At 35.5% G+C, this 127,634-nt stretch overlaps 13 protein-coding genes, 2 long non-coding RNA genes and 2 pseudogenes across 25 annotated transcripts; 9 read left to right on the top strand and 8 right to left on the bottom strand.

The window, feature by feature from the left end:
• Positions 1-2,332: 2,332 nt before the first annotated feature.
• LOC148926441 (uncharacterized) lies at positions 2,333-2,848 on the bottom strand. Its single transcript, XM_089059133.1, has one exon. The coding sequence runs from the start codon at positions 2,846-2,848 to the stop codon at positions 2,333-2,335; it is 516 nt and encodes a 171-aa protein (XP_088915259.1).
• A 1,540-nt stretch (positions 2,849-4,388) lies between these two features.
• CYP707A2 (cytochrome P450, family 707, subfamily A, polypeptide 2) lies at positions 4,389-7,334 on the top strand. 2 transcript variants are annotated; one of them, XM_089058104.1, is made up of 7 exons: positions 4,389-4,442; positions 4,518-4,659; positions 4,743-5,067; positions 5,273-5,752; positions 5,832-6,017; positions 6,206-6,324; positions 7,017-7,334. In XM_089058104.1, exons 2-7 carry the CDS (start codon positions 4,580-4,582, stop codon positions 7,153-7,155), a joined length of 1,329 nt encoding a protein of 442 aa, XP_088914230.1. In that variant the 5' UTR covers positions 4,389-4,442; positions 4,518-4,579; the 3' UTR covers positions 7,156-7,334. The 2 variants fall into 2 exon arrangements, with proteins under 2 accessions (XP_088914230.1, XP_047940200.1); XM_048084243.2 differs by lacking the exon at positions 4,389-4,442 and having other exon boundaries at positions 4,452-4,659.
• A 2,020-nt stretch (positions 7,335-9,354) lies between these two features.
• Positions 9,355-11,506, top strand: LOC125190547 (uncharacterized protein C24B11.05-like). Its single transcript, XM_048087876.2, has 10 exons — positions 9,355-9,467; positions 9,743-9,820; positions 9,913-9,978; positions 10,069-10,166; positions 10,275-10,312; positions 10,411-10,498; positions 10,591-10,726; positions 10,807-10,901; positions 10,996-11,061; positions 11,139-11,506. Exons 2-10 carry the CDS (start codon positions 9,760-9,762, stop codon positions 11,286-11,288), a joined length of 798 nt encoding a protein of 265 aa, XP_047943833.1. The 5' UTR covers positions 9,355-9,467; positions 9,743-9,759; the 3' UTR covers positions 11,289-11,506.
• A 4,346-nt stretch (positions 11,507-15,852) lies between these two features.
• Positions 15,853-18,629, top strand: LOC125186233 (scarecrow-like transcription factor 11 (SCL11)). 2 transcript variants are annotated; one of them, XM_048082584.2, is made up of 5 exons: positions 15,853-16,008; positions 16,111-16,208; positions 17,219-17,300; positions 17,383-17,462; positions 18,163-18,629. In XM_048082584.2, the coding sequence occupies exons 1-5, from the start codon at positions 15,967-15,969 to the stop codon at positions 18,416-18,418; spliced, it is 558 nt and encodes a 185-aa protein (XP_047938541.1). In that variant the 5' UTR covers positions 15,853-15,966; the 3' UTR covers positions 18,419-18,629. The 2 variants fall into 2 exon arrangements, with proteins under 2 accessions (XP_047938541.1, XP_047938543.1); XM_048082586.2 differs by having other exon boundaries at positions 15,873-16,008; positions 16,083-16,208.
• Positions 18,630-18,676: 47 nt separating this feature from the next.
• On the bottom strand, positions 18,677-20,944 carry LOC125186234 (scarecrow-like protein 30 pseudogene; annotated as a pseudogene). The gene is made up of 2 exons (XR_016130602.1): positions 20,800-20,944; positions 18,677-20,698 (listed from the first exon to the last, which is right to left on the bottom strand). The product of XR_016130602.1 is annotated as a scarecrow-like protein 30 pseudogene (transcript).
• A 10,172-nt stretch (positions 20,945-31,116) lies between these two features.
• On the bottom strand, positions 31,117-33,462 carry LOC125186232 (scarecrow-like protein 30 pseudogene; annotated as a pseudogene).
• Positions 33,463-37,207: 3,745 nt separating this feature from the next.
• Positions 37,208-38,595, top strand: LOC148926442 (uncharacterized). Its single transcript, XR_016130287.1, has 2 exons — positions 37,208-37,392; positions 38,319-38,595. It is a non-coding gene; the product is annotated as an uncharacterized LOC148926442 (long non-coding RNA).
• A 2,616-nt stretch (positions 38,596-41,211) lies between these two features.
• On the bottom strand, positions 41,212-44,955 carry LOC125197976 (scarecrow-like protein 14). 4 transcript variants are annotated; one of them, XM_089057849.1, is made up of 4 exons: positions 44,841-44,913; positions 43,308-44,053; positions 41,739-43,205; positions 41,212-41,609 (listed from the first exon to the last, which is right to left on the bottom strand). In XM_089057849.1, the coding sequence occupies exons 2-3, from the start codon at positions 44,011-44,013 to the stop codon at positions 41,791-41,793; spliced, it is 2,121 nt and encodes a 706-aa protein (XP_088913975.1). In that variant the 5' UTR covers positions 44,014-44,053; positions 44,841-44,913; the 3' UTR covers positions 41,212-41,609; positions 41,739-41,790. The 4 variants fall into 4 exon arrangements, with proteins under 4 accessions (XP_088913975.1, XP_088913974.1, XP_088913973.1 ...); XM_089057848.1 differs by having other exon boundaries at positions 41,739-44,035; positions 44,841-44,955; XM_089057847.1 differs by having other exon boundaries at positions 41,739-44,053.
• A 3,627-nt stretch (positions 44,956-48,582) lies between these two features.
• Positions 48,583-53,749, bottom strand: LOC148926443 (telomere repeat-binding protein 5-like). Of its 3 annotated transcripts, XM_089059713.1 has the most exons (11): positions 53,239-53,749; positions 52,651-52,719; positions 51,965-52,144; positions 51,013-51,871; positions 50,744-50,941; positions 50,580-50,642; positions 50,400-50,479; positions 50,026-50,267; positions 49,568-49,891; positions 49,355-49,418; positions 48,583-49,226 (listed from the first exon to the last, which is right to left on the bottom strand). In XM_089059713.1, exons 3-11 carry the CDS (start codon positions 52,043-52,045, stop codon positions 49,053-49,055), a joined length of 2,085 nt encoding a protein of 694 aa, XP_088915839.1. In that variant the 5' UTR covers positions 52,046-52,144; positions 52,651-52,719; positions 53,239-53,749; the 3' UTR covers positions 48,583-49,052. The 3 variants fall into 3 exon arrangements, with proteins under 3 accessions (XP_088915839.1, XP_088915840.1, XP_088915838.1); XM_089059714.1 differs by lacking the exon at positions 52,651-52,719 and having other exon boundaries at positions 51,965-52,033; XM_089059712.1 differs by lacking the exon at positions 52,651-52,719.
• Positions 53,750-60,041: 6,292 nt separating this feature from the next.
• Positions 60,042-65,643, bottom strand: ORP3C (OSBP(oxysterol binding protein)-related protein 3C). Its single transcript, XM_089059565.1, has 10 exons — positions 65,365-65,643; positions 64,071-64,164; positions 63,456-63,572; positions 63,284-63,356; positions 63,075-63,193; positions 62,715-62,836; positions 62,447-62,623; positions 61,686-61,830; positions 61,015-61,193; positions 60,042-60,430 (listed from the first exon to the last, which is right to left on the bottom strand). The coding sequence occupies exons 1-10, from the start codon at positions 65,463-65,465 to the stop codon at positions 60,187-60,189; spliced, it is 1,371 nt and encodes a 456-aa protein (XP_088915691.1). The 5' UTR covers positions 65,466-65,643; the 3' UTR covers positions 60,042-60,186.
• Positions 65,644-69,551: 3,908 nt separating this feature from the next.
• Positions 69,552-70,994, top strand: LOC148926445 (uncharacterized). The gene is made up of 2 exons (XR_016130179.1): positions 69,552-69,823; positions 70,319-70,994. It is a non-coding gene; the product is annotated as an uncharacterized LOC148926445 (long non-coding RNA).
• Positions 70,995-71,672: 678 nt separating this feature from the next.
• On the top strand, positions 71,673-73,394 carry LOC148926446 (protein INVOLVED IN DE NOVO 2-like). Of its 2 annotated transcripts, none has more exons than XM_089058287.1 (2): positions 71,673-71,812; positions 72,342-73,394. In XM_089058287.1, the coding sequence occupies exons 1-2, from the start codon at positions 71,681-71,683 to the stop codon at positions 73,170-73,172; spliced, it is 963 nt and encodes a 320-aa protein (XP_088914413.1). In that variant the 5' UTR covers positions 71,673-71,680; the 3' UTR covers positions 73,173-73,394. The 2 variants fall into 2 exon arrangements, with proteins under 2 accessions (XP_088914413.1, XP_088914414.1); XM_089058288.1 differs by having other exon boundaries at positions 71,696-71,812; positions 72,326-73,394.
• Positions 73,395-73,913: 519 nt separating this feature from the next.
• Positions 73,914-77,623, bottom strand: LOC148926447 (PGR5-like A protein). Of its 2 annotated transcripts, none has more exons than XM_089059526.1 (7): positions 77,347-77,623; positions 77,198-77,260; positions 77,013-77,099; positions 76,118-76,355; positions 75,061-75,134; positions 74,840-74,938; positions 73,914-74,371 (listed from the first exon to the last, which is right to left on the bottom strand). In XM_089059526.1, exons 1-7 carry the CDS (start codon positions 77,563-77,565, stop codon positions 74,291-74,293), a joined length of 861 nt encoding a protein of 286 aa, XP_088915652.1. In that variant the 5' UTR covers positions 77,566-77,623; the 3' UTR covers positions 73,914-74,290. The 2 variants fall into 2 exon arrangements, with proteins under 2 accessions (XP_088915652.1, XP_088915651.1); XM_089059525.1 differs by having other exon boundaries at positions 74,819-74,938.
• A 914-nt stretch (positions 77,624-78,537) lies between these two features.
• Positions 78,538-80,376, bottom strand: LOC148926448 (putative xyloglucan galactosyltransferase GT11). The gene has a single exon (XM_089058673.1). It carries the CDS (start codon positions 80,234-80,236, stop codon positions 78,701-78,703), a length of 1,536 nt encoding a protein of 511 aa, XP_088914799.1. The 5' UTR covers positions 80,237-80,376; the 3' UTR covers positions 78,538-78,700.
• A 411-nt stretch (positions 80,377-80,787) lies between these two features.
• On the top strand, positions 80,788-82,538 carry LOC148926449 (RHOMBOID-like protein 1). The gene is made up of 6 exons (XM_089059664.1): positions 80,788-81,193; positions 81,260-81,423; positions 81,504-81,667; positions 81,755-82,023; positions 82,108-82,225; positions 82,295-82,538. The coding sequence occupies exons 1-6, from the start codon at positions 80,889-80,891 to the stop codon at positions 82,418-82,420; spliced, it is 1,146 nt and encodes a 381-aa protein (XP_088915790.1). The 5' UTR covers positions 80,788-80,888; the 3' UTR covers positions 82,421-82,538.
• Positions 82,539-106,520: 23,982 nt separating this feature from the next.
• LOC125217606 (protein FAR1-RELATED SEQUENCE 5-like) lies at positions 106,521-108,043 on the top strand. The gene is made up of 3 exons (XM_048119135.2): positions 106,521-106,578; positions 107,116-107,878; positions 107,995-108,043. Exons 1-3 carry the CDS (start codon positions 106,521-106,523, stop codon positions 108,041-108,043), a joined length of 870 nt encoding a protein of 289 aa, XP_047975092.2.
• An 81-nt stretch (positions 108,044-108,124) lies between these two features.
• LOC148926450 (protein FAR1-RELATED SEQUENCE 5-like) lies at positions 108,125-109,450 on the top strand. Its single transcript, XM_089059134.1, has one exon. The coding sequence runs from the start codon at positions 108,125-108,127 to the stop codon at positions 109,448-109,450; it is 1,326 nt and encodes a 441-aa protein (XP_088915260.1).
• The last annotated feature ends 18,184 nt before the right edge of the window (positions 109,451-127,634 follow it).

Consider the following 127,634-nt stretch of genomic DNA (forward strand, 5'->3'; position numbering starts at 1 on the left):
TAATAAAACGTGGGTTTTTACCTACTTTGGTTTCACGCTGTCGGGCACAACTGTGCGGTGGTGCTGGCCGGCGCCGCTTCTTCACATGTTCACTCTTCACTATCCCCATCTTCTATTATTCGACAATCAATAAATTTAACAAATGTATCATGAATGTGAATCTAATCGCACAAGTGTCGTGCCATCTTTTGTTACAAATTGTAAGATTTCATTTTTGATTCATTATAAAAGAGTATTTTTGTAGTATATTTTTAAAAATAATACTAGTTCTCCTTAATTTACATTATACTAATTTCAACTTATTTTAGATAAAGATGATGATTTGACTAAAATTATAACTTAATAAGCTAGCTAGATTGGTTTTTATCTAAATCGAGATTATGATATACGGAGTACTACTATCTAAATCACATTATATCTTAATAGCGTCATAATGTATAAAATATCTTGAGGATCGGAGTTAGTTTTTTGACTTTTTCTTCTTGTTGTTATCAGGGATTTATCGAATAATTGTTCACTTTTAAGTTAAAAAATTTGTGAGAGTGCCAAGATTTGGAACATTGCTAGTTGGGGAAAGATTTGGTAATAGTAGGTGATACGTAGACTAGTGGTCATTGTTATTTATAGCAAAGTAGTTGGTGAAATGAAGATATTTCCCATTGTTTTGTATTAGGAAATATTATCAAGGATCATACGTTAATGTGGCGGAATTAGCAACACTTGTACTTGCCAGATCAATGAAATCCTTTATCGAACTCTTATAGGCTATAGACTATAGTTAAAACATGTAATAGTAGTAGTAGTATTTTTATAGTTGCAACGTTCTAGAAGTCTTGCGTGTCTACCTACAGTATTAATTATTTACGGTATCTACTATTGTCGTAACTAATAATTTTAATCTCATGTACATTATTTGATGTGATATTATATGCTGATATCGCTCTTGAAAACAATAAATTGTAAATAGAAAAGTCAAAATACTTTCTCGAAAATTACTCCATAATCATGTACATTTGGAGATGAAAGAAATTAAATCTTCTTGCAGCTCCATTGATATTTCTTCAATTAATTAATACATGTGTTGGTTGTAGACATAGTTTACTTTTCTTATTTTCAAAAGTCTGCCATAATGGCCACACCAATTTACCATCTAAATTATAAAAAATGTTAATAATATGCATCGACGAATAGGAAACTTAGCACAAAATTTAGACACGTGCACTAAGTGGATATACATTGCATATCATAAATTCTCAATAATATACTCCCTCCGTTCCGGCTAAGATGACACGTTCCTTAGCCGGCACGGGATTTTAGGAGTTATTGATTAATGTGTTTAATTGGAGAGAGAAAAGATAGGTGGAAGTATTAAAATAAAGAGAAAGAGAGAGAAAGATGAATACTCCCTCCGTCCCACATTTGTAGTACTAACATTTAGTTATGGCACGAGTTTTAAGGAATTGGTGGAGTGTGTAATTAATGAAGTGAGAGATGAAGTGTGTAATAAATGAAATGAGATAGTGGAGTGAGATAATGAAGTGTGTAATAAATGAAGTGAGATGATGGAGTGTGTAATAAATGAAGTGAGTTGGTTGAAGGTGGGTCCCTCTTTGACTTTTTGGTTTTTTATTTTTGTTTTGATTTATTTTAATATAGATAATGACATTTGGGTGTAATTTTAGTGAATAATGGGGTAAAATTTTATGTGCAAATATGGTAAATTCTAAATGTTACTCCAAATGTGGGACGGACTTTTATGGCAAAATGTTACTACAAATCTGGGACGGATGGAGTATTTAAAAGGTGTGTGAAAAAATGGTTGAGTTTATTAATTGGAGAGAGAAAATTTCCAAAAAAGCAAATGTGTCATCTTAGTTGAAATAAACTAAAAAAAAAGTATCATCTTATGTGAGACAAAAGGAGTAATTACTTTTATTTCCCTTGCATGAACATTTAAGAAAAAAAAATCAGAGTAATTTAAACAACACATCCATCAATTGCTCTTCATTTTTAACCGTCGCACATCCATAATACTCTTCATTCTTAAATGTCGGTTTTAAGTCAGCTTAGAGCATCCTTAATTCCATCCAGGATTTGGGTCGCAAGTTATCTGCACGTCATCATTCCCCTAAATTTGGGGTTCCAGACCACAACTCCATTAACACCGCAGGCCACAACTCGGGCCACAACTCAGACCACAACTATTCATTTGCACTCACAACTACAACATATTTTAATCGTCAAATAGATTACGTTGAACAATTAAACCCAGGAAAATTCATTGTTCAGTCAGAAAATAGAAAAAGAAAATTACAAATCCTAGAAAAAAGAACTACTTTTTCTTCGTTTGTGCGCGAAGGTATTCGATCATCTCACGGTGCAATTCGAGCTCGTACTCCGACATTGTCGAGGTATCCCTCGATGTCAACTCCGTCAGCTGGCCCATCCGCAACGTAATACTCATATCCGACATAGAGTCTGATATCTTGTCCAAGGAAGGATTGGCTGGCGGCGGCGGCATAGCGGAGTAGCTCGCAGTTGCCTTCCCCTTTGCTTTCCTCTTTGACGCCTTTGTGCCCATCGGACGGCTTTCAGTACCAGGAGATGAGAGGAAGAAGTCATCGTCTGTCACGTTGAGGTCGATTGGTGGACCTCCTTCGCTCGAAGTGTAGTGTCCGGCGGCGACTTCGGTTCTCTTCGCCGCCGCTTCAGCCCCACCGGTGTACTTCGGGCTCTTCTCGATAAGTTTCCAAACGTCGAAGTACTTGAAGTGCTTCTTCCCGTCAGCAAAGTAATCTGCCTTTGCCTTGTCCACAAGGTCCATCTCGCTGTGCCCGCTCGGCCACATCTGGACTACGTTAGTCCACTTGCCATTCCACTTGTTAATCTCCTTCTGCACCCACCCGACCCCAATGCTTGCGTAGCTTCACGTAGGAACGCTCGAATGAGCCTTCGGGTCGACCGGCGTTGTACTTATCTGCAATCCGCAGCCAGAACACTTTGTCGCTTTGCTGGTTGCCGACCACAGCGTCCTCGGAGACGTCGACATAGTTCTTGGCCAGCCACATTGTCTCCTGCGGACTATACTTCTTCGGCCCATCCTCATCGGCAACCTTGCCCTTGCCCTTGCCCTTGCCCCTCCGTTGAGCGGGCTCCATATCGCTGATATCGTACTCACCAGTGCTAACTGGCGATTCCATGTCCATATTGGTAGGCAGCCCGGGACTAGGCGTTGCATCTGGATCGGGTGTCGGCGGCACTTGCCAGTTCTGGGAGTTCACGAAATCGTCCATCTGGCGTTGGTCGCTATTAAACCAATCCATAGAACTAAAAAAGTGTTGAAATGCTAGAGAATTGAGAGTGAGAGTTTGTGTGGAAGAGTATTAAAAAATGGAGCAAATTTAGTGTATAAATAGAAAAACAAAAAAAAAATAAAAAAAATACAATTTCGTGGGGACTTGCAGCCCGGCCCGAACGCAATTAACGCCGGGACGGGCCGCATGGGATGCGGCACGGGCACGCATAACGCCGGCCGGGACGGGACGGGACTCGGGAGCGGCCCCGGAACGCAACTGCGTCCTCGGGACCGTCCCGGGCCGGGACGCAAGCTGCTCCAACGCTAAATTCGGGCCAGGATTCGCGAGTTGCGGCCCGGCCCGCCTGCGTTAATGATGCTCTTACAATATTCTCAAAGAAAGAAAGCAAAGAAAACGTATGGCTCGTGAAATATTAATGTTATACATGCCTCAAATTAAAACACAAAAATTCAAACTACTCAGAGCATCTCCAACCATTCCACTAAACTCAAACTCATTTTAATGTAAATCTCATACTAAATATTAATTTTACTCCAACCATTTACACTAAACTCAAACTTAAAAAAATATTCTCTATATTATGCATTTTTTACTCACAAAAATTGAAAAACTTTTAGGTTTAAGTTGAGTGTAAACCTAAAGATTTGTATTTTTTCCTCAAAAACCAAAAATATGATTGGTTTTTGAGTACTATTAGAGCTAAATATCTATCCCATTTTAGATTTTAGTGTACCTTTAGAGATGGTCTCACGCACGCCCGAGACTAGTCCAAGAAACAGCATACTGTTTCGTTTCATAATCAGTAATTGTATCAAAAGCCAAAACTTAATGTATAAATATTTCTTATAATTAATTAATACATTGATCCTACCTCAACTTTCTAACTGCATATGGTTAAGCAATTAATATCCTCTATGTCAAGTCCACTTTTAGATATTTTCAGGAAGTACTAATATAGAAGGATATGGTAATACAGGTGGTCGATAACAATTGGACAAACTAATTCCATATCACCAAGAATTGACTACGCAAAAATAATACTAATAAAAAAAAAAGCAAGAAAGTGAAAGAGCATTATAAAAATAAGGGAGAGCAAGGTTAAGCATTTACATCTCTAGGCGCTTGGTGCGTAACAATTTCTCAACACGCAATTTGAAAAGAAAAAAATGATGATACTGATGGTGGTGTTGGCTCTTGCAGCGGCGGGTCTCCTCTTCCGATGGTGTGAGCAAGGCCGCAACCGCCGTCTACCTCCCGGTTCCATGGGGTGGCCTTACATCGGAGAAACCCTGAAACTCTACACTCAAAATCCCAACACCTTCTTCTCCACTCGCCGCAAAAGGTTAGTTGATTAAATAACTCAACAGTTATCGTCGTCGCCATCATCACCATCATACTAGTAATTAATTTGTTTGGCATTGGCAGGTATGGTAATATATTCAAGAGTCACATATTGGGGTGCCCCTGTGTGATGATATCAAGCCCAGAAGCGGCCAAGATGGTTTTGGCGAGCAAAGCTCATCTCTTCAAGCCAACCTACCCACAAAGTAAAGAGAGATTGATAGGACCGGCGGCGCTCTTCTTCCACCAAGGCCACTACCACTCTCTGCTCAAGAGATTGGTCGCCGCCTCATTCTCTCCCTCCGCCATCCGAGCCTCCGTCGCCTCCGTTCACACCATTGCTCTCAAACTTCTCTCCAGCTGGGAACATGCCACCAGCCCCATATGCACCTTGCAACAGATGAAAAAGGTCAATTCATACATACACTCAATATTACTACTAATTAGTTATATTGTTGGGTTGCAAACTCACCTCACACCGCAGAATTAGTTTGAGGCTTTTTTTAGAGTAACTCATAAAAAAATTCGGGCGGGCTTAGCCTAAAATACACAATATTAATATCAAACTAATATGCAGTCTACGATCCTAACATACATATGTGTGTAATTTTCAGTATGCGTTTGAGGTGGCGATGGTATCGGTGTTTGGAGGGGAGGCGGAGGCGGAAACGGAAGGGATAAGGTGTTTGTATGGGGAATTGGAGAAAGGGTACAACTCGATGGCGGTGGATATTCCGGGAAGTCCGTTTTACAAGGCGATGAGGGTGAGGAAAGCGTTGAATGAGAGGTTGATGAAGATAATTGAGAGGAGAAGAGGAAATGGAGGGGGAGGTGGATTGCTGGGGAATATGCTGAGAGTGGAGTTGGGTGAATTGGCTGATTCTCAAATAGCTGATAACATAATCGGAGTCATTTTCGCAGCTCATGATACCACAGCCACTGTGCTGACGTGGCTCCTCAAGTATTTGCACGACAATCCCAATCTCCTCCAAGCTGTTGCGGCGGAGCAAGAGGGTATTGCACGCAAACTACAACTAGAGGGAGACCGGGGGCTTACGTGGGATGACACCCGAGACATGTCGCTCACTACCAGGGTACGCGAAATGTGTGTTATTATCATGTTTTGTTTATTTATCTTTCCGGTAAAAATGACGATATATGACGTACGCGTAGGTGATACAAGAAACGCTTAGAAGTGCAAGTATAGTTTCATTCACATTCAGAGAGGCGGTTGAAGATGTGGAGTTGGAAGGGTATGTGATCCCCAAAGGATGGAAAGTGCTTCCTCTCTTCAGAAGCATCCACCACACTTCAGATTTCTTTCCCCACCCACATAAATTCGACCCTTCTAGATTTGAGGTATCTACTATTCATTTGTCCACAATGTTTCTACGGCATTTTGATGACTATAATTTTCATGTAAATCAAGCCACGTGAGCAAATTAATTTAATATCAATATATGCATATCTTTAAAGATTCTAAGGCATGGGAATGGGATCCAATATTATACTTAAGAGTACTACAATTATGAATATAATTGGTGCAGGTATCTCCTAGGCCATACACATACATGCCCTTCGGAAATGGGGTACATTCATGTCCCGGCAGTGAGTTTGCTAAGCTTGAGATGCTAGTCCTCCTCCACCACCTCATTACTACTTACAGGTACTCACTTACATCTTTCTTTCATTTTACACATCTAGACACACCTCACTTCCTGGATCGGAGTAAAAATTCAATGGTCCCGACATATTGCCACATGGTGCATCCAACCAATTTCAATTCTAGAAAGTGAGAAAAAAAAAAAAGGAAAGAAGTGGTTTATGCAATTATGAATAATTGGTTTGACACATCATGTCCTGGACCACTAGATTTTTAATCGACCTGTCGACCTAATTAGTAGTAGACGATTAGATCTCCTCTAAATTACTAGTTTTTATTCTTTGATAGCTGATGTGTCAAGCCAACTCAATTTATAGTATTGGCCTATATATAATGCACATTGCTTCACTTATATACATGTGTAATAAGTGTTTAATTATGCGTAGGGTTAAAGTAAATCATCTCATCATTCTACAAAGGAGTTGGGCCGGGATATATAAACAGAATAACATTATATTAAATTAAAAGTAAAGTAAAAGAATGAGAAACGAACAAAAGGAGCAGGAATATTTACTGATCTTTTCGTGCGTTTGTCGTAGAAATCGATTCAATGGTTGTATTAATTCATATACTATTAAAAAGCCCCTTTCACACTCCTGAAATATAATGTTTTACTCTTTTTTTTTTTTTCAACTGATTTTATTTATAGCTGATTTCTCATTGGAGCTAACAAATTTTAAATTAATTTGTGTCAGATGGAGAGTGATTGGGGAAGAGGATGCAATACAGTATGGGCCTTTTCCAGTGCCTAAAGGAGGACTGCTTATTCACGTCACGCATCGGAGTCGGAGACGGGAAAATATCTCTACCAGCATCTCATCAATCACCCAATAAATTAAAAATAGTAGTAATTCAGAGGGAAAAAAGTGGGAACAAAATGTATCCCGCGTGTATTCCTTCATTAAGATCACATCATGTTTTTGTTATCTTCGTTGTCACATACGTGTCGTTCAATTTCATTGGTATCATGTGGATTCAATTGATGTTAATGCATTGACTTACAATTATAGAAAGTGTAGTGTAAGAGAGATGAAAATGAGGTTAATTTCTTTAAAAGTTTCCAAAAAATAATAGTATTTGTATTATAAGGATAGTAGTACTAAATTTTGAATTAAATTGAATATTAGATTTTATTTTAATTTTCCAAATTGGGCACTGTATCTTTTTCATCCTTATAAAAGTCTTTGAATTGTTTTTCTTCTGTTCTCTAATTAATAAAGTTAATTATTTCCCCCTTAATATCACACCTTCTCCTACGCACCATTAATCCTCTAAATCAAATCAAACACTTGCTTTTAACCTTAATAATGTTGAACCGGATTTAATAAACCTATCATTATCATTACAAATTAGAAGCCTCATATCAGTTTAGTGTTGCCAATTTGACTGGAATTTTAAAAGTGAAAAGGAAAAATTATGATTGTATACAAGAGCAAGTTTTGATTGACGAAATTATAAATGTAAAAAAATGAATATTTAGAATATAATTCTTAAAAATATTCTATATGAGTATTTGTTAGAATCTCTAAATTTGATTTGCTGGCCGTATATAGTTGACAAAAATTATTTTGTATTACTAGTATTTATTTTGACACAATTAGTAATTAAACTGTGGAAGAAGAAGTATCTCGAAGACGTATATCAGGGTAATAAAAAGATTAATATTCTATTTGAAAAAAATAAAAGCTTAATATTTATTTTAACGGAGTAGAAAATTTTGTTTAGTTTCTTTTTGATGTAAATAGTAGGAGTACTAATTTGGTTATCTTTTGAGAAATAATTCGTACAAGGATATACTACAAAACAACTAACTCTATATATGTTCGAATTGAAATTATGGCTGATTTTTATTGTAAACCGTCAGAGTGGACCATTTTTGACATTCTAGTTCTATGTCCTAACTTTACCAGTAGCTTTAATTTTGGTTCAACAACATCAAACCAACCTACTAAAGAGCTCAGTTAAAGTTATTTTATACAGTAATGTTTTTTTTTTTTCTATTTGAATATGATCGTATACTATTTCTCATTTATCACAGTGATGACTCAAACTCCAATTAATTAAGCTAAGATTTATCATATTTAAGACATTATATTTTGATTCTCTATAACCGAAACTGAATTTGAAGGTTGTGGCCTCGAACCGTGTCTGCTTTACCCAGAAGCAGCATGTATTCGTGGATGAACGCGTGTAGAGAATCCAAGTAAATTGGTCTAAATTTCAGAACTGAAGTTTGAATTTGTAGAAATAATATAAAATAGTAGTAAGAGCATGTGAAAATTCCCAAGAGAGAGGGAAGAAGTTAGGCTGGCGACGCCATTCGTCAATATTAAAATCGATTTATGATTTTATTCTCATTCATTTCTTACGCTTACGCGGCTATTCGCACCAATTATAAACTTTACTATTCATAAGTGGAGTATTATATTAGGGGTAAGATCTGATGTGTTTGGACGTGATCCACTAAAATCACATCTAATCCTTTTCTTCCTTTTGAAACTTCTTTTTCAAAGGTAGCCATTTACGAAAAGTGTTTTTGAAGCAACTTTTGTGGATTAACAAAATATCCGAAATTTGATATCTTCATCCGAATTAAGTTGAAATTAAAGTTTCAGTTCGAATTTTCGTATTTTCAGTTTTTCTAAAAAAATCATATGCTCGGATCTAAAATTTTGAAAATACCCAAATATTCAAACATATAACATTTTAATTATAAATCTATCGAATATAAATACTTTGTGTGAATATGTTACTAGATTTTTGGATTTTGGTATTTTCGAATTTTCAATATTGCAATTTTGGATTTTCATAAATCTGTGTGCAATTTTGGATTTTTATTTCATAATTGAATTAGATTATTTTTGTCTAAATTTTGTTATTGGGTAAATTAGTAGTAGTAGTATTAATAAAATTGAGTCATGGGAAAAATTTAGAAAATAAAAATGAAGATTTGGACATGTAAAATGGTAAGAGGGACTGTGTTTCCTGTCGCTTTCGGCATTCCCATCTTTATGGCAACCCTATAACTGCTTCTGATGGCGGTTATCAATGCTCTATTTAACCACCCCGCCCCTTCCCCCCCTTTTCCACTCTCTCTATTCAATATTTTTTTCAAATCCCACATTTTTCGATCTCGCCATAATACGGTATGTCTGAAAACCAAATGTTCTTCTCTCCAAAGTTTCCATATGTTTTGCCTTTGATTTTAAGTTTTCTGCTTGATTTGTTCATTTTCTATACGCATTCGTTTCGATTCATCTTATCTTTCATCTCATTGATTGTTCTTGGTGGATTCTCATTTTGTCTTTTGAAATCCCCTGTTTTTTTCCTAATCCTGCATATGCATATATGCCTGTGCCATAGTTGAATTGAATTGTTTCTCTTCTTATTACTTATGCGTATTTCCATTATGATTTGTTAGATTGTTATTAAATCGAAATGGAGCAAGACGACTGCTATCAGAGTGTTACAGAGACAAAATATGATTGTCTCCTCTTTGGTGAGTTTTGGTTCTCACCCTTCATATTTGGCAATCTTTGAGAAATTAGGTAAAACAATTTTGTATGTTGAGGGTTTATCTTTGATTTTCAGATGTGGATGATACCCTTTATCCCCTGAGTTCCGGTATATCAACGGAATGCACCAAGAACATCAGAGGTAAAATCCATGCCCAAATGTGTGAAAAGTTTATGCCTTTTCTTATCATCAAAATTTGTAAACTTAGTTTTATTAACTATGTTGGTTTAGAATACATGATCAGCAAGCTCGGCATCGAGGAGGAGAAGGTGCCTGAAATGTGTGCCGAGTTATACAAGGACTATGGCACAACAATGGCCGGTCTTCGGGTATGGTTTTCTAGTGCTGTTACACTGTTCGTGTGTGTGTGTGTGTGTGTGTTTATATGGCTTCGAAAAAACATGTTGAAATAGATTGATGGCGATTTCTCTTTTCAGGCTGTCGGTTATGATTTCGACTATGATGATTACCATAGGTAACTAACTATGTTCATTTAATCATTTGTGTTTCTCTACTTGCTATCCTAATTGTTTCATTTGCAAAGTCCCTAAAACATGATCTTCTTCTGTGTAGCTTCGTACATGGTAGACTACCTTACGACTGGTTGAAGACCGATCACACTCTAAAAAACCTTCTGCAGACCGTCCCCATTCGCAAAGTTGTAAGTTGCTAACTGTATACATTTATTGCATTATTGGGAAATTTGGTTTTGACAATGTATTGGAACATATCTATGTATTGGTTATGTAACAGATATTCTCGAATGGAAATGACGCCCATGTTGCTGAGGTTCTTAGCAGGCTTGGTGTACAGGATTGCTTCGAAAGTATCATTTGTTTCGAGACGTTGAATCCTTCTAAAACCTCTGAACAGCCTGAAGACACTGATGGTAAGCTCAGACATTGTATATTTGCAATGTTATTTTATATATCGATTCAAATATGTGACTGCTTTCCATGCTCTCTGCAGCAACAGAACTCCCTAAAACTCCAATTCTCTGCAAGCCGCTTGAAAATTCATTTGTACAAGCTTTCAAGATTGCTGGTATTAACCCTCAGAAAACGGTAAGAAAGCATTCATTTCAGTTTTGTTTACGGTCTTATATTTCCCGTGGCCAACCAATATTTCATCTGAGATCAACTTTGTTTGTTGCTGCAGCTGTTCTTTGATGACTCCATTCGCAATCTGCAGACTGCAAAAAGCGTTGGCCTGCATACTGTTTGGGTATGTTGTTTCCAAATAACCTAACCATATCGAAAGGGATTAGAGCAAAACTTACTAAGTAAGGTTTTTATGTATAGGTTGGGTCCTCTCATAAAACAGATGGTGTGGATTATTCGTTGGAGAGCATTCACAATATGAAGGAGGCATTTCCCGAGCTGTGGGAAGGTGCTGTCGACAAGGCTGATGCTCCCTATCCTGAAAAGGCTGCCATTGAAGCGGTTGTCTGAGCTAGCTAATGTGACCAAGGATTCTTAATGCAATGACACCTAACTCACATATTATCTTCGTTATTTTTTATTTTGGCTTTTCTTGTCTCTGCTTGGTTTCTTACTTTGTTGAACCTGAAAAGGATCTATTAACATTGCTTAGATATCATTGGATCTAATGTAACTACTCTCTCTCAAAGTTAGTGAGATATGCTATAAAGTTTTTCATCTTTAGTAAATTCAGATTTCTTTCTTCTACTGCTAGTATTTTTATTCTTACAGGTGCATTGAACTTCTTTTTTTCCCTTGTGCATTGGATCTTGAGCCTCTCTATTGAAGGGCTCTGTCATATGCCAATTGCCAACTATGTAAGAACTCAAAACTTTGAGGTGTGTATCAGAATGGTACCTTTGGCTTTCCAGTCAAACGAAAAACAAGAGCAGATGAGTTTGTTGAAGAGTTGCTGTTGTTCCTTGTTGTTTGAGAATGTGGAAAGAACCTTATTTTACGGTGTAGTTCACGGACTTTAGAGGTTTCTCTGGTTCTACAAAGAGGGGCAAAGTCAGTTTCTATGATGCAAACTGCTGTGAGGGCTTGGTTAGTATAGCATCGATAGAGAAGTTGTTGTGGTAGATGGCGATGGTCAAGAATGAGTAGCTTCTCAATGTATTCTCCAAACTGCAAGTCACAATGTGCTGAGTCAAAAGAAGAAACAGCAAAAAAAAGGAACAAAAGAAGAGGCAAGAAACTAGCACTGCTCTTGGATATCTAAGAAGTCCTTTTTTGCGTGAGGCTGCAGCATCACATATGGTCGTCCTCTTTCCAAACTGGCAGTCCTCACACTCACAAAATGCATGTTAGGTAGGGGTGATAACTCATCTAGGAAGGAAATTTATGAACAAAAATGACTGTTTTGTTCATAAAATTTCATCCTAAATGAGTTATCACCCCTACCAAACATGGCTTAAGTGTGCATAAATCAGCATAAGATAATGAATAATGATAAGGAAATGTTAACTATTTAACTTCTGTTTCCAAAACAGAAATCTAAAATAATTTTTCTTTTTAATTTAAATTTATGCAAAATATATAAATGTTATAATTCATTATTTGAAATTTACTTAAAATTATCAATTGTTATAATAATAGCAACTATTATGGTTCTTATTCTCACAGTATTAGTTATAACAATTTTAGTTATTTAATTACGACCATTATCATCATTATTACAATAAAATATTTAACAATATAAAATATTTAATTATGTAAGAATCTTTCGGAAAAAGGAGAAGTTGGGAAATACTAAGAAACTTATTGTTAGATAAAAAATTAAACGTACATAATTCTACATACACAATGGAACTTTTTTTTAACATTTATGTTGAAAATCGATTTATAAATATATTTAATACTAATCATTTTGCTAACACTTTAAAAAAAATTAAAATTTTAACTTAAACTTATGTATATTTATGCAAAAAATATTTTTTTTTTACTAAATATTGTATAATTAATTCGAATCAAGTTCAAAATCATGTTTCAATTTGACATAATATTTCTGTATTACTTCTTTCTTGTTACTACTATATAATAATACAACAAATAATAAAATTAATTTTTAATTAAATTTACTTAAATTTAAAAATTTAAGAATATTATGTAAGGGATGTACTAAGATAACAACCCTCTTTATTGTAACACCATATCACCATTTTAGGCCATTGGATCTGAAAATCGTGTGCTTGTCATGCTGCCACGTGTAAAAACACGGAGGGGTAAAATAGGAAATTTCTAATTTTACGTTACCAGATTGCAGTGCTGTTCATTGAATATTGCAGTTTTACCACAACAATATTGCAGTTTACCACAACTGCAATATCTAATACAATAGACTGCAATATCTAATACAGTAGACTGCAAACCCGTGTTTTTTCACGAAACTTAATCCTAGGCGTCCATAGATGAGATCTAACGGACTATATTGATGGTATAGTGTTATCATATCTATGGTGGCACCATAGTGCATCCCTATTATGTAATGTACAATCCATAACAAAATCATTGCTTGCCCGCTCTAAAGCGGGGCGGCTACGGTAAAGAAAAGTTCCAAAAAAGCACTTCGAAGAAGGTTCCACGGCCTCTACTAGTAAAGGTTCCGAACGCCTCACTTCTCTTACTTTCGGTGCTTATCTTCAATCATAAGTACATTTATCTTTTCTTGCTATTAAAAATTATTTATTAATCTTCATGGTGGCCATGGATTTTAGGGAATATGTTATATACGTTGAAGCGTCATATTCTAAGGTTTATAGCACCTTAATTTAAAATTAAGACTAAATCTTCACTCTTAGATTTTAAAATGAATGGATGAGATTAAATCTTACTAATCTCAATAAATAGTAGACAAAACATCAACAAAAAGGTAATATCTTCATTATGTTATCATATGATAATTTTCATGAATGTTTTTTTATATCAACATTGTGTATTACAAATATCAACAATATGACATAAGAATATCAACACTAGTACAAGAAAATAACACATATTTATTGAGATTTTTACATGGTTTTGTTGAGATTTTTTGATGTATTTGTTGGTAAAAATCTGGTTATCAACATTTACGAAAACTAAAATAAAAAATATCAAATTTCATCATCCGAACGTCGTCGGAACATATGCAATTGAGATCTCGTTGGAATCCTTATAAAATTATCTTTAATTTGATATATTTTTTGCGAAAAAATAATTTAAATCGAGAGAGTTATGTAAATTTAAAGTTTTAAGATGATTTTAATGAGAGGGAATTGACATTAATACAAATTTTATTTATTAATTTTCTTAATATAATTCATGTGACATTATTTCAACCATTAGATCTTCTAATCTAATGACTAAGATTTAGTCTTAGTTTGAGATTGTTAATTAGTTAGCAATTGATCACTCTCCCTACGTTGAAATTTGATATAAATCGCGGCGGGTTTGTCGAAATATGTGGACTTAAATTGGTTATTCCCTTTCCTTTTCTTATTTTGACAAATCCTTTCGAATAGAAGCAGCTGCCATCCAGTGACGTATCCAGAATTTTTAATTCGGAGGTACGATGTTTACATTGATTTGAAGCTTTAAAATTCGATTGATCATTTTTCTTTTGTTTTGATAGTCGAGAATATCTTATTTTGATAATTTTGTTAATTATTAATATTTTATATAATATAAATATAAGTAATTAGTACTATTACTATATAGTACTGCTTCCGTATCCCAAATTTTGACACGATTTGACCCGACACGGGTTTTAAGAAATGTAATGGAAAGTGTGTTGAAAAATTTGGTGGGATGTGGGTCCTACTTTTAAAGTATTAGTTTTATAATAAAATGTGAGTAGTAATGAGTTAGTGGAATATGAGGTCCACTATAAAAAATGGTAAAAAGTGAAATGTGTCAAACTTTCAGAGACGAACCGAAATGGTTTACTGTGTTGGGGGACGGAGGTAGTAATACTAAATGTCCTGAAAGTGAATCTTTTAAACATACATTACTGGAACAAAGTTGCAATTATTGCAAGCAAAAAGAATATACAATAATAAAACAATTGATAAAATATTTGCAGATCTTATAAGCAAAAATGTAATAATGAATATAAATTATTCAAAGAAGTTTATGTTATTTTTCAAATAAAAAGAATATCCCTTTGCCCCGTAAAAATATGTCACTTTCCATTTTCATCTATCTCATAAATAAATGGACATTCTATGTATGGAAAGTTATTTCAACTCATTACCCATACACGTCAAATTATTTTACAACTTATACAGTTATACTGACCAACCATTATAACTCATTAAACTTTCTATCCTTCCCCATCTCTCTTATTTTGCTAATTGTATCTTTATTCTCGTGTCATTTCAATTGCATATATTTTTATGGGATGGATTGGAGAGTAATAATTATAAATAAATACTTGAAAATCTATACAAACAAAATACGGCAAAACAAATAGAAATATTAATAACTCTATATAGAATATAACTATACAAAGAAAATAAAACAAAAGTACAACAACAAAAACTTGAAAGTTGGACAAGTAAGAAGAATAAGAGCTATTTTACCGCTGGAAGTTATGCATGAATGTAATGCTCATAAATTCCCTCTAGACCTAGATGCTGTCGAAGCTCCAACAAATGACTAAGATTTGTGTTTTGTGTGTAGGAGTTTTTGAAAATAGAATAGATAAACATAAGGAGCAAATAAACCCTCTTTTCATAAAACAAGTAAATAGTTTATTGCTCCTTTATTTTCTTTTGAGTCATTTTTCATATTTTCTAGTAATATTGTACTTTATTCTTTTTATTCGAGAATAAAGAAAAAAAATAAAAAAAAAATTGAAATTCTATCTTTTGTTTTACAATTTCTAAAAAAGTCTAATTAAAAAACTGAATTCATAAATAAAAAATAGTATAAAAATTCTAAATCTAATTTATAGCACGAGTATTAAATCTGAGGAACCAATGGATTTTGTAGAATATACGTTGATATTATTGAGAATCTACGCAGCCGATTTCTCATAATTTTGAGGGTTAATTTGGTCATTCTTTGTTTTGTTATTTTGACAAACCCTTGCGAATCGAAGCCGCCTCTCTGAAGTCGCTGACGGAGGCCGGAGAGAGATAGAGAGAGGTTAATCGGAGACACTACCATGGCGAAGCGAGAGCTATCCTCTACTCTCAAGAACTTAAAGGTACAACCTAATTGCATTTTCATATCAAACCTTATATTTTCTCTTTAATCTTAATCCATCTTTCTTCTGTTTAGATCTTCTGATTATTGTTGGTCTGTTCAGTTCATGCAAAGGGCGTCCCAGAAAGATGAGAAAATCAAGAAAGAAGAAGAGCCCGTGCCTGCATCTGATTTCCCTGCCTGCACCCCTGTTAAAAGATGGTATCATTGTTCACTACTTTCTTTAAAACAATCGTTTTCATTAGTTCTTATGTTTTCTTATTGTATATTACTTGCTTGTTTCGCATTGGTGGAATTAGGGACAAAAAGAAGGGCTTATCAGTATCAATTTAGTTAATATGCTAGTACTAGTTTTCTTGTAAGGTGTGGAAAATTAAGAAGCCTTTTCAATAGTTTTTTAAGTGATGCTTCTTTGCTTAATCTGCTTCACTGTTTGTTTGCTCCCCTTAGTTATGACTTATGAGCTGATGTTGAACGCTTAACGCCGACAAAACTGATTGCAAAATGATCAGCGCGAGTATTGACTTTGCATTGTTTGATATTATTGCTACTTTAACTCGGTATATGTTTGATTTAGCATAATTCTGGGGTATATGGATCAGATTCTCTATGCATTCGATGATTATTTCCTTCAAATTGTGCAAATACAGTTAAAAGGATATTTGTTGAATGCTAGTGACATTTATTGTTGGACTAGCAGTATATTATACTTTTGGTATATGCATAAAGTGTATGTGGATTAGTGGGAAATATTGGAGCTAACCTCTTAAGGGGTGTAGTTTGGTCGATAGCTGTATTGTTAACGCATGTTTGGTCTAAGAATCTCAGTGTCTATACATCATTAGCCTTTTCACATATCTTACAATGCTCAAAGCCTCAAATTATGTCCCAAGATTTGTTGTAATATGAAGTTATGCAAACAAATAAACATTCATCGATTTTTATTATGGATTTGAAACCATTGTATTCATCAATCTTAAGCGGGCATGGAAACTGAAATAGTTAACTTTTATATTTAGTAGAATGTCCAGGTTGCTTTCTATGTCATGATTGTCATTATGTCTGAAACTGTACTGTTTGGACATCAATCCTAGATGGGTAATGAAATATCTGATTGAACATTTCTCAAGAAAAGATATGTGAACATTATTATGGATTTCTCTCAATGTGATGGAGATTCTTTATTTATGATTTCTTCCATTCATGTACAGCGTCGTTATAGTTGAAGGTGATCCACATCCAGGGGCAACAAGAGGTCGCATGTCGTTTCTAAGTTTTAATCCATCTATTGATGTGAGTTGTGGGCTGCCCTTTTAAGTTTCTATGGTTTTTATTTTTTATTTTTCCTAATCTTAAAAGGGCTTTGTTTCGGTAGAAACTCAATGAGGAAGTGTCTCCCCCTAGTGAAACTGAATCAGCTGCTACAAGTTCCGGTGGGCAAAATGAATTGATCAGGTCAGTGCCTTCATACCTTTGAAATTCTCTTACGGATTTAATATGTTCATTTATGATGATTCATAGTATTATAGAGTTTTGTTTAGAAATGGGGGAAAATTTTGTTTTAAAGTGTAAAAGGTGTATAGTCATATTCTTGGTTTAAAAAACTCCCGAAAGATGCTTGTTGTTGATGTGGCCTTTTTTCCAACACATTATGCAAATAAATATAAACAAAATATTATCAGAGGGCCTTGTAAATCATCAACCTCTGTCAGTAGAATTCACCAAAGCATCTCTTGTTCAGCATAAAGCAACCAATAATTTAATGCTCGTTCATTCTATTGATAGTTAAGTTGAAGTAATTGCAAGGGATGGGCGAAAAGTGAATCTATTACTATTAACTCATGATCTGATAGGTATTGTAATATACTCCCTCCGTCCCAAGGTATTAGACCAACTTTCTCTTTTGGGATGTCCCAACATATTAGACTCATTTCCTTTTTTAGCAAAAAGCATCTATCTTATTTTATTCTCCACCTACTTTTTTCTCTCTTCTCTCCCCTACTTTTTCCCTCTCTCATACTTTACTCTCTCCACTTTAACTATTTAAATATCAATTCCTTAAATCATGTGCCCAAAAGAAGTGAGTCTAATACTCCGGGACGGAGGGAGTAACGTTCTTTACAAGGCTGAAGACTGAAGTTCCTCTTATTTGCAGAGAAAATGGGTCCCCTCAGGATAGGTCAGAAGACTTGGGATTAGAATCTTCAAGCAATGATTGGAATAGCAACCATAAGAGGAGGCAACACGATGCTGGTGCAGAAGCAGAGACTCCAAACAAGTCAAGGAAGGGCGATCAAGATAGCCAAGATCCAAACTCAGCTAGAAGCCGTGGTTCTCACAAACAAAATAAGCGTGAAAAGCTGGATTGGAGTGTTCTTCGGCCTCCCAAGTATCAAAGCAAGAAGAGGTAAGTGTTTGCAATAGATTTCTGAGTATTTTTTTTGGCACCTAAGTTGCCTTCCGCAGTTGACTCTGTTGTATCGCATTGTTCGTTGTTGTATCCAAAGTTTTGTCCTAGAGTTGAGATAGGATAAATGTATCTCTCTCTTAATTTGCTAATACACGTGCTACGGCCTATGTTTCTTTATCAATTTTTTATATATGACATTTTACGGATACAAAGTACTCTCTACATTATTACAAGAAGATATCGCTCTAAACAAAAGAAGTAAGAAATGAAATATTGGATTCATAATATAGTAAGAAATCTTGGGTCAAAAGAGAATCTCTGAGCTACTACTTGTAATACTTAAATTAAAAAGTGGGAAGAATCAGTTGTTGGTAGGTTTCCAGCAAGAAAAAGCGTGAAGAACTCGGCCTTTCCATCCCTGCAACATCCATTTGCCATCTTCATCAACCGAGAAGTCCTTGTGATAGTCTGCCTTCACCTTGCTCCTGACGTATCCCACGATCTGCTGATCCAGCGCAAGCTGCCTGAAACCGGCCCTCACAGTCCTTGCCTGCCACTGCTTGTACGTCTCCGGCCAGTTGAGCCTCTCCGTCCCCTCGCACGCTATAATGTTGGTGATGTCCTTCCCGAACACCTCCTCCTCGAACAGCAGCCTGTTTGGATCCTCCCGGGGCACTGTCGCCTCGTACATGTCGAACATGGACGAGTACTGGAACAGCGCCTCCCTGAATCGCGTCACGAAGAAGGGTGTGTTGTAGGTTCCGGTGACAGCTCCTTGGATAAACATGTCAGGGTTGATCCTCTTGATCAGCGTCAGCACTTGATCCCTCGGGCTGTTGGCCACCACCGTCTCGTCCGGCACGTTCTGCAGCCGGTAAAGGCAGTTCACCACCAGCAGCTCATCCCTCTCGATCTTGAGCTCCTCCACTTTGATGCTCTCCCATTTCTGCGCTATCGCCGTGTACTCAAATGGTACCCCGAATCGCTCGCAGTACCTGGCGAGACGGTCGCCCGTGTCAGCCACCCGCTCAGCTGGGCGGAAGCCCGGCTGAGGGAAGTCTATCCCAGTGATGCGGAGCTTGGGGGGGCCACCACGCCTCTCGGAGAGCGCCTGAATGAGGCAGGGCCACTGGAATCCGTAGAGGATGCCGAAGTCGATTATATGAAGGGTTGTGGCGGAATCAGCGAGTTTCCTGATGGTTTTGTTGGCTAAGAGATTGGACATTTTCTTGAAAGGGCAAGCCCTGATGTATGTCTGGTAGCCTCTGAGCATCACCGCGGCTGATATCCGGTGGAATAGAGCCGCGGAGCCAGTACCCGCCACACGCGCCTGGAGCGCGTTGGCGAAGTAATGGGCGAGGCGCTCTGTGCCGTCGCCGTGTGGGGAGGAGTGCTGCCGTATCTTAGCCAGCAGATCGTTTATGGTCCTGCTGTCGAAGGTAGCTACAGCCTGCGCGCATTGCATCAGCAGAGTCCGCAGATCCACCACTTCCTTGATCACTCCTTGCTGCTTCTTGCCTCCTTTCGGCCGACCCCTGGTTACTCCCTTTGGCTGCCATTTAGTCTTCGCCTCGCAATCCGAAACCAACGCGTCGTCGGAGTTGGAACACAAGAGCACTTTGTCGTACATATCCAACTCCTCCGGTTCACCACCGACATTGTTGGCTAACTGTTTATTGCTCCGGTAATCGCCGCTGTTGTCTTCTCTGTACCTGTGCTTCTTATCCCTCGGCGCCAAATTTTGGTACTGAATTTCGGAGGGGCTAAGGCTAGATTCGAAATCCCTAATATTTTCAGCCCAATTTGACTCGAGGAAGCTGGTGATATCGGATGAGCTTCCGCTAGCGGTGGAGTCGGTTTGATTAGAAGAATCGTTGTTGTTGAGAACATCGTAGAGAGATTTCTCAGTAGCCTGGAGAGCCAAGCAGTCGTGCAGCATACAGGGTTTGTTTTCCAAATCCTCCTCCTCCATGAGCATGATGCCTATGTACTTGAGAATTGCATCGGAGTGATCCATTTCTTTGGAGATCTCACCCTCCGGCGATGATGTATACGATCCTTCATTCTGCGATTCAACCGATTCAGATTGAGATTCGTCGAATGAGGAACCAACCCTAAGCCCCAAAACACGCTTTTCTTCAGGGAAAACTGCTCTCGACCGGCAATTCGGCTGGAAATCGTTTGCCGGAGCCAAATATCCTTGGACTAAAGTACTATTCATCTTCAGATCTTCTTCTCGATTTCCAGAAAATCTTCTTCTCTACGAGTGAGGCAAACAGAACTGTAACAGCATCAAAAACAGAAATATTAACATCTGATAAAATAAATCAAATTCGGATTCGCCGAACAAATTGAAGGAAATAGAAAATTGATTTGCTGTACCTGAAAGAATAAAAAAGCAGATGAAATAGTGATTTCGAGAATCCGACAAATGTATAAAGATGGAGGTCGAAAAATCTGGTTGAATTTTATAAGAAATGTGAATGGAGGGGTTTATATAGAGAAAGAAGAAGATGAGGTTTTTAAAGGATAGGAAGATGGCAGGAAGTTGAGGTGGGGGCGACTCACTAACTTTTGACTAAAGTCAAATCGTGTACTCAAGTTAATTAATTACTCCTACTTTATTAATGAACTAAATGCCTATAAATACATTAACTCTACTCAATTTTAATTTTTATCAGTTCTATTTTTTTGTCAAAAAACATAACCTTTTTTTATAGAATTTGAGTATGAAACAAAATTTCATCGAATAATAACTTAAATGTTAAGGAATTGACGTCCAATTCGATAGTACGGTTGAAAATGTCTCAATTGCGAGCTTGTAACTTTCTAATGATATCCATTTCTATTATCTTAAAGTTGCTGTCACTAGGGGGGGTCTCCGGCGGCGTCCCTCCCACTCGCCCTTCCCATGCCACGTCAGCACTAGCCCCTCCCATTCCACTGCCACATCACTAGCCCTTCTTACTGCACTAGCCCTTCCCACTCGCCCCTCCTACTAGCCCTTTCCACAATTAAATTAATTAACAATTAAAATTTAAATTCACAGAAATAAAATTCGACACGAATACGAACGAGAAATACGAAAATTACATTAAAAAACAAAATTACATAATTAAAAAAAATTACATAATTTAAAAAAAAACATAGTTTAAAAATAAAATTACATAATCCCCTCGGCTTTCACTCCTCCTCCTCGTCCTCGTCCCCGTCGCCCGTGCCGCTGCCACCTCCGACGTCCCCGCCCCCAATCTCGACGCCATCATCATCAATGGGTGGCATCCCTAAATCGCGCCGACATCGGTCGACCATCTCCTTGCACAGCCTTCTCAAGACTGGATCGTGCGTGTTATACCACTTCAAAGTGATCTGCGTCAGGGTCTTCGTTTGCTGCGCGCGGGCGAGGCTGTCGTCATCTTCTCCTCCTAGGACCTCCGATTCGACCTCGTAGGACCCGCTGCCGCTGCCGCTTCCCCTCGCCATCCGCTGCGCAGCCTGTTGCCCCATCGGGCGACGACGACGGCGAGTGTCTGTTCGTGGTAGCGGGGCCACTTCCTCGGCTTCGGGGAGCTCGTGCGGAAGAGTTGATCTTCGTCCGCTTCCAGCCCGATTCGACACCCACAACAAACTTTTGCGAATCCTTGACCACGAGAAAGGCCTCCCACTGGTCAAACTCTTTGATCCCCAAGTCTTTGCTGAGGTACTGGGCTAAGGATTGTCTCCGCACATCATCCTCAAACATGCCGCTGCTTACCATGCGCATGTTGTTTTGGTAGATTGCGGCAAAACGACTGAGCTTAGGCCTCAACCGGAGCCACTGTTTCCGGCATTGCTCGGGGATGCGAGGCTTCGCCCCAGACGGTTTGTTGGCGCAGTAGGCGGCACTGATGCGATGCCACATTCGGTCAACATACTGGTTCGCTCCGGTGTAGGGATCCTCTACAACACCGACCCATGCCTTCGCAAGCGCGACATTTTCCCACACGGTCCAGATCGTCCTCCGCTCAGTCTCATCCACACCCTCCTCCCCTCCCATCCCCGTGTGTGAGGAAGAGCTCGGGACTTTGCCCTTGCCCCTACCTCCGCTCCTGCCCGTGGCCTTGCTTTTTCTCCTGCCCCTTACAGGCCCCGCCTCCTCCTGGGGAGTCTCACGGATCGGCGATAGCCCCAGATCCTCAAAAGAGAAAGTCTCGATGCCGGCGTACTGAGTCTCCGGAACAGAAGAAGGGGAGTCATCGGCCAACAAATCTATATATGGCCGATAGACAGATTCCCCAGGCGTCCTCGGGCTCCTGTGCTGCATCGACCCACTCACCGACATATTTGGCGGCGTACCGCCCATCCCCACTGCCCCGGGCACCATCCCTCCCACCCCCGCCATATTTGGCGGCATACCGCCCATCCCCGCTGCCCCTGGCATAGTCACACCCATCCCCGCCATATTTGGCGGCATACCGCCCATCCCCGCAGTCCCACCCATCCCCGACATATTTGCCGGCATACCCGCTGCTCCCGGCATCATCTGACCCATTTGACTCATCCAAGTGTACATATTGTAGAACATTTGGGGAGTCATCGTCGGCATACCGCCCATCCCCGCCATCTGGGGATTCATCCCCGCAAAATTTCCCTCCGCGCCGATGGGAATCGAGGGTGTGTTCCCTCCGCTCGTGGTGGGGGAGTTTCTGTTGTACTCCATTGTAGTAGAAATGAAATTTGTAGAGAGAGAGAAACTTGTTAACACAAGTGGGGTGAATGAAATGAAGTTGGGGGAGCTCTATTTATAGAGTTTATTATTTATTAATAATAAAATAAAATAAAAATATTGAAATGTCGGACGTCCGAGTGGGACGGGCGACCTTCGCCACAGTGGCACCCGTCCCACTCGCCCGTCGACGGGAGGGGCGAGGCCATCGCAGGGACAGTCGGGACGGGCGTGGGTGCCCTTCCCGCCCACAATGGCGCCCGTCCGGTCGGACGTCGCCGACGGGCGAGTGGGAAGGGCGCCGTTGGAGACACACTTCTATCTATACTTTATTAGTCCATTAGAAAGCTATAGTTGAATCTTGAAAGACATACAACTATACTTTGAAATACTTACAACTAGGTATGTCACTCGGGCCAGCCCTATTCGGATTGCGGATCAATCGGATGCGGACTAATCGGGTTGTGATTTTTCCGAGTTATAAAAGTTCAACCATAACCCTAAAAGCTCGGATTTCGAGCTAGCTCAACAGGTTAATCAGGTTGCTACCTATAAAATTAACATGCGATCAATCCAATAAATAATAGTGAAAATTAGTTATATTTATAAAATGTAAAATATTTAATTATGATAAATTTGAGATATATGCTTAAACTCAAACATAAACATGATCAAATACTAATATTTAAGATTTATGCAAAATAAAATATAAACATCAAGAAATTTTAAAGCATGTTTTAGAAATTTAAATATATTTTATTAGTGAATTTGAAGTTTCTAATTTATTTATCTATTACTCTATTAATATAAATTTAATATATAAAATTGAAAGTTATTTTTTTAGTAATCTGTATTATAAAATAACCATCGAATTAGAGTCAAACAAATAGAACGATAGAAATTTTATCGGGTTTTCAAGTCTGGCCGGGTTAATCAGGTGCGGACTAATCGGATTGTAATTTTATCGGGCTAGAAATTTTTAGCCCTACCCTATAAATTTTGCGGGCTATTCAAACCAGTCCATAAATTACGGGCCACACTGACGTCTCTACTTGCAACCATACTTTTGGATTGCTTTTCAAATTCCAAATACGTACAAGTAGTAACTTTTTGCCTACAATAGGACTTACGTCGAATTCCAAAAAATAAATTTGTCCCAAAAAATGTTGAATTCCATAAAAAGTTCAAAAAATTCATGTATAATTTTCATCTAAAAAATATAATGGGTTAAAAGTATTTTATGAAAGGTAAATTCATGTATTTTTTAGAAATTATTTTTTTAATTTATATTATTAGTGAATGAGAAGGTAATTATTTAGTTATTTATTGCTATCTTATAGAGGTAGCAATAAATATCAAAGAATATTATAAAAGTCCCTCTAATATGATTATACAATATATCAATGGATTAATGGTACTAATAAAATTATTCTAAGTACTGGAAAGAAACTTAATTATATATGGACTAAATTTGTAGTTCACTATATTAAAAGATCTTATAGTATCATGAATATAAGGTGCGTCTCAATCTTGTCGTTGCTATTTAATCACTTTTATTAACGAAAGTATGTAACTTGCAGCATCTGTGTAATCGATAATTATTAAAATTAAATATTTTTTCCGTTCTATAGTAGTAGAGTCAATAATAGACTAATAATAGAGTGATCCTATTTTAGGGTAGATCTTTCATTTAATCTTCGTAAGAAAAACGCTTTTGCTGCTATAACCGATATTATTAAAATTAAATATTTTTTCCGTTCTATAGCAGTAGAGTCAATAATAGACTAATAGTAGAGTGATCCTATTTTAGGGTAGATCTTTCATTTAATCTTCGTAAAAAAAAAACGCCTTCGCTGCTATAAAACGGAGAGAGTATGGATATATATTGATTTAGCTTTTCAAAGTCCGGAGTCGGACCCCATTTCGGCGTAACCTTCCAAAGATGAAGAAATCAACACATTCTGGCCAGGTTCATTACCTAATCCAAACCAAGTAAAAATAATTAACAATTCTAAACGCATATAAAAATAAATAAGTGGATGGGATATTATAAATTTAAAATTACAATTAGAGTAGACAGTCAAAGTTCCAAGACTAAATTATTGCCACCGGTTGAGGGGCACAACTTACAATGATGCTATGCTCCACCGCTTCATTGTTTATATTTAGTCGGGTATCAGTATCTTTTCTTATGATTTGGCTGGGGATATCTTATACTCATATGATTCTTTCCATTAAAAAATAGATGTTAAAGTTAGAAAATGAGATATTGTTTTAGAAAATATTATTTTATGTATTAGGTAGAAAAAGATAATAATAAATATAAATATTTATATTAATGTGAGATAATTTTTTTTTTAAAAGAAAATATAATATTTTATGTGGAACAAACTAAAAAAGAAAATGTTAACATCTATTATAAGAATAAGGGAATAATAATATATACAAACAAAGACTTTTGAATAAAAAAGGCTTATTTTTGTTCGTGTACTCTATTCTCCCAATTAAATAAATAAAATTAAATATAAGAAAAAATAAAGTAGAAAAAATAAATGAGAATAAAATAGAACATTGAGTAAAATAAAAGTAATTAATTATTTTAATTTTTAATAAAAGTAAATGTTTCAACTTTATTAGGACATTCCGTAAAATAATACTCCTTATAACTCAACTTAATTATCTTATATAGACAGAGTACTTCTTTTAACTTTTTCTTTCTTAGGAGCTAAAGTTATCATACTCCATATTTTACTTTATTCATCTTCTTCGTTTCCCATTTATTTTCTTTTCTTTTTTTTTTTTTAAAATTGACGTGAAAATAGATAGAGTAAATTTCTCATTGTAAATAGTTCTAAGATATAATAGAAAACAAGATAAAAAATTAAAAAAAAGAGGGAGACAAAAATATAAAAATACATATAGTAGTTGAATTAATTAATTAATCAGAGTATTTAATAAATGATAAATTAAGATCATATTGTCACCTATTAAATAAAGAGTGAGAAACCTAGAGAAGAGAGAGATGAAAGATAAATCAAACAACATTATTACTATAATTAATACTCATAGGATAGATAACTTATTTATTTTAAAATTTTATAATAAAAAAATTGTTAAAACTATGTATTCTTATTATATTTTATTTATTATTTTTTATCAAACTGCCACTAACAGGTAATTGCTATAATATTATTATTATTATTATTATTATTATTATTATTATTATTTATTTATTTATTTATTTATTTTATGAGTACTTGTTGATGTGATTATTTTTTTCTTAATTTGACGTTTGATGATAGATTATTTTGAAATGCGGCGGAAGACTTGTAACTGTTGATGAATGATGACACAACGGATATGAATAAATCGTTGATAAGTTATGAAGTGAGTGAATGATGCCACAAACGATTGTGAAATGTTGTTTAATAAATCGGATAAAAGTCTCAATAAATTAAAAAATTCAAGAGAGAACTTAAGAGTAATAAAACTCATAATTATATCCTTAATTTTCAAAGATGCGTCTTTATAGTCCAACAATTAGACCTTTATATAGGCAAAGAAAATCATAAACTTATAAAATAAAAAAATTAAAGAAAATAAACTAGAAATAAAACCTTAATTGTTAAGAGAAAAAAATATCAAACCAATTAATATTGATTAAAAACTTTTTCATCTACTTATTCTAATTCGTTAGAAAAAATAAATATTATTATAAACTTGCTTAGCTTGCAATTTTTGTATGCAACACTTGTATTATTATTATTATTATCTAAACAAATAGTACTAATAATTTATGTTACTTCCTCCGTTCTTAATAATTTGTCCTAATATGATCCCGCACGAATTTTAAAAAAATAATATAAAGTAGATTATATTAGTTTTATAATAAAATATGAGTGTGAATAAGTTAGTGGAATGTAAGGTTTACTACTAAAAAAGATAAAACTTAAAAATGACAAATTTTAATAAGAGACGTAAATAAAAATAATTGATAAATTTTTAGAAACGAAATGATAGCACGATGACTTTGAGATGACAAATTACTAATGAAATGAATAATGAATGATTGGATGACCGGGAGCCGCCGGTGAAAGGTTGACCGATATTAATTTAGTATTGCAATTAGGTGGCAAAAAGCAAGCCCGAGTTTCTAGAAGCCTTGACCGGTCAACCAAACTGGACCCGCCACATTGGGTGCGGGCCCTGAATTTTTGGACGAGTCCGAAAAGAAAACATCATTGGAACTGGGTCGGGCCCAATATGGGACAACAGTAAATGCCGCCTTCACTTTTATCATTCCATATTTCCTTTCACTTACTATAATTTTATCATTATTCTATCTTTATTGCATTTAACTATAAAACTAAAAGGAAATGTGAAAGTAAGAAAAAGTATCGATAGAATGCTTTTGTTGAAGTGATTGTATCTTCACTAGGTTTCACATTGCAAATATCATTGCCAGCCCAAAACTTGTCAAGGAGAAAAATGAATTGTAGACTCCTAGTATTATCCAATTCTATTTAGAGAGTGACAACTAATTTAACTTCAGAGAGTTTGTATGATATAATACAGAGAGTAAGGGAATGCTAGATGAATGAAATCAAGGAATTAGAGAGAATTGTTGGTTTATGGTTCAATCTGACCACTGATCGAGTTAGAATAAGAATACTATAGCAGGGGAGTGTTATATTACTAACTCAATGCTTATTGCTAACTACAACTTAATAATAGCTATTAGATATTCAAATTAAAGGTCTAGATCATTAACCACAAAATGTCAATACGATCAACAAAAAACGTCAATAAGGCTATAAGATTAATTCCAATAAAAATCAATAGGGGTATTAATGTCAAGTTAGTTATAACTAACTTTTAAAAGAAATCCCAAAACTTTAAATTCATATAACATATATCAAATTAAAGATAATTTTATAAGGATTCCAACGATATACTACATGCATATGTTCCAACGTCAAAATTTGAAAAAAAAAAATCTAGAATTTTCGTATTTTTCGTACACAGGCTAATGTCAATACAGCTAAGATAAAATGTCAATATAAAGCATATACAATGTCAATCCTAAATTTGTGTTGACATTCTCAAAGCATTGTGTTGATATTTTCGAAACACTATATTGACATTTTCATCTAAAACCCTAATTTGGCGTTTTTTTAAAATTTTTTTCGATTTAATTAATAAAAACGAAAATTACACGTGGCAAATTGTAGACCACACGTTTTTTAAAATCATGTGGCCTTAAATTAGTTGTAGTTAGCAATTAAATGATGAGTTAGCAATTGATCACTCCCCTACTATAGCAAATACATATATATTATAAAAAATGTATTTAAATGAAGGATAAAAAAAAGACATTATAATATACATAATTGTATAATATAAAATATATCCCAATAGTGGTTGAAATAATGACACGTGGATTATATTTAAAATTTAAAAAATTATTAAATAAATTTAAAGGGTATATAGGTAAATTATTATATATGATAGTTAAAACTAACCACTTTCTCTCTTTAAAATCATCTCAAAACTTGACATTTACATAACTCTCTCGATTTAAATTATTTTTTCGTAAAAAATTATATCAACTTAAAGGTAATTTCATAAGGGTTCTAGCAAGATATCAATTGCATATGTTCCGACGATAACCGGATGATGAAATTTTATAATTTTATTTCAATTTTCGTACATGTTGATAAACATATTTTATATCAATACATGCATCAAAAAATCTCAATATAATGCACGTACAATATCAATAAAACTATGTTGATATTTCAAATACTTGTGTTGAAATTCTCATGTCACTATGTTAATATTTGTATTACACTATTTGATATAAAAAACCGTGAAAATTATGGACTATGTTATAATGGATTGACTATTTTACCCTTTTGTTGATATTTTATCTACTATTTACTAAAATCTGTGAGCTTTAATCTCATCCACTCATTTTAAGATCTAATAACGTAGGACTTGTTTTAGTTGTGGATTACATACTATATGCATTTTAACATGACCTCACTACGTACCAATATATCTACATATATTCGAAACACAAAAGGATTGAAATATGAAAATAAAATAAATTCTTTACTTTTGATATGAAATAATCGTAATTATGACTTATGTTCACTGCCCACACTTCAACTTTCTTCATGATTATTTATCTTTCCTAAAGTTTAATAATTTTTTCTTAATTCTATAGATTGATACTTAAATGATAGAACTTCCTATTATACTACCCTCGAGATGTTTGGAATTATATATACATAAAACATTTCTAATATAGCCTAATCTTATTAGAATGTTAGATTTCTGAAAATACATTAATAATTTGGCAATAAGAGCAGTTTCGACTTTCAATTTACGAAGCCGGTATTACAAGTAAAATCGCCGATAAGTTTTTGGTCACGATAAATACGGTGATGATAAAAAATGGTGTTCATCATGTAACATTGGGCTCATGTGACTGAAGCCCATTATCCTTGCCCGACCCAAAAGGGGGCTAGTTACAAATCCTTTAGAGCATCCACGGTAATAGGCGAGCGACCGGCTAGCCGATATCCGGCGCTAGCCGGTCCGCTCGCCGAACTATTGCAATCGGCGAGCGCCGCTTCGGCGAGAATATCGGCGAGCGCTCGCCAATCAGGAGGAATTTTAGTGCTGGATGATGTGGCATGAGGAGAAACAGACTAGCCTATTTACCATTGTGGATGCTCTTAGCAGCTCCAATAAACGCAATTAAAATAAATACTAAAAACTAAACTAAAACTTTAAATTACTCTCTCCGTGCCCGATTAAGAGTCACACTTTGATCGGGCACGAGTTTTAAGAAATGTAAGAAAAGTTTGTTGAAAAAGTTAGTGGAATGTGAGATCCATTTTTTTATATTGGTTTTATAATAAAATGTGAGTGAATTGAGTTAGTGGAATGTGAGACCTACTTACTATTTATGGTAAAAATGAAGTGTGACTCTTAATTGGGGACGGATTGAAATGAAAAAATGTGACTCTTAATCGGGGACGGATGAAGTATAATAGAAGCATTATCTAATCGTTTGCGACCCCCTCCCAACTAAAAAAATATTAAATGAGGAATAAAAAACTGAATAGGGAATAAAAGTTTTAATTTTAAAGGGTTATTATATAAACAGACATGGAATCAGTTCATTTAACCACTTAAATAGGTCAAAAGACATAATGTGAGGTCCAAACTTTGTCCGATCGTCTTAAAATTTAAATTGGAGGTAGAAGAGTCGTTAAGCTTCATTCTGACCGAAGTAAATTGAATTTATATAGTTAAATTTCAAGTTATTAATTTTTGAACGTGATGTTTGTTTCAGATGTCGTGTTCATTATATGGTGCATTCGTTGTGTTGTTATACCGGTGGATCATTCTGACCGAAGTAAACTGAATTTATATCATTGTAAACTTCTTGGTTGTATTATTTCCTTGTTGATAGTAGATTTGGTATACCGGTGGATCTTTTGTGGTTTTATCTCATCATATTAAAAAGATCAAAACTTGATGTTGCTACTTCTATTTTCTCTTTACTGTTTCTCATTATCATCCCATTGGCTTGTAGATTACATATGAGTATTATTGTATTATATTGTGATTTCTTGGAGAAATTTGTTCATTGATGCGCTTTGAATTAAAGCATGGACAACTCAACTAAAACATTTGAATGATAAGCTTGTATGTTTGAGTTTAATATGAATCCCTGCGTATTAGTTGGACTTTTCATTAATATAAATACATAATGACGCCTCAATCATTTAGCGTTTATTGCCTTATTATATCAACATTATAATCAATATTGAATTTGCATTATAGGAATACCAAATAGAATAAAGAGTGAACAGAATTACCGAGACACTTGATCGTCCGACATTTAACAACTGCCCCAGCCCCCAGTAGTTAATTCCCCCTGAATGCCAACTATTTTGTAGAAGCATTAAACTCAGATGTGAAAATGGAGTATAGTTTTCTTTATTTTTAGAGGCCGAATATTTTGGCCTAAAAAAAGGAGACATATATTAACCCAGATGTTTTTTTATCCGAAACCATCCAAGATGTATGCAATACTAATAATACCATCACAAAATTGGGTCCGACAGAATTCGGATCCACCTGTCTAATTTGCAGCTTATATTTGTAGGGAAGAAGAATTGAAATGCAGAGAGATTTTTCACATTGATTTGGGTTTGGGGAAAGGAGGCAAAGGCTTCCAACAAGAAAGCGCATACATAACTCTCCCCTTCCATCCTTGCAGCAGCCACCCTCCATCCTCCTCCAACAGAAAATCAGTATGGTAACCCCACCTCACCTTCGCCCTCACCTCCTCCACAATCTCCCTATTCAACGCCACCACCCCGAACCCGGCCCTCTGATTCCTCATCTGCCACTGCTTGTAAGTATCCGGCCTCTCCACCCTCTCCGCCCCCTCGCACGCTATCACATTCATCACATCCCTTCCATACACCTCCCTCTCATACATCAGCCTATCCGGATCCTCCCTCGGCAGCGTCGCCTCCATCATGTCAAACACCGACGAGTAGTGGAACAGCGCCTCCTTAAACCTCGTCGTGAAGAACGACGCGCTGTAGCTCCCGTTCGCCACCCCATGCACGAAAAGCACCGGATTTATCCTCTTTATCAGGCTCAGCACCGCATCCCGCTGGCTCCCCACCCCCGCGGACGACTCCTCGTCCGAGGTGTGCCTCAGCCTGTATAAGCAGTTGACCACCACCATTTCGTCGCTATGGATATCCAACTCCTCCAACTCCACCTCGTCCCATCGCTTGGCGATGGCCTTGTACTCGAAGGGGACGTTGAATCTCTTGCAGCATTGCACCAGGCGCCGCCCTGTCTGCTCCACTCTCTCCCCGGGCTTGAACCCTGGCTGAGGGTAGTCGATCCCGGTGATCTTCAGCAACGGGGGCCCTCCCGGCTTTAGAGATAGGCCGTGGATGATGCAGGGCCATTGGAAGCCGTATAAGATCCCGAAATCTATGATGTGGAGCTTGTTTGCCTCTCGAGAGATTTTTGCTATTGATTTGTTAGCGAATATGTTGGACATTCTCTTAAAAGGGCAGGCTGTGACGTAGGATTGGTACGACTTGAGGAGCTGCGCGGCCGGGATGGATTTCGCGGCGGAGGAGGTGTATAGCGCGGCGCCGTTGCCGGTCATTCGGGCTTCTAACGCGTTGGCGAAGCAGTGCGCGAGTCTCTCGTTGGGATCGCCGTAGGGGGAGGAGTGTTGTCGGATTTGGTTCAGGAGATTCTGCGCGGCGGCCGTGTTGTAGGTGGAGACGGCTTCGGCGCAGCGGGTGAGGAGGGTGCGGAGGTCCACCACTTGGCTTACTTTGCGGTTTTTCTTGCTGCCTTTTGGTCTGCCGCGTTTCACCTCTTTGGATTTTCTGTACTGCTTTTTGCTCTCTTCGTCGCTGTCGTCGGAGGTCTCGTCGTCGAGGCAAGGGGGAGAGTCGTCGTAGAAATGGGGATTCAGCTTTGGGCAGAGCAAGCTTTTGTCGTACTTATCCAATTGCACCGATTCCTCAGCATATCCTGCTGCTGATTGCTTGCTGCACCGCTCCTGATCTTCATTGTCGTCGCCGCGGGTTCTCCTGACTCCCGCGGCGGCGTGATCGGGAGAATTTTGTAGAAATTGGTGCAAGTTTGCAGAATCGTGATGAGGCGGATTGGAATCGACGACGACGGCGCGGCTGTCGGTGAGCCAATCGAGATCGCAGGAGATGGTGGAAGGATCGGAGGAGGGAGGGAAATTAGCGGATCCGGTGAAATCGAGCGGCGGCGCGGAGGCACGGTCGCTGAGGGCGTCGTGGAAGTATTTCTCGGCGGCTTGGAGAGCGGAGCAGTCCTGGAACATGCAGGGGCGGTGGTCCAAGTCGTCTTCCTCCATCAGCATCCGCTTTATGTAGTCGAAGACGTTGCCGAAGTAATCGCCCGGCACAGAACCTTCGCCGCCGCTGCTATGATGCGCCGCCGCCTCTTCGGCGTAGCTTAATTGGAACTCATTCCGTGAAATAGTCCCCATTTTTCCCAACTATTTTGTAGTACTCCCAACAAATTTACTTGGATCTCACATTGGAGAGTGATTCTAATTTAAGCTAGTTGGGTTGGGATTATAAAATACTAAAAATGTATTGAAACTCGCAATGGTGTCGTGGAGTTGCAGCTGAGGTTTGGGATTTCAATCTTGCAGATGATCGTGCCTCTGTCGACACGAGCCGATTAAAAAAATTGAATCGAATCAACACAGATTAACTTTACTATACTGCTATAAACTATAGCAGAATTTATTCATTTTAATGGATAGTGGCCTTTTAAGTTATTGGAATTTTAAATTTAACTTATTGATTGGACGTAACAAATCTGAGATTATGGTAAAAAGTAGATATTGGCCTTTGTATGTCCCTTGCGCGGGTGCAACGGCCGATTTAATTTCTGATCTACATTCTTGATTTCAACATTTGTGCCCGCCCATTCAAATGGACTACTAGTGCTATATGCTAAGTGACCGAGAATAAAGTAGAAATGGGAATAATATGGAGATGGTGATATTCCTATTCTAGCGAACGTCTTAATTAGACTATGAATATTCTAATTTTTAAATTTTGTGTTCAAAAGAAATGCTCCAATCACCTTGGGACGGATGGAGTATCATTTTGAATGAGACGAAAAGAGTATGTCTTTACGATTGGTTGAAATATACGCATTAATAATTGTATTGATAGTGAAATTGTCTCCAAAATTTGTCATCTCCATAATACGAACCAGTAATAGATACTAACGAAACTAATAATGTTGTCTATTTGTTGTCATTAGGGCTTGCACTTAACAAGCGTTTTCTTTTTGTTTTCACTAATGTCTTTGGCTCCCAACTCAAACCAAAAAGAAATATCGTCATCGTTAAAATAAGGAGTAGTAATGAATTATGTTTTCTTTTATGAAAAATCTCAATTTTCATATAAATTTACTTAGCAAATAAAATTCTATAAAATAATCTCAAAAATTTGTGATTTTATTCAACACTAAGCAATTTCTCATTACTTCTAGTTGGGGAAGAAAAAGAATACTAGTACTACGAAATTATTATAGAAAGAATAACAAGAAGTAAGATTCCCCAAAAAACTGTGTGAATTTTGTGGATACTGATTTTAGTAGGCATATTGATTTTGTGGATATTTTGATCATACATCATGTCAAAGCCTTTGATATTGCATCCATCATAAACTTTTATGATCGAATGACTAAATCTGTGTCAACCCTCACAGTAATTTTTGTTATCATTCTTGTCTTCACTAATATAGTCTTGGCAAGAAAATCAACACATCATAAGAGTTTATAAATGTAAAAATTATTTTGAGTCGACTTAAAAAATGTTATTATAATTAATATCTGCATATTTTCAACATATGTGAAGACCTAGCCGCCATGTTTGAATATGGGTTGAATGAATGAGAACCATCATATTTCTATAAAACAAAAAGAAGCATTATTAATTTGGCAATAATAGAGATATGATTTAGGTGACAGTCAAAACATAAACTGATAATTAATTTAGTTGGTATTTTGAGTCAATATCCTTGAAATGAATGACCTAATTTGTATGTGATCTGGCCTTGAACCCTTGAACCAATATTAATGTACATTTTTTTTAGTAAAATCACTTTACATATACTTTGGGAGTTTTATGATATCCACATATCTAGAATATTGTAGACTTACCCTAGGTATCCTATAATAGCTAGCTAGGTTTGTCACGTTATTCCCATAAGTTTGAACCAAATAGATAAGAATGTGATCCATAAAATATGATGTTACTGAAGTTTCTAACAATATATGTTCTGTCAATTTATGTTTAAAATAATGTATGGAGCCCATAATATATCTGTCCAAGATACTTATAAAATACGACATCAACTGTAGTTATATGTCCTGAGATAATCCAATATAAAATTAACTAGGCATCTGATGGAACTTGCTGGAAAATAATTCTACAAGATATGCATCTATATAGATCTAATCGCACTATCATAAAATAAAAAATTAAATGTGAAGAAGAATATGAGTTGATTATTGCACGCACCTTCTGTGTACATGTACATGAGAGAGATGAGTTGGTGTAAATAAAAATTAAAAGGTGACATGCATGTGATTAAATGTGAGTTTGTCTGGCAACACATAATTATCAAACACAACCAGGGACATCACATTTATGGGCTCAAACAATAAGTGGGAGTGATAGTCAAAATAATTAAGTGTATAGTTTATTCACTTACACTCGTATAACATACTCTTAATACTACTACTAATAACCCATTTAACTTTAAAACTTTATTCAATATATACAGAAATATAATCAAATTGATGGTCCACCATAAAATCTCTATTTGAAGTAGTACTTCAGAGAGTTACAATATACGGAGTAATTTAGTTTATGAGGTTAGTGACTAAGAGAGGAATGATGATGTAAAATTATGGAATGATTTGGAGTTTATGGAAGGATACAAGTTACCACTTACCAATGCATAATAGTAAGATGGGCTAAACAAAGATATTACTATCATTATTAACCCAAGGGAAGCTCCCACATTAAGTTTTGTTGAAAGAATTTTGGGAGTATTATATGCTAATAATACCTTTATCATATCCACTAAGTTATGAGTGGACGACAAGTCGACAGTAATCCACTTTATTTCTTTAAAGTGGTTGCTATTTTGAAATGATTTTATAAGAATCGGAAGCACGTTAAACGATCAAATAGTCCAACTTTAGAAAGTTGTGGTGTATTTAGCATTATCGAACGCCAATAATTTGCTCCATCTTTAGGCAGTATAGCAAGCACTGATTTAGTGGCGGACGCATGATTTTAATGATGGGGTCCAAAAATAATTTAAAAGATTAAAATTAAAATAAATATACAAATACCCAAAAATATTCCTTCGTTCCATTATAGAAGTCCCGATTATCTATTTTTAGGTGTTCTAATTTAGGAGTCTCAGTTGGAATATTTCACAAATGGTAATAGGCCTCACATTCCACTACTTTTTTCCAACTCACATTTTATTTATAAAACTAACATATAAAAGTAGGATGGAGGGAATACATTTTTTATATTAAAGTCAAATACAATCATATCATAACATTTCCCTTCTATTCTTCGTCTTTTAGAATCACTGCATAATAGTTTAAGCAGTAAAATTGTAAAAATAAATAAACACATCCTTTTTCAATGTAAGAAACTAAGCAATCATAAATGAACTTTTGAATACTATCATTGTTCAAGAGAAACAATTTCTCTCATTTTTTGTCGTCGGTAAGTCACAATTTCTCTTATTTTTAACTCTATATACGTCAATTTTTTTTATAATAGAAGCAAGTAATATCAAAATGAAGTATATTGTAATTGAAGAATACCTATATCAAGGAGAAATAGAAGAAGAGAGAGGTATAAGAAGAAACAGTGGACAAAGGAATTGGAAAAGAGTAGATTATGAATCTTCCGATTAATGGTCTTGCTTGCATAACCCTAATTTAGTAGTATTAAATAAATTTTAAATAATTTTAATGAAATTACTAAAATACCCCTGGGATTTTATAAAAAATTTGAGGGTTCCATAGTCCCCTATGTCCCTTAACAAGTCCGCCCCTGGCACTAAATGTAATAGGAATATACGTATTTATTTGTTTTATGCATGAATATGTTTAAGTTGGTAATCTGTATATTAGTAATATTTAATACTTAGGGGAGCACTACACTCCACGTATACTTATCTAGTTATAACATCCTACTTATATGAACCGTTAGATATAGAGATGTGGGGTCATGATTGCCTTAACTGAAGTTGCATTTCGAAATATTTTAGTTGCATTGAAGGGTATATCAGTCAGATCATATGTTATACCCACTCTCCGAAATTGAATGCGCGGGATTTCAGCAATCAACAATACATGATCTCTTCTCACATTCAACTAATATCACACCTTTCCACTCTCATTCCAATTATTCAACTTCTCAATTCTGCAGCTTTCCACTTCAAAAACCCTCAAAAAACACCTTCTCAATTCGAAACCCTAACCCAATCCCACCGTTTTCCACATTTTCGGCAAGCAGAAATTCGCGTTTTTGCGAACAGAGCGTGAATCTCTTCCATCTACCGACCACCAGCAATTTCGAACACCCCTGCGCCTGATGCCGGGGGAAACTTCGCGAAATGGTAATTTCCTGCTTTGTTTCGGTTCTTGTTCATTGAATTTCTGTTTGCTGCTTCACTTCCTGTGAAAAAAGAGTATTTTTTTGTAGCATTGTTTAATTGCTTAATTTATTTAGTTATCCGCTTAATATTGTGGTATTGTTGCTTAAATTTCTGCGAGAATTCAAGTAGATTGTTCAACTTGGTGTGTGGTATTTGGTTAATGCTGTATTTTTTTTGCTTATTGCAACCGATGATTTGCGTATTTTGTGCGATTTAGTTAATTGATACCTACAACTTTTTATCCACTGACTTTTTTTATTTTTTTTATTTTTGCACGAGTTCTTGTTAAATGTGCTTATTTTGTTTGAAATATTGTGTATTGAAAAGCTTGCATAAGCTATTCGAAATGTTGCTTAATTTGTTGGAACTATGCTTAAGTTGTGCATCTTAATTTGATTGATAATTTGCTCAATTCTGCAGTTTTATTATTAAAATTTGCTTATTTCGTACAACAGTTTGATTACTTTGTGCTAAACTATGCTTATTCTGGTTCGACAACTTGATTATTGGTTATTGTGGACATTGCTTAATTTGTTCAATCCTTTGCTTATTTCATTCAAGAGTGTGCTTAATTTTTGAGATACATTGCTGACTTCGGAAACTTGCTTACTATATGGACTGACTCATGTGCTTCTTTTTTCTTTCAATTTGTTTTAGAATTTTTACAATTTTACAATTTTAGCCCGAAAGTTTGCTTATTTTGTACAAAAGATTGCTTACTTTGTGCTAAAGTATGCTTATTCTGGGTACAACAAGTTGATTATTACCTATTGTGGACATTGCTTAATTTGTTGAATGTTTTGCTTATTCTATTTGAGAGTGTGCTTAATTACTGAGATACTTTAGAGTGAGTTGTCTTTACAATACTACTTTACAACGAAAATTAGCAAAACGCGGCTGTTTGGGATCTAACGCACTTGTGATGGACATCATGCATCGTACCCATGGGTGCTACGAGGAAGGGAAGAAGAAAGGGGAAATTGATGTTGGGAAAATGATGGACACAATTTTTTGAGCTAGCCGGTTTATGATGTATACAATTTTGTTTTGATTAGACTGGTCTGGTATTGTAAGCTAGCTGAAATTGTTTTTGAATGGACGAATGTTTTACCGTTGACTAGACTTGGTTATTAGTTGCATAATGATCCTTTTTTTGGTTTACAATGCGAAAGTATAATGACATTGATGTAATTTGTGATGAGTTATTGTGCAAAATTATGTAGAATTTTAAGATGCAAGATTGATCATTCAATGCAGTTATTTGTGAATCGAATGCAATCCTTTGTGCATTCAATAAATATATGTATGCACTTCGCGAATAATAGAATGCAATGTAATGACATGTGGCTCAAGATGCAATTATTTGTACATTCACTGTATTACATATACAAATAATAATTCAACGACTCAATCAGGAAAGCTCAGTGTGAATATATTTCCTAGTCCACAAGATTTGACTATAAAATGCAACTTTTGTTTATCGCAATTCAGTTTAGAATTGTTTGGAATGCATAACAAAGTTAACGAAACAAAAACTGTAATTACATTTGAGTTGTTTGACACAAATTTAAACATGAAAAGATCCATAATATTATAACAACGGAAAATAAAAATTGAGAAAAATTGTAAAGTCACAACACGAATGTTAATTGACGGGCTTTAGCTCAATAGGACAATAACGTACATTTGTACAAAATTGCATTTGTGTTGGTAATATATTATTGCTTTGGTCCTTCAAAAGTTGCATTAACTGAAAATAATATTTGTCATTATTTAATGCAAAAAAATACTGTGAAACATAAATTCCTATACAATTGTAGAAATGGTGAGCACTTTTTTTAAGATTCAAAATCAATCAAAGAAGTCTTATAATTCGATTGTAACACATAAATTGGTATTGATTAAAAATGAGATATCATTTACACTTTTATAACGATTGTATAATATCTTATCAAACGTGGAATATATAATTTCAACCCAAAAAATTAGGAAACTGTAACTTGCCAACTAGTAGATAATTATCCATCTATTCAGCAGTTTCCATAACCGAACCTAATATGCATACCAATTATACCCTTCGTGCATGGAAGTCTAAATATTTAACATCAATTTGAGCGGTGACGTGTGAAAATCTGGGGCGTCTATTACTAATATCAAATGGCTTATATTGGTGGGATGTTGTAAACTTAAAATTGGTTATTTTTGAAGTGCATCCCTTAATACTTATCTTTTATCTTTATGATATATTTTCATACTAGTTGTTACTGTGATATTATAATACTCCCCAGTCCATGATTAATTGTCACTCTTTTCCATTTTAGTCCGTCCTTCAATAATTGCCACACTTTATTTTTACCATAAATGGTAAGTAGGTCCCACATTCCACTAGCGCACTTCACTCATATTTTATTATAAAATCTATATAAAAAAGTGGCTCTCATATTCCACTAACTTTTTCAACCAATTTTTCTTTACATTTTTTAAAACTCGTACCCAGTCAAAGAGTGACAATTAATCAAATATAATTTATTTTTATAGGCTGTCTCTTTAATTTATTTTTATAGGCTGTCTCTTATTTGTATCCTACTAGTATATTGTAAATATACGTGTAATCATACGTTCATGAAGAATGATAGTAGTATATTATTTCCTAAAGTATATTTCTCTTGTACTTATGGATCTCTCAAGCTCTCTCAAAGAGCTATTGATTCTTACTTACTCTATTCTCTGCATCTTATTTCTTCCTTCTTTTCCACATTCTTGATTTACTCGTTTGTAAATTCGATTACAATAAAAATTGTATAAAATAATATTTCAGATATGTGGTTCGACTTTTACAAGTAATAATAATAGTGATATTAGTAGGAAATTGAATAAAATAATATGATACTATGAAATTTATCAAAATAAGGAGTAGATTGAAAAAGTTATTTCAATTCTTTATGTTAGCTAATTTTAATGAAAATCAATAAAAGATTGTTTATTATATAAATATATTAATAATCACATATCATTTATTTAGTTTTATGAAATTAATTATCTATAAATGTAAAGGGTTAGTGTGTAATTTACATAGTAGTAGTATGAGTGTAATTGAAAGTATAAAATATAAGTGAAAAGCTAACATTCTTTTAGTTGAATTTAGTAAATTATAAATAGTTATAGTATAAGTATTTAAGACGATAATTATGTTTGAATATGGTGTAGATAGTTAGAGAGGATCTAAAATACACGCTAAAAAAATATTCTTTCATATTTATTATGTTTATTTTAATAGATATGAACATGAAATATTAATTATGGATATTAAAATAATATTTATATAATATTGGGTGATGTGGAATATTGTCTTAATCCATGCATGTATTTATTTATGTCCATAAGATTTGTAAATTTTCACGTGAGCGGAAACGGAGTCTGCTGCTCAATTTTGCCCTGGTGCATAGCTAGCGTATTACTTTTAAGCTCATTACTTTTAACTTTTAAGCACTTAGCCTCTTTCACCAAACCAGGCAATACACACTGCATCCGCCACCCCATAGCTCCGCAACAATACACAAGAGATCCGAGAGGAAAAAGACACAGATGGGATGGAAAAACACGACCAAAACGAATAGGAACATCGACGACTCATAACACAAGATGAACAGCATACATGGAAAGCGAACACACAGAAGTCGGCAAAGAGCCTCATGAAAAAACTTCACAGACATCATTTTAGGGTTTACAGTTATCCGATCACACGAAAATATAATTGAGCCAATTCCGAACAAAGTAAGGTAGTAGAAATTATCAATCTAAATTCAGAAAATCACTTCTACAAAATCAAGTTTAGGATCAAATCTCTGTGTATCTATCTCATCAGTCTCGGTAATAGTGTGCAACATGAGAAATCACTAACCCTACAATACATAACACCAGAAAAAAAAACAAGACAACTAATGAAGCATATGGTAACCATATCAAAATCCGGACTAAGATCTTCAATTATGTTAATAAAGAACAGTTGTGTCGTAAGCCCCTCTTCACCGCTGATATTTGTACACATGATACCCCAAATCGGAGGTGTAAGAGAGTTCCAAGTACCTTGTAAAGTGACATCTCCAGTCTCCACAGCTGCAAGTTCCTACTCTCAAGGAACAAATAGAGAAATTTGTCTCACTCTTCTAATTCATCATCTGTACACAATGCAAAACGGAAATCAATTTTTAGCTGAAGAGGGTTGGGAGCCGAATATAGGGTAGATGATGCTCGTCTTTCACAATTTCCCTTAGAGTTCTAGAATTAAGACGATGAAAGAAAATTACCTCAGATTCTTTGATATCTCTCCTTTAATGTAGAGTGAACATGCATCAGACTTTATGCAGGGACCCAACATGAGCTAGCACAAAGAATCCTGCCTTTCCAGCCCTGCAATATCCAACAGCCATCTTCATCAAAAAGAAAATCTTTGTGATATCCAGCGCACTTGTGCCTAACTTTTTTCAAAATCCCATGATCCAAGGGTAGCGGTTTGAACCCAGCCCGTTTGTGGCGAACTTGCCATTGCTTGTATGTCTCAGGTCTCTCAACCCTCTCTGCTCCCTCACATGCAACAATATTGATTATCTCACGGCCACAGAAATCTTGTTCAAAATCCATCCTATGAGGATTATCACGAGGCAAGGTAGCATCAAACATATCAAACAATGCAGAATAATAGAATAGGGCCTCCCTGAAACGAGTCACGAAGAAGGGAGCATTATAAGATCCATTTGAGACGGTATTTACGAAGATATGTGGCTTTATTTTCCTAACTAAGTTCAGAACAGCATCCCTTGGACTGTCTGTTATAACAGTCTCATCCAGCAATCTCCCAAACCGGAAAAGAGAGTTCACAGCAATAACCTCACCACTTGTAATATTCAGGTCCTCGATTTTAATATCCTCCCAGTTTTGTGTTGCAATGGCTTGGTATTCAAATGGCACTCCAAAACGTTCACAATATTTTGCTAAGCGGGAGCCTGTCTCCTCTAGAAGTTCGGCTGGTCTAAAACCTGGTTGTGGAAGCTCAATTCCAGTGATGCGCAGCTTGAAAGTACCACTAGCTCTGTCTGAAAGATGCTGAATGAGGATAGGCCACTGGAAGCCATAAAGGATGCCAAAATCAATAATATGCAGTGTAGTTGCTTCTGATGCAAATGAACAAATCATCCTATTTGCATAAGCAATTGACATCTTCTTGAATGGACAGGATGAAAGATACACCTGGTAGGCTTTCAACTTCTCTGCAGCCGTAATTTTCCTGCGATTAAGGGATGCATAAAGTTCAGTTCCAGTACCACCCAGTCGTGCCTGAAGACCACTAGCAAACACATGAGCCAACCTCTGGTACACATCTCCGATCGGAGAAGAATGTTGCATGATCTGCTTTAATTGTTCATATGCTGTTCTACGATCATCAGCAGCAACAGATTGAGCACAACTAATCAAAAGGCTTCTAAGGTCCACAGAATCCTGCTTCTCATTTTTCTGCGCACGAGCTTTTCTGCCATTAGACTCTTTAGGCAGCACTACTGGCAGTGGAGCAGGGTTTTCCGGTTCAGTAATATCATTGCAGCCCTTGACATTAGTGCAGAGAAGAACTCTATCAAACATTTCAGATAGTTCAACCTCTTCAACATTTGTTGCAAGTTGCTTACTGCTTCTTTCCATGTCTTCCAAATTACCATCATCGGGATGTCGATGCTTCCTTCCCTTAAGGCTATTAGAAGAGTAATGAGTCTCTTCTGTTTCTGTTTTGATCACAGCAGCTGGACTTATATCTTCTGATTTTTTAGGTAATTCATATTTGTCCAAATCAATAATCAATGAATTACTGGTAGGGAGGAACTTACTAGCTTCTTCCATCCCTCTCTTGAACTGCAAGACAGATTCACTATCACCAAAGAAATTCTGAAGCAGGCTTGCATTGCCAAAGGAGTTCGTCTGTGTATTCCCATTACCATAGGCGCTGTTGACAGCATGTGATGATGATTGTGAACTGACAGGTAAAAATGAATCGGGCAAAAGATCTTGCCGATGACCCTGTTCCATAGATGAAGTATTTTCAGCCGAATCAACAATCCATTGAGGATCAATAGAATTACTACCTGCATTGCTGCTGCTTGTGTACTCGCTAGAATTCCCGTAAAAGCTATCAGGACTATCAGAACTTCCTGGATAAGACGGTGAAGGTGGGTATTTCTGTCCAATGACTTCATACAAGGATTTCTCAGCAGCACGTAGGGCAAGGGGGTCATGAAACATGCTAGGCCTCTCTTCCATATCCTCTTCAATTAGAATCTGATTGAGAAACTTTAGCATTGGATCCGAGTCTACATCATCCGGAGAGTCAGTTTCGTAGCTCACATTCGAAGTTGGACCAAAATTATCAGGGGCCGGGCTTATAGGAAGTAAAGGGATATCCAGGAGTTCAAGATCCAAGTAATCATGTTTCGCCCCATTTCTAGGGTTTTGAGACTGATCATAACCGGGGAGAAAACTACCATCATCAAATTTAAACTCATTTGCTGTATTGGAATCACGGAGCCATGGATCCATGAGAATTGATGACTCAAATTCCCTATTCAAAACAGAACGCCTGCATTTCAATAAGTCAATTGTTGGAAAGAGAAATTGCTTTCACAGAAAAACTAAAAGGCACAAAGAACCAAACTCATTAACCATTTAAAACCCACATATCTCCATATAATGAACAGATTTTACCAGTCATACATATATGACATGAGATCAAGTAGAATCAACAGCTTCGGAAGATCAAACTATAAGATCCATCACATACCAACCCAAACAATCGTTTCATTTCAACATAGATAAATCTTGGGGGTGTAATAGTTAATAAAGATTTTTTTTTTAAAGAATTTCTCCCTTTCTAGCGTCAATTTTTTCAACATAACACATTGTCGTCTAAATCCTTAAGCTTTTTTAAAATTGGCCGAACAAGAAACTGGTAAAAACAGCATATTAGAACAAAAGGTGAATATTATGTTCCCAGGGGGGAAATTTCGGGCCTTACACTACAAATTAATTTTTTTTTTTTTTTTTTAAAAAAAACTGAGAAACCATGATCATAATACGCTAGCCAAAAAACTACGGAGTTGCTTACATCTGAAACACAAAATATAACAAAATGTAAAGTGCTTTGTTTCATCATCCAGCAAAAACTCCTTATAGCAGTCAATATAGAACAAAAATTGAAATTGATGAACTTAAATGGTCGAGATACAAAAATAGATACGTGCAGAAACCAGAATCAGAAAATAAAGGCGAAAAATAAATAAAATAGTGAAGAATACAAACAAGAACAGTGCGTAAAAAAGAGAGGAGGAAGAAGAAGTGATTGTTTTGGTAGTAATCTGCGAGTGTACCTTGAAAATTTGTCAACTGAGGGGGAGGAGGTTTGAAGTGAGGAGAGGAAGACTGTTGAACGAGTTAAATGGGATAAAGCATCTCAATTGTATTTATACTCTGTCAAGTGTCAAGAGAGGGTCTTCTCTGTTATGGGAAAATTATGCACATGCCCTTGAGGATTATAATTATTTCCAAAAACCCTCTTTTTTTCTTAAATTAACAATGAGCACACTTGATGATTTGCAGCATGAGAAATTGTAGATGCATGGACGATGGATGCTTCGAGTTACAGATGTTATATGGAGAAATCTTGTTATGTCGTAAAGCTAACTTCAAGTCTAGTTTACATCCTAAGGATAGACTATTCAATACGGCCATAACAGTAGCTAAGAATTATATGATGTCCTTTTTGTACGTAAGTAAAAATCGAAGATCATGAAGCATATTGTTACTTTTGATATTTGTATTGAAAAAATATAACCTATCTATTTACTTGCCTATAGATCTGATGGCATGCTTACTTTCATGGTTGGATACATACCGTGACATAGGAAAAATATATGGATCTTCTATTCCACATGTTGCATGGTATATATGGAATATCATACTAAGGTAACTTTTTTCGAATTATACCCCAATTGGGAGGTTAGGAATAAACTGTTATTTTGGCGCTTAGGGCGAGTGGATTAGATGATCGGGCCTAGAGTTCCCTTATCCCCTGGGGCAAATGCTAGAAATTGGTGTGACATCAGAGTTTGGTCGAGAACTGTGAAACCACGAAGAGCCGAGATATAATGAAAGCATTCCACGTGTTGGTTTTTGGAGTTGATCGTGAGATCAATTCCATGTGCTGATTTTAGGGTTACTTAAGAGCTAGGTTGTTTCTATAATTGGTTAGTTTTCTTAACCTTCTTTTTGATGGTCGGTCGTCATGAGCGTTTTTTGTAATTGGATTTGCGGTTATTGTTTTGGTATTCATGGGAGTCTAAGTTACTCATTGGTTTGTAGCTTTCTTGTTGTTACTTTTTTTTTTTATTGGGTGGAACTTTTTTCCTTTGAATTTGGTTTAGGTCTTGTGTCGTTATTTGCATTTTTATTTTATGATTGGATTATTCTTGTTTAATGTTGTTTTGCGATTATGATGTAGGTTGCTTTCTTTTTAGGGTTGATATACATTTGATTTTTCATGCTTGATACTCGTTGGCATTCATTTATTTTGTAGAAGGAAATAGTCTTTAAGGCGCAGCGTTAATTTACGTATTTTTGTATTTGTGTAAACTTATTCCATTGTCGTCAGCAGTTGTTGAATCGAAAAATTGAGCAACTCGTTCTCGACTTGATTTTTCTTGATTGAATGAAAGGTAGCAAACCGATTAAAATTTATGCTGTATAAACGTAAAAGTTTACATAGGGAACCAACTCCAAAGAAAACTTTAAGCACTCAGGGACACATTTTCAAAAAAAAATGAAATGGAAAAACAATGTGCGGGGGCGTTCTATAAATATTATGGAGTCTGAGGGGGTACAAACAATTATCAATTGCTTTTTGCCCAAGTTTAATGAAGCTCCATTGAAACTACTTTGCTTTTGAAATTAAAGCAGTCAAAGATTAAATTATCTCTAATCATCCCATTGACCAAAGTCCACACCATTTATTATTTTTGTCTACAACTGCTCTTAGAATTAAAGTTTTATAACCAATTCCCATTTCTTGTCACAGTTTTAACTTTTAAGTTGAACAAAATGAAAAACATCTAACAATTTCGGTTATGCTACATTTATGCAACCTACAATCCATATTGTAAGCAAATTTCGAATTGCTATTTTTATGCAAAGCAGATTTATCATGAGTTGTGGTTTTGGTGGGTCCATACAAAATTATGACGATAATAAATGATTTTAAAATAAGGTAGAGCTAATGAAGTGCAACCAAATTACTAATAAAGACATTTTTTTCACCTTAAAAGATTCTAGCCTGTGTGAATTTCCAAATATAATAGTACTCGAAAGTTTTTATCTACTACTGCTATATTTGGTAAACCAGCTTTCCCTACATTCCTGTTCTTGAGAATAATAATGAATAATAATGAGCGTAGCCCAGAAATTCATTATAGGAAAGGCAGAATTATACTCACTCTATCCGAATAATTAAACATTTTTATTAGATTATCCAGTTAAAAATGAAATATTTTTAATATTATCCTACATTTTTAGCTCTCTTACTTTATTCTATGCTCATTAACTTACTAAACAACACTATATAATATCTCGTGCCTGGAATCAGATGTTTCATATTTATTGGAACGGAGAGAATATATAAAAATATTTATATACTGTCTTACAATAGATACATATTACATTTTTTTTTTTAGTTTGTCCAATAAAAGATCTCAAATTTTGGTTTTTTGGAATAAGTTGTTTCTCACATCTATATATAATAGTAGTAATATATATTTTCTAACTACTTATGGGAGGACCCAGAATTTCGGTTCCAGGGGGTCCAAATTACTATTAACAGTTATAGAGTATTTTTTAATATTTGCGTCACCAAAGTTATGGCATGTGTGGTAGAAAGTTGTGAGATACTCAATATAGAAAGATAACGAGTGACAAATAAAAGAATGATGACAATAACTAAAGATTCATGTGATGAGTGTTGCTAAAAGTAGCATCGACATTGAAAAAGTCAACATTATAACGAATACTTATGCGATCAATTATGCACATATTTATTCTTTTAAAACTATTACAAATTTCAAAGTGATTTATCATTAATGACTTATACCAAAAACAAGTTAATTTGAGGTTTGTATATTAAAATTTGATACATACTCATAAGCATAGTTTTAAAATAGAAAGTACTTTCTTCGTTCCACTATAAGCGAGACGCTTCGTTTTAGACCTCGTTTTGAAAAAATTGTATTAATAAATTAATTGAAGTAGAGAAAATGTTAAATAGAGAGAATAATGCATAGAAGAGTGTTATCTAAAGTGTTTGTAAAAAAAGAAAGTGTTTTGTAAGTTAGAATTAAAGCGTGTGTATCTGAAAAATGAGCAAGTGTTAAACAAAAATAATATTGACAAAATAAAATGTTGTGAAGAAGTGTGAATGACAAAAAGGAAATGGGAATGAAATACTATGAATCAAGGAAGACTTGAATACTAGTTTCTCAAAATAGAGAATGGGGCGTCAACCGCCTGCCAATTGATTGTTATATCAAGTTTGTGAAACCAATCATGGAGTAGTAAACATTACGATTGATGGGTTTCCCTGACACCCTAGGCCTTGTAGGTGTCATCTCTTAATTAAGAGATATAATAATAAAAAAAATGGTTAAAAGTGGTGTAAGATCCATGGATAGTTAAGAGATTGTCGTGGATGCTTTTATGAACTAAATATAAGGAGTATATATTGAATCATTAAATATTTTAAATAGAAAGAGTCATGTATTAATTACAAGATTAAGTATTAAATATATGGAATTTTTTTTAAAAACAAAGCTTATGGATCTAATTAAACTAGTAGTGGTATTATAATTTATAAGTAAACTTGGATGCACCACCGGCCACAACACCATGCAAGCAGCTCTACTTAAAGCATAAAGCATTGATGACGTTAATTATAGAAAGCAGTATTTCTCACATGTATTAATTACGAGATTAAGTGTTAAATATAGTATAATCTAATGATGTATTGTGCTTATATATATTCGCACACGTGAGTTGAGACTAAGTCTCATCCTAATGAAGGCATGGAAAGAAGAAGCAATATATAGATTATCGATTACGATGATGAAGATATACAAGTGAAAAATGTTTATAACAAAAACACCCCTGTTACAATAATACCTCTAAACTGGGCAAGAACCAAGAATCAATTGATTCTACATTAACAAGAGAGCTGATTACACTAGAGAATTGACAACTGAGACTCTCAATTCAACCAGAGAGAGAAACTTCACATTAAAAAGATTGCCAGTTTCCCAGCATAATGAATTCTGTTAGCTGAAAGCCTCTTATTCTGTAACCCATTTACAACTGCTACAACCCAAATATTAGTACATAAAAAGACTAATTTACTCCCCTTTTCACACACACTTTTTATACATAGTAGTAGTAGTAGTAGTATTGTATTGTATTAATCACAGAAAAATATAATCAAGAGAGGAAGAAAAGACCACACCTACACAGATGAGTCTTGTCTTTTCGACTAATGGAACCCCACCCTTTCATAGAAGAAGACATGTGTCTGGTTCCGACTTGAGCTGATGCTGTTTTGGTTGCTGCTGTGACCAGTAAGCATGAGCCGTCAAGACCCTGTCGAGGAGTTCCTGTGGCACGGGCTCACCCCTCCTTTGCTGAGGAGATATTCCAGCGGTGTGGACCAATGTCTTCCACTTATCCTGCAAAAGGAGCAAATGACAATGTCTAAATAGTCCTCCACCATTATTTCATTTAATCAGTATAAAACATCTTATAACTTGTTGAGTGCTTCATTAAGGAAATACAGCAACACTATCACTCATTTTACCTTCAAATCGACGTAAGTTCTATGTTTTGCATTATCAAAAGCTCTCAGTTTCACATCGCGCCATCTGCACCAAAAAACAACCCTATTACTTAAAACACACACACACCTTTAGCCAAATCTCTAACTTACTTCTGAGTTAAACACAACTTGTGTTCGCTTCGAAAGAAGGAACCATCATAATCACATAATTACAAGGTTAGGATCCAATAATACCTTCCAGTTCCAAGTTTCTCAACGGCCTGAACTAGAGCTTCCACTTCAGCAACGGTGAAGGGTCTACGGATGCGTCGCTGTGTAGACTCAGATCGCTTAGACTTTCTCAGCGGCACCACAGCTAATGCATCTTGTTTCGCTGAAGGCACTGGGACCAGTGCCTTCGATTCTGAAGTTGTTCTCTGCAACGACATGCCAGGAGGAGAAGGAGCTGAGTCGTGATCGCTTTCTATGAAATTGTTGAAGCTTCCATGAAGATCCAGATGAGTATCATGACTCCCCAGCTGGCCAGCACTTTGAGTAATACTAGGCGTAGGCGGATACCTGGTGACACATACATACAAATAAATAAAAACTATAAATACTAGTACAAAAAGAATACCAGCCATAGCTATTCATAACCAGCCATAGATATTAACCAAGATATTTTACTTGATAGTAGAGAGATTGAAGAGTACCTGGCGAGTGGTTGAGGATTGTCGCACGGCAGTTGACCTTGACCATCTTCGGGATATGATCTTATCGAGGCTGGAGCAGGGTTCGCCTCGAGAGTGAATCCCAGGGTATCCATCTTGTTATCATGACAAATTCCGGTTTGCAACAAAGTCTTGTTATCATCTCGAATCTTCTTACCCTGAAGTACTACTCCAACACGTAACCCACCGCCAAGTACTGTATTTACTGCTTCCATAACCATACACTGCAAAACATTATATAACAACCGATAAAGTAAAATGTTTCTGAAACAATGTAGCACACAATGGTCTCCAACACTAGTTAAACATTGGCTGCAAAATTTTACAAGCTTTAAACGATAGGTTGTCTCCTATACCTTTAGAGAACCAACTGTTGCAGTTTCTGGAATCTCGATAAATAACTCGGGAACCCTAAAGGTCTTGATCCTAAGCTTGACTGAGCCAAATTAAAAATATTTTGACATGAGAACCTCTTTGAGTGCCAGACTTTTCTCAAGCCGAAAAGATAACAAATAACTTGAAGCAAATTCTCATACCTTGGCTATTCGTGGAGTGGAAGGAATCATATCCTCCAGCTGCAGAAGTTGGGGCTGCATTTGCTGCAATTTGTGCCAATCAAATAGAATGTGAGTCATGTCTAAAAATCAGTTCTTTATCTTCATGCATGTGTGTAATCGAAGGGGGGAAAGATGAAAAGTACCTCCTGGCAGATCACCAGATCCATGTCCATCTTCATTAGCACCATTCTCAGACACTCCGAACATTCCATCACCGGTGATGCTTTCATCAGAATTAGAGGCGGAGCTACAATCGTAAAGCTTCCTCTTTTTGAAAGGATAATCCCTGATAGACCTCTGCCGCTTAAGACCATTCTTCCTGTTGAGAAAATTGTGTCTTTCTGCAAACATATCAAAACTCATTATAGACTACAAAACCACCATATAAACTCAACAACCAATAGCAGCTCACCAGCATTAGAGCGTTCATCATCCTTCACAATTGAAGTTATTTTACAATGCTTAGGTGCTAGAAACTTTCTGAACCTACGGTCCCCGGGTGGCTTAAAAGCCTTGTTTCTGGTGCTAGGTTCAACGCATTCAGAAGAGTTATCGTCATCATCTCTCTTAACTAACTTTACATTCTCCCGGTTAACAGGAAGAGGACCACAAGGAGCGCGGTCCCTGCAAAAGGGAAACTTTACACTATCAACTGAACACACTAAAGCAGAAGATTTTCTGTCTGGAGCCTCTGGATGAACTGAACTGCACAGAGGAACCTTATTGCTTATCGACGAATTCCTAAAATTTGCAGAAACCAGTTTTATGTCTTTCCTGTCTTTCCTACTTTCTTCCTCCGACCCTGAATTAGCAGATATTCTAAGACCGGAGGACTCGATATCTACTGAAGGAGTAGAAATCCCAAGGCTCAGCTTGCATTCATCGTTAACCAAATGTTCTGCAGAACCAAACTTCTCCGAGCAATCAGAAGACGTTATACCAGAGGCGGGCCTAGAGATTCTATCATTTTGTGTGCAAGCAGGTTTGTTAGAAGAGGAATTTGGATTAGGTGCTTCAGAGACAATTTCCGTAAAAAGAAAGTTTCTTTCATAACAATCTCGATCACCAGGTTTTTCTTCTAAAGACTTATGCTCGTCCTTATCTTCCTTCCCAGCGGAATTTCCCAAAGTGGGAGGCTGCTCTTTTCCAGAAGAAGTATTTGCAGATGGCAGGCTTTCGCCATCCAAGAGTAACTTTCCAGCTACAGTCGCCAATAAGTCAAATGCACACATTTGGTTGTCATCGGTTCTTCTCTTCACTAAGCTTCTCTTCTAATATAAGAAATTGATTAAAAATGGTCAGAGTAAGTTTTATCCATAGTTTATAGAAATACAATAGTTATGGAAATTCGGGAATCTGATTACCCTAACTGATCTGGCAGCTCGAGGAGTTGGAGGCACCTGATAGCCATTAAATCCGTACTCTGATCTCTTCTGCAATGACATATCTCAGAACCATACCCAGTGAGTTCATAAAACAGGAAGACCAGTCTTCCAGAGCCTGACTAAGAAATAATCCAAATGCAACAAGAATGGGGACGACACCTGTAGTATAAGACAAAATAACATAGAATGAACAAAGATACAATGCAGTTACGCATTCATAACTTTTAAGGAAATCATGTTTGTAAATAGTCTAAAGATGTTACAGACCAGACAAATACACCTTCACCAACATAATTACCAGAAAATGGCCATACTCGATTTTAAATGCGAAGCATCTTGAAGATTGCTGAATACAACAAATGCATGAAAACATTAATTTATTACTATTACACTACATGCCGTGATAACAATCATATAAGGAAGGCATTTCGAAAGAATTACTCTATCATAAAAATCCATACAAAACACACTAGTGGATTCATCACCAGATCCTTTGCTACAAAGTAACATTAACAGCAACAAAATGATAAACTCATTGTAAATATCAGAAAACCGGAGATTCCTTATATCAAATCCAAGCGCAAAAACTTGGAATTTTGATGAAAGAAACAAAACGAATTAAAATAACTATTGGCGTAAAAGCACAAGATTGCCCAAAATCAGACCTTTTCATGACGGAATAGAATCAAATCGGCATTAACTTTAGTCACACCAAATAAGTGATGGAATTCACTCTGAAAAAACAAGCAGAAACTCAGAGACTGGTCGAGAAAGAGAAGAAAAGAAACCCCCACAAAACAACCTCAAAGTGAAAGGAATTTCAACAGCATTTCGTGATGGAAGAGAGAAGTAGCATGCTTTATAATCTACATGAACAGAACAAAAGAATTATGAAAAAACTTGTCATCTTCGGGTTGAAACCATCTAAATTTTCCAAACCAGAACATTCTTTGCATGGTGAAATCCCGGATCAGACACTTTCAAACTATGAGGAACATAATTATGCACATTAAATATCAAATGCAAACACTTGATTTATGCACAATTAAAATGAAATGAAAAAGGATGGAGGAAGAAAGATCCTTGAGAGAGAAAAAGGGAAAGCAGAAATAGAAAACCGCTATCCTAAGAGATGAAAAATCCCAGAACTCTTACATTTTCCCTAGATTTTCTTTCAACAAAAATCTGAACCAAAACCTCCAACTTTACCAAACCACAAACAGAAGCACCCCAAAAATATCTGATCATCTCACCTTTTAGGAATCAAAATCTCTTCCATGCCACCATCATGAGTGATATCCACATCATTTTCTTCTGCAAACAAAATTCTACAACTATGCCAACAACTAAGCAAGATCACAACTTTTTCCTCTCAGAAAAAGCCCATCTTGAATCTTCAACAACCCAGATCATCCAATCCATTTTACACGATCACAAAATCAAACCAAGAACAAAAAAAGTTCAAAATTTTCACTCAATTCCCCCCCAACCTTTTAATTTTTTTGCTTTTGTTGTTTTATCTAAATCGTTATTTCTCTGTTTCGGTTGAAATTGAAAAGATAACCAAAAACCCTGTGGAAACCACCCCTTCCTCACCATGGCTTAAACCCCAACTCTTATACCATTGACCCCTGTCACCGGCTCCACCGGCTATAGACGGTCACCGCAAAGAACTCCCTGAAGACCTGTTCTCTCCAGAGCGTTGGATGATGCCACGTGTAGGTGAGATGTGAATCCTGTGATTCCTCTTGCTCTACACATCGAGAAAAACGTTGGGTCACCAAGCGAGGGAAATATTTTTGTCTTAATTTAGTGCCCCTCAGTTTATTTTTGGATTTTTTAAAATATTTTACAATAAAAGTATAAAACATTTGTGGGGTTCTCGTTAAGAATTTTCATTTTTAGGATATGATTTTGTTTTATTTTTATTACTAACCAAAGGTATCCGATTACTAAGGAGGTTTGTCTTAAAATCCCATCAAAAAGTAACTGATTTTTGTTGAGGTTTGCCTTAAAACTCACCAGACATGCCTAACCAAGAAACATCTGTGGTTTAACTAAAACTTAGCATAAACTCTCTCTATTTTCAGTCACCTATTTATTTAGAAATATGTAGTAGTATTACTATTAGATATTGGATTGCAATGATGATGCATTAATATACTACTATAGAATTAATGCGTTGGTTGTTTAATACACTAATTTAGAGGAGAAAAGGAGAATATTTTCATGATAGAGATCGATGACTATAATGAAAATATAAATTAGGTATTTTGAAGGCACGTGTATGTAGATCTAATTCCACAAGCTATTTGGGTTATAAATGCATGTAACTCTTGGTTGGGTTTAGTTGGCAAAGAATTAAAGATTCGCCTGCAATCTTCCAGATCTAACTCTAAAGATTATGTGAATTATGATGCTCATTTCTTGTGTTGCATCTCACTATTGCCATATTATTTAATATAAGATTGAATTTTCTCTTCCTAACTAAAATTACTTAATCTCAAGTTATTGTTCATGATTTTTTGTTCGCAGGCTTCACGGTTGTTTAAAGCTTACGTCTTGCGAGCAAAGATTTGTTTTCTTATAATTATAAGTATTTAAGGACAAATTGTACATAAAGTCATGAACTTTCACCATAGTGTGGTTTTTTTCGTAAATTTTAAATGTTGCGTGAAAAGTCATGAACTTTATCGAACTTTGTAAATTTTTTATCCGATCCGATCCGATATTTCTGACACCCACTTATCCTACGTGACGCGCCGGAAACGTGACTTGACAAATGATAAATGTAGGGTTCAATTTGAATTGTGGAATAAATGCTATTTTTATGCTGAATTCGATTTGTGGAGTTTGATTTGTATGCTTATGTCAATTTGCATATTGAATTTGATTTGTATGTTTTCATTTGTTCTACTTGTATGTTTGTGATAAGTCGAGGGTCAGAGATTGCAAAGATAAAAAAGAAACAATCAGAATTAGTGGAGTTTTGCCAAGTCGCGCCTCCGGCGCCACGTATGATAAGTAATTATGTCGGAAATCTATTGGGTCGGGTCAGATGGAAAATTTATATATTCCTTTAAAATTCATGATTTTTCATGCAACATTCAAAGTTTACGGGAAAAAACAAACTATTGTGAAAGTTCATGACTTTACATACAATTTGTCCTTAGAGCACTCCCAATGGGTCGGCGTTAAATCCGGCGAAAAATCGCCGATTATCGCCGGATTATCGCCGAGCGTTGGAGTGAATTCGGCGATAATTCGGCGATAAAACTCCCTTATTATCGCCAACTCCCTTATTATCGCCGATTTATCGCCGAATCATCGCCGACCACTGTGGGCGCGATTCGGCGATAAATCGGCGATAAATTTTTTTTTTAATTAATTTTTTTTTTAAATCTTTGTTTTTATTTGTAGTTTTTGTAGTTTTTTTTATTTGTAGTTTTTTTTAAATCTTTGTTTTTTTAAATCTTTATTTTTTTAAATCTTTGTTTTTTATAGTTTTTATTTGTAGTTTTTTTTAAATCTTTGTTTTTTTAAATTATTGGTTTTTTATGTTTTTTATTTGTAGTTTTTTTTTTCTCGTTGTATTATATTTTCCAATGATTAATACAACGATGAATTGTTCATTATAAATCTATTTATTAAACACATTTGTAGGGAAAATTAAACAATATTAAAAATGATGATGTAAAAATGAAATGTTGAGTTAGGGAGAAATAAGGGAGAAATAAGGGAGAAACCATTGGAGTAGTTGGCTAAAAGTTGGCTAAAAATTGGGGATAAATTTTGGTGATGATGTGGCGCTGATGTGGCAGGAGTTAGGGAGAAATAAGGGAGAAATAAGGGAGACCATTGGGAGTGCTCTTAGTAGTGTATAGTTATTATGAAAAGTAGAATGAATATCAATAAGTAAAAAAAATTAGTACTAATATTTTTATGTTTTTAAGATTATGGTTGTTTATTTGAAGTAGAGTTCGCTTATTTTAGGTCTTCTTTTAATGTTTTTAGAGAAACATTGATATCTTCGGCGATATGGAGTACTCTATATTTTATGTAATAGGAATATTAATAATTAAAACAAGCAATCGAAACTTAAAATAGTTACATTAGTATATAAATTTTTATTTTATTCATATTGTATTCCATATTTGAGTGCCACCTGAGATCACTTGGATCCTAAATGGGTTTATGTAATAGGAATATTAATAATTAAAATAAGCAATCGAAACATAAAATAGTAACATTAGTATAGAATATTTTTATTTTATTCATATTGTATTCCATATTCCACATTTTCTTTTGTTATTATGAAATGTTTCAGTACCGTTCCGCTGCTGACCCAAATAACTCGAAGTCTTTAGTATTTAAACGCTATGTTTGTAAATCAAACTCAAGTTATCCAATTAAACTCTATTAAATTCACTGTATTCCTCCTTTATATAATACCGCGTGTTGATTGCAATTCAAGCATTAAATGTTCTTTTTGGATTGTATTAAAGAATTTATTGAGTTTACTCACTGGTGTCAATGTACTCCTTTCGTCCATGAAAAATTGACTAAGTCCAAAAAGAAAATTTTTTAACCAATATTAATCCTAAACATTATTCTAAATATGGACCCCACAATCCACAAACATTCAATCCACTACCTTTTAGTTCCCCTTATCTTATTTTTTCCTATCTTTCTCTTACTTTACCATATTATTAAAATCTATGACGATGTCATAATCTTGTCTCTATTTTTTGTGAACGGATGGAGTATTTAGTAGTGTGAATCTTCGGAAGGATTTATAGTCAATAGTTGTGTTTTAAAATATTACTAATAATAAATTCGTTGACTTAAGTAAAAATTTAAAGACTATATGGATTAGATGTATTATTGACATCAAACCTTATCAACCATGCAGCTAACATTACTAATAAATATTTGCATAAAAATATCACCTAATAATTTAGGAAATGAGACGAAACATAAGGAAACTAATCCTAATTATAATTTACTAAGTAAATATAAAGAAAATAAATAAAAAGAAATAAAAATAATAGAAGGTAAAAGCGTAAGAAAATTAAAATAAAAGAAAAATTAATTTAAAAACCTATTCGTCTAGTCCCATATGGAAAATAACCACTAATAAAATTGCTTAGTTTGGATACAAATTTTGTAAATTTTTGAAATTTTATGAGTACTAGTAAAGTATAGAGAAAAGCGACTGTGTTAATTTAAATTAATGAAGTGTTGCACAAGGCAGTGCTGCACAATGCATTTGTGCGTGCATTATTCTCATGTACACTATTTTCTTCTCAGGCAGAGCACATCTTTGTTCTTTCTTTTTTTCCTTGATTTTATTTTCCTCAATTCTATATATGTACTCTTTTGTTTAATTCTTTATACCCATTTTTTTACAAGATTACTCCATATTATTCTGTTGAATCTTTGCGGTAACAAGGAGTTAGGGAGTGACATCAGGAATAAGGAGGAAATAAAGAGGGGAGTGACGTCGGGAACAAGGAGTAAGGGAGTAACATCGGGAATAAGGAGGAAGGACGTATGCTTATTAATATAGAATATTTCTTAAAATAACCATAATTATGTAAGTATAAATAGAGCTACCAAACAAGAACTCTAGTTAACGAAAATGAGACTCGAAGACAGAATTATAAATGGTTATTAAAATTAACACCAAACAAGTATCTATTCCCGTGCATTTATGGTTCAATGAATTTTACAAAACTTAATTTTATATATCACTTTACTTAGAATTGGAAAACTAAAAAATTAAGTTTACAAAACTTACCCTCTACAAAATATTTACAATTGACATATATACAGACTCCCTATGTTTGTTCTAAACCTCTCATCCTATTTTATTTTTCTCTTCTAGAATTCTCTTATTTTTTGTTATATATTCTATTTATTCATGGATATTTCTATTATAAATTATTTTCAATTTTTAATTACAAAAATCAGGTTTATTGTTTATTTGAACACATTCCATACAATGAACACACCAAAATAAGAAGGCGATGAAGCGCAACTCAGTTGATATCAATCAAATAGGTTAGGATTTCAAGTCATCACGAAAACAAATAGGGAACCATTATTAATCCTTTTATTTTAAAAAATAGTCTCTCCGTCCGCCATTAGGAGTCCCGGTCACTTTTGCGCACTCATTTTGTGAAAATGATAATAAATAGTTAAAGTGGAGGAATGATAAAGTTAGAGAGAGAATAATGTTAAGAAGACTCTTCACAACATTATTCTCTCTATTACTTTACCATTTCTCCACTTTAATTATTTATTATCATTTTTACAAAACGATTGCGCAAAAGTGACCCGCACTCCTAATGGCGGACGGAGGGAGTAATAAATATTGTAGATTAAGTATTGCTGCCATTTCAAAGTTAAAAAGATTGTCTTACTCGCCGCACCTCCATCACTCCTCGTTTGCTCACTGCCTTATTGTCAGCCTTCCTCGTTGCTCCATAGCCATACCTTGTCGGTTGGTCGCATTGTCGCTCGCCTGCCTTGCCAGATCTCCTTCTGCATTGCCTCGCTGTCTGCCTATTGATTTTCTTCAGTTCAAGTATTCTGATTTTATCGTTTATGTTCGAATTGATTTTGTTTCTATTCTAAATTAAGTTCATGCTCTTTTTATATGATATATCTAGAGATTTAAAATTTATTTGGGAAATCATTATCTCTTTATTATATGCATTAGACAATTATAGCCCAAAAGTTTTGGTAATATTTCTTCACAATCACAACAACTTTTTTTCTAACTAATAAATGGTTATATGTTACACTATTTTTAATAAATCTATGTCTAACTCTACTTTTGATAAATCTATGTTTTGTCTTTAAAATAAATTTATACAATATGCTTTAAATATAATAACCAAATTCTTTTAAGAATTTATGATGTTTCCCTCTAAGAAATAGTTCAATGGAGGTGTTATATTACTAACTCATAACTTATTTGCTAACTACAACTAAATAATAGCCATTAGATATTTAAATTAAGGGTTTAGATCATTAATCCCTAAATGTCAATACGATCAACGAAAAACGTCAATAAGGCCATAGGATTAATTCCAGAAAATATCAATAGGGATATTAATGTCAATTAACTACATATTTAGTTATAACTAAATTTTAAAAGAAATCCCAAAACTTTAAATTCCTATAACATATATCAAATTAAAGATAATTTCATAAGGATTCCAACGATATTCTACATGCATATGTTCCGACATCAAAATTTGAAAAAAAAATTAAAAATTTTTAATTTTTTCGTACAAACATAAATGTCAACATACTATATAAAATATGTCAATATAATACATGTAGAATGTCAATATAAGCAATAAGTTAACATTCTTTAAGCATTGTATTGACATTCTCAAAGTATTGTGTTAATATTTTCGGAACACTATATTGACATTTTCATCCAAAACCCTAATTTGGAGTTTTTTTTTTTATCTTTTTCGATTTAATTAATAAAAACGAAAATTACTCGTAGCAAATTGTAGACCACACGTTTTCTAAAATCCTATAGCCTTAAATTAGTTGTAGTTAGCAATTAAATGATGAGTTAACAATTGATCACTCCCCTAGTTCAATGGTATTTTTTAAAAGTTTCAGAACTCTCTCTTTATATTATTTGAGCTGTGATATAAGCCTTTATATTAGTTGAGTTGTGATTATGCAAAACTCAATCTTATTGCAAAACACATAATCACACTTCAGAGGTTATTTTAGACAATACAAAGGTCATTCTTAGTTTATTCTTAGGTCATGGTAGCAAGCATGATCTAACAATGACATCCGTATTTTTCAAATCCGGATTTTATAAAATGACCTAAAACAAACTGACAATGACGGATATGATAGTTCGGCACTAGAATTAGTTCGATATTGATTATAACCCTCATATCATTGCAGCTCACATCCTGATTCAATATGAATATGGTCAAAGAAATTACTACTACAAGATTTACTTACGGTTAAACTGGTGGATTTGTACTGCTTAAAATCTACAATAGAATAGCCATAGTCATCAATGTCACTACTATAAATATGGAGTGGTACGGCTTACAACGTACATATAACATAAACACATAAACAACCGCTGATTAATTCTATATCGCACACAAAACCCTGTCCAGCAAAAGTATAAACCAAATGCAACACAATCCTCATTCCGATAAATCAGTATATTGCCACGGATTAAATTCTATTGACTGGACATCTTCGCTACCAATGGCATCTGATGAGTCAACAGTGTTCCGATGCTCTGTGTACTTGCCGTTGTAATGGTATACTTCCAAGTCACCCCACGGTGTAGCAACAGTTTCCTCCGTTCGATCAAACCATTTTGGGACGAAATCATCACCCTTTGCTTCTCGGTTTCTCTTTTCAGCTCTCTGTCTCTCCTCCAAGCTGAACAAGTGCAATGCACTGCAAGTTAGGCACACTGGAGAGAATTTTATATTCATTGTGCTTTCTAGTACTTTTATTGCAACCAACATTGAAAAGACAATCACATGTTGCAGTAGCAGCACACCACTGGATACACAAAACTTCCCTCAACAATCGTATTGAAAATATAATCATGCAAACTTATGCAGATTTTCTATAAGTAAAGCATTTCACAGTATAGAAAGAAAGAAATCATATTTTCAGAAAACGCGTTTAGGCTGCATCTAAATTTTGGTAATTTCAAGTGCGACCGAAATGAATAATTTCATATATCACGCATCCACATTAGATTAAATATTAAATCTGTCAACCAAACTCCATAGGACCCAATTTTTACATTCCAACCACTCAACTAAATAAACTGGTAGCAGTAGACCATGGATGAATGCAATTAAAATTCAGATTATAGGAAATAGAAAATAGACTAAAGGAATGCACTTGGTTACTTTGTTTCAAATAATCACAATGACGGTCAACTTGCAATGCACATATAGTGATAAACTAGCTACCAGGTCCAGAGAGAGGGTTAAGAAATAGATATAGACCTGCTCTTTGCAGCACCAGCCTTGGAGAGGTCACCTTTCTCAAGAGCCAACCTATCAGGGCGTAAACGTGAATCTGATGCCAACAATTTCTTGGGTGCAGTATTGAAGCTGTTTATTTTGTGTGCAAAGTGGGTGAACTGAAATTTGTCATCTGGTGGAACATCTGCAACATGCCACACCTATATACATTCCAATCACTCAGTCCAGAACATTTAAAAAGCAAGACAATATCAACAGCGTGATTGTTATATCTAACATGTAGGAGGAAAAACATATAAATCAATTAGAATGCATAAGATTTTCAGGCCAGGGCATATATAAAACACTTGCATACTGCCTAAACTTGAGAGCAAAAGCTTATAATCAAACCAGAGCAATACAAATACACTTATAAACATATTTATATATATGCATCAAACAGCAGATAACTAGGTTATCTAATCAATGTTTGGCATCAGAATATGTGTCACCAAGAATTACCATATGAATTTCTAGAAGATAAATAATGGAGTACATTTTACGAGAAAAAATAAAACAAGCAAAATGCCACATCAAATTCTGTCACTTAATTAGGAGCTTTAACATCTCAAAAGTTGGTCATCAATTGCAAAGATAAATTACAGATTGCTTTATCTTAGCAGATTCAAAAAGAAGGAATATCAGATATTCACCTCCTTGAGTTCAGTGCCAGGAAGAGGCTCCCCTTCCAGATCACATGGTTGATAACTCATGGATTCACTCCATTTTCCAGTCATAAGTATCTTAGGTTCCTCATCAGCATTATAGACATATCCATCTACCTCATATCTATTAGCTCTGCACCCAAAATGGTCATATACACATCAGATACATTGGCAAACAGACTTGTAAAAAAAGGTGCTTTATGATTGATAGACAATCACACACAATAATCTGTTTCGTTAAAAAGATTCACTGCATAATTTTCAGGAACTTTACATCAGAATATTTTTTATATGTAGATCCATTTGCTGTTGCATCAATAACAAAAAGAGAAGTGCTTTCTTGTATACAAAGGATATTTTCTGGAGCTGTCAGTGAGTGTCTTCTCAGAGTCTTACTATGTGGAGAGATCGTGCTTAGCTTTAATTCATCATTGGAATTAATTACCACTAAGCTTCTACAATTAAGAATTTTATTGCAAAGTCAGAGAAATTAGCACATTGTGGGATCCTATTAAATTGCCTTTTCCTTATAATTTCTTCCTAAAATGTTAAGACCAGACAATCATTTAATGAAAAATACATACATAATCAAGTTCTTCCAGAAAAAATCAGTGGCAAAAAATGAGATGATTGAGGACTACTCATTTGAATGGAAAGCATCTGACCATAAAATAGTTAAGAAAGAATGACAAAATAAAGTGATTGCGGGTCGAGGGGTGAAAGGCAAGTGAAAATTATATGTTGCATACCCAAACCAACCACAAGGTTGAAAACATAGAACAACTTTGTCCCCTGTTGTCAAATTCGTCATAATCATTTCTCCTGATGAGTCCACCCAGGTTCGTCCAAAAATCAAGTTGTTGACTTTGGTAGGAGGAGGAACCAGATCCAGAACAACACCATCTCTTTTTAGAGTCACACGTGTTCTGCATCAAATATATGTGTCGTATTTTTACATCATCAACAGGCAAGCATCATACTTTTATTAAAAACAAGCAATAAAATAAGTGGTTTTACCTTCCAACAGGGTAGACATCAAGTGAGTTGCCTAAAAATTTAGTTCTCAGCTTCGATGTCACATCATATGTGAAATGCTCATTTTCAGCATGGCCAGCACTCATTGGGGGGTGATGGCAGACCTACAAGTTCGAAAAAAAGAGAACTTATAACTGACACCAACATAACAGTATCTCTAGGAAAAAACTGGCAGTTCACACAGATCCTTTCATGGACAACCCTGGTATGCAACAATATCAATACCCACGACTAAAACAGTGGAAGAGTTTCAAGAAATTAATCAGGACTTGTGAAGAAGAAATGAATTACATGATGGTGAACACGATTGTTAAACGAAAGAATGATAGAGGACCAACTCACCTGCTCTGATAGAAAAGTAATCCCATCATGGTTAGCCATTTCATAAGTCTCGCCAAGAATTGGATTGAAAGGCTTCCAAGTACGTTGGTAGGCATAATAAACAGATAAAGCCCAAGAAGCTGGCATTTAATGCGTATATGAATGATTAAATTTATCACAGTAAACTTTAGTAATACAATATTCAGACATCACTGGAAAGAGATTCTCACATGCATACACCATCCGCATGTAGGGATCATCACATTTATCTGCTTGATCTAAAAGGTAAGAATACTCCATTAACTGCCATAAAAATTGCAATGAAAGCAACAGTTCTGGTCATCAGGTGATAACAGTATGTTATATTAGTTGTAGCAAGAGCATACAGGAAAACAGACAAACCTCTGCCATTTTCTGAAGCATTGTCATTGGCTCAAATATGAGGACAGGAAGAGTCACCATTGATGTAATATCAGAACCAATATAGTTTTGCATCAGTTTCCAGTAACTATCTCGCTCCTTTGAGGAAAGAATAGATGTATCAGTACCCATACAGTGCATGCACTTAACATGTGAGAATTCGTAGAAATTTATTACAAAATAAAAGAAAGTATTAATGAGGCTCAGCTTGAGCACACTGGGCTCTGAGGACCTTGTGCAGCACAACAAACCAAGATGCCAGTTTTCTCAAATATGTTCCACATGCTGAAATCAGTTGTTGTGGATACATATGTCTGCATCAGAAATGTCTATGGTCCAACAGAAAATTTTCATAGAGCTTCATACAAATCATTTTTGCATTTTAATCCTCTTTCTATGCATCATGGCTTTAATTCGCACACAACAAACATAACCATCATAAAGTTAACCTAATCAAGACTGTGTGTAAGTCTTTTTGTGTCAAAAGAAATCCTCTAGTTTAATCCCATCGAATAATTGGACACACACAAACATCACTTGGTGAGAATAGAATCAAATTCCTTTTTAAGAAACACAGGTAATTATAAGATAACCAACCTCATCCTTCCATCTTCCTCTCTGAGCTTCCTCTTCTGCATCTTCTTTTCCTCCTTCAGGATTTATAACTTGCATACCATCCTGGGCACGCACTCTAAAGGTGGTATAGAAATTATATACTCAGAAATCAGATCATAACTTCCAGATCCCATTAAGGGTAAATAATAAACAGAGAACGATAATTACCAAAGCCGCCTTGATTTGGATAACATGATTGCTTTAATAATTTTTTTGTACATACATATCCCCAAGTTCCAAGAAAACATATAGGACTCAAGATTTCTATCGGATAGAATAATCCTATCTGCATGCATATGTAGTAGTCTCTAAAATTGGGTTGAAGCACAAACAGAAGTAGCAAGAAGAGGGAAACAAAAAAAAACTTGAATATACAATTTGATGGTCAGAAGATCTAGAAATTCAAAAAAAGTTCTGCAAGACTGAGACGTAAATAAAACGGTTCCAAAATCAAACAAAAGAAATATGTCAAGGGTTACGTAATTTATTGAGTAAAAATCGAGCCTAATGCCGACAGATTGGGCCTTTTTACAGTATCAATCAAATTTCAAATTTGCAAATGAATTTTGGATGGGTAACAGAAACATGAGCTTCTATGGAAATTTCATTATATTTTTAACATCAAGATAAAAGCATGTCCTAGCTCGGCGTTCACATATTGAGTATCATATCATTGCTTTTCATCATACTTCTCATTATGAAAAGAAAAGGGAGAATAAACATGCAAATGTAAACCACCAAGCTTGAAAGAAATTACGGTCTCATGTGTTAATAGTATAAGTAGTCGTCTTATATAACTTACTGCTAAATCTGATTTCCAATCGATAACCATTAATAGATATTGCATTAATGAGAGAATAAGAAGACAACCATAAAAAAAGATGAAGTAAGGCTGGCATTCATCTCTAAAAACATGCATATGCGCCAAAAAGTTTTTCATTTACATCACAAACTTTATTTACGAGCAGTTTCTTTTGGGGGTATTTGATCTACATGTATTTAAAGCATCTATCTCCAGTCTAAATAGGATAAATTGAACACTCCTTGATCCTCAGTCCATAAATCGATGAATCAATAAACTCAAAGCCGCATCATCAGATATTCTAGCAGCATAGAATCACGGCCATAGCATCAAAATGACATCAAAGTTGACACGCCACAGTTCCAATCACTCACACAGAGGCAAAATCAAATAAAAAATTCACAATCCAGAAGACGAAACAAGTAGCATCGCGAAAGAATTAAGATGATGAGTTAAAATTGTATACGTATATACCCGCTGACGGATCTATGCATGGCGTTGCTGAAGGCCGATAGCCCCGACGTCATGGCCGCGAAGAACCCTCCCGAGCTCTGACCCTTCTCCGGACTCCCCATCTTCTTCCGCGTTACTATAATTCAAATCACCGATTACAATTTGGGAACCCTAATTCGATCACTCAGGCGATCACGTGACGAGAAGGAAAATCAAAATTAGTACTGACGAACCAAGCGGTGTGGCAGAATGGAGATTATGAAGAACAGAGAGCGGTAGAGTAGGAATACAAATGAAATTTACAAGGGCAAATCAAGGAATTAAGCTACTAATCTCTGTATGATTATAATTAAAGGGCATTTCCAGAAACTTCACACTTATTACTAGTATTTCATTTTTTTATGGGTAAAACTTATAATTTCATTGATTATACTTTGGGCTCCTATAAATACTATACACGGTTTAAACTTTAAACCGTCCTAACTCCTAAATATGTTTATATGATTATACTTTATACGGTTTAAACATACAAGTTTTATCAAAATAGTATTTAAATTAAATAAATATCTATATGATTCATTTTTAGGGCGGTTTAGCACATTATCTCAAAATTATGGTACTTTTAGACTTTAGTACAAACTTAAATATACTATTACAATGTTCAAAAAGAAAAAAATAATAGAAAAATAGGAAGAAAAAAATTCAAAAAAATTAAATTAAAGATTACTTCAAGATTTTTTTTAATTACTTATTTATATTATACTATAATATAATAATATTGAATATTTAAATATGTAAAATCCCAAAATTGAGACAATAATCAAAGAGTAATAGTATCTGAGAAGAGTTGAGAATCAGAATCCTAGAACATTGTAGCACAGTTTTCCTTATTTTAAAATTTATAATTCTCTTTTATTAAAATAGAACAAATATCACAATTCAAAATTATGTAATCATTACATATCTTGACAAGGAAACATGTCCTTAAAAATATTGGTTTCCATGCATGGCTTGAAAGGAGTGTTGTTCCAATCATGCTATGCTGATCTTTTATTATACAAGATAAATACATTTATAATATATTGCCATATTGGGTTATTAGTCTAAAAATATATATAAACTTTTAACAATTTTTTTTTTACCATAATTTTTAATTTAAATCTAAATGTATGAATTTTGAAATTTTCTCCGATAAACAATTTGGCCAAATTAAAATTGACGTGAAATACATTTATCACATTACAGTTTACGAGGCCAAATATAAATATTATCCATTAAATATGCGAATATTTCACATCTTCTGATTTTTATGCATAAAAAATGAAATTTTTTTATTTTTTTTGGAGAGGAATAAGAATAAGAATAATATAAAATGGAATGATTATAGTATCAAAATAGTTGGAATGTATAATTATTTCCATATATATAGAAATACTAATTCAAAATAGAATAAAGACTTTTAAGTAAAAGAAATGAATGGGACTAAATATAAAATTAGTATTGTTATTTATTTTATCTCATTATACGATGTACTACCATTATCCACCATTTAAAAAATTATTTTACCATTTTAGATTGTTCACGATTTATGAAACTATTTTTATTCCACTTTTAATATACGGACTCCACATTTCATCAACTTTTTACACTTACAATCTAATATAAAATTAATATTTTAAATAGGTCTTACATTCCACTCACTTTTTCCATTTACTTTTCTTCACAAAATCAAACAATTTCCTAAAACTCGTTCCAAGTGAAAAGTGCTCTTTAAATTGTAGACGGAGGAATTATAATTCTAGGTAGGACTCGTGCGTATTGAGTCGTTATCGGATCAATCCAATAAAGCTAAATCATAACCCAAACCGAAATCGTTGGGTTAATACTTTAAATAGGTCCTACATTCCACTCACTTTTTCCCTTTACTTTTCGTCACAAAATCAAATAATTTCCTAAAACTCGTGCCAAGTGAAAAGTGCTCTTTAAATTGTAGACGGAGGGAGTATAATTCTAGGTAGGACCCGTGCATATTGAGTCGTTATCAGATCAATCCAATAAAGCTAAATCATAACCCAAACCGAAATCGTTGGGTTCTTATCGGATCCCAGCCCATTAACTTTGTGTGTTCACGTCATATTGTTGTGGTGTATTGAAAATTGTCAGCTCTACCATTAATGTTACTACCTTCGTCCACCAAAATTTGTCTCACTTTGACCCGACACGGGTTTTAAGAAATGTAATGGAAAGTGAGTTGAAAAAGTTAGTGGATTGTGGGTCTTACTTTTATATATTAGTTTTATAATAAAATGTGATTATGAATGAATTAGTGGAATATGAGGTCCACTTAGAGGTGTAAAGTGGGTCGGGCCGGCCCAGTCTGATGACATTTAGGCCCAACCCGACCCAGGCCCATGTCTAGAACGGTCTGGGCCGGGCCTGGGTTTTGGTTTGCATAGATGAGCCCAGCCCAGCCCGAGCCCAGTTAATAAGTGGGCCGGGCCAACTTTCATATATTAATTGAAATATTGAGTAGAGTTATAAACGTGTGATTTATTATCAAACTTACTCAAAATATATTGAGATAGTAGTATACTATATAGACACATAAATACATTTCCCATAAAATTAGGATTCAACATAATACACATTCATATATTTCTACAAAATGTAAAAAGATATATAAGAACATACTACACGCATATATACACTCATAAAATATAATATTAATGTCTTGATATGTCATATGTATATTGATTTATATACAAGCAAAAATATACCATATAGTTTTATATAATCCCTCGAAATCAGGAATCAAAATCTACTAATCTAATGCTTATAAAAATTTAATTAATTCATCACTATAATTATGGAATTATTTTTGATAGAAATAAACCAATTAACTATTAATATCTATAATTATGTAAATCACTACTTTTAACTTAAGAATCCACTATAGTAATGGAAACAACGATTAATTTGTCAAATTTGTCATAACACAATTACACGATTAATTATAGGATATATTAGTGAACAAGTAATCCCTATAATTATGCAAATTATGATTAAATCTAAAAATAAGATCAATTAATCCTGAAAGAGAAAAATTAGTCAACTAATCATTATGCAAATTAATATATTAGTTCACACGATGTTGTTAATTGAATTCATCAATTATGCCAAATAACTGGTGGTCTAAAAGTAACAATGAATTAATAATGTTTCATTGTATATTTGTACGCATTATTCTTTTAAAAGTTATTAGAAAAAGTGGAACACTTGAAATTTTGAAATGATATATGGAACAAATTTATCTACTAATTACATAAGTGAGTTGTCATGGGTCGGGCCTGGGCTGGTCCCGGGCTTGGCCTGGGTTTCAGGTGGTCCTGGGCCCGGGCCGGTCCTAGGTTTAGAAAACAACCTAATTGGAGCTCGATTAACCCACTAAGCCCAGCCCAGGCCCGCTCTATTTCACTAATGGGCCGGGCCTGGGTCGGCCCACAACCGGGCTGGGTCGGGCGTCCACTTGACATCTCTAGGTCCACTACCAAAAATGGTATAATTGAATGAGACAAATTTTAAGAGACGGACGGAAATGGGAAAATGAGACAAATTTTAGTGGACGGAGGTAGTATTAGTTACTGCATAGTACCAATTTAGCTTGACAAGAAACGATAACTAGCAGAACATGATATTACACGATAAAATATGATAACACAATTAAAACCGGTCATAACATGATTAAATTTTATCACGATTTAAATCTAAATAATAAAATTTAGCATATTTTAATTAATAAAATAATTAAAATAATAATTTTATTTTTTAACGGATAATCCGAACCCAACCGTAACCCAAATTGAAATCGTCAAGTTGTTATTAGGTCATCTGATAATGAGCCAAACTCAACAACACTTGACCTAAATTCATTAATTTTGTGCGTGCTCGTGACATAGTCATATTATAGTACTACCATGTTAAAAATTGTCACAAAGTCCTAATTGTAGGTAGAGTAGAGTGGTTAAATCGGGTTCAAAGTTATTGTCTTCTTTCTATTTACTTAGGGTTGGTTCGGTCTATAAGTAATAGCCATTTAAGAAATGGTAACTACTTGTCACGGTTATTCGGTTTGTCAATTACCTTTTCTGCAAGGCCCGCTTAAAATAGGGCGACCCGATGAATATAGGTCGTAATGGAATGTTTATTAATCTCAAAAAAAAGCTGCGATACAATTTCTGAGTTTTAACAACATTCTGAAATCACAATCCAATTACTTCTCTACCCCACCTTCGTACACTCAATATGCCCTTCTCCAAATTTGGGGAACATTGCAAGGCGCAAGAGCTCGAAGACGAAAACCCCAAATTCGTCGCCTGAGGTAGCTACAAACTGCAATCGCACTCGAAATCCGACGGCGAGGACGAAGGTCGTATTTTTCAGCAGCCCTAGCAGTTCGATCGCTGTCGATCCGATGTGAAAGGTGTGTCCTCTATTAGATTATGTAATTCGCTCACATAGGTGTTTTTTATACCTCGATAATGCAACGAACTGTTAATTCACAACATATTTTGATTTGTTTTGTTCTTTCTCTTAGCCAAATCGATCGATTGAAGTCCTAAATTTCGGATTTGTTTTGTTGTTTTTCTTACCCAAATCCAAATCGATCTATGGGTTTCATAAATTTCTGATTTGATTACAAAATTGTCTAACCCAAAATGATTGATTCAAGTAATAAAAATTGGATTTGGGTCTTGGTTGAGTGTGCAAGGCAAATAACTTTTTTGTGTAAGACAAAATCCATCCAAAATATTGGATGGAGGGTTTGGTTTGTGTGTGCAATACGAATAGCAGTTGGATTGTTCTACTGACTTCACTGCATTTTTTTAGCATAACTTAGTTCTTTCCATATTAATTTCATACAAAATATGATACATCAACTTTGTTCACCTAAGAAGAATTATATTCTCCCTTGCAGCTACTGTAATCGTTCCCAGAAGATATGAATGTTGTTAGGAACAATTCTGTTGGCAAGAATCGTGCTAAGAAACTTGACAAGTATGTGATGCATACACTAGAAGACATAATGCAAAAATTTCGAGTTACACACATGGCTTTACTACATCTCATCCTAAATCGTCTTCGCCAATCGAAAAGAAGAAAGCTACAAACAGTGCTCCCATATAGCATTCTAAATAGGATTCCGAGACAAATTGACCACCTAAACCGGCTTGTTGGAGTTACAGATACAGTTTGCCTAGTAAATTTCAGGATGGACCGTAATGCGTTCGGGCGGCTTTGTCGATTGTTTCGAGAGTTGCGTGTTTTGCGTGAAAGACGGTTCCTTCGCATTGAAGAGCAGGTTGCTATATTTCTCGGTGTATTAGCGCATCATAAGAAGAACCGAATTGTTCGTTTTGATTTTATGAGGTCAGGGGATACTGTTTCACGGTACGTGCACGAGGTAATGGAAGCTGTATTGAAACTGCATTGTATGTTCGTTGTGAAACCCGAACCAATCAAAGAAGGTTGCGTTGATTCCTTCTTTGATTGGAGATGGAAACATTTTAAGGCGCGTATTCCTATTTGTCATTTATTTGGTTGTATATTCGAATACAAGTTTGATAATGCGGCTCATATAATAATTTGGAGTAGCTGAGCTTGGCAAAAATATGAGAGACAGCTGCGTGCGGGAATGAAGAAATTTTCACAAAAAAGGTCCAATATGTATTATGGTTTCTCTTGGAAATAGTTAAATAATAGAGGGGTAGAAAAGAAATTGTGTACCCTACACATAGTCATTACAGACAAACCAAACAATTGATATACAAACCAAAGAAATAAAATCGGACAAAACAAACAACAGTTAAAAAAAAGCAAACTTAGATACAGATTTGTTTTTCAACATCAAAACTCTGTCTAGAAAAATGGTACTCCCTCTGTCTGCGAATAAGAGTCCCATTTATTTTCAACACGGGCTTTAAGAAATGTTAAGAAAAGTAGTTGGAAGAAAGTTAGTGGAATATGTGTCCCACTTTATATATTAGTTTTTAAATGATATGTGAGTGGAACAAGTTAGTGGAATGTGAGGTCTCCTTACCATTTATGGTAATTATGAATCAGGACTCCTATTCACGGACGGACCAAAATGAAAAAAACGAAACTCCTATTCGCATGCAGAGGGAGTAATTGACAAAACGGACCCTTATAAAATTAAAAAGAATTAGTTACAATAAAAAATTGAAACTTGAAAGGTTGAAAAGTACTGGATTAAATATTGTAATGTGAATCATAAATATTGAATCCCGAAAGTCGACGTTGGCTCGGGTTGAAACAGTAAATGCCACAGTTGGATTATTTAGAGACGTTTTCGAGGGATTCAGAAACCCTAAATCACTTTCCCATTCAAAGAACAACTCCAACAGTACTCTCTCTCTCTCTCCTTGCCACAGCTGGGAGTCGAATTCAAAAGGTAAATAATCTATCTCCTTCACGATCAAGGATGAATCTCTTCCCACTCTAGCAGTCATTTGCATTTCCCCTTATTTACAGCGCTTGTATGTCGTTTGTTTTCCTTTTTTTTTTAAAACGTTATGTTCGAAGTAGTCACACAGTACAATTCTTTTTTGCACATTGTCATCTCTTTAGAGTTTAATGAAATCATTAATTTCTTATAAAACGTGAAAGAAGTTCAGAAACCATGCATTGAGAGATGTCTCTCTTTTGAAAGCTTTTTTGTGTTCCATTTCCTTAAAATTCTTGTTTAGAAGCAACCAAGGTTTCTTGCTTTAGCTGGAGCTCTGCAAAAAATGTGAACACCAGTGCAATAATTATCTTGTGATCTTATTAATAGAATCTGTCATTTTATGTCATCATAATGAAGTTAATTATATGTACTGTTAAAATTTGTTTAGCTCCACATGCAGTTTTGAATTTTGATGTGTTAAGCAAAATGTCTCTCTCTGCTATACTAACTTTCCATTAGTTCCATCCTGTGAAAGATGTCTTACTCGTCCGAAGACGAAACTGATATAAGCGATTCAGAGTTGGATGAGTATGTTGATCGATGCTACGAGCAGTTGAGGGTTGAAAGCCACAAGGTGAAGTTTTCGACTGAGAAGTTCAGGTGCCCGTTCTGCCCAGGGAAGAAGAAGCTGGTTTATGCATTCAAGGACCTTCTTCAGCATGCCTCGGATGTTGGCAAGGGCTCACAGAACAGGGACATCAAGCACAAGGGGAAGCACTTGGGTCTCGTCAAATACATGAAGAATGATCTTGACCAGGAAGGTTTGGCTCTAGAACTTGCTGGGCTAACTGTCGAGCCTTCCCCAAAGGACGGTGTGAGTGTGCTGTTTGTGTGGCCTTGGATGGGGGTTGTAGCAAATCTTGATGGAGAGAGTATCTCCAAACTCAAAACCGATCTTGCCAAGAGAGGATTTGATCCTGCCAGAATCCGACCACTCTCTGATGGTAAGTGTGCAGTGGTGGAATTTAAGAGAGACTGGTCTGGTTTCTATAATGCTGTTATGTTCGAGAAGGAATTTGAGGTCGGTCATCATGGGAAGAAGGATTATTTGGCAGCCTCGCATTCAGATGGCATGTATGGCTGGGTTGCTCGGGCTGATGATTATAATGCGGAGGGTGTCTTGGGAGAGTACCTTCAGAAGAATGGAGATTTGAAGACTATTGGTGATGTGGAAGCTGAGGGACGGCGCAAAACTAGCTTGCTCGTTGGTCATTTGAGTAGCATTATTGAAGAATTGAGGGTGCAAGTTGAAAAAAATGGGTGCCTTGATAATAAGAAAGTTGAAGGAAGCTGTACTGAACTCTAATCAGGAAACCAGTTTAACTGAATGATGGCCTTATATTGGCTGTAGCTTTGTTGGAAAAAATAGGTGTCATCGATATTTTGCTTGTATCTTCTCCTCCAAATAGTAGTATAATGTTCGACTCTTCAAGTAGAAGTAATTGATGGTAGAGTTTGGTTAGTGGTAAAGACATTTTATGAAATTTTCCAGACTGGGATATCTAGTTGCAATCTGCAGTTCTACTAATTTCTCTTTTCTTGGAAAATGTCATGGGTGAGATTTTCCTCTGCTTTCATTGTGGCTGGTTACTTTCCTCAGATTGTTTCGCAAATACTACTTGCATTTCTTTGATCGGATAAAACTTTCTTCGTCGTTTGCTTCTGTTTTCTATGCTACTTATTTGTTTTCATTACATGGATTTCCGATTTTGCTCAACTGCGACTGTATTAATTCCAGTATTGCTTGATCTGCAATGCCATCTACCTCACCTCAAATGCCTGGTGTGGACTTCTTCATGTTTTTACACTTAGCTTTGTCATATTCATCAACTTCATTACAATATAGGAGCACAAAGAAATTGTCGATTTTCAGATATCACTTTAAAATGTTTTAGTTTTAAAAGGGTGCAACTAAGTTTATAAGGCATGTGAAATTCCCACACAACCTTGAATTTTGTCTAAGAACTTAAGTGCTCGGGAAACAAAATCGGTAAAACTTACTATCTCTTTCGGATACAACCAATTGTAGATGTTCACGACAAATGAGTGAAGAATAAGAGAAATCAAGATAAAACTTACAATCTCTTTCGGATACAACCAATTGTAGATGTTCACAACAAATGAGTGAAGAATAAGAGAAATCAAGATAACAGACTGTGGCGCATGGAAGGAAATCCTATTTCAAGAATACATAAGCAGATGCACTAAGACTCGGGCTAATTCTTCAGTATATGTGATGAGGTTGCTACTGCAGAACTTTGGAAGCTATGTTCCTTAGTGTGAACTTTACTACGAAATACGCTGCAGTTCAGTCTCCATCAGAATATTTCAGCATTGCTTTCATTAACTTGATAAGGAGGCAATCATTTGAAAGCCCTCCTATGCGAACTGGTTTAGTCTGTGTGCGAGACAAAGAATTCTTGCTTACTTCCATCTTTGACGTTTACCCCGGACTAAGTAGATCCGACCATGTACCCATTGTCGACCTGGTCTTGAGACAGATTGCTGCAATTATAAAGGACACAGGAGATTCCTGTCAATAGTCAATTTCCAATACCTTGTTGAGACTCGATGGTTCCCAACAAGACACTAAACCAGCTGTAGTGCTATTAGAGCTGTTAAATGAGCAAAAAGAAGAAAAAAACGAAATGTAATGCTCATTTGCCCTGTAGCAAAACAGCATATGCATAGTACAATCTTTTTTTGATTCTGTCATTGCAGCTTGCAAAATAATTTGTCCAAATGATTTATTTCTCAAAAATGTTAGCTGCAAACTCCCAACTTAATGTTAGCTCTTCACAAGATTGTATTTGTATTTGCCTATTTGGCAGTGCAAACTTAATAGTTAGACGGGCGTACTTAATTTGTACTAAATTCACCACTACATTATATTTGAAGCTAAAACTATCTATAGGCATTTTCAAAACTGAGAGAGTTCATCAATATACTTACAGAAATACGTAACTCAAGTACCTCAACCTTTGTTCTGAATTCCAGTGAGCTTTCACATACATGACATTCCGCTCTATGTGGGGAATCATTGGAACTATCAGATCTAACAAAAGCAAATACCTGAAAAAAATGTAATCATTCAATCTTTAGCTCAAAATACCTCAGTGGGAATCACATCTTCGCATATAGAAGGAAATATGACAGGAAGTTCAGTTGGTGAACAGTGAACTTTTCACACTAACCTCTTCGCCACAATTTGGGCATACCCCTTTCAGTGCCACCAGATCATTCTTCCAGAGTCCCTTAAGTGCACCAACTACAAGTAATTTGCCAAGACAAAATAAATGAAATCTAAATAAGAAACTGTAAGATTGGAAAATGGGGGTTCTGATGCAACGTGACCTAGCAAACTAACTTCATTACACATTTCAGCAACAGAGATATCATCATCTCAATTGAGCCCCAAACGAGGCAACATGCTCTTAAATTTGTACCAGAATTTATAGTCACATGAGAATGAACTACTCCACATTTCAAAATTTCATGCCACCTACTGGACATAATAGCAATGCTAAAGCCTTTCTTGATAAGTTGAACAAGGGAACTTAATGTAATCCACAGCTCACCAAATTCCTCACTACACAAGTTAGCAGTCAAATTTGGTCGAACCCCCAACTCAATTTAGAATTGCGACCCTCCCATGCATACAAGTGACTAATACATATTCCCAAAGCAAGTTCACCATCAACCACAAAGAGGAGCTGATGAGCAAAAGGGGTTACTTTATTTCAGTTTCACATAGTTCCAAATCTAATCACAAATTCACAATAGTAGTGAATAGTGAATAAATTTTGTAACCAAATATGTTTCAGGACTTTGTCCAGGAAAACTTTGTTTTGATGATTTTAAGTTTAAACCTGTATTTTTGAATTATATGAGCAAGACATTTCTAACTTCCATACGCATCACATTCACATGTCTTTACTTTCTGCAATGACACTGCATACACAATTTAATATAATAAGGTCAATTATATGGATAATACTCATTAATTAGTGAGTCAGTTCTCTGAATGAGATGAGTTGCAGAAGAAATACCAGCTGGTCTTTCAAACACATAGGGGCAAATATAAGTTTGTTCAGCATTAGACAATTAAAGAATACCAAGTCAGATTGATTAATGAATTAAAACAAATAACTTATACGGAGTACTAGGTATAAAGACTACTTAATCATCAGAGGTGAAAACTAAAGAAATAGTGTATGAGTAACTACTTTTGTAGACTGCATATTTCATTACCAGACGCTGATACAATGGGGTACCCAACCACAGAACCAAACAACATGAAGAGCACGCCATTGAATGTTGCAAGGAGTGCTAGAGATGGTCCTTGGTTAATATTTGAATATCCAGAACTGAATGCATCGTTATAAGCTCGAGCAATGCCGTATACTATAGGTAAGAGACAGGCTGAAGAACCAAACCCAAAGATCAAGAGCCATACACTTGCCAATGCAAAAACTTGTGAAGGATCTTCCTGCCCTACATGCATGTTCTTCAATATCAGATGCAGAGAAAAGAAGGCTAATGTCACGAACAATTAGCATTAATACATGCAAAAAAAAAAACATTGCACAACAGAAGCCATGCTACGACCGGGAGCGCGAGATTCTGTGCTACTACTAGACAAGACATGAGTATGATATTAAGGACTACAGTGTTAAGTCTGGAACTCTCTCAGCACATCTAAATTGCACAATGATATCATCGGGCTAAGTCTCCCAATTCTTGCTATAGATATTTATAGAATATATAACATCTAATATTGCTCCATTATGTATCAATTTTAGCATCAATAAGTTTGCATGTGTTACATTGCCCACCCAAGGTCTTAACTCTTAAGCATGGAATCAAAGATGTTGAAATAATCAAAATAATACTAGTACTACTTGTTTCCTATTTTAAGCAGCTGAATTAGTTTTATATTGGGGAGAGTAAAAACATCACTCATCAATAGAGAGGCTCACATAAAACCAAATAAAAAAGAAACTTTCTTTTCTTTAATTTGCAGCCTTACTCTTAGAGGCACTAGGGTATCGACTAAATAACAATTACTAACAGATATACTCCTATTTGCCAAAAAAGGGTCGTTTAATAGATAATAATGATGGAGAACATTATAAAAAAAGATAACCTGAGCATCGGCGTAGGTAGATTGGCGCCTGAGACTGCAACGCGGATACTTCACAACGCATTTGGAGCCATACCACCGGAGTTTTAACTGTCATAACAGCATCTCTATAATCAACACTTGCACAACCATGAGAATCAAATCAAGGAACAATACTAACAAAAACTGAAGCTATTCATAAAATTCACCTCAACTTTGTCAAACATGTCATCGACAATCAACGGCTGGCCGCTATAGTAAGCATCACGAGCCTTACGAAAAAAACAACCCAAAAAATGAGTGAGCACCAAATTAGTAATTCGAAATTAGCAAAGAGGACGGTATATTACTCTCTCACTTGACAATATAATGCTTCAAGGGTTTCCTGACTGGCAGTTTCTACTGGTCCGACGAAGATACAAGATGGTCCTTCGTACGGCGCGGTGGTCGGAACGGCGTAGCTCCGGGAGGATATACGGACAGAGAGAGGCGCTCTGGTTCGAGAACCCGTTCTGGATAGCTCGACGACGGTGGAACCGATCACGTGGGGGATGACCGGGGAGCACGTGCCGGCCATGAACTACCAAATCTGGCAAAGCATAACCAATTTCCCGATTTTCATTACGATTTTAGATATTTTTCTGTAATTTCATTATTTGTAGGTATACTGTTTGTGGCCACAAAGCGTAGACGATTTTAGGTGACGGATATGCCCTTGGCTTTGAGGTTGGGGTCTTCTTTCAAATTTTCAATCAAGGGCTTGGATTTCTTTTTGACGGAAATGCCCTTGGCTTTAAAAATTTATGATTTGATTACCCAATTGTTTGCACGTCTCTAATTATATATTCCAAAACAAGTACTACTATAACTACAAGTTTATTTTGGAGATGGACTTCAAGTTGGATTCTAAAACATAAATTCATTAAAATTTATTCAAGTTTAGTAGTAGTAGTAAAATAAATCAAAGAGCAACAAGAAACAAAATTCATACTCCCTCCGTCCCAAGGAAGATGATCCCTTCCTTGGGCGGCACGGGATTTTATGCGACTTTATTTTGTGTGTTGAGAGGAGAGAGTAGAGTAGGAGAGAGAGAATAAAGTAGAGATAAAAGTGTTTTCATTTTAAGTAATGGGCCATCTTGGTTGGGACAAACTAAAAAGGAAAGTGAGTCATCTTTAATGAGACGGAAGGAGTACTAATAATACGAAAAGGTGAAAAAATAGGGGTATAAGTATAAATAATAAATCTATATTTTTTCGTATAATATTTACAAAATTTTTACTTTAAAACAGCTTGCCTACAAGCCAAGGATCTTTATTGTCCTTGAATCTAATAATGTTCGGAAATTTTTGCATATCTTCATATCATTGTGTCAAATTAAAAATCAAAAAGGTAAAATATTTCATCCAAAAATTAGGCACGATTCTTTCATCCCAAGTTATGCATATCTTCTCATCATTGTGTTGAATTAGACACTAAAAACAGAATGGTTAAAAAATCAATCGTCGCGCGGTTCAAAATTTAGGGAGATCGTGTACACAAGTTATGTAAATTTATCTTCATCTCATAAAAAAATGAATTTCAAAGCAAGTAACTCCATATATCCAAAATTATGGAGAATGCTAAGAAATTTCACAAAATCACGTATGATCAGAATGACTACTATGAAAACAGTTGGAAATACATTTTTTCACACAATGGAACTAATACCACTAACCCCCTCTCTTGAAATAATGATCCCATTCATGTGGTTCAGTACTTCCAAAAGTGTAATACTTCCAACTAAACTCCAAATCAAACTCACCACTCTCATTTCTCCCATCTCTCATCTCCTTCCTCAGCCACTCCACTCTATTAATCACCCCCCTAATCGTCAACTCAAACGCATCATCATATTTCTCCAACCTCGACCTCGGATCCGCGTATATCACATTCGGAATCATCTTGATCACATTCTCCCTCATCTCCTCAACCCTATCTTTTGGAATCTGAGACAGAACGGCATCAATGCTCACGTTCCCCCGCCTCACATCGCCTTCCGGTATCAGCACCGAGTAGGAGGCGTGATCCTTAGGCAGATGCCAAAGGTACTGAACGTAAGCCGAGGCCGGGGTGAAGAAGACTGGGATGCAACCCGCGAGGATGGAGTCGAATGTGGACCGCCTAGTGAATGAGTCCCCGGGTGGCTGCAGGCAGAACACCGAGCTCTCGAACGCCTTCATCACATTCTCCGGCTTCATGCAGTTGCGCTTGTCGTCCCTGCACTCCATCATCCTGCACTTCCTCCTCCCCGCAGCCAAACACTGCGCCATGATCTGGTCCCTGATCGAGGCCGCCATGTTTGGGCGGGGAGCGCCAGCGAAGCAAAAGAGGAACCTCCTCTTCTGCTTCGCCATCTTGGTCTGGTGGCCAGAGACCTGGCCATCGGTCGAGGGATGGAAGTAGGTCGGGTAAGGTATGGCAAAGTCGTTCCGGTCCCACGGGCTCGACTCGATCGCAATCATAGTCATGTTTCTCGCCTCGGGCAGCACCATCACCGTGTTCCCCCAATCCGTGACGTTCACACCCGTCCTCCTAAAATCCCACGTGATCCGTCCCGATACCAGAAAGTGGTCCCTCCCGCCCATAGCCCCCCACTCGGGCCGGGCCTTCAGCATCCGGAAAAGATCCTTCGCGTCCGAGTCCTTCCGCGCCGCTTTGGCTGGGTCCCACAGGTACCGCGCCACATCGAGGCCGGGGTAGTAGGGGATAAAAACCGCGGCCGCTTTGGATGAATTTTCCGTCAAGCAGTCGTACTGCTTCATCCGGTTGTGGAAGATGACTTCGAGCGAGAACTGGTTGGTGGAGAACCAGCCGGGGCGGAGGCGCTGGCCGAGGCCGTCGTTGGCGAAGTAAGGGCACATGTTCTGCCACCTGTTGAGAAGGCGGCACTGTTTGATGTAATCCGCGTTGAATCGGCTCGGGATGTCGTGAACGTATATGTATCTGCCTCTGCACCGTTTCTCTCTCTCCGCAATCCGCTTGGTGGAGTCGAGATTCGAACTCGACGACTGATTCCTTTTGTCGGTGGAGACTGAATCGAGGGCTAGGGAGGAGAGGCTGGGGAGGGAGAGAGACGACCAATCGTAGGCGTAGATGAGGAGATACCAGCAGACGAACATGAGGCATGAGCCGATCCAGAATTTGTTGAGGGATCTAGGATGATTCTCCATTGATGTTCTTCTCGACAGCTTTCTGCTATGGAACATCAAATTATTGGACCATTTTTTTTGGAGTGATTTTTCTTGTGTGCATGCTAGCAACAGTGGAACGGAGTGAGAGAGAAACACGGTATATGAATGGTTCCAATTAGACCGTTCCGATTCAATTGTGCTGCTCTTGACTTTTATTTATTCTGAATATATTTATAAAGCCATTTCGTGAGGGGGTTAATTTAATTATAGCAATTAAAATCGTGAGATTTTGAGTTAAGATTTCAACAAAGGTTTTATATATGTCAATATGTGTGTGATTTGATTATGTATTGCAATTATGCGCTATTTAAAAAATCCACAAAATCTCGTGATCTTCTTACCATATGTGGAGTATATAATTAAGCCAATCATCAAATTACGTATGTTTGAGAATTGAGAGTATGATCCGTTGGTTGATCTCGATCGCCTTTGGTGAAAAAGTGAAACTAAATTAATCCAACATATCTAATACTAGTGGTACCTCTATATATAAGAAAATGGGAAGATTTGGGTGCTTGTGTAAACAAAAACGCTTGGTTTACATCAACCAAACATAAGGTTCATTCATGCATCCAGAAATAACCAAAAAAAAAATCCAATCATCCCCGCCAATGTGCAACGATCAAAATCATCCACACATAAATTTCATCCATTGACAGCTTCTCCGATGGGAAGGACCCCGATCGCCTCTTCGCCGGCGCCCGAGGCAGCGATCCAAATCCCGACCCGCCGGAGCGAGAAGCCGCCCCGCCGATCACGGCCGCCGCGCCCACCGCCGCCGCCGGAGCCCTCCAAATGGGTCGCGTGGCTGTCTCCCACCATCATCTTGATCAACATCACCTTGTTTTTAGTGGCGATGTATCTCAACAATTGCCCCTCCCACTCCCATACATGCATCGGCGCCTCCGTCCTCGGCCGCTTCTCCTTCCAGGGCATCCACGAGAACCCCTTGCTCGGCCCCTCCGCCGCCACGTACGCGGCTCCGTATTACTTTATTTTGTACATTAATTAAAAGAAATGATTATATATTTGGTGCAGGCTATTGGAATTGGGCGCTATGGATGTTAAAAAGGTGGTGGAAGGCGGCGAGGCGTGGCGGCTGGTGACGTGTATGTGGCTGCACGCCGGAGTATTTCATGTATTGGCTAATATGCTGAGTTTTGTATTTGTTGGGTTTCGGATGGAGGAAGAGTTTGGATTTGGTACTCACCCCTTATTCCCTTCAATTAACATACTAATTAAACTATATAAGATTGAAATAGTACAATAATAATGTTAACAGCCCGGCTTGGTGGGGTGTATGTTATATCCGGAATCGGTGGCAGTTTGGCCTCGGCTCTATACGTACGGACCACCATTTCAGTTGGTGCCTCTGGCGCCCTGTTCGGGTTGCTCGGCGCAATGCTCTCTGAACTCATTATCAATTGGTCCATATACGAGAACAAGGTGCATGCCCAATAATATTAATTACTCCACATCACTCTCAATTTTATACACAAGCAAATGAAATGAAAATGGAAACAATGTGGTCAGGTGCAATCGCTGATGAGTCTTCTGCTCATCATTATCGTCAATCTGGCCGTAGGAATCCTCCCTCATGTCGACAACTTTGCCCATTTGGGCGGATTCCTGACCGGGTTTATGCTCGGATTTGTGCTTATGATTCGGCCACAATATGGATACATCAACAAAAAAAAGATGCCTGACTACATAGCTTCCTCCGCGAAATCCAAATCCAAACCCAAGTATAAGCCGTCCCAGTGTATCATGCTCATTGTGGCCCTCATTATATTGATAACAGGGTGGGTCATGATCAATCACTCATCCATCCATTAAATGTAGTAAATTTAAATGATGTACTAATGTTTAATGTATATGATGTACAGGTTTACTACTGGGTTGACAATGCTGCTGAAAGGGGTAAATGGGAATGATCATTGCTCTTGGTGTCACTACTTGAGTTGTGTGCCTTCCCCGCTCTGGACTTGTCAAGCACGATGCGCGGTAAGTGTTGAGTTAGTTAAAGTGTTTTCGATTTGAATAAAAAGCTGAGACGATGGTATGAATGTGCAGTCGAGCCAATACGAGAATCAAGTGCAGTTAACGTGTATGCAGAACCGGAAAAGCCAGATATACGCGCTGAACAATGGCACCACGGCTGTACCGATTCAGCAGCTCTGTGCTGAACTTTGCGGTTGATCCATATATATATATATGTTTGTATTGTATTGTAAATGCTTGTGAATATGGGAAATTATTTTCTCATCAAAACCACATTCTCTATCTCAATATATGTTAACTGATTGTGTGCCCACAACTGAGCTATTCGATGTTAACATTAAAAATAAAAAAAGTAAACTAGTAACCTTAATATTAGCATTGCATTCTATATTGTCTTTAATAGTTTCATTCTCAGGATATGGAATCTGAATACTATTGGACACGGCTAGGATTGTTCGGTTTGCAAGATTATATCTCATGATATTGTATTTAGTTTATGAGATTGAATCTTATAATTTAATCCTCATATGAATAATTATGTGATAATTAGTCATAGTCACACTCTTAATTTCAATTAAAATAATCTCACAATTTAATCTTAGATGGATTATCATATGATAATTAATCATAACAACACAGGACAGTACAAAATCATGCGTAATAACAATGTTTAATTGGAATTGTATCGTGCTCGATTGATTGCAAAAGAATATGATAAAAAGGAATGATTTAATAAATTCATTTGTTAAAGTAAAGTAGGATAAATGTAGATCGGTCATATAATCGACCTTATATGAATGTTTTCTATACAGCATCCTTCATTGGGCCTAGGGGAGTGAGAGAATTTTGAAATATGCTAATAACATATCTTTTTGATATAAGTAATCAATGAAATTAAACGAGGGGATTTTAATGAAATATTGTTTTTATAGGTTTCAACTTAGCAACTAAACGTTAAAACTTTATTTCTTCACAAAGAGATCGATTTTTTTTTTTATGCTCCAATATTGTACTTAGATTTTAATTCTAAGCACAAATATCTTGTACTCCTATAAATTTACTCTGCGGGGAGTACTATGGTGACACCATAGTTAGAGTGACAACATAACACTAATGATATCCGCCAGATCCTTTATACAGACGCACAAGATTAATTTTCAGAAACAGAGTATGGATTGCTTGTTAGTGTATCATATAATGCTTGTTTGGGTATTTTAGGAATTACAAAATATTTTAAACTGCCACATATTTGGTATATCGGCGTTTTTTTTTTCAGAATCAATTTTATGATTTTCAGCGTCCTTCTCTCTCTCCACTACTCGATTAATCTCCCACCAGCAATTCCTAAAACCTAATCGCCTTCTAAGTCGTCGCTCTTTGTACTCCATTACTCCAACTTCGACATTGTTGATTGCGTCTAGTGAAGGGGGCACTGTCTACAAGTCGTAGCTAGTTATCCGACGCTATTGATTCCTACTCCAGTGCGAGAGGGTCAGGTGTAGATTTGATTTTCAGATCAAATATATGATAATCTGTGTATGCAATATTTTGATTGGTTATTGCTTCTAATGGATGGGTAATTGCTGCTGCAGTTTGGCCATTTATGAATTGTTAGTTGCTTATTCGTTTATTGCTTGATATTAGCTTAATAAATGCTTGATAATAGCATTATAATTGCTTGATATACATATTGTTATTTCCATGCTTGTTATGCCTTAGTACTCGCTTGTTTATGCCTTAGTACTTGCTTGCTCTATGGTTGCTACATTTTGGATATGTAATTGCTTGCTGAGAAGTTGCTAGTTAATACGTTATTATCTGATTGCTTTGTAGTTGCTAAATTTAGGGAATAAAAAGAATGACATTTCTGTGCTTAATAATATATGACATATTGCTTGTTTATAATTTATAGGATGCTTGCTGTATAATTGACAAATGTGGGTTCTTATCCCAGATTGCTTGACTCATGTTTGATTAAGTGACTTTTGCTTGGTATGCCTGTTAATTGTTCAATACAATTAATTAGATTGGTAATTGCTAGTTCAGTACTTTAGAATTGCTTGTCCATTGTGTTAGAATTGCTTGATACAATTAATTGGATTGATAATTGCTTATTCGGTATTTTAGCACTGCTTGTCCAGTGTGTTAGAATTGCTTGATAAACGTATTGCTTGTTCGGTGTGTTATAATTGCTTGATAAGCATTGAAAATGTGGGTCAAAATACAATTCTTGTTTAGTGTGTTATAATGGCCGGGAATGTGCTTGTCAATACATTAGTATTTAGCTATTTCGAATTGTATGCCCGTTGGAATTGCTTGATAAATGTATTGCTTGTTTAGCGTGGTAGAATTTCTTAATAAATTGGTTGCTTGTTCAGAGTGTTCGAATTGCTTGTTCAGTATGTTCGAATTGTTTGTTCAGTATATTAGAATTGCTTGTTCAAGATTATTAATTGCTCCTTTAATGTTCGATTGAATATAACATTGAAAATGTGTGAAAATACATGTGTATAAATTGCTTACTAATGGATGGGAATGTGCATGATAAGTGTAATAGTTTACATCGTGCAACACAGGACACAATTAAACGATGGCTAAGAGAGGAAGGCAACTGCAGGCTCTGCAGAATAGGAGGACTCTCGAAGGAAATCTATAGAAGCTCAAAAATAAGTTCATGGATGACGTAATGAGTACGACAATACGCCACTATGAAGAGGCGCAAAAGAAAGGACATGTTGATGTTGAAAAGATGGTTGCAGAGTATCCCGGACCTTGAATAGTGAATGATATTGTTTTAGGACAATGAACGTCACTGTGTTTGTATTAATTTTTTTTGAATAAACTAATTCTTGATGGTCGATGATTGTTGGTTTCTTTTGGAGTATACATTGATGGTTTTTAGATTTCTATTTTGTTTGGTGTAGGCATTGAATGTTAAACACGCATAAGACATGATTTATAATGGTAAACAAATTTTGACATATTAGTAAGCAAAACAAACTCTTGTAGCAAATTCTAATACATTGGCAAGCAAATTGCAATACGAATTCTGAGTTGATTATAAAAAACTTCAAGTACTAATTTGTTTAAATCATTGATACTACCAAGCACTAAATTATAAATTGACATGCAATACATTTTAAATTGACATGACATTCAATATGTGATGCAATTAAATTATAAAGAAAAATATGGAATTAATGACAAGATATATTATTTCGGATTACGAAGCAAGCAATCCAATACATGCAACCAAGCAATTACATATTCCGAGACAAGCACTGATTGTAATTTTATGATAGTACGTGAAAAAACTTGTTACAGACAAGCAATGCCGATGAGTTTCTCTCAACTCTTTCGGTGTCTACATGCGGTCTTCCAATGAAACAAAATCTTCTTCCACTCTTTTCCTCTTTTCAGTATCAGGCAAGGCCAGGGAGTTGCTCTCAACTCTTTCCCAAAATCTAGTACTCCCTCTACTCGCACTTTTCATTTTAGGCCGTAAATTTGAGATTGATTTTTTTATGTAATTAAATTAGAATTTTAAGTGTAATGAGACGTCACTTAATAAATGACCTCTTAACTTAAACTAACATATTAATTAAATGCATTAATTCTAACTTAAACTATAAATAATGTAAGGAGTTTGTGACGTTCCGAAAAGTAAAAGTGCAAGTAACATGGGACAGAGGGAGTATTACATCTGAAAGCTGACATGCATTTTAATACCCATAAGTAAGCAATGTCACATATTTAAACAAGCAATATGGCATACAAAATCAATATGGGGAAATGAAAACAATCAATCAATTAATTACGATCATTCTTTAAATCTGAATTCCATGAAATTTAATTACAAATACATAAATTTCATTTGCAAGCTTATGAAATCAGAGAATTTCTTCAATCGTCTAGGAATCCCCAAACACTGACATGCAATTTAGTAAACATAAGCAAGCAATATAACATATTCAGTCAAGCAATCTGATAGACAAAATCACAAAATCTGTAAGGCGTAATACAAGCATTTAATCACTAAATTGCAGTAAGTTATGAAATATAAAACCCACGATTCAATTCCCAATACATAAATTTCATTTACAAGAGAAGATACAAATTTGTGAGTCCAATAGCATATCAAATTCGCAAAATTCAGTCATCTATCAAAATCCTTGATCTGTAATAAGCAATTTAAAAATCACATGATTATAAGTAAATATTTACCGTTTGTGAAATTAGTGAATTGGACGTCAACAGAAACATTAGTCTCCATGGATTCAATGAAGATGGAAGATTTAATGAAGAATTACAGAGAGTGAATATCTGCGGAATTGAAGGAAGAATTACACAGATTGAAATAAGTAGAATGAAAGTAATGCAAGCGATTGAGAGAACTACAGAGATTGAAGGCGATTTTTTGCTTAAGATTTGATGTATTAACTACTGAAATTGAAGAAAGAGAGGAGGAGGAAATACCGTGATCTACGTTTGGAGAGAATCTGCTAGAATGTTGGTTTCCAATTAGGAGGAAATACCGTGATCTACGTTTGGAGAGAATATGCTACAATGTTGATTTCCAATTATAGCCTTTTGCATTATTTCTAATTTTTTTTATTTAAAACCAAGACTGCCACATGGCAGATTAAGGATGAATCTGGTTGAGAATCTAACTGTTCTAATTAGTGGTACAATGTCATTTTAATTAGCATTGTCATTTTAGCAATTCCCTTTACTCTAATATTTCTAAGCACAAATATCTTATAAATTTACTCTAATTAGTGTGAGCCCACACGCTTTGCGTGACAAATAGTATTTTTATTCAATTAATTAGACAATGTGAATAACCTAAAAAAAATACATCATTATCTAAGATTATAAAATAAAAAAATATTGTACATATAGTAACAATATGTTAAATAAGTATAGATATAAAATTAAATAAATTTTAAATTAAACTAACATTAAAATATTTGTTAATTGCGACACTTATAGGATCTCTACATCAAATAAAAATATCATCACTAAAACATACATACTTCAAAACTAAAATACTATCAATATTAAATTGAAATATAAAATATTTAATATACAACTAAAAGTATTATAATGAGAACAATAATATTGTCATAAAAGATAAAATGGTGTACAAAACAAATTAAAAAAACACTAAACATTAGAAAGTTTCTATTTTTAAGGGATGACCAAAAATGAAATAGTTTCTATTTTTGAGGGATGAATGTAGTACTAGTTCGTAAGACATGAAAAAACTTATGTGCGAACAACCTTAATTGTACAATAATAAGAATTGCAAAATAAAGAAAAACATAAACAATAAAATACAAACTCCAATATCCCCTTGACTCTTCCTCCACCTTATTTTCCTCCTTAATCTCAAAATTAATGATTTATGCATATGCGCGAAAACAAATGTGATAGTTTATGATCTCCATCTTCTTTGCTTCCTTACGTCATTTTGTTGCTTTAAGTGTTTTCTTTGCATGAAAACTATGGAGTGACGAAGTTGGATATAAATGTGTAAAGTTGCAGCTTCAAAATATTATAGATAGTCAGTCAAAATCTTATGTGATTTCTATATTTGTAAAAATAGAACTATTATAGACCGGACGGGAAAAATTAAAACAAAACTAACAAAAAATAAAACAAACTAACATCAAGATAAAACTTAAATACGAACTAGCATCAATGAAACAAAATAATCTCATATAAATGTACTATTATAGGTAAAGAGTAATAACCATACCGTGAAAAACTCTTCTTTTTGCAGAGAATTCATTCATGATTCAATGGGACAAGACAATGAGGAAAGAATTATAAGCTAGCAAATGATACATATTTAGAGCATCCACGTCCATGTTCTTTGGCAAGAGTATAGAAGTGGGCCCGGACCCACTTTTAATCCCTACTCTTTGGCAAGAGCAAAACACCCCACATCCATGCTCTTCCACAAGAGCATGGTCAAGGGTTCACCATTCTATTGTTCAATTTAAATAAAAATAATTCCAATATATTAAAATGCATTAAAAATATCTGAAATAATATTACAAATTAGATAATTAAATTCATAAAATTAAAAAAAACCCACTACTCGTGGCCCAATTTTGCCCAAATGTGTTGGATTAGGTCTTCTTGTAGCTCAATGTGGATTTTGGTCTCGCGCATTGTGTGCCTTGTTTCGATCCTCTCGTGCAATGTCCTATGCTCACCTCGACGTGAGAGAGATCTTACGGTTGAGCTTCCGGCTTCATCCTCATCGTAAAGTTAGCCGCCCTCGGTCCTTCGCCAGCTATAATCATGTTGTGCAAGATAATACACGTGTACATGATATCGACAATATTCTTTGTGTACCAGAGCAGAGTCGGGGACTTCACAATGTTGAATCGAGCTTGAAGGACCCCAAAAGCTCTTTCGACGTCTTTCCGAGCAGCCTCTTGACGCTGCGAATAAAGAACCCGTTTCGGATCTTGCGGATTGTTGAGCGTCTTCACGAAAGTCGGCCACCTTGGATAGATACCATCGTCAAGATAGGACCACATGTGGTATGGATTTCCGTTGACGGTGAAGTCGATCACCGGTGCTACAATATTCAAAACATCATTGAAGAGTGGTGAAGAATAGAACACGTTCAAGTTGTTGTTGGATCCGACAACACCGAAATATGCATGCGAAATCCATAGGCGGTAGTCGGTGACCGCTTCAAGGATAAACGTTGGGCCGCCGCCTTTGTGGCTGCTTAAGTGTTGCCCCCTCCAAGCATTCGGACAATTCTTCCACTTCCAATGCGTGCAGTCAATGCTGCCAAGCATACTGGGAAATCCGTGGACTGTTTCGTGAAGATGAAGCAACCGTTGAAAATCTTTCGTGGTGGGTGCCCGAAGGAATTCCTCACCGAAAGCAGAACGAAAGCCGGTGCAAAAATTTTTGAGGCATAGGATTCCAGTTGACTCACCAACATGCAGATACTTGTTGAAGAGGTCAGTCGTTTGCCCAGTAGCAAGTTATCGGAGGGCACAAGTACACTTCTGCAACGCCGAGAGACTTTGCCGACCGGTTGCGTCTCTACGTGATTGGAAGTATTCAATACAGGCGGACAATGTGTTGACAATACGCATAAACAACCATTTTGACATGCGAAAACGGCACCGGAAGTAATCTGTCGGAAACCGCGACTCGTCGCAAAAAATAGTCGGCAACGAGCCTTTCGTGGGCTCCCTCCCGGTCATGAGGGATGTAGCACCGATTTGATCTCGTTGGTCGAGGAGGAGGGGCGGGGGCAGCAGCGGCGAGATAGGCTTCATAGGCTGCATATCCATTTTTGAATTTAGAGAGTGTTTGAGTGAGAGAAGAAGATGCAGATAATGAATTGAGAGATAATTTGATGTTAAAATGGATGATGAATGTGTGTATTTATAGATGATTTTGGGATTAAAAAAATTTTAAAAATAAAAAAGGGAAAAAAACAGCCATATTTTTGGGAATCTGATTTTTTTTTTTTGGTATTATTTTTTAATTTTTTTTTAAAAAAAACGAAAATGCCAATGGCTATACAGTTGGCCAATCATGGAGCACCACGTCAGCCTGCTCAGCGGCACGGCGGTCCTCGATGCATCGAGCAGGGTTGTGCTGCTGGCAAGAGCGCAACGGCGGGCAGGGCCTGCGCCGTGCCAGTGGCACGACGGGTGCTCGTTCCAACGAGCACCGCTGTGCATGCTCTTAATGGTGGAACTGCAAATGGGATACTAATTAATACTTCATCCGTTTTATAGTGGTAGATACATTTCTTTTCAGCACAGAGATTAATAAAATGATGTATAATGTATTAAATAAAAAGACAATATGTTAGGTGAGAAAAAAGTAGAGAGAATAAAGTAAGAGAAAAGAAAAAGTACTCTACTACTATCTGACGTACTACTTATAATAAATAAATTTTAAATATTAAATAAATTAACCCACGCTTCAAGTACATAAAACGCACATATTATATCATTTCAAAAATCAACATTTATCAATTACATATTTCAAACCATTCTAAATTGCAGTGGGGCCTTCTCACCACTCTATATACTACACATTTATCTACATGCAAAAATGATGAGGAGGAGAAGGTTGCCAAAATGCGTCAGCCACCGACCTTGATAACATGTGGAGTTCTTACGACCCATGTCAACGAATAATTTCACTGATATCTTATTCTTGAAAAATATTAGTGGTTTATATGAGCCACAACTCAGTGCATATAAACCTTACCTTTAATTTCACACACAAATATCAAACTCATTCTTTCATCAAAATATATCACCGGAAGCAATAAATATCATAAACAATTTAATATTCATATGCATATGCCTCTCCATTCTTTTTATTATTCTGTGACACATCAAGCCTGGTATCTGCCCGAGATTTCCATTGTATACGACCCGTAGGTCCCTTATATTTATTTGACCTTTCCACGAAGGTCCCTCTTTGATTTGACCTTTCCACGAAGGCCCCTCTTTACATATTTTCTTTGACCCGTAGAACCCAGGGCAAGACCGTCACATATCCTCTTTAATCCAATTATTCAAGTACTTCTAATGCCATATAAAATATATCAATTGCACTTTTATTTATCCATTGCACCAATCACATATAACCATATCACATTCCACAAAATAATTCCAAATAACACAACTATATCAAATTCATATCATATAATCCAAATATTCACTCCACTCTAACACATAGCAATTAACCACATAAAACATGTAAAATTAAAGTCCTAAACCTAGAATAATTAAAATATCTTGTGGGAATTAGAATGATTTTGCAATTAAGTCAAGATTCTAATTTAAAGAGAATAATTGCCTTCTTTAATTTTACCAATTGGAATAATTAGGTCAAATAAATTGATTTAATTTGTTAATTAGTTGATTTTGGTGGATTGTTTCCATCTAGATAATATCATGGTAATTAACATAAGGAAATTCAATATTTGTTTGATCTAATTTTTGGCTTTTCCTTTATTGGATGGAATTTTAAAGAATATTCTCTTAATATGCTTTCATGTTTTAATTTTAAGGTTTAACTGAAAATTGTCTATATTTTATTTGGTGTGTTATGGAATTATTTCCTAGATATATACCTAAGGAAAAGACATGAGTTTTTCAATTGTTTTAAACCATCAAAATTTTCGAAAATTACATGTTTAATAATTGGATGGATTTTAATTGGAATCCTATTCCTAGTTTGAATTTTTTCTTTAATATGATGTAGGTGAATTTTATTTCATCTAGATAACATCGGTTTAATTAAAGAAGTGAAAAATTCATTTGGCATTAACATGCTACTTAAATCCTAAATTATTAAAGTATTAAATGATTAATTGGATTTTAATTGGAATTCAATTCCTAGTTTAATTTGAATTTTATCTTTAATTTTGATGAAGGTGAATTTGTTTCATCTAGATAACATCAAATGTGATTTAAAGGTATGAAAATTCATAGAGCATTAATTTTGCTATTAAAATCCTTAATTATTTATTAAGTTGAATTTTGTCTTTAATTTTGATGAAGGTGAATTTTACTTCATCTAGAAAACATCATTTTGAATTAAAGATGTAATAAGATTCTTCTTGTCATGTGATTTTATTTGAAAGCTATGAGAATTTTAATTCTCGAATTTAATTGGTGTGTTTTAAATGGATTTAGTCTTAATTGGATAAATGCGGATTTATATATCCAAGTGGGCATTTTAAATTAAGACTTGGCTAATCTTTTATGATATATACCTAGACATTAATTTTAGGATAAGGATGGATTAATTCTATCTAAGTAAATCCTAATAGTATTAAAAGGTAATTCTAATAATCAAGATACGTTATTTTAACTAATAATGTATGATTGTTTAAGATTGGACTTAATGTCTAGATAATCTTGTTTATGTGAAGATAGAATTTTAATTCTATCTATTTATTCTAGATGCTTAATTAAATGATCAAGTTTCGTCATTATGTTTATGTGAACCTTTTGTAAATGTGTTTACATGTTTTATTGATGAAAGATGGATATTTAATTTGAGTTATGATTTTATTTGTTAAAATCTAGTTTAACTCGTGCATCGCCTATGTACTTATTGCCTTGCATGCATAGCCAGTACATGTTTAGTTATTCTTTGAATGTGGATACCTGCCTTATCTGCTTAAGTAATAATTAAACTATTAAAACCACCAACAAGAAAATATGAAGCGATAATTACAACACGTTTGTATATGGCCTCAAATAAAATTGGTCTTAGTGCGAAGTAGTGACCGGCCTGTCTTTACGGGAGGAACATTACCAGTTCGTAAGTTTTGACTTCTCTAGATAAAGGTTATTAAAATCGTAAAATTAGTTTTACAGTAATATCGCGACTGGTCTTTACCGGAGCAATATTGCTGCGAAATTATAAGAATTGAATTTTAATAATGCTTAGAGGGAGCTATAGGAGGAGGTGCTTGTCCGGTTCGACCTTTATTTAGAGGAGTTCACGCACAAGTAAAGAATCCTTAGTGATTAATTTTATGGTTATACGCTTTAGCATTGTTAGTCAGCCATGCCATTCTTATGGTCTCTGGACTATCTGTCGACATTGTGGCTAGTAAAAATAATGAATTTCTTGCATGAATAAGACTCAGCTTCCTCGTAGAAGAACGTTTGTGCTTGATTTTTGTGGATGTAAAATTGATGAATTGTTTTGTGGTTATTTGCAATTCTTTGAAATTTTACATGTTTATATTATTGGTATTTATTCTCAGCTTGAACGAAAGATGATTGATACTTGGGATATTTACTATGCCATACTTAGTTCGAGGAAGCATGACTCTGAATTGTTTAAGGAATGGAAAAGTAAACTTGATGTTGATCGTTTGATCAATGACTTGAAATTGATTCTCAGCAAGGATCGTCCGCCCACATAACATCTACAAGGAGAGGACAAGGAGTTTCGTGATCAGTGGCATACCACGGAATGTCATCTTAAGGGCTTCGTTTTGGCCAGTGTTGGCAATGCCCTTGAGAGGTTTGACGAACCCAAAAGGCCGTTGGTCGACAAGCCCACGTGGTTTGAAGAAAAGTCCTCTAAGATAAAAGCTGGTATCGCTGTGAAGCATTTAAGGCATGATGTGTTTGAAGAGGGCCAAGACGTGGGGGTATATGCCCTAGTCATGCTTGGCTACTTCAATAAACTTCACTTGTCGGGGGGGAAAGTTGACCCAGAAACCCAACATATAATGATCCTTGATGGACTTCCAGATAGCTTTAATGAAGTCAGAAATGAAATTTTGTTTAGCGACAAAAGGTTTTCGTTTTTGGAGCTTTATAACAAGCTTGTGATTGCTCAAACAAAGATGAAAAGAAGGGGTGGACTTTCGAGATGATCATGTTCAAGTCAGAAGAGTTTATTTTTGCTTTATTTACATTGTTGAATTTTAAGAGTTTTTGATATTGTTTGGTTTTGATATCATATGGATTATTGATATGGAATTTTATTCCTAGTTTATCAATTGTGTTTTTGGATTATCGATGTCATTTTATAATGCTTGCATTATTAGATAAATGAAGTTTTGATTATCCAATTATTTATGACATCAAATGTAACATGGTTAATATCAAAATGTTTACTTGTGATTAAATTTGTTGATTCAATTATTATGAAGTTTTCTTCTAGAAATATTGATTATTAAGTTTCTTTAATCCTTAAGTCTTTTGAACCATTATTTTGTTGATGAGTCAATAGAACATTAATGTTCGACATGGATTCAATACAAAATAAAATGATCTAATGATCGCGTTTGTTCAAATAAAGGTGTAAGAAACATAATCACAATAATTGATTACAAGGCAAGTAAATTAAATTCAACTAGAAACAAGATAAGTATTTATTATAAATACTAGAAATTCTTGTATAGTAAATATAGTGTGCACATTAAGTTTGTTTTAATGTTCCAAGCCAAGAGTTAACTATTTAAATAGTTGATATTTTATTTATTTTGTTGTGAAAGTGATAATTAAAATAGTGGGAGCTTTTCTTAAATGAATGATTAAATTCTAAGTGTTTAATAAGAGCTTCATAGCTCATTTTATTAAACTAGGATGAATTTAACTCTAAGCACTATTTAAATTGTTTTAATAGCCTTAAAGAATATTGAGACTAGTATTTTTCTATTTTTAAAAGTGGGAGCTAAATTTTGTCTCATAGAATATTCATAAATGGAATTAAGGTAATGTTTGATAGAGTTAAAAGGGTTCACACCCTAGAATGAAAGAAGTGATGACTTGCACACTTTCTAAGACTCTAATAAACATTAAAAGATATTTCCAAGTTAGCTATTAAAAATTATAATTACTTTTGGGTTTCCAAAGGAAGTATTTCTAAAAGTCACAACAAATGGTTAAATAAATGAACTCTTGGAATTTATGACTATAAAATAAAGAATGCAATCATTCGGTTTTATTTTGTCATAAGGACTAATTTCCAATTAGTCATTGTGATGAGGTAATTATGTTCATGCATAGATTTACATCACAAGTTATATAGCAAGAGTAATACCAAGTTAGGTTGGTATTATATAATTAAAGTTTTGGGAATCATATTCGACATGATTAAAAACTTTATATTTGTTATAAGTATTCCACTTTAATTAGTAGAAATTCAGAAGGATCAAAATAGTGGATTTTGATAGAGGAATATGTGTAAGTGCACTTGAGAAAGGCACATAAAATTATTCCACTGGATCAAAGGACCTAGAAATATTTTTATCAAATAATCGTGCTCCTTAGCAAGAATTAAGGTTATAAATTACAAGTATATTTTCATTTTATGTACTCTAGAAAACTATGTTGGTAGATTCTTTTAAAGAATTATAGTTTTGAGTACATAGTGGCCAAAGCCTGCTTTGAGTATAAGTAGGAGAAAATGTGTGTGAATGTGTAGCACAAGGCCAATAAAGCGGTTGGTATACTCGAAAGCATTCTTTGAGTATAAGTGGGAGATTGTTGGGGTTTGTATACTAAAAGATGCTTCGAGCGTACATGCCTTTGTACAGTCAGCTTGTGCATGTATACGAGAAACACCACGTCCACTTGTTTACCTATTTATGAGAATAAATAATATAATATAATGGTTTATTATTGAAATATGATAAACAAGTCTAAGGCTTCTTACTAAGAAGGTCAAGTAGGGAAATTCGATGAATCTCCTCATGAGTTTTCCAGTAGGGGACTTGGCCAGATCTAGTAAGAAGAAAAACGTATTCACAACCTAAATAGGCTTTGGCTACCTATTGGAACGGTTGCGGTGTTTGTGATAATTCTCTCTTACTTAAGATGAGATTAGTAACACCGGTGTGGTAAAGCACTGAAAGGATCTAATCCGAAATGTATTCTTTATTGCTATCTACTGAAAGAATATATTTCAAGAAAGTTTAGTATTTTCTAGTCTATGATATTATTATCAATATTGTTTATTCAATCAAACGCCACTTTGACTTATCAATATGTGAGAGTTTGTACGTAACTCAAGTTCATGATATCTTGGGTGGTAGTAATTGAATAACATGAAGGTATTGGAATATTATTTCATAGAATTCGCGTGCCCAGTGTGGTATGATTAAATCCCTAAAAGGATGATCCCCAATGAGGTGTTTGAAAGAGGAATTTATTATTCAGAAAACTGCGCAGTTGGAATTTATTCCACGAATAATAAATAAAGTTTCAAACTAGAAAAACTCTTTGGAGAATTAATTTAATTCTAGTCACATAGCAGACAAAAGAATTAAATTGATGGATCAAGATAATCTTAAACGCGAGAAATATTATAAAATAAAATGGACCCAAGTTATTTGTAATTTGGTGATTTAAGTGGGAGTGCAATATTATTATTTTTTAGTGGAATAAAATAATATTCCATTGATAATATATTAAATCATGGGTCATTTGATTTAATTAGTAATTTATCTAATGGGTGAGCCCAACACTTAAGTCATTCCATGGATCCCCTTACTAGCCCAATAAGGTCCACTATAAATAATGAATGAAAGGTAAACCCTAGCACACAATCCAAGACAACACAAAACCCTAACCCTAGTGCCTAGAAATCGGCGCCTCCTTCCTCTTCCTCTTGGTCTCGATTTTCGAGCCATAGTTGTGGGAGAATTTTGGGTTTTGATTATTGTTCTTGATCTATCCTAATTCATAGGATTAAATCTAGACAATTTGGTGTTTGTATTGGGTTTCCCTAGATCCATTCAAAGTTATTTAATTGGTTTTCTAAGATAAGCCCACACGGATGGAGAATCAAGGACGAGGGAATAGTACGGAAGATTCGTGGTCGATAAACCAAGGATCTCCGGGTGGTGCAGCTAGCAACGTCAATCCAATGATGGATTATGAGGTAACACTCGAATCTACATCAAATTGCATGATTATGTGTTTATTTGATGTTATATCTATAGTTCTATATAAGTTGCATGAAATTGGAGTCGAATGCATAATCACCTAAATAGATCCGTTCTAGGACCTGTTTGGTTTCCGTGTCTTCCGCTACGGTAGTCCCAACAGTTGCTTATCCTGAAAATCTCCATATATGTGTGATATGTTCTTCCTTTCTTCTTATATTCTTCTTCTTTCTTTTTTTTCTTTTATTATCTCCTCTTCCCCCTCTGTGACTCACCTCCTCACCTATTTATCGAATACCATAGTCGGTTCCACCAACTTCCTAATTTATATAATTTAGTAACATATCCTATGAGCTTAGTCACTTGCATGTTAATCAATATTCAGCCACATGTTTGCATTTTAGCTATTGCCCGAAACACACTTATCATATACAAAAATATTAAACTATTAACTCAAGTGTATTAGATAATCTAATATGCTCCCATGCAAACACATGTAACAATTCTATTTTCCATGTACTATTTACTTCATAAAATAAAACTTAAAAGTAGTTAAAACAACATATACATATCAACTTTCTTTAATTACGTACCTACAATTTATTCCCATGGAAAAACATAAATACAAGTATCCACATAAAAATAATTTCATGTACACACATACATAAATAAACATACACACACTTAAAATTAATTATTTAGAATTTTAATACACCTACACACATTTCTATATATATTATATGCAATTAGCATTATAAATATGAAATGATGAATAAAACTATATCAATATGCAAAAATTATGCAAGTTTCGGGTTAGGGATGTCACAGCTCGAGCCTAATTTAAAGCTCGATGACATTATTGATCGAGCCAATCTCAAGTGTGACGATGATGCTGGTTCATATGGCCTCATGCTGGTACGTTAGCTTTTAGTCAAAACTCTCGTATCGTACAGCTTCAAGGAATATGATATTTTTACCTCAAACTGTGGTCCCCTTAATATGGACGTAGCTCAGTGATCTATTCTACTGTATGTTTTTTTTCGTCCGCGTATTACTATTAGTGCATGGAAGGAGACTGTATTATTAGTTTCTAAAATGGGTAAACTCACCAACTTCACCTAAAAAAATCCTTTGTTCATACGTACATTTATTCACTCATAACTTTGAACCGAAGTTCTCACTTTTTGCCCAAGTTACAAAGGTACACTTTCTCTCTCTACATTTTCTTCAAATTTGAAACCCTAGACGATAAAGTAGTGTTTGGATGTTTTTATATATATGAAGATATAAGTGGAGAATATTTAGACTATATCTCTTTGCATGTACACTCCGTAATATCTCTCTTGTTTTGAATTAGGGGCTCCGCGTTCTCCCGAGTCATCGTATTCTTCCTCCGGATAGTTGACATTATTGTTTGCATTCCGAGTTCAACCTTTTTGTTTGGTTACTTTGGATCAATCAGATTTTGATAGAAATTTTGAGTTGTTAATGACAGCTTCCCACGAGTTCAATCCGCCACTAGATGATAATTAGGGCTATTTAGACATGATCTCAAATAAGGATGAAGTTTTAATATAATTTACTAACTCATAAGCTTGGAAATTGATTAAATTAAAGAAATGAAATGATAGGTGTGGGAGATACAAGATGACAATTTGTTTTCTATTTTGGGACTTGTTGTGGATTTATTTGAATTCTTGCTATGGTCGATTATTATTGAACTCAAGTATGTATAATTAGGGATATTTAGACACGATCTGAAATATGGATAAGTTTTAATATACTTTGAGTTAGAACTGTCAAATAAAAGACATTGTATTAGTTATGTGTTGGCTATAAAATTGAGAATATACATTATTTTTCTAGGCAGGAACTCATGTTTTCAACTTCTGATTGTGAATTTTTTTATATCCTTAAGGTGTTGCAAACTGTATTTTGAAATTTTCCGCGTAAACCTTAAAGGGTTAGGAAACTCTCTCTGTAAAATTTCAAGTGATTTGGATGTAATTAACTATTTTTAGAACCTGAGACTGTTTGGTCGTGATATAGACTCTGGAAAAATGAGCATATATCCCAACCTACTTGGAATTATATATGAACTTTTTTTAAAATTAAACTAGGCACCAAGGGGATTATTTTTGTATATGGCTCGACCTATAGTTTGCGCTGAAATGAAAGCATGTTAGCCAAGTAAGAGTTACTTTGGGAGAAACCATTGTATTGTTTAGTTCTAATATATATATATATATATATATATATATATAGGGGAGCATTAAGGTCTTATTGCCCCCTTAGTGTCTATTTCCTTTTTAATATCAACCATTAGATTTGGAATAGATGGACTAGATTAAAAGGGCAATTCTGATCTCGTATTGCATTATTAGTTCATTTTTGTGCATTATAAGGGTAAAGCTGTAAACACGAAAATATATCAGCAATTTCAAAACTGCAAGTGCGAAAATTACGTACTAGTTATTTGGAGAGACGATTGACAAATCTCTCATTCCATTCTCTTTCATAATCGCGACCTCCTCACTTCTCCCCTCTTCCCAAACCCTAACCGCGTCGTTTTACATCCACAAATCAAGCAATTTTTTTTTGATTCGTGCTGCAAGGATGACGGGAAATCGAACCAAAGCAAACTCTGATCTTGTTTTCATCATTCGAGGGTCGATTTTGCTATTTTGTCACAACCATCTCTTTCCACTTCCAGTAGCAGTAGTTGAAGATTGATTGATTCAATTTTGAGTTAGATATTTCAGTGAATTTAGGGTTTATTCTGATAAATTTGCGCGTAACCGTTGGTTTTTGCAATTTTGAATTCGATTTTCAGTGAATTTATGGTTTATTCTGATAAATTTGTGATGAACAGACGGAGAAAGTGATGTTAGAAACCCTAGCTGCTTCATAATCAGAGAAGTCCATTGGAAGAGTCTATTTCTGCCCGCTTAACACCTTCGGTCGACACAACACCATTTTAATCGGTGGAAGATTTTCAATCGACAACAAGGTATGGTTCCAAAGTTTCAATTTTTGGTAAGAGACCAGTCTCCCAGTCAATTTTAGCCGTGAAAACACCACAAAGTCGATGATTTAGAGTTTTATAATAAACATAATGTACAAATATTTCTGTGTAATGGATTTTATTTACTCAGTAATGGGCGATTTGTGTCCTGTAATGTATATGCTTCTGAGACGTATTTGTTCTGATTTTATGAGTAGTTTTAACTTATAAACATAATGTAAAAAATATTTCAGTGTAATGGATTTTATTTAATCAGTAATGGACGATCTGTGTCCTGTAATGTACTCCCTCCGTCCCGGCTAAGATGACACATTGCTTAGTCGGCACGGGATTTTAGAAGTTATTGGTTAAAGTGTTTAATTGGAGAGAGAGAAGGTGGGTATAAGTATTAAAGTAGAGAGATAAAGAAAGAAAGATATTTTAATAGGAGTGAGAAAAAGTGGTTGAGTGTATTAATTGGAGAGAGAAAGTTACCAAAAAAGGAAATGTGTCATCTTAGTTGGGACAAACTAAAAAGGAAAACGTGTCATCTTAAGCGGGACGGAGGGAGTATATGTTTATGAGACGTTTTTGTTGTGATTTTATGAGTAGTTTTAACTGATAAACATAATGTACAAATATTTCAGTGTAATGGATTTTATTTACCTAGTAATGGACGATTTGTATCCTATAGTAATGGACGATCTGTACATTATTCATTGATCCGTGCACATTATTAGATACTATTGGTACATTATTTACTGATACAATTGTACATTATTAGATATCATTGGTACGTTATTCACTATACCAAATCTAAAACACACATTAAAAAATGAAGTTTAATTCATGTGGTGGTACTATACCCTATCCCCATGGATTGATAAACCCTAGGGGAATGAATCAAACTTCATGCCCTTGGTGATGGTTTTGTTTGTGGGTGGGTACTACAACCCAAATGGTATGAATTCAACTCTCGCCAAACATTAAATACTTACGCAAGTACATCATTAAGTATTACGCATGTACATTAAAGGCCACTTGACGTACATTATTTAGTCTTACTTAGCCTAAACATTATTCTCTTAAACACGTACATTATTTAAATTCGGACTGTACATTATTAGACATTAGGCGTACGTTATATCTTCTAAGAGACATATGCATTACTTAGAAACTGACGAGAATATTGAACTCCTATTTCTCCAATATTTTTTAGCGAAAAAATAGTTAGAATTGAAATAAAATCAATGAATCATAGAAAGAAATAAGCATATTGAGATTTAATAAAGGAAAAGAAATAAAATATAAGTAAATATGTAACAGATGGCGTGAATCATGGAATTGCAATAACTGTCAATTTTTTACTACTCCCCATTACGCCCTTTTCAAATTTTTTAATCAATAAAATTAATTAAATCAGGCCCTATTTTCGGCCCTTAGATCTTGAAAATGGATGGTGGAGATTGGGAAGGAAAAAGAACAAAAGATGGTTAATAGGAATATATATATATATATATATATATAGGGTAGCATTAAACTCCTTTTACCCCTTTAGATACTATTTCCTTCTTAATCACATCCATTAGATTAGTATGATGGATGGACTAGATGAAGCCTCACAAAATCATCCCGTGTTGCATTATTAGGTTAATTCTGTGCATTATATGGGTAAAATTGTAAAACATCCATGAATTAAAACGGCAGGAGCGAGATTTAAGCAATCCTTCCATATGCTCACTCTCTCTCTCACTCCAAACGTCTCTTCCCATCAGCCCACGATTCTCAAATCGTCTCCCCCATTTCAAACTAGGAAAAACCCTAGCCGCTACTCAAATTGAAGAGACACCACCACTCCCGCCGATTTTTCGCCGTGAAAGCACCGCCGGTCGACGATTCATAGTTCTAATGTGATTCCTTCGCCGCGCGATGATAGATTTACAGTCGACAACAAGGCTGGTTTCAAAAGTTCCGATTTTTGGTAAGAGACACTTCTAATCGTCAATTTTCGTCATTAAAACAGTGACGATTTTTTCACACATTTGGTCGACACATTTAATGATTCAATTTTTCGTAATACCCACTGTGAATCGCCTATTTTCACCGCCGACACACAACCTAATCGTCGATTATTGATAGGGTTCATTTTTTCGTAATACCCACTGTTAATCGCCTATTTTTTCGTAATACCCACTATAAATCGTAAAATCGTGTTCATTTTTTATAGGGTTCTGTCCATTATTGAAGTTTGTAGTGAATGACTGGTTTCCAATTGTGTATTGGGCGATTTGGTAGATGAAATCGTATCTGGGTTGATTTTTGGTTTGTCTTGCATTTGCCTTTATATTCATTCGTGCATTATTTGATGCAATGTGTACATTATTGTAGGTAGTGGTGTGCATTACTTTTTTGTTTGAATCTACATCAGTCGGTTTAATAAAATGCCTTAAAATTGAGTGAAATTTGTATTCATATTTGCATTATTTGTTTCCATTTGTACATTATTGTAGGGAGTGGTGTAAATTATTGTATGGAGTGGTGTACATTATGTTTTTTGTTTTACTTTAAATGCTTCGGTTTTATAAAAGGTCAATGGTTGATAGAATGTAATATTCATTGGTGCATTATTTGCTTACTTTTGTACATTATACAGTTAGTATTGTGCATTAATGCGATACATTATTGATTTTCGGGCAGCGGCGAAGCAGCCTTGGTTAGATATTGACGAAGCGGTGGATGATGCTCTTCCACTTGCGATTGCGCAAAAGTTCAGGGAGAGGTTGGTTGAGCAGCAAAGGTCCTATTGCCTCCCGTCTAATTTCCAAGAGGGAAAAGGCTATAAAGGAGGCTACTAGGCCTCTTAGACGGTGCAAGGCTTGCGATGAGATGGGACATCACGACTCTAGAAACTGTCCAATGTTTAAAGAGATAGCGGAGGAGAAAGAGCTTCGTAAGGGCAAGAGGAAATCTTGATGTATCTTGTACCTAAAAACATTATTAGTTCTAGTTTTCGGTTTAGTCTTAGTTATCATTTCGTTTCGAATGTGTTATTAATCCTACCACTGTCAACAATTTATGCATAATAATTATACATTTTTAGTCTGTTAATGTACATTATTAGTAACGAAGTTGTACATTATTGTCTACAAGCACTTAACTTTCTGTACTTAAATAAAGGGAGTAATGCACAGAAAATCATTATTAATGCAAGACTATTGTTCGATAATGCACGTTAACAAAGTAATGGAATAATGGTATAAATAAAGGGAGTAATGCACAGAAAATCATTATTAATGCAAGGCTATTGTTCGATAATGCACATTAACTCCCGAAAAATGCAAATTTATTATGCATAAAATGTTCACAGCGCTAGAAATAATAAAACTAAGACAACGAAACAAATAATAAAACTGAATACAAGACGAAAACTAATTTTTTAGGTACAAAACACATCAAGCTTTCCTCTTGCCTTTACTAAACTCTTTCTCCTTCGCCATCTCTTTAAGCATTGGACAGTTTCTAGAGTCGTGATGTCCCAACTCATCGCACGCCTTACAACGTCTAAGAGGCCTACTAGCCTCCTTTACAGCCTTTTCTCTCTTTGAAATCAGTTGGCCCGCGGAGCTGCTAGCATGACCCTTGGTCTTTACAACATCCGGAGGATGGACCTCTTGCTACCCTCCCTGTTGCATACGACAGAATACCTAGTAGTTACACCGTCCGCCGCCTTCCTCATTCCTTGTTTTCGCGTATCAAAACCGACGGTGCGGGCGTACACATCATAAAACGCATAAGCAAAATCAAGGGATTGGAACTTCTGACCAACCACAAGCTTCAATTGTGGAGAACATTCAAGTATAACAAACACTATACATAAAATCAAGACAACAAGCATATTAGAATTTAGTTTCATTATATGATATGAACCATACATTAAATATAAAGAAAGAATACATTACACAGTACTATTCGTACATTATATAAATCCAGAATTACAATACAGCAGCACATAAAACAAAATAAACAACAAACCCTAGAAGAACACGAAAACAATAATATGGCGTGATACGGGGCTGCTCCAATATGGCGACGACGAGAAGAAGTCGAAACTAATGCTTAAACCTTGCGAAAAAAAATAAACACTCAACCCTAGAAGAACTCGAAAGTAATGCTGAAACCACGCGAAAACCTTATTGCTTATTGATTTAACAAAAAAACCAAACAAAGGGTTTTCAAGTCACGCTGAATCAGTTTAATCACAAAATAAATTCGTCTAAGATTACCTTCTTCCATTGTTCAAGAACATGAAAATGATAATATAGCGAGCACGATACGGGGCTGCTCGAATATGGCGACCACGAGAAATAAAACCGTTGCAATCTGTATAAGTTTCTGCAATGGAGAAAGATTGAAGAATACCGGAAGAAGAGAAAAAATATTTTGTAGAATCTTTGGATTGAGATAATCAAGCACTTACCATAACCGTCTGCATTGTGATTACCCTAAAAGCCCTTATCAGTTTTTTTTAATTAATTAAAAAGTATAAATCAACATCTAATTTCGTCCATTAGATTTAGAAAATAGATGGCCAAGATTAAAAAGGAGAATAGAACATTATATGGAAGAAGGATATGAATACATCCCTATATATATATATATATATATGGGCATGTTAGGGTGCCACCACCCCTTAAAATAACACCATACCACCATTTCTAGCCAATCATTTGTACACGTGGACGAATAATAAGCTGCCACGTGGCAAAAAAAAAAAAATTTGGAAAAAGACGGGCAGCAATCTGCTGTTCTTTAAACATCAATTTTTCTTGAACAGCAATATCCGACACACTATACAGCAATCTATAGATTGCTGTCTACCGTATTGAATATTGCTGTGTAGCGTTTATAATATTGCTGTATAAGCGTTGTCACATTGTCATTTTAAGAGGGGTTGTCATTTTAACACAAACATATATATATATATATATATATGTATATATATATATATATATATATATATATATATAGGAGTGCACTAGGGTGCCACCATAGTTAAAATAACATCATACCACCAATATAGTCCGTTAGATCTCATCTATGGACGTCTGGGATTAAGTTTCGTGAAAAAACACGGGTTTGCAGTCTACTGTATTAGATATTGCAGTCGTGGTAAACTGCAATATTGTTGTGGTAAGACTGCAATATTCAATGAACAGCACTGCAATCTGGTAACCTAAAATTAGAAATTTCCTATTTTACCCCTCCGTGTTTTTACACGTGGCAGCATGACAAGCACACGATTTTCAGATCCAATGGCCTAAAATGGTGGTATGGTGTTACAATAAAGAGGGTTGTCATCTTAGTACATCCCTATATATATAGGGTCTTGTTAGGTTGAGATTTATCAACCTAATTGAGAATTGAAATGCAATCTCAGCCACTCATCCAGAATATTTATGAAATGTCAACAGCATGTAGTTTATGTCAACAGAGGGGCATAATTGTAATTTTATTAATTTTTTTTTAATTTTTTATAATTATTTTTAAATTTTTTTTTGTTTTTTTTTTATTTTTTTAATTTTTTTTTCAACTACATATACAATTCATGTCAACTACACATCAAATGTCAAAAACTTTATTCAATAAATACTATTTGACATGAATTGTACATGTAGTTGACATTATATTGTGTAGTTAACATGAATTGTATATGTAATTGACATGGATTGTACACATAGTTGACATTATATGTGTGTAGTTGACATGAATTGTGTGTGGTTGACATGGATTATACACATAGTTGACATTATATGTGTGTAGTTGACATGAATTGTATATGTAGTTGAAAAATAAAAATTAAAAAAATAAAAAAAAATTAAAACAAAATAAAAAAAATATAAAAAATTTTAAAAAAAATAAAAAATAAATAAAAAACATGAAAAAAAATAAAAAAAAAATTATAAAATTAGTAAAAAATTAAAATTAAAAATTAAAAAAAAATATTTATTGAATAAAATTTACCATGATATTACCATTCTGTCCTTTCATAATTAATTAATCTAAAGATATTTTCCATGTGGAAAAATCTGGACCACTCATTTAATAAAAATGAGTGGCTGATATTGCATCTCATTTCTCAATTAGCATAAAAAATCTCAATTGATCACAATCCTATATGGTTATGATTAATTTACAATTACTTTAATATTTTATTAAATAAAAACATTTTTTTTTTTTTTTTAATTTTTTTAATTTTTTTTATTCGATAAAAACTTGCTGGAGTAAATAATGAACTATATTCACTACATAATAAAATATTAAATTAATTCTAAATTAATCATAATCATAAGATAAAGAAAAATGAGTGGCCCAAATTTGGTCTTTAGTTCGGTTTTTAAGAAGGGTTCGACATTGATCACAACTCTCTCTCTCTCTCTCTCTCTATATATATATATATATAGAGGTGTATTCATATACTTTTCCTATATTATATGCTTTTTCCTTTTTAATCCCAACCATTCATTCTTATCATCTAATGGCCGAAATTAAGGCCTGATCATGCATTTTTAATTAATTAAAAAAGTGGAAAAGGGCTTTTAAGGGAATGACAATGTTGGTGGTTATGGAAAGTCCAAGATTTTCTCCTCACAGAATATTGCGTCGGTTTTTTAATTCTTCTCCCAGAATTTTTTCTTCTCTTTCACCGTGAAAATAACCTCTCTTCTCTTTCATCTTTCAACGTTAGTTCTTCGTTAAAAATCAAATCTTGTGAAACGTGCCTTGGTTGTATTATCGTATGCAGTTTGTGCGTTTGTGCGTTTGTGCGTTATTTTTGGGAGTGTTCCTGGAATATTATCGTTAATACAATGGAAGAAGGTGGTTCCTCAACAATAGACGAAGCTTATGATTCAAACATGGACGAAGGTAATTAATTTCGAGAAGTCATAGTTTTTTGTATCCACGTTTCATTAATTTCCAAATCACACATATTAGCGCAAACTTCTTTGACATTCTGTATCTGTTAATTAAAGGGGGTCGCCTAGGGTTTAGAATTGAGTTTGCATGGGCTAGGGTTTAGGGACGGGCGGCTTGGATGTTGTATTATTTGTTAATCTTAATGTTCATTCATTACTGGATAATGTAAAGTTGTGAATAAATAATCCAACTATTAGTTTGTCTTGTTTATGGTTTAGAAACGTTGATTCATCTAGGGTGTTGTGGTACTAGCTACAAATAATGTAGATTTAGTACTATATAATTTACATTATTAGATAGATAATGCACGTTTTATGTTGCCTGTGTTATGGTTTAGACGCGTTAATTAAACTAGGGTGTTGTGTTATTAGATACATATAATGTAGATTTAGTTCTGGATAATGTAAATTTTTAGATAGATAATGCAAGTTTTATGGTTCGTAATGTTTGTGTTAGCTGAGTTTTGTTTTTTGTGATTGTGTGCAGTGGTGGTTGTACCTGAGTGTTCGAAAGAGTTGAAGCCTGTGGTTGGCCAGAAGTTCAAATCACTGGATTTTTGTTTTGCGTTCTACGATGTGTATGCGCGGGCTGTTGGTTTTGATACTCGCAAATCACAAATGAGGAAAACTGATGGTATAATTACTTGGTACAACGTGGTATGCAACAGGGAAGGCAGCAAGAAGTCGAGCAAGGATGACCAAGCAAATGCACGATCTGGTTTTTCGTTAAAACGTCGACGTTTATCCAAGCGTTGTGGTTGTAAAGCCAGTATCTCATTCAAGTTCTTCTCCGACGAAGGAGTTTCAGGTTATACTGTTGAGGAGTTTAACGAAGTTCATAACCATTACATGGTTGGGACCGAGCATCAGCAGTTTATGTCAATCAATCGAAAGTTGGACGACGTACATCACCAATTTATCCTTGATTGTTCAAAGGCTAACATAGGTCCCACGCTCACGTTTAATGTGCTGAAGGAAATTCTGGGTGGTTTTCAGCTCGTTGGCTGCAATGTTGGGGATATAAGGAATGCTTCACGAGACATCAAGGCATACGCTCATGGTTTTGACGTACAAATGGTTTTGGATGATATGGCTAGGAAGAAGGAGATGTCTGAAGCATTCACATACGAGTACGAGGTTAATGCTAGCAACCAGCTTGTTGCTTTGTTCTGGTGTGATGGTTTGATGAAGAGGAATTACCATATGTTCGGTGATATTGTGGCTTTTGACACCACCTACAACACCAATAGGTATACCTGTCGTGCATTATAACATTTCAATATGTACATTATTGTATGCATTACAATGTATTTTGCATGCATTACATATGCAATTTTCTTGAATTATGTTGGCTTATGTTACGCAGGTATTGTATGATCTTCGCGTCATTCACGGGAAAGGACAATCATGGATGACCAGTGACTTTTGCTGCTGGTTTGGTAAGCAACGAGAAGACAGGCGCTTTTGCATGGCTGTTTAGACATTTTGTCCAATGTATGGGGTATGCTCCGAAGATGATTGTTACAGATCAAGATTTGGGGATGAGATCGGCTATTGAAGAGATTCTTGTCGAGACTCGCCACAGATGGTGTATGTGGCATATCATGCATAAGTTGGCCAATAAAGTTCCTGGTCGGTTGTTGCGGGACGAAGATTTCAAGAAAGAGTTCAATGCTTGCGTCTGGTCGGATCTGCTTGAACCCGACGAGTTCGAAGAAGAGTGGAATGGAGTACTTGAACGTTACGACCTGGAAGACTATGGTTGGTTGAAGACATTGTACGACTACAGGCAATTATGGATACCTGCATACTTCAGAGATTTCCCGATGGGCTCGATGATTAGGACCACCTCTATTTCTGAGTCAGAGAACAACTTCTATAAAAAATTTCTCAAGCCACGCAACAACATTGCCGAATTCTACTTGAATTTCAACCAAGCTGTGGATTTTCAGCGGAATAGTAGAACAAAGTTGGACTACCAAGACGCGACTGCCCTGCCTATATTGGCCACTACTCTGCCTTTCGAGAAACATGCTTCTACTCTGTCCACAGATAGTATGTTCAAGAAAATACAAGAGGAGATCGTTGAGGGAAATGACAGATGTCGCGTTTTGGGGTTCTCATCTGCAGACAGTGTTGACACCTACAAACTTGGAGACAGCCTTCGCCATTTCTACTTTGTGAGACATGATAGGACTGACGACTCATATTCTTGTGATTGCAAACTAATCAGTAGGCAGGGCTATCTGTGCAGCCATGTCTTCTTTTTGTTCCGTAACAATGAAGTAAAGAAGATTCCTGATAACTACTGTGCAAGTAGATGGATGAAGACTCCGCTGGTTAAGGCTGTCCATGGACATGTTGATGAGACTTTACCTACACAGTCCGTTGTTGATGAAAGGCAAAATGTTTCAAAGCAAGGGATCTCACTGTTCTATGGATTTCTTCGTCGATTTGAGACGGACATTGATGTGCTTCATGCATTCGTAGGTGGATTGGAGGAACTTGGTAATTCACTTCACGCTGGAACTCCTTTGCCATCCGCTTCCGAGAAGAGGCGAATGATTGAACAGTTTTATGGAATGGAAAGGCCGGAAGTCTTCGAGGTCCACCCTCCGGATGTGGTAAAGACGAAGGGGCACGCGAGCAGCTCCGCTAGTCGTCTGATTTCGAAGAGAGAAAAGGCTATCAAGGATGTTACTAGGCCCCTTAGACGGTGTAAGGCGTGCGATGAGTTGTGCCATCACGACTCTAGAAATTTTCCTATGCTTAAAGAGCTTGAAACGGAGAATGAGCTGCGTAAGGGAAAGAGGAAATGTTGATTAATTTTCATTATAACAGCATTATTGTTCATTGTTTTGCGTTTTATGCTCAGTGTTTTAGTCTATTTATTCCCACTTTGAACTAGATTGTGTAAATGAATATTCATTATAAAAGTTTTATTGTGCATTATTGTTATCTATTTGTTACATTAATTGAATTGAGTACTTGTTTCGTTTTTAGAATTATTACAGGAACCGGTCGTTTGGAGAAACAGTATTTTCTGTAATTTGAATAACCTTGCATTACAAGCATATTTACATACATTATGCATGTATAAGTGTTACATTATTTGTCATATGCACTGGTATGTCACTTCATTAACATCACGGAAAATTGCATTATAAATCAATTTATTTACATTATTTGTATAGTTATATGCATTGTAGTTTGCATAATGTATAACATTAATATGTTCGATAGCTTGTTATACATTATTCCCTGTATATTGTTCATTATTAGGCAATATTTTGTAATTATTAAGTTATCTGAAGCAATTACCAGTTTTGTGGAGCAAACATTTTGTACCTACATATCCAAAACATTCTAAATCACCTAGTTCAGGAGTATCCAAAACATTTAGTTCCAAAAAATCGAAAACATTTCAAGATATCCAAATCATTCGAACCCACAAATTCGATGTTCACCCTTCCCATCCTAAAAAAACATCTAGTTCATATCCAAATAAAAAACCATCTAGTTCACTCGAGCCCATAATTCTCGACCCACTTTTCAAAGCTGAATTTAGGCGGCCTATCCATCCAATGCTTCGTGGCTTGTGTTTGGTTGGTCCCAGTCTTCGAGTTGTGTGGAGAAGTTAGCAGCTCCGTCGCAAACTTCATGCGCAACAATTCCAGGCTCTTCGTTCCTTTTGCAGTTAGACCGCAGTCCCAATCCTTCTCCTTCTCTCCGAAGTACGTCTCCATATGCCTCATCATATACACCCCCGTGTCCACGGTGCCACTGTTGTTCCTCCACGGCATTGTCACGACATGTGCACTACATTTTTTTACTTGAGCCGCCATTTTTGAAACCTTGGACTTCGTAAGTGCTGCTGCAAAGAATTTTTTCTACACGCCAAAACCAAAAAAATTTGAACAATTGAACATAATGTACAATTTGTGATGTATAATGCACAAAATATAATGTGTAATGTACATTACCAGAACAGAGGGTGTGTCCCCATATTTCTCTCCAAATGTCCCGTGTGTCTCAGCCAATGTGTGATCAATGATGTTCATCTTGGAATCACCAAGATCAAAACAGATCACATACTGATGGGACGCCCCCCAAACTGGGAAGAAAAACTGCACAACGGAAGCAGCATTAGCAAACACAATTCTCTCCAGTACATATAAGAAACGACTACATTATTTAACTACAACTCACCATTTCATACTTGTCCCACTGATAGCTTCCCGTTCCAATTGTTTCCTCCAACACCCTGGTCCAGAATGTATCGAACTGGAATTCTTCTGTCCATTCGGGTTGTGCGTCCACCATTGACTGAATCTGTAGTTTGTTTGTGTTAGCCGTTACAAACTTTAGATAATTATAGTAACGAGACATAAACATGGAGAGAATGGTGTTCACTCACGCATGGTCTTGTTGAGAAGAAAAGCTTTGTTCTTTTCCATTGTATTCAGGTAAGAGCTCCATGTGTCGATAACATCGGGGCTCACAAGCTTGAATGGCGCTAATGACTGCATCTCGATCTGTACAGTACTCTTCCAGTTGTCGTGGTAGACAACTTGATCCATGTACATGTTTAACCAGTTAAAACAGTTTCATATGTCCCAGAAGTAAGAATATCTAAAGTATAAATTTTACCTGTTCTTTTCCGCCGTGCTAAGAACCCAGTAGTACAGTTGCTTGTCCACTGTGTGTGGCTTTGCGGTCAGTCTAACAGCTCTCTCGTGGAATGGAGACCGGGTAGCCAGACTTGGCTTCTTCATTCATCCGGTTGCTTTCTGCAAAATAATAAAGACACATAACAATCATTTAGTAGATCTTTTACTTTAGTCCTTGTATTAACTACACTATTCAATACCTCATCCGCATCCGACTCCTGTGTGATCTGTTTCCCTCTTGCCTTTTTTGGATCACCAGCCTTTCCACCTTCATGTTTTGGATCTCCAAGTTGCGTTGGCTCACTTGTTCGCCCAACACCAATCACTACGCTCTTACGGGGTGCAGCAGCCTGTACCTTTAAACAAGAAATAATATAACATTTCAATAATGCATGGCATCAAACTAATAATGCAGAAAATGAAGGCTTCCTTTAGATACTCAACCTCCTGCCGAATGTCCATCTGTTTACCCATTGCTGCCTTTGAATGTCCATCCCTAGCTGGCTGTTTTCTCTTCGCTGCCGGAACCTCAGCGCGTTTCCCTTTAGTTGTCTGGTTTTTATTCAAAAATTAAATAATCTAAATGCACTGAATAATGCATACATATATACATATAATGTATAGAAGTTCTGAAAATAATGCAAGTTATACTTGAGATTATATTATTACACAATGCAAGTTGTGATTGAGATTTTTTTACCTTGACGGTGTCCCCTACGGCTGCACTCTTTGTTTTGTCTTTATTTTTCTCGGCTTTACTCTTTGCCGCTGCATCCACCCTATCCTCCACTTCATCGTCACCACTGCTTCTAGGCACCTACAAACAAACGACCAAAAAAGAAAAGCTGTAATATTGTTACTAATTAATAACACTTAATAATTTAGTATCTTAGAACATACCTCAGTCGCTGCTAAACTGGAAGTTTTCTCATGCTGGCCACCACCATCTTTTGCTGCTGTGCCCCCACCCTGGTCAGCAGCGCCACCCGGCTCATCTTGTGCTGTATCATCAGTGGTTTTAGTCCCTGAACCACCAACCCCGTCTGTCGTCTGGGTTTGTTGTGTAGCAAACGGGTCAGGACATTCAAATCCGTCCAGCACAAAAGATGGCCTATCGAAGCCTCTTGCAATCGTCTTCTTCTTGTCGTATGCCGCCATCATTTTTTCCATCTCATCAATCCACTCTTGACTGTACTCCTCTTCATCCTCCCTCGCTTGAGTCAAACGTGTAACAATCTCTTCTTGCTCAACCACATGTTCCTCCTCCAACCCCAACAACTTCTTCCCAATTTGACTACCTACTTGTACGCAGTCATCCTCCATCATTTCAATAGGAATCATTTTGAAATCATCTACCCAGGTCGAAATCGCGTAGCCCAAGAGAGTGCTTGACTTGATAAACTTATCTCTTATACGCTTAGCTCTGTTCTGGCTGGGTCCTGCACCGCCTCCTCTGTTCACATCTTCCAGTCTCCTTGCTTCCTCTTCCACCAAATACTTATATTTGTCTATCCGGTCCTCCAATCTCCCAGTACCGAATTGGTCGCGCTCAGCCTCCTCTCTTTGTTTTAAGTTTTCCATCGTCCAGCCTTTTACTGTTGGCCAGGCCCGGCTGACTCGCCTCCAGATGTGAACCACGCGATCCACATACGCCAACTGGTAAACACAGAGGTACTGAAGGTCAATAATCCATTTTCTGGTATGCTTAATGCATGAATACATTATTTTTAATGCAAGAAATGACGGACAGTAATGCATAACTAAAACAAAATATGAAATATGCTTCAATATGACCAAAATTCACTTTTAATGCAGAGAGGGTTTCACTTACCAATAAAAAGTGCATAGGCCCGGTGAAATATACAGTTTCACCTTTCTTCCATGTAGGATAGGTGGCCTCCAATACTGATAAGACGTAGCCGCACCAGTTGAGATTCCTAATCTCATCAACATCGTCGATGAAATGTAGAATCTTCGGCTTCAAGTTACCGTCCGCCGGCGTCTCAATTACTGCATTTTCTAGCATGAACATGAACATCCGTTTGAAATCAGGACCACCGTTCACCTCCTGCTTAATCACTTTCGCAACATCACCCGCTGTCATTTTGTAACGACTCTTTCCACAACGTTCTGCAACGTAGTCGTTGAACTGGAATTCGGTTTGCTTATCAACTGGCCTTGAGATTGGTGTTGGTGTTGGGGTTTGTATACTAAAAGATGCTTCGAGCGTACATGCCTTTGTACAATCAGCTTGTGCATGTATACGAGAAACGCCACATCCACTTGTTTACCTATTTATGAGAATAAATAATATAATATAAATGGTTTATTATTGAAATATGATAAACAAGTCTAAGACTTTTTACTAAGAAGGTCAAGTAGGGAAATTCGATGAATCTCCTCATGAGTTTTCCAGTAGGGGACTTGGCCAGATCTAGTAAGAAGAAAAACATATTCACAACCTAGATAGGCTTTGGCTACCTATTGGAACGGTTGCGGTGTTTGTGATAATTCTCTCTTACCTAAGATGAGATTAGTAACACCGGTGTGGTAAAGCACTGAAAGGATCTAATCCGAAATGTATTCTTTATTGCTATCTACTGAACGAATATATTTCAAGAAAGTTTAGTATTTTCTAGTCTATGATATTAATATCAATATTGTTTATTCAATCAAACGCCACTTTGACTTATCAATATGTGAGAGTTTGTACGTAACTCAAGTTCATGATATCTTGGGTGGTAGTAATTGAATAACATGAAGGTATTGGAATATTATTTCATAGAATTCGCGTGCCCAGTGTGGTATGATTAAATCCCTAAAAGGGTGATCCCCAATGAGGTGTTTGAAAGAGGAATTTATTATTCAGAAAACTGCGCAGTTGGAATTTATTCCACGAATAATAAATAAAGTTTCAAACTAGAAAAACTCTTTGGAGAATTAATTTAATTCTAGTCACATAGCAGACAAAAGAATTAAATTGATGGATCAAGATAATCTTAAACGCGGGAAATATTATAAAATAAAATGGACCCAAGTTATTTGTAATTTGGTGATTTAAGTGGGAGTGCAATATTATTCTTTTGTGGAACAAAATAATATTTCATTGATAATATATTAAATTATGGGTCATTTGATTTAATTAGTAATTTATCTAATGGGTGAGCCCAACACTTAAGTCATTCCATGGATCCCCAACCTAGCCCAACAAGTCCATTATAAATAGTGATGAGATGTGGAAACCCTAGCACACCATTCATTCACAACACTCCTCCCCTAAACCCTAGAAGCCGTCGCCGGGTCTCTCTCTCTCTCCTTGCCTCGGTTTTCGTGCCTTGGCACGTGGGAGAATTAGGGTTTTGTTTTGTTCTTGTTCTATCCTAATTCATAGGATTAGATCAAGACAATATCGAGTTTGTGATTGGGTTTCTCTAGATCTCTTCAAGACTATTATTGATTATTCAAGATCCGCCCACACGGATGGATGATCAAGGACTAGGGAATAGGTTGGAAGATTCACGGTCGATAAACCAAGGATCTCCGGGTGGTGCAGCTAGCAACTACGATCCTATGATGGATCAAAATGAGGTAACAATCGAATCTACATCGAATATTGCATGATTATGTGTTTATTTGATGTTATATCTATAGATCTATGTAAATTGCATGAAATTGGAGTCGAATGCATAATCATCTAAATAGATCCATTCTAGGACCTGTTTGGTTTCCGTGTCTTCCGCTGCGGTAGTCCCAACAGTTGGCCCTTTTGGAAAACCTAACGTCAGATGGACATCGTCCTCATCGATCGTCAAGCCTCTACCCCCACACAACGGTATCTGGCAGCGTGCAAGATTCAATGAGTTGAGAACCCAGTAGGCGATGTACCCGGGGATCTCGCTGATGTTGTAGTGTAGCATGGCCCCAAAACCAAGTTCTTCCACTGCTTCCTTTTGCCGTGGGGTCAGCTCTTTCAAACAATTCACAAATTCTGTGGTGCTCCTGGTCTATAAATGGTCAACCTTTTTCCCTCGAGTCTTCCTCTTGTCCTCTTCTTCAGTTGAGGTACTAGCCTCTGCCCTCTGCTGTTCCTTAAGTCTATCTCTAAACTTTTGTGCTACTGATAAAGGCAGTACATCATCCACAGCCTGATCTATATCCAATCTTGGGTGTTTGGAAGCTGCAAAAAGGAATAAGTGCACAATTACAATTAATGCATAATAATAACTGGATAATGTTAATGAACCGTATAATAATGCAGAAAATGTACTTAATAATGTAGCAACCACGTTTACAACGATTAGCAACATTAAATCAGCTATGGAATACAGTTGTAATGCAAAAAAACATGACCAAAATGCACAAAAAATGTTAAATAATGTTGAAATCTTGACTGCAATGCACCAAATAAGCACTACAACTACACACCTTCATCAACAAAACTAACACAAACACAAAGAATGCAGAAAAAGAACTGAATAATGTAAAAAAAAAGGTAAACCACTTCTAGCAACATTAAAGCAGAGATGGAATACAGTTGTAATGCAAAAAAACAGGAACAAAATGCACCAAAAATGTTAAATCATGCATGAAATTTTTCCCTACCCACATTGTAGAATAATAATGATGCAAACCAAACAAATAATTCAGAAAATTTAATGAATAATGTTTAAAAATTTGCAACCAACTTCAATAATGTTGATATCCAACCGAATAATGCAGAAAAATAACTGCATAATGTAAACAAAAGGTAAAGCACTTCTAGCAACATTATCTCAGAATACAGTTTTAATGTCAAAAAACAGGAACAAAATGCACAAAACTTTTTGAATAATGTATGAAACTTCTCTCTAGCCGCACTGCAGAACAATAATGATGAAACCCAAACAAATAATTCAGAAAATTGAAGGAATAATGTTTAAAAATTTGAAACCACTTGGAAGAACAACTACCCAGCTATGTCAAAGAGTTGTAATGCAAACAAATAACCATAAAATGCACAACGAACGTTAAATAATGAACAAATCAATGAAAAAACACACAATCGGTTTCTTATAATGGCGCAGCATTCTCACATTCGGTCTGCGTGGGCTGGCTCTTGTAGGGGCGGCCTCTTTTTGACATCGCAAAACTAACACAAACAAAAACAACAGAAAGCGCGTTAGAAAATACACCAGATCCACAAAATTCGAACATTTAAAGCAAAGTCGACAATAATCGTCAAATTGAGGACGAATACAACCGAAAACCCTAAAATCAAACCAAATTCTACTCAGAAACCAACAATAAACATCCAAATATTAATAACCCATCATCTAATGCTCACTATTTCACATTTTTCAAAGAAAATTTACTAAAAAACGAGACTTAATACTCATACCATACACTAAGAACGGAGATGTATACTTGATCGACGGCGCTCGCGCTCTTAAAACTGAACTTTGAGACTCGGAATCATCGACCCACGTCGCTTTTCACTGTCAAACCCTGCTTCGAAGTCGCGGCCGGTTCAAAGCGATTTCAACGGTGGCGGCTAGGGTTCGGCTTGTTTGGAAAAATGAGAGAATTGTTGTTGATCGTGTTTGATTTGATAGAATGAGAGAGAGAGAGTAAGAAGTTGGAAGGTGTATCAAAATCCCGCTTATTTATCGGAACTGCCGTTTTTAAACGTGCTCCAGACATTATATTTTTACTATTATAACCTTGTAATGCACAGAATGCTACTCATAATGCAACACGGGATTAATTTCAGAAATCTAATCTTGACCGTCCACTACTATAATCTAATGGATGTGATTAAGAAGGAAATAGTACTCTAAGGGGTAAAAGTAGCTTAATGCTCCCATATATATATATATATATATATATATATATATATATAGGGGTGCGTTAAAATGACACTGTGACACCACGCTAGACTGCAATATTATATATGCTAGACTGCAATAGTATAAACGCTAGACTGCAATCGACTGCAATCTATAGATTGCAGTCTAGCGTTTATACTATTGCAGTTGGGAAAAATTGCAGTCTAGTGTATTGGATATTGCAGTCCGCGAAAATTTACCCTTGAGCAATTTTTATGATTGCCACATGGCAGCTTATTATTCGTCCACATGTACAAATGATTGGCTAGGAATGGTGGTATGGTGTTACATATATATATATATGTATATATATATGGATGTGATAAGGTCCATGACTGAAATTCTGTCAAAAATCAAAGCAAATCTCAGTCATTGGATCTTGTGATGTAACCGTTAGATTAATAACACGTGTCATCTAATAATGTAAGATTGTGTAGTCTAATAATGTAGCTCGACTAATGTTGTAACGCGCATAAGTCTAATAATGTAGATTATGTAGTCTAATAATGTAGCTCGGCTAATAATGTAACGTTTATACCGTAATAATGTAGCTCGGATATTATGATCACAACTAGGGATGTCAATTTAGCCCGAACCCGATGGGCCAGCCCGAATAGACCGGTAAATTTACAGGGTTAGGGCCGAAAATCTATAAACCGATAAGAAATCGGGCTAATCGGGCTAGACCGATCGGTCTGCCGGGCTAGGCGGGCTGGGCTGCCGGGTCAGCCCGTCAGGCTATACACAAAAACCCTAAAAATTAAATGTGTGAGTTTTAATGATCTTTTCTCTTCCACTTCCCGTTGATGACTTTTCTACTTCCAATTGATAGTATTTAAATCACTTCTAGTTACTGACTTTTCCACTTCCAATTGATTAGTATTTAAATCACCGTTTCTATAGTTTCACTTTCACACATTATTCACTATTCCCTTTCCCTCTTCACCGTCGACTTCACAACGTGGCTCAGTTTGTTACTCTTTAGCAGGTGTTTTCTCTCTCTTTTCCTCCCTTTCTCTATTTGTTATGCGTGTGGGTCAGTAGGTATACCATTTTATATATGTATCATTGTATGCATTTGTTTAAAATTAAATTACTTTTTGTGCTTTGTTGTCAACATCTCTGTTACTGTGTGTATAATATGTCACTAAGAATAAGATGTACTATCAATTTATTTACATAATAATAATATAATGTGTATATGGATAATGGATGTATCTGTTTTTCAGTTACTGCAAATGAGAATTATGAGATAGCTTATATAGTGTATACATTATGATTTATTTTTATGTGTATATAATATGGGAGTATTTTAGATTTTTTAGCTATCGCCTACTGGAGAACAAAATTAATATTGGAATCATGAGATGGCTTATATAGTTATATACATTATTTGTTTAGGCATCATTTCAGTTTTATGCTATTTAGACATAAAAGGAATTTAAATAGTCAATAATAGCTTTATGCTTTATATTTGATTAGCCTGCTGGGCTAGCCCGAAACCCGAAGGTTTAGGGTTAGGGCTGAAAATTTGGAGCCCGATAAAATCTCAGCCTGATAAGCCCGTATCTGATAAACCCGGAACCCGAATAGGGCTGGCCCGAAACCCGCTGAGCTAGCCCGATTGACATCCCTAATCACAACATCCAATCTAAGGATCCAAGGCTGAGATTCGCTTTGATTTTTGACAGGATTTCACTTATGGACCATAGCGCACCCCTATATATATATATATATATATATATATATATATATATATATATATATATATATATATATATATATAGGGAGATGAAGTATGTGCTTAAATCAAGAAATGCAACCCAAATCTTGGCCCTAGGATTAGATGATTTAATGGTCAATAACTAATCAAAAACATGGAAGGTCATAATTAAGCAGTTTTAGGTCATATTATAAGATTTGTGTTTAATATCATGTTAAAGATCTTTTTAGGTCTTGCTTTGTTAGCATGACCCCAGTATAAACTAACTATTACCTAAAAATGCCCTACGTATGACTTTGTTCTGCGTTTCTGTATTTAAATCTAATTTTCATAGATCAAAATCATATTATATATATATGGATGTATTTAGGGTTGGAAAATTTTTGACCCGACACATCAATCCGGCACGAAGCCGCACGAAAATAATGCGTTTGAGTCAAGCCTTATTGGGTTTGTGTCATTATTGGGTTGACCCGTTAAGAACCCGAAAAATTCGGGTTGGGTTTGGGTTGGATGCGGATAACCCATTAAGTAATAATATTATTATTTTCATTATTTTTATTATTTATAAAAAAAATAATGCTTTACAAATTTCTTGTAAATCAAGATTAAATCGTGGAAAATGGCTTTTTATCATATAAATCAAGTTTAAAATTAGGTTAAATCGTGTAATATCAGGTTTTAATCGTGTAATATCGGGTTCGGGTCGTTATCGTGTCGTGTCAACCCATATTATATCGTGTCATTAATGGGTTCGGATCGTGTTCGGGTTTGAGGGTAGCAGGTCGGATTCGTGTTCGGATTGACAGTTTCCTTAACAGGTCAGAATCAGGGTAGGCCTTATTGAGTTGGGTCGTTATCAGGTTGACCCGATAACGCCCCAATCCGCACGATTTGCCACCCCTAGATGTATTCATCTCATTATGGTAATATTTGTAAAACATAAAACAAATCCCAAACCATTGATTATTTCAATCTAATGGCCGATTTTTATGCCATGTGTAATTAGTAATATTACGTTAAATAACGAAAAGGTTAGTTTAGGAATCCTCAATGCAGTGGTTATACACTTCCCATGATTATCTCCCCTCCATGTAGACGTGTATTTCATGGTTGATTTTCTTTGATTTTATTTTGATTTTCTACCATTTCTTAATCTCCTATCTACAGAAAGTCACGCATCTTTATGTTATCATTAATCTTCAGAAACTCAGCGTAATAGACAAGCTGCAAATCTTTATATCTCCCTAGACGTTCAGATTCTCGACTGTTTTTTCATAGTAAAACAACGATGGAAGAAGGTATGTCGATGTGTAATTTTAATGATAATATTTGTGGATTTGGATTGAACGTTGTGTGTAATTTTCAAGTAATCAAGGTATGCCCAAAGTTAGTGGCTTTCTCTTAGGGTTTATTATTCGAAGGGGATAGGTTGTAGCAGTAGATTCAGTGACACAACGTTCAAAAACTGGTTTGAGTTAGTCGAATTTCATATTTGTGTTTCCCTTCACAATTTGTGTTTAATGTATATCAAACTGTTTGTAATGTACGCCAACATGCATTTAATGTTATTACTCGGCTAATCAAACTACCAAACTAGCAAACTTAAATATGAAGTAATGTACTTGCACCCAACATGTTACCTTTTATATTTTTCACTCGAAGTCGATCCTAAGCGTCATGGACTCCAAGTGCTCATAGGAGCATGTGTGTCATTTATTAAACCCATTAAGATCTTGCAGTAGCCTCTGTACCCCTATTCTACACCGTAGGAGTTTTGACAGATATAGTATCTGTCATTCCCTTCGCGCCATAACCCACGATGGTTAGACCATGCAATGGATAAGGATATACAAGTTGAGTTCTCCAAATAGCCTAATAAAAAAGATGGTATCAAATTAGAATTTATACAAGTGGTTGAACAATCCATGTTTAAAGATATTCCCTTCGTCTCAAGTTACTTGAACTGCATTTCATTTCTGGTGGACCCAAGCTACTTGCGCCATTTACTTTTTTGGCAAAAACTTTATTTTCTCTTCTACTTTATTTCTTTCATACTTTATTTTCTATCCACTTAATCTTTAAACATCAAAATTTTGAATCTCGTACCCAAAAGAAACACCTCAAGTAGCTTGGGCCAAAGAGACTAAAGTGCAAAAATATAATGAAGTGTAAATTTGGTAGTCAATTCATACCTGACTATTCCATTCCGCGGAATCCGTTCCAATATTTAGTGTACAGGTTACAGGAAGGCTATGGAGTATCCGATCAACTTCCTCATGCGCGTTTATAAATCTATAGCCATTTAATTGGATTTTTTCTTCCTTTTTACCAAAAATTAGGTATTAAAAATATTATAATATAAATTTTCTCCAAAAACATACATCTATAAAAAAATACTCACTTGTCTAATTAAACGTCCTCCGATATGAATATCACCGTTCCAAGGAACATTCACACGATTAGTAGATTGCACGCGACCAGTCCATGGATAAATCTGTAGTGGACATATACCATTTCACCATAACATATACAAATGCATCCGGATAGCTGCATGGGAACCCACCCTTGGGGACATCATATGGTTCTCGCCTAAAATAAAGACCACGCCTATAGTGATGGATGACAACCCTCTTTATTGTAACACCATACCACCATTTTAGGCCATTGGATCTGAAAATCGTGTGCTTGTCATGCTGCCACGTGTAAAAATACGGAGGGGTAAAATAGGAAATTTCTAATTTTACGTTACCAGATTGCAGTGCTGTCCATTGAATATTGTAGTCTTACCACAACAATATTGCTGTTTATCACGACTGCAATATCTAGTACAGTAGACTGCAAACCCGTGTTTTTTCACGAAACTTAATCCTAGGCGTCCATAGATGAGATCTAACGGACTATATTGGTGGTATGATGTTATTTTAACTATGGTGGCACCCTAGTGCACCCCTATATATATATATATATATATATATATATATATATATATATATATATATATATGGGCATGTTAGGGTGCCACCACCCCTTAAAATAATACCATACCACCATTTCTAGTCAATCATTTGTACACGTGGACGAATAATAAGCTGCCACGTGGCAAAAAAAAAAAAAAACCAAAAAAGACGGGCAGCAATTTTGTAGCCTTTAAATAGCAATTTTTCTTGAACAGCAATATCCAACACGTTAGATTGCTGTCTAACGTGTTGGATATTGCTGTGTAGCGTTTATAATATTGTTGTATAAGCGTTGTCACGTTGTCATTTTAAGAGGGGTTATCATTTTAACACAAACCTATATATATATATATATAGGGGCGCACTATGGTCCATAAGGCAAATTCTATCAAAAACCAAAGCAAATCTCAGCCCTTGAATCCTTAGATTGGATGGTTGTGATCATAATATCCGAGATACATTATTACACTAAAAGCGTTACATTATTAACTGGGCTACATTATTAGACTACACAATCTACATTATTAGACTAAGGCGCGTTACATTATTAGCCGAGCTACATTATTAGACTACACAATCTACATTATTAGATGACACGTGGCATTAATCTAACGGTTACATCACAAGATCCAATGGCTGAGATTTGCTTTGATTTTTGACAGAATTTCACTTATGGACCTGATCACATCCCTATATATATATATGTATATATAGGGAAGCATTAAGATACTTTCACCCCTTTAGATACTATTTCCTTTTTAATATCATCCATTGGATGAAAGCAGTGGATGGTCCAGATTCCAAAATTGAAGTTATTCCCGTCATGCATTATTGGTTTAATTTCGTGCATTACTAGGGTATAATAGTAAACATATAATGTCTGGAAACGGAAGGTCCGATAATTAAGCGAGAATTTGATAGACCATTCAACTTCTCGCTCCTCTGTCATTCCATCCATCATACCACGATCAAAAAACTTCCTCTCATCTTCAAAATCCGTCAAACCCTAGCCGCCGCCCTTGAAAACCCTAGGACTTCCGCGACTTCGATTCTCACCGTGAAAAGCTTCGACCGGCGAGGATTCCGAGTGTTCAAGAGTGTTGAAAATCCCGCTTCAGTTCGTTCGCGCCCTCGGTCCATTATTCATATCGGTGTTTCATCCACGGTACGCTTAAAAAGTTCCAATTTTTAGTGCGATTTCTTAGATAAAATGTGAAATTGTGAGTATTAGATGGTGGGTTATCCAAATTTGGAAGGTTATTGTTGATTTCTTAGTGGTATGTGTTCTGACAGTAAGTTTTAGTGATGAAATTGACATGAAATTGGTGATTTTGTTGATTTCTAAGATGTTGATTTTGTTGGGCCTGTAGACTAATTTGGTGTGGTTTCTGTTGTCGTTGTGTATGTTAGATTTGCGATGTCGAATAGAGGCCGTCCCTTCAAAAGCCAGCCGACGCAGTCGGAAGGTGAGACCGCTGCGCCGTGTTTATGAAACTGATTATGTGGTTGTCCTTATTTTTGTACATTATTGAACGTTTTTGTATACATTTGTTGACTTTATTTTTTGCATTACAAGTCTATTGTCTCTCTGTATCATGCTTGCCTCAGTGGTGACCGGTTTTGTTACATTATTCAGTGACTTTTATGCATTATTTGATTGGAATTGACCATTATTGATGTATGTGTTTAGTAGAAGGGTCATGTGGTTGGAGGTGTCCACTGATAAGTTGTGAGTTTTAAAAACTAGTGGGTTTCTTATATTCCAGTATGATGCATTATTGATCATTAGTTGTACATTGTTAGCCTTTATTTGTGCATTACAAGTCCAGTGCAATTCTGTTATATTCTAGCTTAAATTGGTGTACATTTGTGATACATTAGTCATTTCAAAGGCTGCATTATTATGTTGGTCTGCACCATTACTGATATATGTGTGTAGTAGTATTGATCATGTGGTTGGAGATGTCCACTAGTTCGTCTCATGAAGACGCAGAGAAGAGGAAGCCGAGGGGAAAGAAAGTCGATCACCTCTACTGTCGACAAACCCCCACCGAGTTCATTGCCTGTATAAAAAGCCTAACTCCACGGCAGAAGGAAGCCGTGAATGAAGTGGATTGATCGTATGGATAATCATTGGAAATGCTATTTATATTACTTTTAGCACTATGTTTTTTTTGGATAACTAATTTTGGTAGGGAAAAAAATGACTTGTTGCCATGTCTGTTTCGATCCATACATAGTATGCGGAACTACTTGCTAACAGAAGCATATTTTGGTACTAGTATCTGATGTCGTAAACACAACATATATAATGGATGTAATGAACCGAGTAATACACATAATAACATTATTAATGCAAGGCTATTATTCGATAATGCACATTAACAGAGTAATGGAATAATGGTATAAATAAAGGGAGTAATGCACAGAAAATCATTATTAATGCAAGGCTAGTATTCGATAATGCACGTTACCAAAGTAGTGGAATAATGGTATAAATAAAGGGAGTAATGCATAGAAAATAATTATTAATGCAAGGCTATTATTCGATAATGCACGTTAACAAAGTAATGGAATAATGGTATAAATAAATGGAGTAATGCACAGAAAATCAATATTAATGCAAGGCTATTATTCGATAATGCATGTTAACTCCCGAGAAAAGCAAATTTATTATGCATAAAATGTTCACAGCGCTGTAAATAATAAAACTAAGACAACGAAACAAATAATAAAACTGAATACAAGACGAAAACTAATTTTTTAGGTACAAAACACATCAAGCTTTCCTCTTGCCTTTACTAAGCTCTTTCTCCTTCGCCATCTCTTTAAGCATTGGACAGTTTCTAGAGTCGTGATGGCCCAACTCATCGCACGCCTTACAACGTGTAAGAGGCCTAATAGCCTCCTTTACAGCCTTTTCTCTCTTTGAAATCAGTCGGCTCGCGGAGCTGCTAGCATGACCCTTGGTCTTTACAACATCCGAAGGATGGACCTCTACTACTTCAGGCCTTGGCATTCCATAAATCTCTTCAATCATGCGCCTCTTTTCAAAGGTCGACGTTGGAGGAGTTCCAGCTTGAAGAGAATTACAAAGTTCTTCCAAACCACCTACGAATTTACGAAGCACGTCAATGTCCGTCTCAAACCGTCGAATAAAACCGTAGAAAAGCGATATCCCTTGATTTGAAACAGTATAACGAACACTATACATAAATAAAAGCATATCAGAATTTATTTTCATTATATGATATCAACCATACATTACATATAAGAAAGAATGCATTATACACTGCTATTCGTACATTATATAAATCCAGAATTACAACATAACAGAGGCGAGAAAACAAAATAAACACTAAACCCTAATACATGAGACTTGTCGCCTAAGAAAAATATTAAACCACATCCACCAATTACTGCTAAAGCCTACTGGACTAACTTCTTCCATTGTTGAAGAACACGAAAACGATAATATGGCAAGATACGGGGCTGCTCCAATATGGTGACGACGAGAAGTATAAAAATAAGAAAAAATCGACATCAATTCTAACACAATGATTTTCGTAACTGGGAGAATGATGGAAGAATAGAGGTAAAAGAGAAGAAATATTTTCTAGAATCAACATAAGAACTACTTAAATTACCTTCTTCCATTGTTGAAGAAAACAAGAAGAATACAGAGAAATTAATTCAATCAGACCCTAATCTCGTCCATTGTTGAAGAAAACAAGAAGAATACACCGAAATTTTAACGACCAAATAACGAAGAAATATGAAAGAGAAGAAAGATGGAAGAAGGACGACAGAGAAAGATTTCTGGGAGACTATGAAAAAACCGCTGCAAGATCTTTTGAGGGAGAAAATCATGGACTTACCATAACCAACGATTTTGTCATTCCCTTAAAAGCCCTTCACCTATTTTTTAATGAATAAAATTAATTCAATCAGGCCCAAATCTCGTCCATTAGATCTTGATAATGAAAGGTGGAGATTAAGAAGGAAAAAACATCAAATATAGGAAAAGTAAATGAATACACCTCTATATATATATATATATATATTTCATAATCACTCTCATGTTTTTTATTATTGAAACATCCTTTGCAGAGTAGCCAATTGATATTATCAATGTCGTCAAAGGCATGGTCACACATTCCTGCTTTCTACTCATGAAGTCGAAGCTGTTGCTTTAACCTAGACAATCTATTTGTTACTCCTACTATTGTTTTATCCACGTCTATAGTAATATTAATTATTATTTATGTAGTCAAATTAATTTGGAATGTTTGAACAAATTCTAGGTTGCTTTACTTTTGACAAAGTAACTCCAATAGTATCTTATTTTATTACTTCTATTAATTACTGCTATTATTCATTTCATGAATTTCGTATCTTTTAAACCTATCGAAATAGAACAATGGTAGTCCATTGATGGCCCATTAATGTCCTTCCAAAATACAAAGCTTTTGTTGTAGCCATCATTTTTTTTGGAGTGTTCAAGCCACCCTTATAAATACAAGTTCATAGTACCTTCTCTCCCATTACAAGGCATTTTGAAGGGAGATGGGCCCAAATTAATGAGGATCATAGCCTAGAATTCGCATGGTGAAGACAAAGTTATCTAACACGCCATTTAGAAAAATGTCGTGTTAGATAACTTTTACTGCATCAATAATGGAGAACTAATTCAATCAAAGGGTTACTCTTCCCACGAGATCAGAATCACAGACCTCAATAAGCTGGATATAGATTTTCCATCTATGAAGCCCACTCAATGGCTAAGCTCCAGTACGGATTTGCCACGAAACTAGTATAAACACTCTAACATTCTAAGAAGTTACCTACTTGATAAGGTCTATCATGAGACCTTACAACAACTTCTGGAAATACTAAAGAGTATCAGAAACCAAATGGAGAAGATAGAGAGAGAAGAAACTAATTGTCTATTAAAGTTTGATTTAACTTGTGGAGACAGGAGGGAAGCATAAGGCATGATTTGACTTATGGAGACAGAATCTTATGTGATTTCTATATCTGTAAAAAAAGAACTATTATAGACTGGACGGAAAAATTAAAACAAAACTAACAAAAAATAAAACAAACTAACATCATGATAAAACTTAATTAGGAACTAATATCACTGAAACAAAATAATCTCATATAAATGTACTACTATAGGTAAAGAGTAATAACCATACCGTGAAAAATTCTTCTTTTTGCAGAGAATTCATGATGCAATGGGACAATACAATGAGCAATGAATTATAAGCTAGCAAATGATACATATTTATAGACAAAAAGTTGAAAGTATTCTGTAAATTCCTTGAAACCGTGCCTTAAATCTTTGTTCCCTGCATGAAAAAATAAACAATGAATGATTTTAGTTTTAGATAAATAACTAATAATAGTACTCCGATCGTGGAACACACATTCCAAGGAGATTACATTGATTTGTCCATGTTTAATGAATTCATAAACACGCACTGCACTCAAATCATTGACGAAGTATTGTTAAGCTGTTTTTAAATAATCCAGAATGAGGATAAAACTTATAAATATTTCAAAAGAAAGTCAAAACACGCTTTATATATATATATATATATAGATAGATAGATATGAATTGATCTATTGAACACTCCAACTGAACACCAACGTGAGTGACATTCCACGTCATCACGCAATTCTACCCTTATAACTATACCCTTATAACTACCACATGGTCAAAATGAAATAAGAGCATTTTTCACATGCACGCTGTGTAGAGAAAATTTCTATTGACAAAGATA

This window comes from Salvia hispanica, chromosome 5, assembly GCF_029641045.1.
Source record: "Salvia hispanica isolate PSC_SH4W2 chromosome 5, Shi_PSC_v1, whole genome shotgun sequence".
Classification (NCBI taxonomy): domain Eukaryota; kingdom Viridiplantae; phylum Streptophyta; class Magnoliopsida; order Lamiales; family Lamiaceae; genus Salvia; species Salvia hispanica.

Excerpts from the sequence above, each read along its gene's own strand:
- LOC148926448 (XM_089058673.1), bottom strand. The coding sequence starts at position 80,236 with ATGTTCCATAGCAGAAAGCTGTCGAGAAGAACATCAATGGAGAATCAT.
- LOC148926446 (XM_089058287.1), top strand. The coding sequence starts at position 71,681 with ATGCCACAGTTGGATTATTTAGAGACGTTTTCGAGGGATTCAGAAACC. Across the intron at positions 71,813-72,341 it reads CTGGGAGTCGAATTCAAAAG|ATGTCTTACTCGTCCGAAGA; the intron begins GTAAATAATCTA and ends ATCCTGTGAAAG.
- LOC148926441 (XM_089059133.1), bottom strand. The coding sequence starts at position 2,848 with ATGTGGCCGAGCGGGCACAGCGAGATGGACCTTGTGGACAAGGCAAAG.
- LOC148926449 (XM_089059664.1), top strand. The coding sequence starts at position 80,889 with ATGGGAAGGACCCCGATCGCCTCTTCGCCGGCGCCCGAGGCAGCGATC. Across the intron at positions 82,024-82,107 it reads CTCATTATATTGATAACAGG|GTTTACTACTGGGTTGACAA; the intron begins GTGGGTCATGAT and ends TATGATGTACAG. Across the intron at positions 82,226-82,294 it reads CTTGTCAAGCACGATGCGCG|TCGAGCCAATACGAGAATCA; the intron begins GTAAGTGTTGAG and ends ATGAATGTGCAG.
- LOC148926447 (XM_089059525.1), bottom strand. The coding sequence starts at position 77,565 with ATGGCCGGCACGTGCTCCCCGGTCATCCCCCACGTGATCGGTTCCACC. Across the intron at positions 75,135-76,117 it reads CCCCATTGTATCAGCGTCTG|TTGGTGCACTTAAGGGACTC; the intron begins GTAATGAAATAT and ends AATTACTTGTAG. Across the intron at positions 74,939-75,060 it reads GCCCAAATTGTGGCGAAGAG|GTATTTGCTTTTGTTAGATC; the intron begins GTTAGTGTGAAA and ends CATTTTTTTCAG.
- ORP3C (XM_089059565.1), bottom strand. The coding sequence starts at position 65,465 with ATGGGGAGTCCGGAGAAGGGTCAGAGCTCGGGAGGGTTCTTCGCGGCC. Across the intron at positions 63,357-63,455 it reads TGCTTCAGAAAATGGCAGAG|TTAATGGAGTATTCTTACCT; the intron begins GTTTGTCTGTTT and ends TTTTTATGGCAG. Across the intron at positions 61,831-62,446 it reads CAACCTTGTGGTTGGTTTGG|AGCTAATAGATATGAGGTAG; the intron begins GTATGCAACATA and ends TTTTGGGTGCAG.
- LOC125217606 (XM_048119135.2), top strand. The coding sequence starts at position 106,521 with ATGGAAGAAGGTGGTTCCTCAACAATAGACGAAGCTTATGATTCAAAC. Across the intron at positions 106,579-107,115 it reads TGATTCAAACATGGACGAAG|TGGTGGTTGTACCTGAGTGT; the intron begins GTAATTAATTTC and ends GATTGTGTGCAG. Across the intron at positions 107,879-107,994 it reads ACCACCTACAACACCAATAG|GTATTGTATGATCTTCGCGT; the intron begins GTATACCTGTCG and ends TATGTTACGCAG.
- CYP707A2 (XM_048084243.2), top strand. The coding sequence starts at position 4,484 with ATGATGATACTGATGGTGGTGTTGGCTCTTGCAGCGGCGGGTCTCCTC. Across the intron at positions 5,068-5,272 it reads CCTTGCAACAGATGAAAAAG|TATGCGTTTGAGGTGGCGAT; the intron begins GTCAATTCATAC and ends TGTAATTTTCAG. Across the intron at positions 5,753-5,831 it reads ACATGTCGCTCACTACCAGG|GTGATACAAGAAACGCTTAG; the intron begins GTACGCGAAATG and ends ACGTACGCGTAG.
- LOC125190547 (XM_048087876.2), top strand. The coding sequence starts at position 9,760 with ATGGAGCAAGACGACTGCTATCAGAGTGTTACAGAGACAAAATATGAT. Across the intron at positions 9,979-10,068 it reads ATGCACCAAGAACATCAGAG|AATACATGATCAGCAAGCTC; the intron begins GTAAAATCCATG and ends ATGTTGGTTTAG. Across the intron at positions 10,313-10,410 it reads GACTATGATGATTACCATAG|CTTCGTACATGGTAGACTAC; the intron begins GTAACTAACTAT and ends TCTTCTGTGTAG.
- LOC148926450 (XM_089059134.1), top strand. The coding sequence starts at position 108,125 with ATGGGGTATGCTCCGAAGATGATTGTTACAGATCAAGATTTGGGGATG.
- LOC125186233 (XM_048082584.2), top strand. The coding sequence starts at position 15,967 with ATGGCGAAGCGAGAGCTATCCTCTACTCTCAAGAACTTAAAG. Across the intron at positions 17,301-17,382 it reads GTTTTAATCCATCTATTGAT|AAACTCAATGAGGAAGTGTC; the intron begins GTGAGTTGTGGG and ends TTGTTTCGGTAG. Across the intron at positions 17,463-18,162 it reads GGGCAAAATGAATTGATCAG|AGAAAATGGGTCCCCTCAGG; the intron begins GTCAGTGCCTTC and ends TCTTATTTGCAG.
- LOC148926443 (XM_089059712.1), bottom strand. The coding sequence starts at position 52,045 with ATGTCATTGCAGAAGAGATCAGAGTACGGATTTAATGGCTATCAGGTG. Across the intron at positions 50,268-50,399 it reads CAACAGTTGGTTCTCTAAAG|TGTATGGTTATGGAAGCAGT; the intron begins GTATAGGAGACA and ends AATGTTTTGCAG. Across the intron at positions 49,892-50,025 it reads AATCCTCAACCACTCGCCAG|GTATCCGCCTACGCCTAGTA; the intron begins GTACTCTTCAAT and ends ATGTGTCACCAG.
- LOC125197976 (XM_089057848.1), bottom strand. The coding sequence starts at position 44,013 with ATGGATCCATGGCTCCGTGATTCCAATACAGCAAATGAGTTTAAATTT.